This window comes from Fundulus heteroclitus, chromosome 15, assembly GCF_011125445.2.
Source record: "Fundulus heteroclitus isolate FHET01 chromosome 15, MU-UCD_Fhet_4.1, whole genome shotgun sequence".
Classification (NCBI taxonomy): domain Eukaryota; kingdom Metazoa; phylum Chordata; class Actinopteri; order Cyprinodontiformes; family Fundulidae; genus Fundulus; species Fundulus heteroclitus.
The window spans coordinates 4227770-4371948 of NC_046375.1; the positions used below are offsets into that span (position 1 = coordinate 4227770).

At 39.5% G+C, this 144179-nt stretch overlaps 7 protein-coding genes across 8 annotated transcripts; 3 read left to right on the top strand and 4 right to left on the bottom strand.

The window, feature by feature from the left end:
- Positions 1-11839: 11839 nt before the first annotated feature.
- nudt14 (nudix (nucleoside diphosphate linked moiety X)-type motif 14) lies at positions 11840-43843 on the bottom strand. Its single transcript, XM_012875822.3, has 5 exons — positions 43678-43843; positions 32982-33025; positions 24032-24096; positions 22352-22634; positions 11840-19505 (listed from the first exon to the last, which is right to left on the bottom strand). Exons 1-5 carry the CDS (start codon positions 43756-43758, stop codon positions 19256-19258), a joined length of 723 nt encoding a protein of 240 aa, XP_012731276.2. The 5' UTR covers positions 43759-43843; the 3' UTR covers positions 11840-19255.
- A 17696-nt stretch (positions 43844-61539) lies between these two features.
- On the bottom strand, positions 61540-64239 carry knstrn (kinetochore localized astrin (SPAG5) binding protein). Its single transcript, XM_036147403.1, has 9 exons — positions 64145-64239; positions 62831-62898; positions 62653-62719; positions 62539-62568; positions 62344-62443; positions 62148-62262; positions 62004-62065; positions 61783-61857; positions 61540-61699 (listed from the first exon to the last, which is right to left on the bottom strand). The coding sequence occupies exons 2-9, from the start codon at positions 62850-62852 to the stop codon at positions 61571-61573; spliced, it is 600 nt and encodes a 199-aa protein (XP_036003296.1). The 5' UTR covers positions 62853-62898; positions 64145-64239; the 3' UTR covers positions 61540-61570.
- Positions 64240-66106: 1867 nt separating this feature from the next.
- LOC105935411 lies at positions 66107-85687 on the top strand. Its single transcript, XM_036147590.1, has 27 exons — positions 66107-66274; positions 67574-67608; positions 68401-68437; positions 68785-68844; positions 69018-69100; positions 69197-69252; positions 69333-69354; positions 69440-69483; positions 69571-69623; positions 70166-70802; positions 71258-71310; positions 71458-71914; positions 73189-73569; positions 74817-75197; positions 76474-76854; positions 77089-77132; positions 78526-79054; positions 79288-79319; positions 79439-81640; positions 84065-84179; positions 84262-84320; positions 84435-84533; positions 84651-84766; positions 84968-85058; positions 85187-85303; positions 85407-85494; positions 85602-85687. The coding sequence occupies exons 2-27, from the start codon at positions 67580-67582 to the stop codon at positions 85685-85687; spliced, it is 6252 nt and encodes a 2083-aa protein (XP_036003483.1). The 5' UTR covers positions 66107-66274; positions 67574-67579.
- A 1-nt stretch (position 85688) lies between these two features.
- Positions 85689-91708, top strand: LOC118566135 (kinetochore scaffold 1-like). The gene is made up of 8 exons (XM_036147231.1): positions 85689-85783; positions 85906-86010; positions 86097-86194; positions 88826-88891; positions 88982-89091; positions 89352-89473; positions 91193-91318; positions 91519-91708. The coding sequence occupies exons 1-8, from the start codon at positions 85746-85748 to the stop codon at positions 91613-91615; spliced, it is 762 nt and encodes a 253-aa protein (XP_036003124.1). The 5' UTR covers positions 85689-85745; the 3' UTR covers positions 91616-91708.
- Positions 91709-95396: 3688 nt separating this feature from the next.
- Positions 95397-112345, bottom strand: LOC105935408 (adhesion G-protein coupled receptor G5). Of its 2 annotated transcripts, none has more exons than XM_036147687.1 (13): positions 112222-112345; positions 111839-111922; positions 108624-108768; positions 108086-108248; positions 107690-107761; positions 107414-107524; positions 107273-107312; positions 106108-106208; positions 105873-105994; positions 99772-100040; positions 99006-99099; positions 98633-98916; positions 95397-96189 (listed from the first exon to the last, which is right to left on the bottom strand). In XM_036147687.1, exons 1-13 carry the CDS (start codon positions 112313-112315, stop codon positions 96023-96025), a joined length of 1746 nt encoding a protein of 581 aa, XP_036003580.1. In that variant the 5' UTR covers positions 112316-112345; the 3' UTR covers positions 95397-96022. The 2 variants fall into 2 exon arrangements, with proteins under 2 accessions (XP_036003580.1, XP_012731236.2); XM_012875782.3 differs by having other exon boundaries at positions 107627-107761.
- Positions 112346-122450: 10105 nt separating this feature from the next.
- On the top strand, positions 122451-128016 carry mtif3 (mitochondrial translational initiation factor 3). The gene is given in 4 exon segments (XM_012875802.3): positions 122451-122534; positions 122536-122917; positions 124179-124330; positions 126860-128016. Coding segments are annotated over 4 exon segments (846 nt in total). The 5' UTR covers positions 122451-122453; the 3' UTR covers positions 127091-128016.
- heca (hdc homolog, cell cycle regulator) lies at positions 127938-139653 on the bottom strand. Its single transcript, XM_012875803.3, has 5 exons — positions 139101-139653; positions 132578-133610; positions 131257-131423; positions 129179-129333; positions 127938-128455 (listed from the first exon to the last, which is right to left on the bottom strand). Exons 1-5 carry the CDS (start codon positions 139252-139254, stop codon positions 128291-128293), a joined length of 1674 nt encoding a protein of 557 aa, XP_012731257.2. The 5' UTR covers positions 139255-139653; the 3' UTR covers positions 127938-128290.
- Positions 139654-144179: the final 4526 nt, after the last annotated feature.

Below are 144179 nucleotides of genomic sequence, written 5' to 3' on the forward strand. Positions count from 1 at the left end.
TTTTTCGCTGCTGCGGTCTCTCTCAGCTGTTTGTGTGTTAAGTTTGTGTGAGACCTGAGTGGGCGGGCCAGGCTGAGCCTGCGTGCTGATTGGCTGGCGCCGCTGAGCCATGTAGGAGAGGGGAGGGGGAGCGGGAGAGTGCTTCCGTGACACAGCGCGCTGCAGTCAGCGCGCGTGCTGACACTGACTGAAAGCATGTGAGCAACATGCATTAATGCGCGATAAAATAAATATTGCCGTTAATAGTCTAATGAATTAACGCGAAATTAACGCGTTAACTTGCCCAGCCCTAAATTATTCACAAAATGAGTAACTGACTGAAAGTTGAGTCAAAGTTCAAAATCCGAAGCAGCCTTCGAAGACACCAATGATCTAATGGCAGAAAGCATCATGCAAAAAAACCCTGGTTTCTACTGCAAACTTCTTCCGGTCCTGTAAAAATGTATGCTGGTCATTGGTCATTTAACAATTTTCAACCCTAAGGAAATCTGGTTATGTTTCACGCTTTCACGTAAGTTTACATTGAAAAAAGAAACATTTCACGAGATTAAAAAAAAGAAAAGCTATACAATAAAAAAAATGTCTGACATTTAAAAATATTGTTTGGTTGTTCACAATATCTGTGATGGACTGGCAACCTGTCTGGGGCGTACGCCACCTCTCGCCCAATCACCTTTCGAGATAGGCACCAGACCACCACCCATGCACGGATGAGCGGGAATAGACGACGGATGGATGGATGGATGGATGGATGGATGGATGGATGGATGGATGGATGGATGGATGGATCCACCTAACCATGGAGATATATAAACTGATACACTTTGGCTAAAAGTACACAGCATGTACAGAGGTTGGGACGAATCAAGAACAGAGTACTAATTGGCTAATAGCAGACAACCCAATTAGCATTGTCCAGTCCCTGTACCAGGTCATATTGTATGTAGGTAAACAATAAAGTACATTTAGTAAGTGGGGAATAAAATATGACATGTCAGGCCTAAGAAACCTGAATCATTCTTTGAAAGTCACGATTTTAGGCGGTAAAGACCTGCAGTGAGCTGGGTGACGCATCATCCTTCAGTCGATGCCAAGTATTGTGAGGGAATAGCTGTTTGGGATTCAACATGTCGGTGCAAAAAAAAATTGTCTGTAAAACTGAACAAATTGTGCATTTATGAAAGGCTCCTGGTTAACGTGCCGAAGGATCCAGATCGGGTTGTGTGAGGAAAAGGCCATATCCGGTGTGTGTGTGAGACGTGCAGTCAACAAAAACACTGAGGCGTATCCTTGTTATACCCTCATGTTCTGCTCTGCTTAAAGCACTGCTTGTTTTTGTCTCTTCTCATACAGACAGCTTAGACTTCACCCAGTACATGCTGGTCTGCGCTCCGTGCTGCTGCTCAGACAAAAGGGAAAACTGACAGACATTTCCAAACTAACTGGAAATGCATAGTTGGGCTTTAGTCAGCCTGAGCAAACAGGAAAACTGTGGACTTCATCCCAACCCAACCACACCATTATTTCTATGAAGGGACTGCAAAGGAACTAAAGCACGTCTAAAGGTGTTAACCAGCAGGGCGAGTTGTTGACATTTCAAACTGATCGTCTTGCTTTTCCTGTTCATGTTTGGCAACCTTGGGTTTGCCCCGCAGAGACGCAGCAGAAGCAGAAAAACTGAGAAGCTGTCTGAAAAGTGGGTTTGAGGATGGGCTGCAAATCTAAACTCCCAAGAACCCACATTATTGTCTCTTCCTCTCATTTCCCTTTCACCGATCTCCACGATAAAATAAAATACACCGCTCTCCTTATTGCTTTTTGGTGAGTAGGACGGAGTGAAATGCAGGGGAAATGAGTTGAAGGTGATGGGTTTGCTTTGCATATTTTCCTCCACATATTAAAAAGATGTCAGATTTAGAAAATGGCTCTGAGATAGACGATGGTAAATAACTGACCTGCTCACCCCAGGTTCTTTTGCTGAATAATGTGGTGTTTCTATTGCAGACTTCTGTAGTAATAAAAAGACTCTTGAAACCGAAACTATATTTTACCATATTTAATCTAAAAGGCAGAGGGATATTTACAGCTTCAGCACTGGGCTCTCATACACAACAATGCAACGGGCAGATTTCCAGACACCACAGAGAGCGCCGTTCATTCCTCACACAGACGTTGAGTAGGGCCCATTGTGTACACCCATTCAGGGGCATGGAAAATATATTACATTCATCACACTGGTGGAGAAGATCATACTATTATGTAGACGTGTCCTAGTTGAAGTATCTTCCCATAATTGAAAACAAACCAATTTAAATGTATTTTAATTTTTCTTAAGGAAAACTTGCCAAAAATGGGGATTAATAATAATTCACAAGTTTAAGAGGCATCAGAAATCAAGTCTAAGTGACTAGTGACAAATTAGAAGTTAGAAGTTAACAAAAACTGATCAGTGGCATAAATATCACGTACATTTTTGGTGTTTAACATTTGAGTTGTTCTTTTTAAGAGCGGAGTTTTTAAGAGTGCACACATACTCAACGAATGTTACTGTCTTTTTTAAAACAGGAACTGTTTTAAAACAGGAACTGTTTTAAAAAAGAACATCCTGATGATGGGGTTCACCTCCTAGGTCTAAGGGCTGGATAACCTTCTTAGGTGTCGGTACCTGTGCCTGGGAGTGTAGGATGTGTGTGGTGAGTGTTTGTACACTGTAGAGCGTCCCTTTGTTTATTTATTTTTTTCTTCTTCATGTGTGGGTAAGAGTGTTGGCATTTGGGGGCACTACGGTGGGAATGTGACTGTGTACCTGGTTTTCTGTTTGTCTTTTTGTCAGGGTGGGTTTTGGACTCCCCCCCTTCTCTGGGGCCTCTCAGGTCTCCACTAAGTGTGGAGCCCATCCCTCCATCCGGCTCCCCTCCGTTGGCTGGTGCCTTGACCGGCTGGTTTGTTGGTGGTCTACGGTTTCCGGGGCTAGGTGCTCAGATGTGTGCTGACTCACTCCTGCTTTGTGGGGCCTGGGCCCCCTGGCTCTTTCAGGCCCCGGAAGGGCTGGGGGTTCTCTGGGTCCGCGGTTAGATCTGCTCTGGCGAAGCTGGCCGCCGACGGAGCCCGCGGGCTCCTGGGGGCTCCTCTATGCTCTTCCCTGGGATGGGGGAGGCAACTATCCCTGTATTGGTCCCTCTTGGGCCCCTTTGCTCTGAGGGTCCTTTTGATTTCCCCGGTGTCTGCCTCAGCACTCTGGGGGTCTTTGGCTCCCCACAACCAAGATTGAGCATTTTTCTTATGAATAAACCTTAAATACACCAGTGCATTCTCACAAACACCCACAGGTGCTTGGATCCAGGTGCTTATAGAGTCACTTCTATACAGATAAACCCTATAATTAATTTTGGTTGTCACTATTTACATCTTTTATTAAATAATACTCTGTATTCTTCTGTGATGGTATCAAGGTATTGATTGTTTGTACCTGTAATGCTTTATTGGTTGGATTTGCTGTTCTTTTTATATCTCTCTCTGCAGGTGTAGAAGCAGACTTTGAGGATGCTATCTGGTACTCTCTTTTTCCCATACTCTATTTTTGTCACCTTTTCACATTTTGTTTAATCTTTTTTTCTTCCTGTCTTTCTTTTTTACCTTTCCATTTCTGTGTCCGTTGAACGTGAGAGAGTCGCAGAATAATATCTAATAAATTAAGGTGGGTAGAGTGGCCAGAAATTTTACTCAAGTAAGAGTAGCACTACCTCAACATAATTTTACTCAAGTAAAAAGAACCCAACCAAGAAATTGCTCAAGTAAGAGTAAAAAAGTATTTAGTAAGAAATACTTGGTAAATATTTATAGCAACTAATTTAATATTTGAAAATTATGTAATTGGTCAGGCAAAAATATTAAATTATTTACAAATTCTGGTATTTTAACGACTTAAATAAAAAATTTGCAAACCATGACAAAGTAACAAATTCAGGCAGAAGAAACACTTTTTAAACAATGTTGTTCAACATAAACATATGAAACCAGGCAGATAATATACATGCAGTAAGTTAGGACAGTGCAATGTACTTCCAATGACTATATTATCTGTTTACTGTGTGGTTACTTGACCTGTAAATGGCTCAATGAGCTCAGCAGATAGAAAATACCATTAAAACAACAAAGCTTGAGTACAAACAAGAAGTCTCACCTTAATATAAACTGTAGATGTGTGTCTCTCTGGTGCATTTTTGGTTGAAACAAGTTTGTTCTTTATTCAGTAAAGTTATTCACAGTGGATAGAGTAGCCAGACATTTTACTCAAGTAAGAGTAGCGATACTTCTTCAAAATATTTACTCAAGTAAAAGTAAAAAGTACAGTGCAGTAAAAGTACTTCTAGAAGTAAATTTTGTTCAAAAAGTTACTCAAGTAAATGTAACTGAGTAACTGTAACTAGTTACTACCCACCCCTGCTAATAAAGCTTTTTACATATATATCAGGTGGAGCACTATGGTGAAAACAGTAAGGCTCCACTTGTGGAAGTAAATCCGTTGGGCTCTCTTTGGCATTAACACAGTAATTGTTAATGCTACAAAGCCAGACAGGGTACGTTAAAAAAAGTGGGATTTTTATCACAAAACAGCTCACATGTTTTTTTGTTTTTTTTTCACAGGTTATTTGGTAGGGGCAGACACACATCAACATAGACAAACTGAACAAAACAGCAGTCCCATGTTTGCGTCATAGTCCAATATCTAATTCACAGCACTTATTGATATTGATATTGATTGATATTTATTGATGCGCTCAAAGAACAAATAAAGCAGAAAACAGTAAAAAATAACAATCCTGACAATACTGGCAGTTCTTCGGGGTTTCGGACATGATTGATTGGATTGAATTGATAATTCTTATCATGGTGAGAAATTTTTCACGATGACGTTCAAGCTGTACAGTAAAAGCCCACCCCTATGACAAGTGTTACAGCGAATCAGATGAGTTGCTACAGATATAAATCAGAGAGCGCCACCACGTACGAAGACTAATTGCTCATAAAGAAACTAAAGGTTAAAAAGCACCCCTCCTTCCCATATGTTAAGGATCTGATTTGCATACAGGTGGAGTGTGCCCGCTGGAATCGTTCTGGCTTTGTGCTTCTCAAAGAGTCCTCTAACTGCAAAGGTAGTTATTGGATCTTGACTTTAGCATCAAAGGGGCAGGTTGTAGGCCCCACCTGTGAATGGACTGCATTCAGAAAGAGAGGGGTGGTAATCCATCTGCTGCAGAGACACACTCACACGCATCCAGATGGCCCCTGGAGAACACAGGCATCCCATGTGTCCAGTTACAACATGAAAGCAAGCGGAGAGGCAATTTAAGGAAAGACCTATCCGCCCGTGTCTGCCGCCCACACAAGAACGACCCAAACTGTTGATCACTTCAAGGACGGGCCTCATTAGCGATGTAACACAGTCAATGAGCCTTTCACTTGACCGAATTCGCTTTCAAAGTTGCAAGTTTATTGATTCTGCTCCTTGTTTTTTTTTTATTTTGGCCTTTTTTTTTTCCTCCTAACACTTCTGCATTTATCAGTTGAAATGTTCACCTTAAATCTGCTCCAGTAAATACCTTCATGTTGGCTCAAATGCGTTGTATGAAAGGCGCCGCAGTTCGCAGTTCCATTCAGCTCCAAGCAGCGTATTAGTTTCAGCTCATTGATCACCAGCTGCCTGGCAGCAGCAGGAAGCAGGCGGAGAAAGTTAAGCAGAGACAAAGCCTGGAGGTGAAGGATCCAAGCTCGCCGGAGCCGTTTCAGACACGTTTCACACATGCACGACGGCTTCATCTTATCATGTGCAAATATTTCATTGCCTGAACAGAGGAGAAGAAGACATCTTAATTATGTTCAAAGTTTATGGAAACTCACCAAGGCTTGTGAAATGAATCGCTATGGCTCATTTATGATAATTATCAACATAGCGTTTTTTTGGCCTCACAAAAACCAACGCTCGATATTAAAGATATATTTTACTGTCTGCACCGTGAATAAAGGCGTATCATCTTAAAAATTAAATATTGCATAAAAGTGCAATCTTTTTTGCCAGTCAATTCAGAAAGTGAAACGTTTTTTTTTTTAAAGGAGTAAATATTTCTGGCTTTAATTTTGATGATTACTGCTTACAGGTAAAAAAAAAATCACTTTCTCTGAAAATTAGAATATCACATAAAACAAATAAAAAACGAAGCAAAAAGTATGTGCATTTCTATGCACTCAATTTTAGGCCCGTTCTTGCATGAATTGCTGCATTAATGCACCGTGGCATAGAGGCGATCAGCCCGTGGCACTGCATTGGTCTGATGGAAGCCCAGATTGCTTTGATAGCTGCCTTCAGGTTATTTGCCTTGTCGGATCTGGTGTCTCTCATCTTCCTCTTGACAACAGCCCAGAGATTTTCTATCAGGTTCAGCTCAGGGGAGTTTTCTGGCCAATCAAGAGCAGGAACACCGTGATCATTGAACCATCTTTTGGTACTTTCGGCAGTGTGGGCAGGTACCGACGAGTCCTGCTGGAAAATAAAATCAGCATCGCCATACAGCTTGTCTGCAGAGAGAAGCATGAAGTTTCCCGGTAGTTGGATGAGTTGACTGTGGGCTTCAGAAAACACGGCACCAGAACCAGCAGATGACATGGCAACCCCAACCATCGCTCATTCTGAAAACTGCACCCTGGACTTCAGGTAACATGTTTTCTGTACCTCTCTACTCTTCCTCCAGACCCGGGGTCTTCAACCTTAGTCCTAGGTGTCTAATGTCCTGCATGTTTTAGGTGTTTCTCTACTCCAGCACCGCTGAATCAAATGATTGCATGACCTCATCAGAAGCCATCAGGGGCTGCAGAGGGGGATTAAGCCTGTTAATCTCCCTTTTTGTTTTAGTTCAGGTGTGTGGAGGCAGGAAAACCCCTAAAATATGCTGGACAGTAGATCCCACGGACCAGGGCTGAAGACCACTGCTCTAGACCCACACCCATGTGTATGATTCGTCTGTGTGCGGTGGCTCATGATACACCAATTCTAGCCTCAGTCCACTCCTTTTCAAGCTCCCCCCAAATTCTTGAATGGACGTTGCTTGACAATCCTGCCACACTTTTTCCTTCCACTCAATTTTCTGCCAGTGTGCTTGGATGCAGAACTCTGTGAACAACCAGCTTCATCAGCAATGACATTTTGTGGCTGACCCTCCTTGTGAAGGATGTTGATGGCTGTCTTCTGGACGTCTGTCCAGTCAGCGGTCTTCCCCATGATGGTGTCGTCTTCTGACCCAGAGTGAGAACCCGTTTAAATGCTCAGGAAACATTTGCAGGTGTTTTGAGTTGATTTGCTGATAAGGGCGTGACACCATGAGCATCAAATAATGAACCTTTTCACAATATCCTAATTTTCAGACACACTGAATTTTGTTTTTTCATTATCTACAAGCCATCATGTTTAAAATTACAATAAACAAAGGCTATTATATATATCACTCGATGTGTAATTAATCAATATAGTATATGAGTTTCACTTTCTGAGATGACTGGCACAAAATATTGCACTTTTATGCAATATTCTAATTTTTACCTCTAAATTATCGGACTAAGTTTCAAAGTGTTTATTTTGACCACACTGCCTCTGACACATTTTGGGTTCAGTTTAAGTCTTACTTTCTTTTTTCAGGAGTGAAAAAAAACAACTTCTTTTTGCACGAACTTCTTCTTCTCACTCTTCCCGTGTCTCATTGACTCAGGTCTGTGCTGAGAAGTTCAAAAGCTTTGTATGAATGTTAAATAAAACCTTAACGTCTTCTCTGTTGTTTTTTGTCAAATGCCGCATGACCAGCAAAACTAGTTTAGAAGTAGGAGAAAGTTTAAGCGCGACCGTTTTTCAACTGTCAGGGTGTTGGGGCTTATCTTCAACATCATAAAGGGCAAAAACGGGGACGGTGGATTTTAAAAGAGGCAGGAAAAAGCTGTATTTACACTGGGAGAACAGAATGAGGTGGTATACGTGGGTGTTTACATGGACTGGAGGCATTACTCCTAATGGGAGAATGCATCGAGCACCTGTGTGTTTTCAAGAAAAAACAAAGGACGCACTATGGCCAGAGGGTTTAGCAGTCACACATTGCTTTTGGATCTTTCCTGCAAAGTAACAAAAACAACAACAAAAAATATGTGACTGCCAACTGGAGTCCAGTCATTGTAATATTAACATGCAGAACTAAGTACACTGCATCAAAACGAGGCAAAGAAAACACTGCTAAGAATATCGACATCGACCGTTTTCTGTATCGCCAACTTCATATTCAAGATAACAAGATAACATGTTCAGGATGTCTTCCTGAGGAGTGTGCTATAGTTGTGTTTCCACCAGTGCAGAGCTTGCTCATCAATTGGGTGAGAGTGGATCTGCGAGGATTACAATAGTCCAGCCTTGAAGTAACAAATGAATGGACTAGTTTTTTAGCATCACCCCTGGCAGAATATTTCTAATTTTGGCGATATTCCAGAGGTGAAAAAATTAAACTCTGGAAAGCTATTTAATATGGGATTTAAATGACACGTCTTGGTCAAAAATAACACCAAGATCCATCATCTAAAAACCTATCAAGACATGGTGGTGCACCTAATGGTGGCTTAGAGAGATATACTTCCAAGGGCTTGTTGCTGTGACTGGTGCTCTCACAAATATTGACTCATACGGCCTCAATGAGGCAGAATACAAACAGACACAACAGTTTACAGATGTTAGAAGGTTTGAAGGCTGTGAACTCTTTTGCTGTATATCAAGATGTTTCAAATAAGGTTTGTGGCTCAGACTGGAATTTTCTTTGCCATCAGCTGTTGGATCAGCAGCATGCGATTCAGACTCTAACAACTATGAACGACTGATTGCGTATTTATATTTATATTGTTAAATACATTTAATATTGTTAAACTCCTTTTCATTCCCAGACACAACTGATGTGTTACATGGGAGGAAAGCCAGAATATAAGTTGACCTCATGCATATTCTGTCGCTTTTTTGCAACAGTGTTGTCGGATCACAATGCAGTCTTTTCATGCCTTTGCCACAATGACAGGACTGATAAGATTGGTCCCGTTTTTCCACACACCTCAGATTAAATCATCTCCTCAGCACAGAGGCTTTGATTCCCCCCTCTGGCCGTACGAGTGAATCCCGCATTCATTTCTGGGCCAGTTATCCAGATGCCTATCAAGATGAGGTTTTGCAGAAGTTACACTTGCGCTGGCTTATCTTCGCAGGCAGGATAATTTGCAAGAATGTGTTGTCCCGTTTCCAGATCCACATCTATCTTTTATCTGATCGGATTGTTTCTGTAAGACACATTCTGTGTCAACAGAGACGGCTGAAATATCTACCTCATGTTTCGAGGTGCACATGATTTACAACACTCAAACTGTGCAATAACTATTTGCAATTCAGTTCTAAGCATGAAACTATTAGTTAAAATTGTCATCTTTAGTGTCACTTAAGTTATTTTAACCACATTTATACTTGACTACTTCAAAAGAGGTATTGTTAAAAAAAAATAATAATCTTTCCGTAATATTTTCTTCATACAATTACCTTTTAATTGCTCTGAATTGATCTAAATCATTTTCTGACTGCTGAGAATAATTGGCAAACTGGATGACCCACTTATTATTTTTTTTAAAAAGGCAAATGTGCAAAACCCTTTTCAAGGTTTGGATCTACTAAAATTTACACATCCCTTTCCTACAGGAAATCTGACCAATGTGTTCAATAAAAATATTGTAGGCACATTTTTATTGAATGTAATATTTTGGTCATTTTAATTTTGTTTTATTCTGTCTTGTGGCCCTTGTGTTTGTTTGACGTGATACATTTGCACGTGATCAAAAGTTTGGACAGCCCTGGAAATAGACAGACAGTGCATAGCAATTCATTACAGATCAGTCAAAGCTGTTATCTTTTTTCCTCCGACATTCACACCAAGGTTGTGGCGCCCCCCCACCCCCCACCATCTTGATTTTAGGGTTCACCTACCGGGTCCAGGGGTTGGGTACCCCTTAGGGGTGACGGTGCCTGGACCTGGGAATATAGGATGTGTGGGGTAAGTGCGAGTGTGTGTACTGTGTCCCTTTTTTTTGTTTTTGTTTGCGTGTGGGGGCACTTGCGTGGGAACGAGTGAATGTCACTGTGTATGTAGTTTTCTGTTTGTTTAATTTGTCAGGTTGGGTTTGTACTGCCCCTTCTCCATCTCAGTTCTCCACTTAGTGTGGAGCCCATCCCCACCATCCAGCTCCCCTCCGCTGGCTGGCGCCTTGGCTTCATGGTGCTTTGGTGGTACTCAGTGTCCGGGGGCCGGGTGCTCGGGCGGGTGCCGGCTCGTTCCTGGCGGCTGCTTTGCGGGGCCTGGCCCCCTGTGGCTTGGTCAGAGGCAGGGCGCCCTTGGGGTCTCGGCTCCCTGGGGTCCATGGCCGGATCTGCTCCACCATAGCTGGCTACCGGCCGAGTCCACGGGCTCGTCTCCACTGTTCCCAGGGTCTTCAGCATTATGGCTGTTGCCGGGTTTCCTTGGGGCCGTCTCTCCTCTTCCCTTGGGTGGGGGAGGCTGATTTCCTGTGTTGGCCCCTCTTGGGCACCTTTACTCTGAAATTCCCTTTGGGCATCTGGGGTTTTGGTACCCCTGGTGTCTGCCAGCGGTACCCCGCTTTGGAGATTGGGTCTTTGGCTCTTCACAACCACTATAGGGTAGTTCACGCAGCTGCTGCTGCTCCATTACGCCCCGGTTCACGGGCGCTAGTACTTCTGTGTTTACGCTGCAATGTCGCCGACACCCCCACCCATTTTAACAAGACAAAAATACCAAAATAATCCATAGTAAACAATGTTTTTTTATCCTACCGGGCGGGTCTTCCTCTGCTGAGACGCGGCCTGTGTCCGACGCCGCTTTGTGCTGTTACACAAACGAGTGAACAACATCCATCCATCCATCCATTTTCTGACCGCTTAATCCCTCATGGCGTTGCTGGAGCCTTTTTCCTGATATAAAATAATTGCAGCCGTCCAGTGGTTTCAGGGGCTTTCACGCTCTCTCGTCTGTACTGGCCTGCCGTGTTTATAAGGCAGCTGTATATGTCGTGGTACGGAGCGCTTGGCCAGCATTTCACAGACTCGCTCCGTCCCTTCAGGCTTTTGCTGTGTGGATCTGGCAATCTGATACCATCAACCATCAACTTACTCTTAAAACGATCTTTTGATACGTTATCTAAAGAAGAAAAATACGTGGAGAACTCGTCAGTTTCGCTGTTTGCGTTCGCCATTGTGTTCGTCTTTTGCCTACCGGTCCGGCGCGCATGCGCGAAAAACCCGCATCAAAACAATAACAATGAACTGGTCTATTGAGCATTTTTCTCATGGATAAACCTTACATACACAAGTGCAGGTGAAGAAGCAGACTGAGGATGTTGTATCGTTCTCTCCTTTTTCTCATTCACCTTTTTTGTCTCTTCTACCTTCTTGTTTCAGTGTCCATTTAACATGAAATATTCCCTGCATAAATTATATTAAAGCTTCTAGTTTGCATAAATCAAGTGGAGTACTATGGCGAAAGCGCTAAGGCTCCGCTTGTGAGAGTAAAATCTTTTGGGCCCTTTTTGGCATTAAGACAACAATTCTTACTGCTACACTGCTAGACAGGACACACACACACACACTATATATATATATATATATATATATATATATATATATATATATATATATATATATATATATATATATATATATACACACACACATACATATATATATAAATAATGACAAGACATGCAGACATTTTAGGGCATCAAACACATTTTATTTTGAACTTAATGCAGTTTAATCCAACACAGTTAGTGCACATGCAATGTTTAAGATATCACTGTACTATGTTTGTACCAAGTTTATTTTATTTGAAATGTGAATATTTCAACATTTAGGTAATAAATTAACAAAACATAAGCATTACTAGAAACACCGCCCACAATGTGTATACACTTTTAACAAAGCATTAAATACAGAAAATAATATCTCAGCAATGTTTGTATTTATAGCTTTTTTTTTTATGAAAATGTTTTTTTTTAAAAACACAATTTCTGTGAGACACCAGAAAAAAAGAGAAGAAAAAAAGAATCACATTTGACTCATGTTTTACAATAAGAGAAACTCCAAACATGTCTTTCACTTAAAGGTATTGTGTGTAGGATTTTCGCTGAACATTACTTTACCAAATAGATCAACAAGTGCTACAACATAACGTCACTTTGAACCACTTTAGAGTCGCTTTCTGAAAATGTTGGCCTCCAGACGGCGAGCAGAGAAGCAAAAGTGACCGACCTGCACACGATCAAAGTGCATTTCTCAGGACTCCTCAGCAAAACAAGAACCATTGATTATGTCGAATGACAAGAGGTAATTAAGCACTGTTCAGGCCTGGACAGCGGCATTATTTAAGAGCAACACGTCTTCTTCTCTCAGAGGACACTACACATAGCACCTTTAAAAGTTTTCCACCTTGAGACATTGTCGGAAACACGGTAAGAAGTTGTGAAACAAATGCACAAATCCTTAACAAAAGAAAACAAGAACGCATCACATTTGAGGAAGCAAAGAGAGCATGTACATTTATTAAACTGTTGTATTGATGATTTTATCCTGTGACCGCTGAGAACCACTAAGTATTGACTCGTTATTTATTAGTGTTGTGGAGCACTAAGGATCTGAAAAAAAAGCCTTAAAAGACCATGCCTAACCTGAAGGCAGCTATCAAAAGAACTAAAAAAAAAAAAAAAACGACAAAACGTTTGTTGTGGGCCTGAGTGATGGAGGTAGAAACGCAGGGAAAGTGGCTAAAATCCAGCTCATACATGATTTATTCATCTTAAAAATATTAGATTACCTTAAGTAGCATAAATATGGCTTACCTGTGGCTCAGTCTGTAACCTCACTCTAAACTGTCCAAAGTGCATTCAATGCTGTAATGAAGTACCAAACTCGGGCTGACTTTAGACTTCATGAAGACAATTTAGTATATTTGTTGAATTTGTTACTAAATGTGTAATAAATCATAACCTGATGCCTACTGTTAGCTGCCTTTAAGCAGGAGTTATTCACTACTCAGAATACAAAATATTGGTTATTTCTGCTGCGTAAAAAATAAAAACAGGTGAAAATTTTTAATAATTTCCAAATTTTAGGTGATTAGTTTACATATAGTAATTCGCTCCAGCCCAGAAACAACAGAAATAAAGTTTTGGTTTCCAATTTTTTTTTTTTGGTATTTATGTTTAAGATCTTCTTTACCACAATTTCACATATCTGAGCAACCTACTTTTTAAAAAAAACAAAGCTTGTTTTTTTTCCACGGGCTTTGAAAAACTATAATCCTAAAATATGGCCCAACATAACGTCGCATTTCTTTCTGCTGCATGACTGCCTTCTCAGTGAATCAGGTGGAACCATCTGAACCTGAAGTGTCACCGCTCTGCATGTTTGCTTTTTGCTGTCAACTTTGCCAACAACTGACGCTCAGTTACATAATCTTCAAACTTTGCAGATGCTTTGCCCTTTGATGCGTGGACTACTTTCTTTTTTAGGCTGGGTTAATCCAAATGCAGCTTTTACATCATAACAAATGGATTTCTTGTCCTTATCTTAGAGAGAGACGTGCAGTACATTTATTTACGAACATGTGATAGTTTCTCTTTTTTTTTTCTTTTAAAAACAAGCACAGCCTCATCTATTTGGCTGTGCTATGATGAAAAGAAAAGTACACAGAATGCAAGAAACTCCACATTTCATAAGAGTTGTGCTTTTAGGAAAAGTCAGACTTTCTATTAATGTTTAAGTTGTTTTGAACCACCGTTCTTATGGGGTTTCATCAAGTTTTCGACAGCCTTTGGATGTTATTCGACTTAAGTTTTCAATCCAAAGATAGAAACCCAAAAACAGCATTGGAAATACATACATAAAAAATTATAAGAGCAGTAGGCTTAGACACACTACTGCTGTCCACATTTGATAGGCACATTTAGTTACAGACTGGCCTTCAAGTTTAATGGCTTTTTTTTTTTGTTACATTTACATAAAGTCAAACCAGAAGCAAACTTACACTTTGTGGTGAATACTATGAAAATATATTTTTTCCCTTAATGGTTTATGGCTCTAGCCTTGCTTAATTTTGTAAAATGAGCAGCATCGCTTTTTTCTTTTTTCTTGCCATGTTTCTACAGTCGCTGGTTAATATGTAAAGTGAAGCTATGACTTGCATTTAAAAATCCACAGCTGCCTTATGGTTGTGACATCTTTCACCGTAACAGATTAAAGCGTCATGTTGTGGTTTCTGATCATGGAAGTATATTCAATCAAGAGTTTTACGGATACATATTGGAAAAGCTGACTTATGCCTATTTTTATGTTATAAATAATTGTTGGGGAATATTAAAAAAGTCAACAGTAAAGAAATCTATCCAAAATTATGTGATGGGAGCTCAGTGGCTCACCATGTGTGGCTTTAAGAATATATGCATGTTTTTGAATACAGCTTGGGCAGAAAATAATCCATAAATGGTGGTGAAATTGATCAAATCTATTATGGGTATTTGATAAAAACAATATTTCTTTGTGCAAGTAGTAAGACCTCAAGGTGGAAAAGCACTGCAATGCCGGCTAGTAAGGCTGAGCCGGCAAGATTGCAGAATCTGAGAGATAAACAGAAATTTCATCTCACAAATTATGTAAAAATGTCTAAACTTGATTGTCTGTTTTCCCCAGTCCACAAACAAAAGTGAGAGTCCACTGGTCCGACAAGGCATTTCTGTAAACCAGAAAAGGTAGTCTTTTGCCTTATGACTTGAGCGTTGACTTCTCAACTAAAACTAAAGCTGCTTTGGCCCCCTTTACAGCTAAGACCGTAGCACAATGGAAAAATTAATTTAAAATCTGCTGGAACATGGATGGTTTCTGCAGGGCCTACCACAGGGCCTTATGGGTGCAAAAACATAGTATGCTCCCCATTACTTGTGATAAAGTGTTCCCAGACTTCTTCGAGCATGCACGTCGTAAGATTGTCGTAGTTCATTATGATGGTGGCAGAATGACTAGCTCCTGGTAGCTGTGTAGGGGAGCCTGCTTTAACTCATTCATGACATGTGGCCCATGTACACCTTACTTAAACAAGTGTTTGTGCTTGCTCCACGCCAGGATTACACTTTTTCACGCTCACGCTGGGTTGACAGCACTCCAAGTAGCCTAAATTATTACAACCCTCCCATCTAGGGTGAAGAGCACACACCTCCAAATTGTGCATATAGGTAGCTGGGAGATGATAACTGTTAGGAATATTTTCGGTTGCAGTTTAAATCTTAAATCTACTTGTGGTGCTGTCAAGGATAAGCCATGCTAGCGACTTCAAAAATGAGCAGATGATGAAAAAAAAAAAGAGTCCAAACAGTGATTTATGGGGTTTACAACACAATTATCAAATAGCTGGATCAAGGCTAATATGACCAATTCAGAAAAATCAGTTAAAAAAACAAAAAAAAAACAGACTTTGGGTGCAGGAACCAGAAATGTGCCCAAAGTGCTGCACATGATTAAAGTTATTGTACAAAATCCTAATTGGTAGTGTGCTTTGCTCTGTACACAATACCAATTTACCCGAATACGCCATCGTTCCTGATATTTGATGAAAATACTGATTGTGTTTTGTCCAGCTCCATGGGCTGAAACCGATGGTTGAGGTGCAGAAAACTTCCATACCAATGGGGAAGTTAGGCAGATAAATAATAATTGCACCCTAGTGCAGACAATGTCCCTATAGTAGCAGCAAAGGGATAGGATAGCCAGGAAAGAGGCTGAAAAAAAAGGTCATTATTGCCTTCACACTGGAATTAGTTTTCCAAATTTTCCATGATCCACCAGTGTTCAAACTGTAGTAGAGGTCCTTGAGACCATAGTGTGGTCTTACTCAGGTGTAAAGGGGGCCTTAAGACATCAGAGAAGTGTTAAAGTTTCTCTTTGAGCACGCTTTAGTCTTCTGTTTTTGTAAACAATTGTGGACTCTGCTTAATAGATGATTTCAGAGGATACAGTATCTTTTTTTATATGAAATAAAGAGAAATTCCACATCAGAGAGAGGTCTTTGTATGATCTGTTGTAATGGGTGGGCTTTGTTGATATAATATGCAGGATCAGCTGTTGCTAAGTGATGGAAACTTAATGTATAACCCTGTTTCTAAAACTCAGCACCTAGTTTTTCACACACAAACAAAAAAAAAAAACATATATAAAAAAGACCTTAGACGATTCTTAAATGAAACCAAAATTTTGTTTAAACAACTAGCCAAATCTTACATTTGATTTTATTAACTACGTCCTAGTAACACAATCGCCATGTAATTAATTTCAAAGCGTTTTTTTTTTTTTTTTACATTGCACTTCGCACTGTTCCAAATAATAGCCTTACATGTCCCAAGGCCGCCTCGTGGTGACAGAATACCAGCACTGTACGCGGGCGGTGCAATTAACAACATACCAGTTCCATTTATTTGGCCTTCTTCTCATTGTGAGGCGCGGTATCCGCTTCACATAAACATCACCGTCTTGCACAAAGACTATGGCCTTTGTTTCAGCTCTTGCATATTATTTTAACACTTCTATGTGGGAGTTACTTTGTTTTCACATATGAAGCAATTAGTGATTTACCAGCCCTTCGTCAATGAAAATATGGGTGCGAACAGAGGACGTCTTCAGCTACACAAGCTGGTAGTGATTTTGAAATGGGATGTTTTAGGATTGTTATGACATGCTGGTCATTGTCACATTCAAAGATTTGTTGACATATAAAGTTTAAATACTTGGACCTGAGATTTGGCAATTTGCTGATGATCAGAGATTAGCTGTGTGTTGATGGGAGTTGGAGGTTTTTTTGACACAGTAACGCATGAATAGAAAGGATTTTCTGTTTGGAAATGTTGTTTATGGTCTTAAAGTTCCTATGATGTAAAGTCAAAGTTTTTTTTTTTTATAAAAGAACCCATTTGTCTTACTAATTATGTACAAAGGTAGGTTCACCTGAACTCTTAAAACAAAGATGCCTTTAAGAGGGAATTTATCTATGTGATTATGATTATGTGCGACACTCGACCACAATTTAAGAATGGCTGAAATTTGGTTTGCCAACTCAATTTAGGTACAATTTTCAATCATGTCTTTTGAAAAAGAGAGAGGCAAGTTAAAATCTTCTTAAATAGAAAATGTGAGGTGCAAGCTTTTGTCAACCATGTTTTTTTTTTGCTTTTGATTTTGTTTGCTAGTAATTAGGACTCCAAACATAAAGCAAGACTGAGCCACATCCTGACAAAACACAGGGGTACACCCAATGAGACCTTGTTTGTTTCAGATTTACAGTGATTTACAGATCCCTTTATACAGAAATTAGATTAATTTTTTTGTTTTGTTAAAAATTAAAAGAAAATGTTTCTGGAATTAATAAAAAAACAAAACAAAATTTGAGCTTGACATTTGTGCTGCCCAATGGCAAAAAGTTTGGACAAAACTAAAGAGAAAAGTTTGTTTCCGATCTTAACTTAGTCCCTAACTTGGAGCGAGATTTAACACAATGACCCTAATTCTTACCAGATTTAGGTTTGTTGTACAGCATTTCTTGACATGATTGTGCTTCAACGCCCTCAGAGCGAAGTCCGGTGTGTGATGTCCCTGTGTGGCGATCCAGGGCTGATTATATCTCACCTGGCTCTCATTTCAAGGACGTTAAAGTGATTGTTCGGCGTTGGGTAGTAGCACAGCTATTGCTTAAGAGGATGGGGGATCAGAGAAATTACATATATGGCTTGACTGAACACCTCAAACATCGTTTTTGCATAACTGGGCGATTCTTTGTTTTCCAACTCGGATTCAGGGTGAACGAAAAAGTCTACTGCAAAAACATAACCACCTTGCTGCATGTTGTCACAGTCATGCAGCAAGACAATTTTACAACGTGACTTTTAATAAAGGGTCTACTGTGGCTTACCCTCCTAGTTAAATACAGCTTGTAGGTTAGTTATAAACGGGTTAGGGCTTTAGCGTTTCTGAATGGCGAGCGCCTGCGTTATCGAGATAGCCGTTAGCCGGATTATGCCACTGTATCATATTCCGGTTATATTAAGTGCAAAGTTAGGTGCCGTGTATTTGATTTAGCCAGAGAGAAGTCTGAAGTGTTGAGCTGAGACGATCACTCCGATGTTGCAAATCAGAAATGTTAGCTACCATCTACAGCAGGCATGGGCCGGGGATTGCCGTCAACCGTTCTCACGGTTTAAAGTCCATTTAATGAGAAGCCACAGGAAATACTGATGTGACCGGAGATTTCTCCATCCGTGTGGAGCGCAAATAATGCAACAGTTTCTCTCCATCCTGTGGCGCTGAGCACTGACAGTCAGCTGGCTGAGGGAAGGCTAATTCACGTAGTCTCGCTTACTATAAAGATAAATTGAACTGTTTGATATAGTTCCAGTCATGAAAAAGGTAGACAGTCTAGGTCTGATTGTTTTATTCTATGAATCAAAATCAAAATAATAAGTCTAGATATTATACCTTAAATAGTGTTATTCGAGCAAGTGTAAGAACGGTTACGCTTTTCTGTTTCAGGTGAAAGCAAAAGCATCCTGTTATACATTTGTCTTTCTCTCTTTTTGTGTAAATATCAATAATCGTTTCACTCCGGGGTTATCGTACCATGAAAATCTTGGACCGGCCCATGCCTAACCTACAAAAGGGACCTAAGATACTCAAAAGATGGCCACTCTGATATAAAAAAACAAAACAAAATAAAACATTCAAAAACTCCATCAAAAGCACCATGGGCCTTCCTTTAATTGTGCAGGCAAATATGATCAGCGATATGAAGCCATTTAAAAAGAGATGGCACATTAAAAATAGTTAGCATATCCAAAAAAAATTGATTCAAGAGAAAAGGCGCCAGTGCGAGCCAGCTATGGCAAACCGTTGTTTGTAGGAGAGTTATTAAAATACAATTAAAAAAATAAAGTGTTAAGGACAAGACAAGGAGCCCACTCTTCTTTGTGTACCAATAAGCAAAAAAAGGCAACGGAGGATGATGAGCTGTGAGGGTAGCAGAGGGTGCGCTGGGCCAGTGTTTGGACTTTAATATGCAGTAAATAATAAAAAGAGTGGCTAAACTAATGCCAGTTACACGTTGGTAGAAATCTTGTACTTGGGAGACATGTTATTATGGAACCAGATGAAACTAAAAATGACGCCCATGGTTTTGGGTATACGTTCGTCGTAGGCAAACGTCATGGCCTCGTGCAGCGGGACTTTGACGACCTCGATGAGCTCGCCCTCGCGCGGCTCGCCTCCGCCGGCGCTCACGCAGTTGTCGTCGGACACCTCGGCGTAAAACATGGTCTGCTTAGAGCCCGTTACGCCCACGCCTGATCTGTGGAGGACAAACAGAAGGTGAAAATCTGTATCTGAGATCATCGCTCTTTATGTACAGGTTTATGGAAAAGTATTCACAACTTTTCCAAATTTTCTCCACAAACATCAGGCGAGGAGGAAGAACATTTTATATTTTGTGCTGGGCATTTGTTTTCAAGCTCCTGAAGCCTGGTACCAGAGAAGACGCCGAGAGACACGTATACTCTGGAGGAGCTGCAGAGATCAACGATTATTGGTCGTGCACTAAACAAATCTGGGATCTCATTTATAAAACAGTGCCAAGGATCCATAAGCAATTTCCCTTTGGTTTGCATACCTGGTTCCGCCTCGTGTTCTGCCCTCTACACACCCAGATTCACCACAAAGGATCAATGCAAAGCACCTTGTGAATGTTAGTGTTCGTTTTCATACGTCAGCTGATCGTTGGTATTTCATGGTTAACAATGGCAACCATGGAGAAAAGAGGGAGGGGAATTTTTTTTGTAAATGCCTTTACTATGCGCTTTTACCTTCGTAGATCAGAGGTAAAGAGTATGTTGTCCACATTAAAATAACTTGTTAAAAAGTGAATCTTATTGTTGTCTTAAACGGAAATGGTTTTGATATGGAGTGGATTTTAATTTCCCTTTGTCTCCAAAACGAGCTGCAGTTGAGGGACTGCACATTTGGACCTCAGGTTTTTCTTCATAGATCACTGCCTTTCACATTCAGGGGGCAGAGCAAGCATGCAGAAGAACGGGCTCTGTTCAGAAGAGACTAAAGCTAAACGCTTTGGCTTATATACAAAATCTTGCACGTCACACTGAACACAACAGCTTCACTTTGAAACATGGTGGTGGCAGCATCGTGCTGTGGGTTTTCTGTTGCATAGACTTTCTGCATAGAAGAATGAGCTAAATTCTGCATCTATACATGTGTCGAGCTGGTAGAGGCATATTTTATTACCTAATGTGTGCGGCAAAGTCAAACTACTTGATTTTGCACACAATCACGGCCAAAACGAAACTGATTCTGAGACATTATAATGAAAGGTGATTCTACAAAGTATTGACTCAGGGGAGGCTGAATACAAATATATGCCACAATTTATATATATATATATATATATATATATATATATATATATATATATATATATATACATATATATATACATATATATATATATATATATATATATATATATATATATATATATATATATATACATATATATATATATATATATATATATATATATATATATATATATAGTTTTTTTTTTTTTTTTTTGTTTTTTTTTCCTTACAACTTCACAATTATGCACTACTTTGTTTTGATTAATCACAACAAACCCACGGTGGTTATGACATGACAAAATGTGAACGTTTCCCATGCTTTTTCAAGGCTCGGTAGAGTAAAACAGCATTATGCACTGTTTGGGGTTTCCTACTTCCTGAAACGCGTCGCTTTAAGTGCATGTAAATCCAAAAGCTGGATCCCCTGTTTACTATATGGATGGCTTAGGACCACAAAAAAAAAAAAAAAAAAAAAAAAAAAAACACCCTCATGGGTGTTATGTGGGTTAAGATGATACCATCCTACGCGATGGAAGCGGCCCGCACATAACAACGGCCACAGACGACACCAACAGAGCCGCAGGAGGTTCTCGAGTCAAATCAAAAACATTTTCTGCGAGCGTTCGGTCACGCCTGTCCAGCTTTTCACTGTCGGATGAGGGCCTGTTCGCATCCTGGCAGTCCTGCGCAGCCAACATGTTGACAGTGATGAATGGTTTCCCCCGATGTTTCCGTCTAACTCACTCGCTCGGCTTATTATTTCAACAGGTTGCAGAAGTTAGTAACTGGGTATCATTTCAGAGGTTGCCCTAAAACAACTGGCTCCATTACTTTACCTTCTTATCCAGTACTTCCTCCTACATCAATATCTGCTCAGATTAAAAAGAAAATGATACCAAATAATAAAACAGTTGCTTATAAAACCCTAAATAACAGAAAAATCCACGTATCTACTCATTTAGAGTGCTAATTCGGCATTAAGGGCTAACAAGACGGCCAGTCAAGAACATCCAGCGCCATGCGGCAAGTAAACTGTGCATAATCTCCATAAACTAAATGTAGCTTTGAGAATATATTTTAGTCCCTGAACTGCATTTCTTTTGCTATGCAATTCATATTTCTACTGCTCTATATTTAAAGCTTGTTTAGTCTGTGTGGTCATGCCTGCTTTTGAGGTTTTAGGTACCGAATCCAGCGGCTGACGACTGATGACAAAGATTAATTATTGCCTTGCTTGTCAACCATGTCGACTGTTAATATGTCTGTACAAAATCCTCTTAAATATTAAGTGTAACAAAGTAAAAGCAAAAAAAAAATGAAGGATAAACAGGCTGAAAAGATGTTTTTTAACATATTCAAGCATATTCTGGAGTCCACTTTAACAGCTGTTATTTAAAGGTGGCTCACCGCAGTCTGTAAAGCTTCGCCTACGTCAGTAGCTGTAGCCACTTCTCTTTTTCAAGCACAGAAAAACTGCAAATCTATTTTTACCAAAGAGAAAACCGTTTCGCCTTACGCCAGGAGGAGATTTCCCCCAGAGTGTCTCTGAGCCAGCAACAAGGGAATTATTTTGCGCTCATGGTTTATTCATAAGGCCTCCAGCTCCTGGGATGCATTTGTCAGGCTTTTCGCTGTCTTTCAATCTGACAAGGAACGCGTCTTTGATGGTCGGCAGATTTACAGGAGGAGTCGGGAGGAATCAACAGGTGCGGCCCTTGTGTTAGCGTCTCCAACCTGGACCTGATTTTCTAGGGGGGGCTAAATGGAGGCGCTTGAAAGAGCTAACCTGTATGAAGTAATCCTCTTCAGCTTGGAAGCTGGTACGTCGTAGCCACACTCCTCCAGCACCTCCTGCCGGGCGATCTCTTCCAGCGAGAGGTCGGGTTTGTCCACCAGACCGGCGCAGAGCTCGTAGGTGACCCCCGCCGAGGCCGGGGGCCACGGGGAGGAGCTCGCCTCAGCCGGGGCCGACTGGCCTTCTTGAGATTCGGAAGCGTCTCCCTCCTCGGTCTTCTCGGCGCCCTGAGAGGTCTTCGTCTTTTTCTTTTCCCACTCGCACATGTACACAGCTGAAGGTGGGAGAAAACGGGAGAAACGCTCATATGGACAGGTGCAAACTCAGCAAACTGCGTTACGTTTGATGTTAAAGACGTAATAATATTCTAGGCCGTGGTCATTTTCCCCAAAACAGATAAAAGAAGGCTGATATTATATCAAGGCCAAGACTTTCTTGAACTTAAACCAAATCTTCGTTCTGCTTTTCTCTTTCTGGGGTCACCAAAGCGATTTATTAATCTCCAACTAACACGATCTTCTGCATCTTCTTCTCTCACACCTTCTACCTTCATGTCCTTTTTGACTCCATCCACAAATCTTCTCTTTGATCTTCCTCTAAGCCTCCAGCCTCAGCATCCTTCTACTGATGTCCTCACCATCTCTCCTCTGTACATGTGCAAAGCATCTCAGTCTGGCCTCTCTGGTTTCATCTCCAAAGCATCTAACATGACCTGCTCCTCTGATGAACTAATTCCTGATCTTAACCATCCCAAAGAGAACCCCAACATCTCCATCTCTACTACCTCCAGCTCTGCCTCCTGACATCTCGCCACCATCTTGTACAGCTTTCCTTTCATTCCCATTGAAACTCTTATCACACAACAATTACATTTTATTTATATAGCGCCAATTCATGCAACATGTCATCTCAAGGCACTTTCTAAAATCAAATTCAATCAGATTATACAGATTGGCCAAAAAAATGTCCTCTCTAAGGAAACCCAGTAGGTTGCATCAAGTCTCTCCAAGCAGCATTCACTCATCCTGAAAGAGCGTAGAGCCACAGTGGACAGTCGTCTGCGTTGTCCATGGCTTTGCAGCAATCCCTCATACTGAGCAAGCATGAAGCGACAGTGGAAAGAAAAACTCCCCTTTAACGGGAAGAAAAAACTTCCAGCAGAACCAGAACCAGGCTCAGTGTGAACGTTCATCTGCCTCGACCCACTGTGGGTTTAGAGAAGACAGAGCAGAGACACAGAAAGCACAGAAGCACACATTGATCCAGGAATCTGTTCTACATTACAACACACCTGACCCTTTTCTCTACCTGTTCAGACCTGCTTGGACACATTTCTTCACCTCTTTTCCACGCTCACAGTTGCTCTGCACCGTTGACCCAAAGTACTTAAAATGTTCTTCATCTCTGCTCCATGTAACCTCGAGGCTCCGATTGGTTCCCTCTCATTTACCTACAGGTATCCTTCCTTACTACGGCTAACTTCTCCTTTCCAGGGCAGCAGTGCAGTGACGGAAAAAAAGAAAACACTTGAAAACTGCTGACAAGCCATTCAAACATGCTTTGTGTTGTTTTTTTTGTTTGTTTCTTTTAAGTGGACAGGCACACAAGAAGTCCAAATTTAGATCAGTGACAACGAGATGAATAAGTGGAGCAGAGAAAATAAAAATGTACCTGGACGAAACTGCTTGACGAGGATGAAACAGTGTGAAGTTGTGTTGAAGATCAGGACGGATACGCTGCAGAAGGGCAGAGAAAAAGCCACCATTAAACAGACTAAAGAGTCATTGCAGAAACATGGATTCCTCCACGAACCATAAAAGCATCTTATCGTATTTTAAAGACATGCCTTTTATATCCCTTTGAAAACAGCTTTCTGTGTGTTTTTAGTGCTGAGGACTTTGCAACCGTAGACCCGATCAAAGCACTGCGGGGCTTTTGTCTTTCCAGTTTAAAAAAAAAATCCTGCAGTTGTCAGCAATAACAAAGAATACAAATAACAGTTATTTTTGTTCCAGATTTTGGAAACTTAAATCTCTATATGTGCTTAAGAGCCTAATCATTTCAGGAGAATGAGCTGCATTGACACCGTTTAACCTTGCGGGTCAAACCAACATGTAGCAATAATCGTACAGATTGTTGGGTTGATTTCAGTGCGCTTTACTTTTTTACTTAATGCAAAAATGTAACTATTAGTAACCATTAGTAAAATTTAAATATACCTCTAAGGTGAATTTATAATCCCAGGATTTAAGATTAAACTGGTATTCGCATTTAAACCCAGAACTGTTTTTTAAACGTAACTTAATTTTCCTAAAACATAAACTTTATGAGAAAAATAAACAAAAGTGTAAAATCCCTTTGTTGTGATTGAATTTAAGTGTCCTTGTCAAGCTTCATCTAATCACAAAGGCAGAGGTTTCCAAATTTATCTCTGTATTGGACTTTTCCTGTTCTAAACAACTAAAAATAAAACGATACTAAAACAAATCCCCCATACCCGTGCTAACAGTACTAAAAAAAGAATCCCAATCCGGAGATCAGCGGGTCACATTGCTGGGATTTCGACTCGTCGCGACCAGGATGTGGAAGTAAAACTGGAGCGAGGGTCAACGTGAACTGTCGGCGGGTCAGCGCTGCGAGGCCACACGCTGCTGAGTCTTTGTCTGCGCGGCTGGCGGAGGAGACTCCAGGACCAGGGTCAGCGTTGGGAAAGCGGATGCGTCTGAGGCGGCAGGAAACCCTGCCCCGTCATTCCCATGCTCAAAGGGAAACCGGGAGATTGCTGTTACAGTTTCTGACAACAACTCCCGGGAAGATGATTGAACTCTGTTTCTGTTTGGATTCTTCATTTCAGATGACGAAACGTGGTTACCGTCACCGCTTGCCCAAACTATAGCTCGTGTCAGTCGAATGTTTTTTTTTCTCTGAAGAACAGGCACTTTAGATCGCAAAAAAGGAATAAAAGAAATCCCGAAGCTATCTCTACCTGCCATTTGTGACGCTTTTTTCTATCCGTTAATTGCTAGAAAAAGGCTCAAAGGGTGATTGCTGTGGATGAATATGACACTCCAAAACAGCCAGGAGATAATCTACATTTTTATCTAAACCACCTACAACAAGTTGAAACACACGTCAAAGCAATAAAACAGACATGAACTGACTGTGCAATCGTATAGCAGGTAATTCCTGAACTTTGTCTGATCCTAAAAGCAGATAGCGGTTTTCCCTTTATCTACAGATCTGTTTGCATAATATTCGTTACATCTATTTATCTTTTTACACTTGCTGTTGCGTTTCAAATATCTTCAGAATTAAAGCAAAAGAACTGATCGCTGGAAAACAAAAGTAGCCATAAGCCATAACGGCTATGCAGATAAATATATATAATTTCAGATAATGGTGGAGTAAAAACTCAGGTGATACTAGACACAATATTCCCAAATGGCCCTGCCGACATTCTTTTCAGCCTGAAACAGAAAAGGTCAACTTTGTCTCCGCTGATAATTGCAAAGCTTTTGATCCTTTTTAAAAGGGTCTCATACCAGCAGCCACAGAAAATCGGCTACTTGCTGCTCCACTTCCCTTTTCAATCACTTCTTTCCTTTCTGCCACCTCACTGAAAGAGCAGAAACAAAAACAACCCTTTTCACTTAAAGCTTCCCGGAGGAACATAAGAGCAACACTTCCCGGGCCGGCACCAATGTTTTTTTATTTTTGCTTTTCTCCAGAAATAATGTCGCTCGCTGACGAGAACCAGCCGGAAACCTTCACACCAACTTTCATGATCCGGAGCGATTACAAGGAAAACACAGGACGTTGCAAAAATATTCATGTGCCTTTATCTTTTATTTCTTATATATTTAGTCAAGGAACAAACACAAGCTTCAATGCACTTTATTGGGATTTTTTGCGAAAGACCCACGTATATGTTCGTGTATAATTGTGAAATGGAGGGAAAATGATACCTAATTTTATATAAAAATCTAATAGTGGGAAGTATTGGTATTCATCCTGCTTGAGTCAATACTTTGTGGAACCAGGTCTACAGCAATTATAGCTGCAGGTCCTTTGGGATTTATCTCTTCTAGTATGCACATCTAGAGACTGAGACTTATACCCATTTGTCTTTTCCAAATACATCAGTTGGGATGGAGTGTATCTATGGACATAATTTTTCAAGTCTTGCCATGGATTTAGGTCTGGTTTGTTACTCTACTTCAACACACCCGAGTAGAATAACCAGGTCATTAGCAGGACTCTGGAGAGCTTGACTGCATACTGAGGAGGTAATTAATCCAGTTGATTAAGGTGTGTTGGACCAGGGACACATCTAGAGGTTCCAGGACACTGGACCTCAAGGACTGGAATTGAGGACCACTGATCTAAAGCGTGGGTGCCCAAGTCCAGTTCTACTATATAGAGCTACTATCCTGCAACCTTTAGATGCATCCCTTCTCCTGATTCAAATGAATGGCTCGTTACCAGGCCTCTGCAGAGATGAATGACTTGTTGATGAGGGTGGTCAGGTAGAGCAGGAATGCATGCAAACGCTGTCGCTTCATGCTTGCTCAGTATGAGGGATTGCTGCAAAGCCATGTACAATGCAGACGACTCTCCCTGTTGATCTACGCTTCTCCAGGAGTAAATGCTGCTTGTCGGGACTTTGATGCAATCAACTGGGTTCCCTTATATAGGACAGTTTTGACCAATCTGTATAATCTGACCCAATCTGTATAATCTGATTGAATTTGACTTTGTAAAGTGCCTTGAGATGACATGTTTCATGAATTGGTGCTATATAAATAAAATTGAATTGAATTGAATCGAATGCAAAAGTTGCTGGATTGTAGATCTCGAGGACTGGACTTGGGCACCCCTGATCTAAAGCAACCCAAGGAGGAATCTGACTCTATGTTAGAGTTGTTATGGATGGTGAATATCCACTCATGCTCTCAAATATTTTGCAGATTCTAACAGGTTTTCTTTCTCATTAATGCTGACTAACTTGACTGTCTGTGCAAAAGAAAAGCATCCCACAGCATGAACGCTTAGCCCTGGGCATGGTTTAATAGGACATTTCTCAAATGAAGTCAAATTACTAAATTTGGAACCGCTCAGTGCACCTGCGTTGTGGCCATTTTGGGGTTATACAAGCAGAGCGGTAAGGCTTCAATAGTTTACTTGTATGAGTCAAATAGTGAACAGATCTGTCTTCATCTGTCAATATCACCTCAACAGACATATTATGGCAATAACAAAACTAAGCTAGGTTAATATCTACTAGGGTGGCTCACTATATGATTGTAACCAAATGAAGGGAGTGTTTTTTTTTTCAATTGATATTCCAAAATCCCAGACAGATTGCCGAGAAATGTCACCATTGGATACGAGCTTGTAACTGGGAGGACTTTACTGTGTAATGTGACCAAAGATACCATTGTGATCTCTACATTTCCTTGGTGGTAAGGAGCCAACACTTGAATATCCAGACCTGATACCAGCAGCTGCAACATCTGTGCAGGTAGGCTACGTTTACTTGGCTTTTTCTCAGCGGAATGAAAACATCATCATGCAGTCCAGGGGTGTTTATGTGAGCTATTATTATATGCAACTTTGGCCTGTTTTTCTCTAAAGTCACTTGTAACTTTTGCGAGTCAGCAGTTGCGGTTTCTTGGGTTTGTTTTTGAGTGTTAAGTCGCTTTTTTGGGTTTGGCCTTTTTCAGACAGAACTCCTTTTTCTGGTTATCATGCCGTGCAACAAGAGCTATTAGCTCCCCCACCTGAGCGGTGGGCCTCTACAGCTCCTCTAGTTACTATGAGCCCCTTGGACGCTTCTCTGATAAATGCTACCATTAGCCTGGCCCATTAATTTAGCTGAACAGATGTTTTGTGGTGAGTGTGCATACCCTTTCTATTTTCAGATAACAGGATATTGTTTCATAGCCCATTTCTGCTTTATCTCCGAAGTGTCTGATGTGTTGGTTGGTCTTTGTGGTGCTTTTTGTTCACCAACGTTCTGACACTAATGTCCAACAAATCTTTGAGGCCTTCGCCAAACATTTGTATTGAAATTAACTTACACTCAGGTGGACCAGGTTACATCTGAAGGCAATTGGTAACACTGCATTTCATTAAGGGGTAACAAAGTAAAGAGCCCCGGCTACAAAGGCCCTGCAACTTTTCAGGCTTGTATTTGCAAAATATTGTATAAACCATGAAATTGGCTTTCATCTAGTTCAAATTATTCACTACCATTACATAAATCAGTTTAAAATCCATTCGAATGTGCAAGAGTTCGCGTGGTACGAATACTTGCAAGGCACCGTCTGGACAAATGTGATAAATAAGAAAAAACTGGATAATTTTGCATATCTACTATAAATGTAGAACATAAGCCTGAGGGAAGGAGACGTGCCATCATTTCTGATGTTCTATTACTTCCTCCTAAAAATAGCTCAATGACGCTTTTGACTTGTTGCTTTTAATCGTCTGTTTCGGGATTCTTGACAAAAAGCCGGGAAACCATGTTAGACCAGGAATAAAAGGTGACAACTGATAGAAAGCCTTTGTTATATTGTGGCCCGGAGTCAGCCGCTCGCAATGCTTGGCCTCTCCCTCCTATTTCAAACTCTTCTGATTATCTTAAAGTGATTTTCTAAATGCGTCTTATATGGTTGAATACTGTAGAAATATTTGCAACCATCAACAAGCAACAAAAAAGCCTGACTCTGCTCCTCACCTGGCTCTAATGTATTCAAATGCAGTGTTAGCTGGTGGTAATGAATGACAGATTTCCATTTGGGGTACTTCTATAATTATCTAAAAATATAGGTTGTTCCTATGGTTTATTTGGGAGTGAGTTCTACATTCCTCCAGCCCCCCTCCCCCCCAAATGTGAGCAAATGATAGGCGCTAAACTATTCTTAATTTATCATTTATAGAATTTACATATATACCGATAAGTAAAATAAACAGTAGGTTTTGTCTGTGTTTTTTATACCATCATATTTAATAGGATGTGAGATCTTTGGAAGTACAGGGGGCACCCCTGACAACATTTACTGACTTTTTGGTGGAATCAACCATCTTCTCTGGTGTAGTTTGTTGGAGCAGCAGCTTCTCTACAGCTGAGAGAAAGCGGTTGAATAAAATCAATAAAAGGACTCCCTGTCCTAGGATTTACATCCCTGTAGTTTTTTGCAAAGATTTTTTATTCTGTAAATAGTCTGTGGTTGTTTTTTGATGCCTACATAGACATGTACATTTTATACATTTAATCACCCTACACAATTACATTTTTCTTTCATCTGAGTATGCTTTTTTTCATAACTACAGTATTTGTTCTTATGCTGTCAATTTGCCGTTACTATTTGTATTCTTTGTTATTATATTGTTTAGCTTTGTGTGCATCTGCATGCTTTCATTTGCTGCTGGTTCACCTGAATGTCCCCACTGATAAACAACAAAGGAACTTTTTATTCTGTTCTGTATTTGTCTAGCTTTTTCCTGAACTCAATCAGAAACTGCAGACCAGTATTAGTTATGTGAAACAGACGAGAAAGACTGTGAGCGTCTAAATATGATGCTTTGCACCACTTTTATCACAATTTCATTGTTTCTCCTCAACTGAATGAAAGACAACACGGAGGTTTGTCTTGGTAACGCTCCTCTCCTGACTGGTTGGGATTAGATTTCTCAGATCAATCTTTCCTCATTGATCTAATCGACTCGCCAAATATAGACTTTGGGAGACAGATGGCGCGTCCGGTCACTTTAAAGACTTTGCAGCTCAGATTTATACTTGTATAAATGGGGGGTGCAGTTGCATAACTTAGAAATTTTCATAAATGAATTATTGATTATCTGACTGAGTAATTTTGCAAAGCTCTGACCACATACTGATAAAACAGGGATATTAATGGTATCTTCAATGTCTCTAAAGACTTTCTGCTCTCTTTGTGAAACTCTCCAACGTCAGAAGATGAATCCATGTTTGTATTGCTTACATTTTTTTTTTTAATTGTTTGTTTTGCAAAGTTCGTCTAATTTTTGCAAAGAACTTTGTTTTGTTTCCTCTGGAAACTTCCAAAGTGCTCAGCACCATTTAGTGACTTTCTTCACGCATGTCACCAGGATCTGAATCCAAACTGAGGAGCATCCCAAAGGCCAGTACTAACAGAGGTCTGATCTGTTTGCCTTTCTAGGGCTTTGCTCACACGGTCTTGATGCTCAATTCCCATTCTTGGCTTAAGTCAGATAAATAAAACATCATACTATTAATTAAATGTGACTGCTATCAGACCTCTGTCTGAACAGTTCAAGATCCAAAAGCGAACCGCATGAACAGATAACAGAAGGAGAAAGTAGACGTCCCACAGCATAGCAGTGTTTACGGAAGTAATGTCGGATAAAATTGTTACTGTAAGTGGTCAATGAAGCTTAATTAAAAAAAAAACACCACGTAATAGTGGATACTGGCCTTGTCATTTTATTATAAAGTTGTTTAGTGATGGGAGTCGACAATAACAAAGACAAAGAAAGGTAAGGAAAAAAGCACAGTTACTAAAAATGGCCTTTTGTGGAGCTGTGACTGCTACTGCTGTAGAGAAGTCTGTGTGCATGTTTAGTGGGAGCCAGGACAGTGACGTAAAGACAGACAGAATCACTGTTTGGGATTCTATCATTACCTCAATAAATATAGTAAGATTGGGAATGTGCCAAGTGGACTACAATGCCATCACATCTCCTCAATCTTCACAAATAGGGTTAAAATGATTGAGGATTGAGTAGAAAGAAGAAAAGAAATGTTAGAAAACTATTTCTATTTGCAAAAATAGGGCTTTCATTCAGGCAAGTACATGGACAAGGAATAGTAGTTTGAATTCCATGTAGCAGCATCACCTTAATATTAAACTAACATTAGAACATGTCCATAATAACACAATAAAAAAATAAGATAACATTGTATCAAATACTCATAACAAATAATGCAGTTTTTGTAGGTTTTTGTAAAAAAATATATATATATGACTGTGTCCTGATTGCTTTGCATATATATGGAGCAAAAAGAGTAGAAGTCAGTTTCTCTTTTTCAAAAGAATAAATGGGGAATGAAAATGTATTTTTTTTAAAAACTACATGTTCATTTTAGAGTATAATACTCCAACAAACCACAGTAGTTTGGGCTGTGGGTTGTTTCCAAGAAACGGTGAGTATGTTTTCCGCATTGCCCCAGGTTTAAGAGTAAAACAGACACATTTGCAGAAAAAAATCCAAAATATCAAAAAATAAAAACATCCTACAACAATGAATACACATAGGATTCATGAAAAATACCTGAAGAGCATGGCAAGGAAGAAAAAGATGAGGGGTTTGACTTAAAAAAAACAGCATTTGCCAACACATAATGGGGGGGAAGTCAACTCAAAACTTAAACTACTGTAATGATTTAAATTGCAGAGCAACTGAAACACCATCTATGTAACAGAGCATCTCACAAAAACTAGAACTTTAAGCAAACCCTACATTTACCCATTTGTAAAATAAAGTTAAAAACTTCACCAAAATCTACTTCTTGCTTTTCCCTTTGATAAATAAAATGTGGAACTGCCAACATAAAAAGAAATTCAACTGAATGGAAAAGGCTACGCTCAATTTAACAAAACAGCAAAAACAATCCCAGCTTCTTTTAGGCGACCCTATAACAACTTAGCAGGATTTCCTCCTTATGAATAGCTACCTGTCGCCAAGGGAAATCTTTTGTTGGAAACGCAGGTTGGACATTCACCGCTTTTCTCTCGGGGGGGTGCTGTTTTCTTTAACAAGAATCTCTGTTTGGGGTCAGAAGTGCAGGAAAGAGGCTTGAAATGACCTGAGACTAACCTCGGGGCATTACGGAGGAGAGGAACCGGGGCTTTGGCACTAAAGTGTGATATTTCTGTTACAGTGCCTCTCCATGGAGCTCGGAGTTTTATAGCCATTTTATTTCATGTAAAAAAAAAAAAAAAAAACTGGGTGCAACTTCCCTTGAAACCAGCCCTCTTTAACTCAACCATCGTTCAAATACAATGACTCATAAGAGGTGCTGATCGTAAAGGCATAGAAATACCAGGATGTTTTCCTAATGATGGCCCAGGAGAGAAGGTGGAAAGAAAACCCGACACAATACGAGCATATTTCTATCACATTCAAATCTGCATACTTCAGAGAGCATCGGGATTCGTATTAAGACGGTTTTGTTATAACTCTTGTGAGAAAAAGTGAGAAAAGAAAACCTGAAACCCTACAATAGCAGACACGAAGAAAATCTTGAATATGCAGATAAAATAGATACATTTTGACTAAGAAGTTCCTGATCCAAGAGAGCTACTTTGTGTTCAAATACTTTAAAGCAAAGCTTTTCAGATTGAAATAAAAAAACATCTTAATACATAAACATGCATGTTGTAGAGAATTATAGGCATCTACAGAGAAGCTTTCTGCACATTATTGAAGCCAAACGGGCCTCCGTTTTAAGCTCGGATGGTTGCTGACTGCTTTTTATTCTTTGCAAGCCAGGCGCATTAAAAGAAGCGGTGTCGGGCCGCGGCACGCATCTGACAGAAGAAAGTTAGGGTTTTACCTGTCGTGAGTACGCATAAAGTCCCAGGATTTTTTTGTGCCATTCTGTGAAGAAAAAAACAAGAACACAAGAATTAAAGCTTATCTAAGTGCAATTAAAGAAATAAACCTATTTTTTTTGCAATGGAAAAAAATGGCATAAAAAAGATTTTTTAATCCATTTAATACCCATTTCCACTTGTTTCATTGTTTTAAATAAGTAATGGATGGATAAAGGTAAAACAGGACTATTATTGATGCTTACTTGAGCGATTTAAATTAAAGCCGTCTTACAAATCCCACAAGAGGAAAAACATCTGCGAATGTGAAGCAACAAAACAAAAACATAAAAAAAAAAGACCTAATGTTGGAAATTAGGTTCTTATCTTGCTTGTTTCCTTCCCTTTTGTTCAGCTTAGCACACAAAATTTTAAATTCCTTGAATAGTGAAACATCATTCCCTTTTCGTGTCTGGCATCGTCAGGGAGGGGTTCCTTATGACTAAAAGCTGAAGCATGGTCTTCCTGTCATGCAACTTTGGCAACATCAGCTATTGTAATTTGTAATAGTTTATAGTCACAACATCACATCATAAGGCTAAACTGGTAAACACTCCATTCGGTAGGTTTCCAGACACGAAGGAAGCTCACGCTGCTAAGGTTACGTGTGACTGATGGCTGGTTTCCTGGCGCAAATCTGGACTATGCCACAGTCCAAAAACATGACTATTAGGTTAATTGGTCTTTCCGGATAGGACTCGGCAGTATCCACTTTATGATACCACTAAAGCCACTAAAAAAGTGACACTGTGGTTTATGGTGTTAAAAAATGCTTTGACATGCTACTGATTTTGCAGTATTTAGAGCATTTGAAGACGGTGGAACCTATTCAAGGCTTAATCAGTCCACAATAATTTAGTTTTTTTTCTTTGGTTTATATGAGGTTATGCAAAAGAAAAGGGACCCGGTTTCAAAAATTATTGTTTACAGTTGCATCCATTTGGATGCACAGCTTAAATGACAAAATACCCTTGCAGATACACCTAATCCTGTTTCCGCGTTGACTGGGCCTAAGATTTATAATATCGGAGTTCTAGCCAGCGTATTTCGGCTTAACGGACTGTTACGCTAAAAGATGTCAAATTAACGGTTAGTACAACACCGATGTTTGAGAGCAACACAGAAAAGTCAACGCTAGCTGTTATTAGCATGATGAAGAGCAAAGGGGACCACACTGAGCAACGCTTTACTGAGGGAGTGAATCAAGAGAAGCAGCAAAACGACACACCAGCGCACGCAACCCCCTGCCGCCGCCAGCCATCCACCGTTACATTGAAGTAAAATCATAGTGAGGACCCTGAATGTAAATAAATAAATTCACAAATTTCATTGCCATAACATTTTGAATTACAAAGTTTTTGAAAAGGTTGCTGCACAGAAACCAACACAGCTTCCTGTCAAACATCTGATGCAAATGGAAAAAAAAAAAAAACAAACCCCCTGTGTACTGTAAACTCGCCACTAGCCTATATTGTTCTCTCCACGTCACGTACTATTATTAAAAAAGGCTAAAGTTAAAGCCTACATTTTCATTGCCTAAGGAAATATGACCTTGATTATAATTTAGGTTACACCTCCTCTCCGCCCACGAGCTCTGTCAGCTGCAGGGAAGACCGTTTTACCAGAACATGGCCTGCTATAGCAACACCAGATCTGACTGTCGTTCAGTGACCACGTGGGGTGAGAGGGGGGGCTCTTTAGATTTCTAAAGAGAATCAACCTTTGCATCGTTCAAAAATAATTCAATCACATGAAGAAAATGACCTGAGCAGGCAGAGTTAGCAGTTAATGCGCACTCCCAGCCATTAATGCAAGGACATCATGCCAAGACATACTGCAGACAGTCTACCAGCGTTATTACTCTCCCAAAAATCCTGTCATGTCAATGAGAGTCTCTGTCCTACACAGGATAAATCCTACGTGAAGCTAATCAGGCTGTACTCACTTCACTTTCCTCAGTGAAAGCACATCCAGCATTTAAATAGTTTAGCATGCATCTACAGAGTTAAACCGTATGTACATTTCGTGGTTACATTGATACCAACAGAATGAGTTGCATTCAGAACGAAAAAAATAAAACAGACAGCGATGAATCACGTTTGTATACGGTATATTTATTTTTCTTTTGTTGATCAGGAGTCAAACTTAATCAGTTTAAGCATTTTAAAAGTGAAAATCCTTTACTTTTCCTGCATTTACTTAAACAATTCAAATATCTTCAAGATAATCACACTTCCTTGTCCATTGACGTCAGACAATATTGTGCTAAGAACATTTAACATTATGTTATAAGAAAGGATAAAATAATATGGTGCTGACTGACATAGGCTATAAAACTTTTAGTTGCAAGCAAACGACTATTTTGTACCCGAAACCCCATTGGTACAAAAAGACCAAAACTCCAAAGGTATGATGAGATGCTAAGGTGGCAAATTGAGTATGGCTAATACTAAAATACAAACTCCAAATTTCAGAGTTTACCAATGGTGTTCATTCAGAAAGTTAAGAATTTTGTTTCTTAAATAATGTTTTTTGAAGACCTCCGCTGAAGATGACAAAAGGTCCACTGCAAACCCAACAACACAAGCTTTTCAGCAGAGAAAATATGATTTAAAAACAGAACAGAAACTCAACAGGGCTGTTCCTGATTTATTTGTATGGTTAAAATGTTTGCTTACAGAGTTAGACACCATTTTTCTGATTCCTAGCTAGCAAATATGGGGTATAATTTTAGTATACAGTAAATATACCTGATTTTTTTTGGCGTTTTTAGTCATGCTGACCTCTCAAAGCGCTTTAAAGTAGAGCCACATTCACTCCATCACATACACGCAAACTGGGGTTAAGTGCCTTTCCCAGGGGCACATCGACATGTCACAGGAGAAAGCTGGAAAGGGAAATTTAAGTTGTTTTTTTTTCATCTAAATCGCTGCTAACCTGCCTACTGCTTAATGTTTTTGCATTAACCCTAACCCTTATATTAAGATCAGTTATATTTCTATGATCTTTACAGGAAAGATCCCAATGCCTTCAAAGATATTTATATCTGCAATATCAATATAGTATATAACTTTCTCATTATTTAGTCTTAACGTTTAAAAAGGGGACAAGCCTACTGGTGAGTTGGGCGGGAGACAGACGCAATCCTGAGTCCTTAAAATGCTCAAGTAATAACAATGCGGTGTGTAATTTTACCGCATATATATATATATATATATATATATATATATATATATATATATATATATATATATATATATATATATATAAATAATATTGAGCAGTTCACGATTGTCTTAATATTGGTCAAACTTCCTTTGACACTGAAGTACAGAAAACAGAAGAAGGAAGTTTTGTTGTTTCTGTGTGGTGGGACCATCGGCATGGTGAGGAGTTTGCAAAATTAAGAGTCAAATATGTCTTTTCAACAGAAAACTACTCAAATCAGTGCTAGCAATATTGCCTGGAAATATTTTTATAATACTCCAGCTTGTTCAGAGTAAATATACCAACTGGTCTTCACTGAATTTATAACCATGTCTATTTAAAACACAGTAAAGGACGACATTTCTATTCCCACTTAGCATATAAGGTAAAACTAACCTATTTCTGTCCCTCTTCTTTCTCTGGTTTGCTGTCTGCATACACAGATGGTGGGGTTCCCCTCATTACTCGGGCCACTTGCTGAGAGAGGAGGGGCGGGAACAGCGGGAACGGCCCAGGGGACGCTGAGAACCATGGCCGACATGGATTACGACAGAGAGATTAGCCCGTGGGGAGAGACGGAGTCAGAGAGGAAGGGAAGAGGAGGCGGGCTACACGGGAACCTGAAAATAATGTGGTCCCTCTGGCTTTAGGCATCAGAAACGGCAGGCTCCTGTGAGAACGGCCACTGCAGTGATGGATGTAAAACCTTAAAGTCTACTAAACCGTCCCCTTTAAACTCACCCACACACAACCTCAGACACACACCTCATGTGCTGACAGCACCATACTGTGGGCAGGAAAAAAAATACATTAACTACAATATTTTCCTTGAAATTTACTATAAAATGGTGGCCATATTTACCAGGCTTTTTTTTAATTTTGGCGAAAAATAATAATAATAGCTAAATATTTTCAGTAGGTATCATAAAAAAATGTTTTAAGGAGCTAATTTATCGTTGAGGTTCTTAACATATGTTTTGTCTGGTTAAATGTGCGAAACAGTTTGTCTCTGAGGTAGGGCTGGACGATATAGAAAAAAAAACATATCGATAAAATAGAAATCATATTCATCAATATCGATAATTATCAACAAATTCAAAATATATATTTTAAGTGCAGCCCTGGGCATTTTATGCTGTTGCTTAGCGGCCTATTTTTAGATACAGAACACACAAATACTTAATTAAAACTCAGCCCTTTATTCAGACAACTTCTTACCTAAAACTGCAAGTTTTTAAAAAAATAAAAAGAACACGTACTCTCTGAACTCTTTGAAGGGGGCGGGGCTTGGTGACTGACCGTTTCCTGGGTTTGTGTTTGTGATTGGTTGGGAGGATGTAATGACTGTAATATTAACGTACACGGCTAAAATGCATAAGGAAAGAAAACAGTTATTCTATTGAACTTTTTATCGACCCCTTTTTTTCTATCATAGATATACGTATATCGATCAATATATATCTTTATTGAATTATCGTCCGGCCCTACTCTGAGGCATGTTTCTAATATGAAAGAGGCCTGTAAATGTGAATGACGTAATCATTTGTGCTCCTGCAATCTAAAGTGATCTCTCAGTAAGACAGTCAATGCGATACAGTACACAATCCTGGCTGAGTGCAACATTTACAGCTAACTGCTCTGGTCTACTGCTTAATCCACCTCTAGCTTAAACAGAAGATGGCTGTTGCCCCGCCCTCTTCTATCTATGCCCCGCCCCCTGTCTCACCCACAATCCCAAATGCATGTTCAGACGGAAAAGCCAGTACAGTTGCCAAGAAATATAAAAAACAAAGACTACAGTAAAAAGACACCGGCTGGGGAAATAAATAAACAGGGTAATATTACGAGATTTGTTTAAGAATTAAAAAAGGACTAAATTGGAATCTTAAAGTGATCCACGATCGGCCTAGATGTGTTAGAACTGTCCTATTGCCTTAAAAATTGCTGCTTGTGATACGTAAAAACTCATATTTACTTCAAAAATTGTATGTCCTTTGTTATACTTTTCACTCATGGAGGTTGCCATTTTTTCACCTGCGCAATGCATGCTGGGTTAATGACACGGTTAGGTACTGAACTGGAACCTACAGAGGGATCAGAGTTGTTTTTTGTATTGCGTTTGACCGGTGTAAATTTGGTCCGACGTTTTGTTGATTTCAAAACAAAAAACAACAGAAAAAGTGAGGGAAGTCTTCATCACTTCCAACATGAAAAAAAAAGAAAAGCGCAGTGGGAAAAAAGCACAACTGCTTCCGAAGGGACCAGTTTTGTGCTCTTTTTAGAAGACTGAGTCATTTATATCAAACAAAACTAAAAAAAGTAGGAGCTAACAGGTGGACAACATCCTCGCAAGCTAAAACCAGCTGCTGTGCCGACTGTTTTTATCCATAAAGCGCCTAAACCCCGCCGCCTTGCGAGCGAAAGACGCTGGGAGAAACATCGGAGACAGGCAACACTGGACGCCATTTTAAATAACTTAACGAAGCTACTGCCGCTGCCGGCAATACCGAATGTGAAATCGTGGACCCGGCATTGCACCGAAAGACAGAGCCTAAACAGGTGTTAACGGACCGAAGACCGGACCGATCAGATCCTAAGCATGTGTTATGTTATTGGACCTGACACCGGACACAGAGAAGTACTTGCCGGGATCACACAGTCTTACGAGTATGTGTCATTCATCGTTTATTATTAATTATTATTAATTATTATTATTATTATTATTATTATTACTACTACTACACTGTCATCAATTTCAACGTGCTCCAGTTCAAACTGAAAAGGTTTAACGTTACTCATTTGTATTTTTGGATGGACGGAGCTAGCGCTAAAGGGCCTAGTATGCGTCATTTACCCAGAATGCATTGCAGTTTAAACAACAGGGCGAAATCTGTGTCACAATATTTTATTTAAATTGATCAAATCTGAAAAATTTAGGGTATTTACTGTATTGTTTTTACATCCAAAATAGGTTTTTCTCAAATAAAGTCTATCGTTACGACTAATCGTGGATCACTTTAAGAAACAAGGATTTTTAAGCGCATTGTAGTTGGAAATATATTTGAGATTAATGAATGTAAAAGAAATTAAATTGCTGGAAAACATTATACATAAAAAACTCCCCTCTTCCACAAATAGAAAAAAAAATAAGAAGCAAAGGACACAAAAGTAGAATTAGAGAGCAGAGAGCTAAAGATTGAAATACAAATATCCGTTTACATCTGATTTATTCCTCAGTTATTGCATAAACATTATTTTGTTGAATTCAATGACATTAATTAATTTGTTACTATTTATTCAGCGAGTAAGTCATTTATCAAGCTATTTATTTTTTTCTGTATTTATTTTTTATTTATGGCAGGATTGGCCCTCCATCCTGTGGTAATTGCACATCACAAACTTTAATTTCAGTATTGGTTAATTACATTTGTATATTATTTACTGGTTGTGTTCCTTAATAATTTAGGACACCATGACTTATAATAATAGCTGGTCAATAATAAAGTAACAGGTATTTAAGCAATAGTATGTGTTTGGATTATATTGGATTATAAGAATGTTCGTTCGTCTTTCCACCTATAGAACCAAAAGTCCAAACAGATTAAGGCTAATCCTTTAACTGCTGCAATTTAATCTCCAAACAATTTATAAACCGAGATTTGCTTCAAGATCATAGTGACAGGGGGGGGGCGGGCCCCACTGACTGAAAGCTGTGCATGGGTAAATAGCTCCAGATGAATAATTCAAATTGTTATAATGAATAAACTGAGGGCAATTATGCAGCTTTAAGTAGGAACTTGTGATTCTGCATCGGTGCCGGACAAGATGATAAGAGGGGTTTCCCGGAGTCAACGAGGGACAATCACCTGCTTTGTAGAGGCAGATGAGACAAAACGCCACTAGACATCAATGAATCAAGAGAGCCTCTTGCGCACGACATCGCCCACTTCCAGAGCATCGCATGGAAGCGGGAACAGGTTTGTGACCAGTGACCAGTACCTCAGCTGCAGATGTACAGGCGAGAATAAAAAGATTGTGGGGGAGACGCTCCCTTAACGAGCCTGAAAAGCCTTTGTGGGGGTGTCTCTGAACAGCGCTTCCTGAGCTCTGAAGGGTGCACAATGAGGATGAAAGGGTGGGTAAGAACAAGAGAGGCCAACATTATTTCTGTTATCCAGCAACTGTCTCTATACAGTTTCTCAACCTACGTCCTCTGCTTTCACGGGCGTGAAACCCACTTAGGCTAGGCGAGCTTTTTTTGGACGCAGGAACAATTATCACGGATTTTGTGCGGCGACAAAACACCCGAGCTTTTCCCGAACGTTCGCTTCGCACAAAAAAGATGCTTGAAAACATCCACTTTGAAAAAGCATCCCTGCTGAAAGTTATTCCCTAAACCCTTTAGTCCTCTCATACGTCGTTTTTTTTCTTTTTATTCCCTCTCCACAAACCTTGCAAAGCTGTGCCAGAATCGTTTAGATCAGACAGAAAAGTCCATGCAAAAGAACTTCTGGGTTCTCCCCAAAGGTATCATCAGACCTTTTAAAACATAAAGGCTGAGACAAAGAAACGAATACTGCTGCCACCAGTGGGTCAAAATGTTGTTTTCTAAGCAGCAACTTTCAAAGAACGCTAATTTTTTTTCTACTTCATTTACCTGTAATATTCTAGGTTCTGTTTTGGTTTGTTTACTCTCCTGCCTTAGGTTCTCTGGCTGCTTTGAGTTTTGTCTTGTCTAGGTTCCTGTTTTGCTTGTTTACAGTTAGTTTATCCTGTTTTGGTCATCCGTGTTAGTCTTGGCTTTATCTTCTGTTTTAGTTTTATACTTCGGGATTGTTTTGTTTCTTATAAGGTCTGGTGTAGTTTGTTTCTGTCCATTTGTCCTCTCAGCTTTTTAGGTTTGGTTTCTGATCTGTTCTTGTTTTGAGCCTCAGCACTGATGTCTGGTCTAATTACTTACTCTGCACACCTGCCTAACTCCACCCCTGCTGCAATCACCTCTCACCAGTTTCACCTGCCTCCACCTCCATATATACTGTTGAGACCAGACATCAGTGCCAGGTCGTCTTGTCATGTTTTTGGAACCTCTGCTGGTCTGGCTGAATTCTGGGTCTGCTGCCGTGATTCATTACATTACCCCCTTATAATGGCTGGAGAACCTGTGAGCAACCTAAAACGGTCTAAGATGTATCTGTACGCCACAGTAATAATGTTGGTTTCATTTTGTTGAAGAAAGTCCAACCTCAGAAGTAGAGCCCAGTTAGTGTTAATCTGAGACATCGCAGAAAAGAAACATGTCGCAGCTCTTACTTACAGCAGCGCTTTGCTCTCACATAATGAATCTGTCACTAGGGCTGGATGATATAGGGAAAAAAAGCATATTGATAAAATAGAAATATTGATCGGTATTGATAATTATTAACAAGTTCAAAAACATATTTTAAGAGTAGCTCTGGCCATTTTATGTTGTTTCTTAACCACATATTTGTAGATACAGAACACACAAACACTGAATTCAAACTCAACTCTTTATTCAACCTTTTTACCAAAACAGCAAGTTTTTAGAAAATGAAAAAGAACGGGGCGGAGCGTTCTTGGGTCTGCGTTGTGATTGGTTGGGAGGATGTAATGACTGTAATATTAACCTGCATGCCTGGAATGCAAAAGACACGAAAACTGTTATTCTATTGAACTTTTAATTGACCCTTTTTCTATCATCGGTCAATATATATTGTTATTATTATTGTGAATTATTGCCCAGCCCCAGTGAGAAGGGAGCTCCTTTAGTTCAGTGGAGACAAGGAGGGGAAAAAACACTGACCACCGCTGCATTGTATGGACACTATTTCATGTAAAGTTAGATGTTTGGCTGCTAAATGCGCTAATGGATCTGCGCACGCCGATACAGCGGGAAAAAAAACAACACAAATATCGGCTCAAAATATTGTCTGGCCGATGTATTGGTCGACTTCTAATCGTTGCATTAAAGCAGAGCTCAACAACTACAGGAGGTTTGCATGGATTTGTCCGTAAACATGTGATTATCGAAAAACTGCAAACCAATAACTTAACAAATATGGATCACAACATATGATCCTTGTTCAATAAGCACCGTACTACCTCATAATCTTTATCTGTGACTTTCGTCAACGACAAACCCTTGTTCCTTACATGTTTGTTTATCAGGGTTTTTTTTGCCTTCATGATGCGTAATGTGAACTTTAATGTGAACCGGAGTAACCAAAGACAAATTTTGTCGCGTTGACAAAAAAAATACTCTGATTCTGATGATTAGCCATTATTAACAAATTAATTTACAGTTACTTCCTCTATCTTATTAGAAGTTGCATCTCATTGGAATAACTAACTAAGGCAAAAGTGCAGTAGCATTCCTTCAGTCAGCTGACAGGCAGTGAGCAGCAATAGGCAGGGGAGGGCCAGAGGTCTGTTACTCAATGCTCTATTTGAGCATTATGAGCGGTTTTGAAAACGCAATTTTTTTAAAACCTTGGAATGCCTTCCCACGGTCCTATATCTAACGCCACCAAAGAACCTCTTCTTATCGAGTACAAAACAGAGGTGAAGCACTCTGAAAGTCGCATTCACTCTCGTCAACCACCAAATACCAAGACTTTAAACTACAAAGGAAACAATAAGCCCCCCTGGGCTCCATAATGAAAAATTTGCTAACTTAATTTGTGCCCTTGAAATAGATTCATCCTGGAGAGCAGCCTGTGTTTGTGTAAGGAAGCACTTCTCGCTTTGTTTCAGACCATCAGGATACACAGACATGAACTTGGCTTTCTTTCAGTGGAAGACCTTCCATTTTATATATATAATATATAATTATAATTATATTATAATATATAATCCACTATGCATTCCACAAAACAGATCAGGTGAAATTTAACATAAAGAAAAAAAACAAAAAACAAAGAGACTGACAATGTGATAGCATTCAAAACGAGCAAGTAAAAACCTTTGCAACTTAAACAAATGAGTTAGTTTGACACCTGAGATCAACAAGTCACCTGCCACAGAATCCACACTTACATTTTAAACATTAAAAACCCAAAATATCTGCAGTCGCGTTAAGCTGCCAAGCACCGAACGCCACCAGCTCTCTGTGGACTAATGTAAAGCATGCGCTGCCGTTAACGTGATGCCTGGAAATAAAACATCCCTCTGTGGGCTAACCATTAGCCATTAGCCTGCTAGCTTAGCCGACAGGAGTTTCGGTCGTTTACAAATGCAACAAATCAAACAACGCGTGGACAGAACAGAGCGAAAGTGGCTGGATTTAGCTCTGCGTTTGCTCCCGATGAGATTCCGTTTTGACATTTACAGGGAGTTGAGCCCTCTTCGTGTTAGCTTGCTAAATGAATGGGGGTTGGGCTAGCCTCCAGCATCCTCCAGCATCCTCCCTCCTCCACCCGACGATGGACAACTCACCTGATTATAGTGCACCCGGAACGGTTTCAGGTAGTTGGACTCTGTGCATGGAACGACTTCAATGTTATTAATCTCTTCCATAATTTACAGCCGGAGAAGGATTTAAGGGGGGGTGGGTTCACCGATGCCGCCGTCTCTCCACACTGACAGTGAAGGAATGCCTACGGAGTCCCGGAAAGGACATGCGAGTTCTGATTCGCGGAATCTTACTAAATGTATTGTCAACATTAGAAAATAAACATTTGGCAGTTGAGTTCGATAAATTACCTAAGAGATAAAGACAAAATATTGAAAAAAATATATGAATTAAATGCAACAGTGTAGAGAAGAATTCAGCTTCATGCAATAAAGCTTCAGCAGTCTGGTGGTCCAGGGGTTTTCAATTTAGAAATGTTTGCCTCATAGCAGCAGTTCTGAAAATCCACTGTGTAAGTTAGAGGAGCAAAGCCAAGTCCAAGGTTTTCTGGGCCTCCTTGCAAGTGAAGGCCAACAATCATTAGAGAGTCTCAGACCCCTTTTATTCTGTGGATGTGTGATCTACATTGTTACTTTTTACTGTTTTTATTTTGGATTTCTGCATTTGCTCTAGAATCAAACGGGAGAAATCAAGGTAACAGCTCACACACAAGCCACACTAATAATAAAATTAACTTTAAACTAATATTCTGTTCACATAACTATCGAGCTTAGTTTTTCTTAGCACTTTTGCATGATGCTTTCGTCAAGCTTCTTTTGTCAAGAAGCCTTTCAGATTTTCCGCTGGCCCAGCTACAGATCTGATTTTAGTTTGCTCTAAATTTTCCTTTGGTTAAATACAACTAATATTGTCCCCGAGGTATTTTGATTCATTCAAATTCTTGGACCGTTTTCCATTTAAAAAGAAATGTAGCGTGTAGTGTGGCAGCAGTCAGAAATGTTTCCCATTTGTAAATAATTTGTAAAATAATCTTTCTCTTTCTGTATGGAAACAACCTGTCAAACAATCCAAGATAATAATAATAAACAGATAATAAAATAGGAAGAGAGACATTAAAGTGTAAATAAAATACACAAGTAGAAGTGTTTTAAAGCAATTACACATGGGAAAACAAAAAGCAAAACAAAGCAATTAAAGGAGGCCGTTAAAAAAAATTGATGAGCAGCAACTGTTTCTTCTCTAAGCCCATTACTGATGTCTTTCCTTTTTGCTATACCGTTAACACACACCCATATGCTCCAGACCAGCAACTGAACAGGGTACTGCATTTTATTAGCTGCACTGCGTTGTTACCCTCCTTCTCAAATCCAATAGATTTACTTTGGTACTGATCATTATACACAACTTTTTGTTCTTTGCTTGTTTATATATATATATATATATATATATATATATATATAAACATTGTCTGTGTATGCTGGATCACAATTAACTAGTCATAGCTGTACTGTCAAATAGAGATTTATAAATGTAAAAATAAAAAGCAGTTGCTTTAGCACAGTTACGTTTATTTTGTATAATCAAAGCATATCACTTAACAGACCTTTGTCCATTTGTAAACAAAAGTGCATGTGTCCTTTACTGAAAATGCAAACCTGGTAAATGGATAGCCTTTGCATCAATAGTTTCCCAGGCAGTCCTGAAATAGAGGTGCTTACAATGCACTTGCTTATGTGTATAAATGACAGCTAAGGAGCAAACAACCAAACAATTGAAAGCTGCTGCACGTCACTATTGTGTTTTAGTGTATTTCCAAAGTATAAGTGTGTTTACATGGCAAATTAAGAAAGCACAACAATCACGAATAGTTCCAGATGCCTGCTGTACTATTAATAGACAGCAGCATTTCTGGTGTCACTGTTATTGAATGAACAAGCAAGGCAAGGCAAAACTTTAATGGACCCAAGGGGCAATTCAATTTGTAGACAGTGCAGGAAAAAAACAATACATGGAGGTGCAAAAAAGGAAAACACAATCAACAAGACACATGTTAACAGGTACAATCACACAACTAATTCCAATATCACTTGCTGTTTAAAGGTCATATTGGAGAAGGACACCAATACTGGCTAAACAGGTCTGAGTTTCGTAGCGTTCCCTAAGTGAAAGAAGGAAGTTTGTGATATGGTTTTTACAGAAGAGGTAAAGGTTAGGTTCTCCCAAACATTCAACCTGATAGGAGTACAACAGGAAGAAGCCACTTAGCTGATGTTTGAGTGTGGTTCAGATGGCTGTGGGAATAAATAATTCTTCTGTTTTGCTTGAATTTAAAATAAATGAATTATCTGTCTCCTATCTTTTACTGCACTGGTGTGATTTAAAAGATGTGTACAACTCGATGTAATCTGCACATAAATTACAAGAGATGGTCTTAAAAGAGGGAAAATTATCTGTAAGTAAAATTACATAAAACACAAATAGCAAGGGGCCGAGTATCCAGCCTTGGAGAACCCCAGAGAAAAAAACTTTCACAGAAGTGCACTCATTAAATTCCACAGAGAAACTGCAATCTTCTAAACAGTATGGAAACTTATCCAGTGCAGAAAATATTAGCCAGAGGCAGAAATACTAGTCTGGTGTCTGAATCTGTAAGGAAAATAGGTGCTCCATTGTATTAAATGCTGCGCAGGGTCAAGTGGAACAAGAGAAAGTTTATTATATATCTTTGTAAGGCAGTTCCTGTTGAATGGTGCTTCTGAAAAACTAATTGAAAAGGATAAAATAGCCATAGTCTGGCTAATAAAGATTTATACAGGATTCCTATCACTTCTCACAAAATTGTAGCATTTCAAAATATATGAAAGATAACACCCAAAAGCATCTGAAACAGTGTTAGGCTGGCCACGTTAAACTTGTTCTGCCATAGTGCTTTTTACAATGTGAATATTGTGGGTTTCAATCAAATTAGTGTTCAACAGAGTTAATCTGAAAACTTGCAAGCACAAGGTAAGTTTTTTACATTTGACAGATCTTAAAACTGAGACTTGTCCTTGGTCTTCTCAGTGAAATGAATTTAACAAAATGTTTGCAGTTGCTTAAACACCTTTAAAAGTTAAAATCTCCCCTATGACATTTTACTGAAAGACCACTTTTGGTTCTCAAATCAAAATCTCAGATGCAGTTTCGTATTTGAAAAAAAAAAAGTGAAAAAACAAAAAACAAAACTGTAAATGCTAAAGGTAATTTCACCATGGTAAAACATGGTGACAGTAAATAATTCTTGATTTGATGAAACATGAACACATTTTCCTTCTTCCCAGTGTTAAATAATGAATAAGAGATGGGTGTGAGACTTTTTTTTCTCACAAACCCAACCTTATGGGTGAGGCTTTATGATGTCACCCTCTCATATCAATAACAGCCTGGAAAACAATCTCAGAAACTCCAGTCTCAATGGGGTGGACTTCCTCCAGCAAACGACCAGTCCATACCACCCCAGTACACCACCCACTGTACAAGGACAGGACGTAGAACTTTTGCAAACTGATTTACATCGAAATAAATAAAGGCCGAGACCAAACAATGTGCAGACCCAAAGGAGGAACCGGCGTCTCTCTGCTTGGCAAGCTCAATCTATATCAGCCAATCTGGGCAAGCTGCAGGGCACGATAAGGCGGGAGGGACTGTTGAGTTGAAGCATTGTGCTGGAGTTCGCCTCCTCTGGTTTTCTGGTGCATTCTGAAGGAAACACAAAGAAACAGTGGCAGACCGAAAAGCAGATGAAACAACAAGAAGTTATAAATACATGAGTGGAGACGAACAATCACCATTCTCCAATCAAGCATGTATTTGTCAAAAACGAGTGCTGAGGTTCTTATGAAGATTGTTCTTTGTTCCTCTTTTTGTAGAAAAGCGTATGTAGTCTATGTTTATATAGTGTCTTCTAAACGTATTCTTGCCCTTTGGACTTTTCCACATTTTTTTTTTTTTTACATTATGAGCTGAAACTTCAGTGTTACTGTATTTAGATTTTGAGTGATGTAGACCAACACAAAGCAGTGTGCAATTCTGAAGTGAAAGGAAAAACATGGATGGCTTTGGTTTCTTTTACAAAAGAAAAGTGAAATGTGTGCTCCGGTATTTCTATTAAGCACCACTTTACTTGTTTTCTTCACCATACCTCTTCTCATACTCATCTATCCCCGATTAAAGTAGATAGCTACAAGTTTACCTCCTCCTTGCCAGTAGGCGGTGCACTCGTGTTTGCCCACTACTGTTTGCCAGCTCCTATAACATTCTAGCTTAGCAAACATTTACCTTACCTGTCCAACATGACAGGGGCAACCTTTGCGTGGCTTCTGAGCACCTTTGCTTCCTTAAGTTGGCACCAATGCTCAAAATCGTGACCGATATTTACCCTCGTTTAACTTGTTTTTTGGTCTAACTTGTTTTTTGGTCAGCGAGAACAAGCCATTTCGCAGCGCTACCATAAAGCTATTATGTTCTGGCAACACCTGAGCTCCGCCTCACGTGACTCAAGCATACTATTCCCACTAGTGCAAAATCCTTTCATGTCAACACTGGCACCATAACCAGAAGTAAACATTTATATATTTTGGACCCGTCAAAATGTATCAAACAATTGTATACTATATATTTATTTTTGAATAAAAATGATAATTTTACTCTGCACCACTTTAGATGTTCTGTGGATGTATTATTTTTGAAAAATAAATCGTTTTGATGGAAAAAGTTGTAACTATGACCTTTAAAGGGGCAAAGGAACTGAAACTGGGTGTTCAGCATCCTTATGGTCATTTCAGCTCTTGCTGGTGTCCTGCTGTGTGCCAGGACCAAGGTAAGAGGACGACAGAACAGGGCTGGCAGGGGGTATCCTCTGTCCCCAAGAAGGGAAGGGATATATTCCCCTAGGATAATAAAAGTATACAGTTTACGTTTATATCTGCAATAGGAGGAAAATGTTGAATTAAATTGTGTGTGTATGTACTCACAACGGCCAAGCTTAGCACTGGGTGTAGACCTGCTGTAGGACTCTCGCTGACTTTTCTAGCAGACCTCCAGAAGGTCTCTGTCTTCCACCAGTTTAATGATTGAAATAAATCCGTGCAATACGTCCTCTATTGTCTGGCTCATAACTTATTTAACTTTCTTTTTTTTTTCTCCACACAGTAGATTTAGTGCCACCTTCTAATGCTGCATCCTCTCCTTGGCCTCATGCGAACGTCACACACAAAAAAGTTTTTTCCACGAGTCATATCAGCCCCTCAGTCAGATCCTGGTGCACCCATAACATCCTAATCCCATTCTCCCAGAAGCATGCGGGTGGAGGATCCATAGCAGTCATGACCAATTAGTACTTGCACGCCGATGACGAAGGGCAGGCGTCCAACGCCAAACTTAGAACCTCTTGAAGCCACAATATCTATCTTCTTGTCTGTCTATAAAGTTGATGGCACTATGCTAAGATTTCTAAACAACTGATGTGCGTGTGGAAACTTGCATTTAGCTGCCAAATTCATCTTGATTAAATTATGTTTTACAATTAAATAGTAGAAATTTACCGCAACAAGTGCAAACCATATTTTACAGGAAATTCTGTCTGTCAACACTTTTTAAAGATCTTTATTTCTTTGGACCTTGAGAAAATGCTTTAAAATGAAGTGGAAAGATGTAATTTACCAGAAATAATACACCTAACCGTACAAATAGACATTACCAAATATGGTCCTGGAGGGATATACCTCCAAGTTACAGCCTCAAAAAGAATCTTCTGATCCCCATGTTGGCCCAAAGGACGCCTTTGTGCTGTAAAACCCACAGACTTACGCTAGTTTTAGAGGTGAAAAATTCTGTTGTCTATCCATAGCAAAGTTTATCAGTCAGGGTCAAGCAGGGATTTAGACCTGGGCTTTGGGGAATGCACTTAACCAAGGTGGCAGCTGCGTCTCTGTTAGCGGGCTCAGGGTGTGGGTCAAGATGGCGGCTTTCCGGTCCCCCGGCAGTCTGGACGTTCGGCCACCTCTGGACTTGTCCAGGAGACGCTCCTAAATCCCGACACCAGAGCTTGGATTTCAAAATAGCGCCCCTTGTCCAAAGGGCGCTTGATAACATCGCACAGGGATGTGCACTTTGCTTCCTTGAGGTGTGTCGGGAGCTGATGGAGGAGCCATGGTGAAGACAGAAAGAAGTGACGCTGACTGGACAGAGTTTTCAGGTGATCCGCTGCAGGCTGTTCACATTGTGGCACATTGTTTTTAATTGTATATTAAAGCTAAATGTTTATTTAAACGACCTAGAGCAGGGGTGTCAAACATACGGCCCGCGGGCCGGATCCGGCCCGCCGAACAATTTAGTCCGGCCCTGTGACTAAATGCATTATCATTATATTTTTTTTTATTTTTTTTTTCCCCAGTGTCCTGTCTGGCAATGTGGCAATAAGATGCCACAAAGAGCTCATCAGATTTGACTTTCACAAGTGGACAAGATAAAAGGAAAAGAATTATAAAACAATTATTGAAAAAAAACATGTACTTTGTTTAATTAAAAATATGCAGTTCCTATATTGCCCACGAGGGGCGCTGTGTTTTAATTAGCAGATTAAGCTTCAGGTGTGGAAAAATTCAAATCATTTCTTAATTTTTATCTGTTTGATGTATTTTGTCATGCAGGACAGTGTTTTTAAGTTCCAAAAAATGTGAATAAATGTTTTTCAACATTGTATAATCACTGTGATCAGTTCTTATGCATAATGCACAAGTAAATGTTTAACTGAGTAAAAGTATTGTTGAAATTGCACATACTTTTCTTAAAAACGCTGAGGTTATTCATAATATATTGTGTAAAAGTGAAATTAACTTAATATAAAAATTAACAAGTCCACATTTATTAGTTCTATTTAATCTTGCAATGAATTTACTTGTGTGGCCCTCTTGAGATCAGATTAAGCTGTATGCGGCCCCTCAACCAAAATGAGTTTGACACCCCTGACCTAGAGGTTTCTGCACATCTCCGGCTTTCATGGAGTTGGTTCCTCAGCTGAGGAGCATTGACGATAAATGCTGAATCCCCCTTTTTTTAGTTCTGGTTCCCAGAACACTCAGTAAAGATCTCTCTGATGAGAAGAGGGGTGATTTAAAAACAATGTATGGACCATTTTCATGTAATTTCAAACAATAAAATGTGATCAATATATAGAATTTTTTGCAAATCTTTTTCATGAAACAAATGGGAGAACAGAAACGGCATGTGGCGAGGTCTAAATCAATGTCAAACTCCTTTCTCATCAAAAGAAAGGCGATCTTCTCGCGCCTTTTCCATGGAAGCCCCATGGAAAACCTTCCCTTTCACGCTCCAGTATTTTTAGAAATAGCTGTTATTGTTTTCCTCTCCCGTAGCTTGCATAGCCCCAGGATGTGTTCAAGGTCAGTATTCCTGTTTTGTCATCATTATTGTACAAGAGAACAGGCACCTCACCCACAATGCTCTGGGTTTGGTGGGTTTCCTGGTACTTGTTAGTCTCTTGCAGAAACAAACAGAGCTGGGCGGCATCAGGCTGAAAGAAAGAGAACCTAATGTTGGATATAACGCAAACGCAGCAGGGATTTATGGTGACTTAATGTGCTTTGAGGTCTCAACCAAAGTGGCAGTCAGCACTTGTAGATTGTAAAGATACGATATAAAGTCTGCTTGAGTCATTCGTGCGTCTGTGTGAGTCATTTGTTGTTATACATATCCATGGAAAACGATTGGACTCATGTTGACAGACTGACAAAAAGGTCCTATGAAACTGGAAATCTTATTTAGTGTTAGTTTTCACCAACCATATCCCAATTAAAGAACCATCTATGAATCATTGTCCAGTTGACTTCAGTAATGTTTCACAATTTGATTCAATGATCTTTCATGAATCGAGCTTTCATTGCCTCGTTTTCCTTTGAACTTTCATTGCAGTCTTTTCGCCTGTTAACCAAATTTCTGAAAACATTATTCCAACTTTTAAGGAAGAATTGGGTGAAAAGAGATATCATTTAAAGTAAACCATAGGAAGGCTTATTGTAGTTTACCACAAGTCTTTTAGCCAACAATGCCTTTTAGGTAATACAGTAAACATTTGGAAGAAGGTGCTCTGGTTGAAATGAACCTTTTGGCCTATGTGGGGCATGAAACTGACTCTGCCCGTCACTCTGAACATAACATTCCAGCTTTAGAACGCGGGGACTGCAGCATCATGCTGTGGGGATGTTTTTCATCAGCAGGGACGGGGAAGCTGGTCAGAGTTGATTGGGAGATGGATGGAGCTAAATAGAGGTCAATCCTGGAAAGAAACCTGTTAGAAACGGTTGAAGTTCCCCTTCCAGCGACGAGAACAACCCTACAACAATTGTCACAGCCCACAATGGGGATTTTAATTAGGTAAAGACTAAAAAAGGGTATCCATGTGATGCAATGGCAAAGCAAAAGGTCAGACCTAAATGCAAGGGAGTTTTTTTGTGGAAAGAAACTTTTAAGTCGATGATGACAGATGCTCTCCATTCAATCTGACTGAGCTTGAGTTATTTACAGAGAAGAATGGCCATTTGTTTTTGTCACTGGATGTGCAAAGAGATATACCAATGGGCATCAATATGGGAGAGGCACAGGGCAACACAGGCAAAAACAGAACAACCCTGTGCTGTAACACACACACACACACCTCAGGGCAATGTGGAGAGTTCAAATAAACTACATGATTTTGGAGAGGGAAGGGAAGTCAGAGCCTTGGAAAATGGCCCAGGCCAGGATTCAGTCACCGAACTGCAAGCAACGGCTACACAGAGCACTCACCTAAGTAGCCTTTGGACACTTCCCAGTTAATAAGACATACAATAATGTATGGCGTAATGTAGAGAGTAAATTAAAATTAATTTGCAAGTGGATGTTCTGTGTTTAATACATACAGGACACGTGCTGCTCTTCCTTCACTGTCCCCCTACAGAGATAGAGCCTACTTAACAAGTCAAATCAAGGATAACCAGAGAATGTGGCTACACAGGAATACACAGTCATTAAATGTGAGGTGGAGAAAAGGGTGAGGGGCAGTACGTATCCCACCCCCCTCTACTCTTTTTCCTAAAAAAAAGGTTTTAATTAATCAACGATTTATTTCTGGCATGTCTTGACTCAAATGTGTGGAGAGTTTTGTATATGTATTTTCACATCTTCAGGCAAATATCATGAAAAATTGACATCTGTATAGGAAAAAAAGGTAATGAAGGCATTAGATCGCAGTAAAAATATAAAATGCACTTATTTGATTTTTTTTTTTTTTTGCATTTGAAGACATAGACAAAGCACAAAAATAACATGAAAATTTTATAAAAAGGATGTGAAGTTAAAAAAAAAAACAACCTCATCTGTGACTATGAATCCCTGTGTAATGCCACACATACTCTCATTTGGATATATTTTTTTATGGAAGTAGAGTCTAAAATGGAATGGGAGCAGGTATATATTTAGAATCATGCCACTGATTACAAATTGACCTAGATGTTGGAAAGGGATGAGCTGATTGGCTCTTATATGAGTTACAGACATGAGGTAATACAGAAAATGCTTACTGGATTTTAATTTACAAGCGAAATGCAACAATGTTCTTGTCATTGATGTTTTTTTGAAACATTTCTTACTGTTGACATCATCACTGGATTGTTAATCCCAAATTAAAAACAATCTCTATAACTACGCTGGACGGTCCGACACATATTTATGCACGCTTTGTTTTCATCATTTCTCGTTATTACAATTGGATCCAGCGATTATTTTCAGTCCTCTCCTAGCAGTCAGCACTTTGTTTAATCTGGACTAAGACCTGTCACAGTTGGACTCCAGCGGCACTCTGATAATTATCTGAAGACATGGATGAGTAGTTTGCTGGATAAATTACTTCACCAAGGTCAGAGCAGGAGACATGAGGTGAATCACTGATCAGTGATATGGTAGGCACTGCTGCAGCAATGGTGGCTGCAGTTTTGCTCCAAAGCTTCTGTTTGACAGCTTTTATTTTATGTAAAAGGGACAGTTTATATATATATACATATATATATATATATATATATATATATATATATATATATATAATTATATCTATATAATTATATCTATCTATCTATCTATACATACATATATGTGTGTGTGTCTGGTTTTATATATATATATATATATATATATATATATATATATATATATATATATATATATATATATATATAAAAGAAGGTTTGTGTGGTTGAAAAGTTAAACAAAAAGTAAAAAAAAGAAAAGAAAAAAAAAGTTAAACAAAATGTTATGGAAAGGGGAGCACAGAATGAACCAAAAATAATTTAGATTAAAGGGCATCAATACTGCTCCGACGCATTTGTGAGACTAAAATATCTCCTTTGAAGTAACTCAGGCCTGAAGCTCAACTAACCCAAAAGGTTTAGAAATTTATAAAAAAAAAAAAAAACTACAGTGTTGAATTCCAAGTGTCTCCACAATAGATCATTTGTAATGTCTTAGCTACGTTACGTAAGTCAAAATGAAAATGTGAATGATAGGCTCGGGGTCTTAATCTGGCTCTATTATGAATTAAATGTGGCTCGTGCTGTAGTACAAGGAACCACGCTTATTAGTTGTTTGTCAAAATTTCCTTGACACTACATAAATAGAACAGCTGAACCTGCATTTTTAATTTCCGTCTGTGTGCATGGCTATGTGAAACTACAGGCTCACTGGCCCGTTGGAAATGTCTGTAACAAGATGGGAACATGTAATCCACTCGGTACAAATCCTATTTTCTGCCTAAGGAGGGCTGCCAGTCATAAATAGTGAAATGTGGGCTAAAAAAAAAAAAACAGTCTTTGCCTTGATTTTGAAGAGCTGACACAAGGAGTTGTAAATTCTATCTTCCCGGAGCAGCTAGCTGTGCTGCAGTGCTAACACTATTTCCTGTTTTTCCTGTTTGTACACAGGAAGTGGTGAGCCGAGCTGAATATTATTTATTTTTCCTCCTTCCTAATCAGAGCTGTTGTAGCTAACAAAAACTGTCACCATTCCAACGCTTGAAAGAAAATATGATCTTGGCTTGCTTTATATTTATATTTAACAGGGAAGTTTCTGTAAACGCTCCATATACACACCATGCACTAAAGGCAGTGTTGTAGTCAAGTCACTATGCCTCGAGTCCGAGTCCAGGTTCGAGTCACCAGTGTTCAAGTCCGAGTCAAGTCCAAGTCATTAAAAAAAAAATCCGAGTCGAGTCCGAGTCGAGTCCACTACTCATCCGAGTCAAGTCCGAGTCGAGTCACTATTGACGTGTGATGTATGACATGAATCAGTAACATTCCATTGCACTAATAACTCTTTCGCTGTAGTTACCCTGGTTTTACTCGGTAAAACTACCGCTTTTTCCAAGTCTAAGATGTCTCCTAACCGTGGTTTTTAACCATTGTTGTTATGGAACGTGCAACAGCGACTCGAGGTACGCTGATAGGCCGCATATGAAGGATGTTAAAGCCGCAAGCGACGTCGATCGGCCCTCGCAGCCAAGCGCACTCCGGCCTATTGGCCAACGCTGCGGTGCCGGCCGGCGGGCGGGGTTCGCACACCGCCGCGGCTCCGGCCGGCCGGCGGGGTTCGCGCACCGCCGCGGTGCTGCCCGCCACCGCAGATGCTGTTACGCATTTTCCTCGCTCGTCCAGCGGGCGATTCCCACAAACGCGTTCGGCAGCGTTCCACCATTACTCACAACAAATCTGGTGTGGATCGGTCGATGCAGCGAGGAGATATAGCGGTTGGATAATGATAATGCATTTGGCCACCGGACCGGACTAAATTGTTCGGCGGGCCGGAAAATTTATACCGATTCCTGGACGGTGACTACAAACAGAAAAAAAAACGGCCGATGACGGCATGAACACCAAGCAGGAGAAAAACAACGACTTACCTTCCTATCAACTCGGCCAGTTTCCCAGTCTTTCCGAGCCCTCGACACTCAAGCCATCGTTTGAGCTGAACGTTGGTATGTTGTTCCACAGTTCTACCAGTAAAATGGGCGCCTGGACATCCTCTTGTGAAAGTTTAACAGCTGTAAAGTCGGTCATATCGTTGTATATGTTGCATGTGTAATGGCTGGTTGCTATGTGCGCTCTCACACTGTTTGCCCAACCTTAGCGGCAAGGGGCGTTGCTCATGAGATGGTGACGTCACGTGCGCGGTACGACATTTAGATATTAAAATCATACACCAAATAATATTCTAATGACATATTAAAATTATAGCCTAATGATATAAAAAAAGTCGAGTCTTTTTCTCAATTTCCGAGTCAGAATGATCTGAATGTAGGAGTCCGAGTCCAAGTTCGAGTCATCAGTGCTCAAGTCCAAGTCAAGTCACGAGTCTCTAAATTTAGCTAATGACTCGGACTCGAGTTCGAGTCTCGGACTCGAGTACTACAACACTGACTAAAGGGCTGTGATATTTATTACATTTCAAATGCACTTTATTCTAGCAAACTGGTTGTGCCATTTTTTTATGACATAACAGCTTTTAAGTGGTACAACTTCCATTTTATACCCTACTAAGTTTTAGCACATTATCATGCAAACATTTGCAACTACATTACCTGCATAAATGGAAAGTAAAAGTCTCTTTTCTACTACCCTGTGTTGAATTTTGCAACATCCCAGGTTTGTATATACACTGTTGCTCTCAATGGTGGAATTATCATGTGTTTGATGTAATAACAGCAGATCAAGATAAATCATTTCAACACATTTTACGGAAATAAAGTGTCATTTAACTCTTGCAAAATAAATGTGTAAAAGATTAAAAGGTGTAATTCACCTTAATGCAAAAGTATGCACACCCTGATTACTTTGTTGAAGCTTTCTTTGATTCAATTTCACCATGGACTCCTCTTTAGTTCACATCAGGTGTAATATACCACATTTCCATCGTTCAGCTAAATCCATAAATGAGAGGAAGGTTGAGATAAAAAAAAGAGCTCCTTGTCCAAAATTCTAAAATAATATTTATTCACCAATGAAGGCAGACATCAATAACTTGAGAAAATGTTAAAAACAAATCTGTGATATCACAAAAAACTAGATGTCAGGGAATGATCTAGACCGAAAAATTCCCCACTCTTTCAATTAGCAGCGTTTTTTTTTAACAGTCATTGATGAGTTACTTGGAGATGACAGATTACTGGGATTTATTGTTGAAATTTGCACAATTAACTTCATTGCATGTGTCATGGATACAAACAGGCACTCCATTTAGGATAAAAATTGTTGCATCGTTAGTTAAAAGTCGGCGCTGATCTGAAATTACCCTTTGGCTTTACAGCAAAACAGAGCCAGGTCCCCTCATGCTGGTGTTTAAAGGTTTTGATCATGCTGTAAACACAGTCCATATTTAATGTTATATCTTTGCAGTGAGTCAATAAAAACATGGTTCATGTTAAATGTGCAGCTATTTCTTAGAATAAAAAAGAAAGAAATATAACAGATGAAAGCTTTGCAAGAACCCATATCATTGCTGTCACAGGCAATAAAAAATCTTTAACAATGCATTTAAATATAGAAAAAAAAGCATTTAATCTTCATTTATAGGACTGTTTTTGTCTGTTTTCGTCATTGTTTGATGTACATGTGTACTTAGACCAACAAACAAACAAACCTGCTGTGTTGTTTCTCGTCACCGTAACCCAATTTTATATCCTCAATTCTTTCAGTTGTCAGCAGAGGACACTGATGTGGTTAGTCCGGTGAAATAGTGCTCCTGGATGAGGGCGTAAACAGATTTGAACCAGGTTGCTCAAGGCTAAATGTTCCACTTTACAGGATTAAACCCTTAAAGTGACAACGTGGACGGCTAACTTGACGTAAATCACAATAAAATATTGTGATTGTCAACGGGATAATAAAAGCAGTGATTCATTGCACCTTAACTATAACGGATCTCAAAATAAAAAGCAACATACTTTATATAATTAAGTCGCATGTATGAGCAGACGGGACATTTTAAAGGGCCAGGCTTCCATCTACTGAGGTTTGTATCATACCGTGCCTATTCAAAACTTGGCACACAGATATTTTCCTATAATTTCACGTTACAAATTAAAGCAAAAGAAATGTGACATGTATTTTTTGTAGACAGCAAAAATATCTCACTTCAACACACATTTGAATAAATAACAGTGCTTAAATGTATATTATTGCCTTTTTTGTAGCCAAACCAACTTTATTTATAAAGATCTTTAAAAACAGAGAGCACTGAACATAAGATAAGAGAGAATTTTCCCAAAAAAAAAACAAAAAACATAAACACAACAAAATACTAAAACCAAAATACATGTAGAAATATCAGTAACTAGCAGAACATCAGAAAATGAACATTATCCAAATGCAATTACCCATTCTCTGCCGGCTTAAAAGCCAAATGCCTGCTTTGAAGACCTTTCTAATTTGTAATGGCGGAGTGTTCCACAATTTCAGAGCCGCACCTTTGGGAGTTTTTGATTTTTCCTCGGCACATCCACCACCAACCGGTCAGCTGATCTGAGAGACGGAGGAGGGGTGTGAAAGTGCAGTGGCTCAGTGAGGTGTGTGTGCAACGCTGCATTGTTTTGCAATATTTAACATGGATTCAATAGTAGATTTAAATCAACTAACTTGGTTAACCTGCAGCGTCATACCGATATTACAATTTTATTTTAATGCAAACCTAAATGGGTTTTATAAATATTGTTCTGAGATGCTCACACTGATGCCCTTAATGATTGATTAGCATACAGCTTCAAGGGGACCTGATTAAGTGAACCGGCACTCAATTTATGCAATTAAGCTCAGATTACAAGATGCAAATGTATGCCTCATCCAGTGGGCCAACACAGAGATGACAGAGGCGGTAAATAGACATAATTGCTGCTTAACTGCAGAGGAAATTAAGTTGCAGGGTGCATTATTTGGGATTGGGATTTTTTTGTCTATTTCATACAAAAGCGATAGAGCTTGCTGAAACTATGAAAACAAAACTAAAAGATCCTGGATGCATTGGATTAGTATCACACTGTTCTAGTACTAAACTGGGTGTGAAATGGGAATTTCCTCTGCAGGATTTTAAAAAAAATAAAATAAATAATAGGTCCTGTTTTAAAGGGGAGCTGAATCACAAAATCAGCTCTACAGAGCAAGGATCAGTAAGGAATGAAGAACAAGGTGACCGTCTGACTTTGCTCAGCACGTTTGTCGGATCAACCATTTCATGGCCAGCTGCAGTCTTCCCAATGCAACTACATTAGGATGAAGAACGATACAGTGGAAATCAGACACCTTATTTTCTTGAATCAGTTAATCCATATGGTTTTTAATAACAACTCTGATCAAAATGGTGGCTGCAAGCCCTCATTGGTCTATTCTGGCATTTCCAGTTTTTACTTACTATTCCACTAACTAACAGCAAGGCAAGTTTATTTGTTTGCCACGTTTCATGTAAAAGGCAATTCAAAGTTCTTATATAAAAAGATTTAGATACATTACCAAATTTAAAAAGATTTTTTTTTTATCTTACCCCAGAAATAAAAGTGCATTGTGGTAAATTACTGAAATCCAACAGTAAATAAAAACAGTTTTCAAAGTCTTAAAGCACGTGACGGCATGAATTCTTTAAAACACCAGAACATCTTACTGGAACCTTGTGCTTTAGTCACATTATTCGTCTGTGACCAGAACTCCAAACGGGTCTTGTGTAAAACAAAACAAAAAAAGATTACGTAAATGATGTCCAGTTGCAAGTACAGTGGAGGATCTGTGATGCTGTGGCTTGTTTCTCATCCCAGTGCCCAATAAACTTTGTTAGAGAGGAAGGCAAGACAAACTCTTTATTGTGCCAACAGAGTTAAAACCTGACATTATTATTTTTACTTTTATTTAACCAGAAATAAAATAACAGACAAATGGGAGGCAAAGTGTTGTCCCTCCGCTCACGTTATATAGGAATAAAATGAACAAATCAACTAGACTCTTGAATAAATGATCAATCTTTCAAATGATCGATTCAAATTAAATTGAGGCGACCCTTTGGAGACCACGGTCCCCTAATGCTGCTTGTGTTTTTATTTGGTTTGACAGCAGCCATTGTTCTCAGGAGAGGGAGGGACAATTGCGTCTCCCATGATGGCTCAGTCGAGTGCGACGGTTTGGAAAGTCCACTTTGACCCTTGACGCTGCTGCTCAGGGAGGTGACCACCACGGCCCACCCCCTCCCGTCTCACTGTCCGTCAGTCCTGTCCGGCTCCTTTGGGGTTATGTGATGCCTTCTTCTTTTTCTTCCAATGAAATAAATCGGAGTGTTGTTTAAGTCTGATGATGGAAATGTTCTTTGATTGACAATTAGATAAATTAATTGTATGATTGAGCATTTAAAAACTATTGATATTATAGTGTAAAATAACTTAAAAAAATCAGCTGCTGGACATTTTGCAACCAGAACCATTAATTTCAGCAATTCCTGCTTGACTAAGTAAATTCTAAACAGAAATATGGCCTATTACTTGCTGTTTGTGTTAATCATTATAAAAAAAAAAAAAATGGGGTAAAGCCAACCAGTATCCCCTGTGCACATTATTCAGAAAAGTAGAGTTATACTGCCCCCTGAAGGTGAAACCCAGTATAAACGATTGAGTAGAGGAAAAATTTGGCACCTAGATCTAAATGGCAGGCAAAAAAAGTTTAAGACAATTTAAGAAAGCTAATTGTCACCAATGACATGTTAACAAAATAAATCCAAACAAAACTTTGTTGCAACCAATAAAAAACGTGAGATATATTCAGCTACGTAAGTCCACAAGCTGAGCATTTTCTAGAAACATACTTTGGAAATCCATCCATCCATTTTCTAACATGTCTATCCCTGTTGGAGTAGCGAGGGGTTTGCTGATGCCCATCTCCAGGGTTCAATGGGCAAGAGGTGGAGTACAACCTGGACAGGTCGCCAGTCTGTCGCAGGGTAACACAGAGACACACAGGACAAATAACCATTCACGCACAGAGTCACACCTAAGGTGATTTTAGAGAAGCCAATTAACCTAACAGTCATGTTTTTGGACTGTGGGAGGAAGCTGGAGTACCCGGAGAGAACCCACGCATGCACAGGGAGAACATGCAAACTCCATGCAGAAAGACCCAGAACAAGGGTAATTCTGTTATCTGGGTCATTTAAGCCTATTTGCTCCAATTATTGAGTTTTACTCAACAGAAAAAAAAAAAAAAAAGTAGACATTTTGGCTCGAATTACAACCAATTATGCATTTTACTTGATCAAAGATGCTGACCTTTATGCAACATGACGCTTTATTACATTCAAATATGTCCACATTTTAGCCTGGCCCGCATCTCTAAATCACCCAGGTTTCGTTTACAGCCCTTTTGGTCCGACTTCAGTTTAAGTTTAATAGTGACAAAACAAACTCTACAGATTAATGGATCTTTGCTGCCACAGAAAAGATGGGTTGTACTGATCTCAGAGCATTCCTGGAAAGCCTAAAATGTTACCATTTCCTCTGCTTTGGTGGTCAAGTTCAACAGTAAAACAGAACAAGGCAAAATTGTTCTGATTTATCAAGAACTCACCATTGGATCTAGAGTAGATAAAAATTATGGCTTTTGTGTAAAACCGTGATTTAGCTGCATTTTTCCCCTTGATCATGTATTGTTTTACATGGCTGTGATTTTTTTTATACAGTATGGTATAGAAACAGAGGCGATGTTATGCAATTTCATGAGCTAATAGAAAACTTAATGACCTAGGACTCTGCTTTGTATTTGTCTGAAATAAAGGAAGGATTACTATATACACACACAAATCAATTCTTAGTTCCAATATTAAAACATGAAACAGAACTGTTCTTTGTCGATTAATGATAGTTTTATTATATTACAATAAGAGTTCCTCTGCCTCTTTAAGAGCCATCTCCATTTTAGTAGCCTCCTGAGAGAAGTTCTCCCTTTCTCGTTTCATAAGTTCTCGTGCTTCAGTGATGTCCTCCACCGTTGCTTGGATTTCCTAAAATACAACGAAGACTCAGCCACGTTAAAGAGACAACTTGCAAACAGGATCATAAAAAGTGAGAGAAGAGGCTGTCTTGCCTCTAGCTGAGAACGCAGCTGTGATGTTTTGTCCCCGAAGGCCTTTAACGTCTTCAGAAGGTCACTGGAAACACTCTGAAATAGAAGCAGTTTTGCACCAAAATCACTAAGTGCCTGTTTCTGGTTCATTGTGCAAGTTTGACCTCAAGTTTGTGAGCATTTTAATCTATGCATCATCAAGTGAAAGGGAAATAAAAGTAATAAAAAAAAAAAAAACATACCATAACCTCTTCCCTTTCATCTTCTTTCTGTCTCGCTGCATCTCTAACCATTTCCCCTAAAACTAAAACATTAAACGTATGGTTATCCAACAGAAAAGATCGCAATAGTCAAAATCCAATTTAAATTAAAGTTCGCTTTTTCACCTGGGTCTATTTTGGCAGAAACTAGAAGAGTGTGACAGTCGTGGAGGTTTTTCTGAAACTCTCCTTTCTCCTTCTGAAGCTCGTCAAGTTGCAGCTCCAACTCAGCAACCCTTTGCTATGATATAAAAAAATGTTATCAGAAAAGTGTAATAAATAGATAATTAATGTTTTTTTCCCCCTCCAGTGGGTTCTTTACCTGCTTCTCTGACAGGTTTTTCTGCAGCTCCTCATTTGTAGCAACCAAGTTCTGATTTTGCTCCTTCAGTTCTACGTGTTGCCCATATCTGGTTGAGATCCTTACATAAAGGTACAATAACGGCATGAGAAACAGAACCAGATTGGACTAATGTGTGCTGAACATTCATGTTATGTAATATTATGCATCACTTACGTTTTTTGAGCTTTAGGAGCAACAGTTTTCCTGAAATACAAGAGATTTTAACAACTATCTTGCAGTTTAGAGCTTAAAGCAAGGATTAAAAAAATAAGAGATTTATTTTCTTACCTCGGTACATTTTCCTTTGAATTTTTATGATTCATGTCTGTTTTCTGAGCAGCTTTTACCTCTGTTGCTAAAATAAAACCAGAAAAACATATATATCCATTACTGTTCATTGAAAGAAAACCAAGTTCAAATGATTAACTCTAAATTTCATTAAAAAAAAAGTAAATGAAAATCCAACCTCTTGGAATTTTTGAAGACATTGCTTTCTCCCACGCAGCGATGTTAATGGCGATAAGGAGAAAGACACCTGCAAGGAAAGAGAGAACACATGCATGACTTAATAACCACAATTTGATACCATCTATTTTAAGACAGGGGGAAGAAAAATACCTATAGCATTTTAATTAGGGCTGGACGACACAGAAAAGAAAACCCAGATCAAAATTCAATCAAATCAAAAACATATTTTAGGTGTAGCCCTGACCCTGGCCATTTTATGCTGTTGCTTAATGAACTATTTTGAAACAAAGACAACTGCATTCAAACATAACCCTTTGAACCAGGTTATTACCAAAACTGTAAGTCTTTAAAAAATAAGAAAAAAGAAAGAAACATGTGCTCTCTTAACCCTTTAAAGCTTGGTGAAGGGGCTTTCCTGGGTTTGTGATTGGCTGGGGAGGGTATAATGACTGTAGCATTTACCTACATGATAGGCTAGAATGCAAACAGAAGGAACACTGTTCTATTTAACTTTTTATTGACCCACTTTTTTTTTTAAATCGATCAATATAAATAATATCCCTAGAAAATTAAAATTAGGGCTTGACAAAAATTTAAATTAGGGCTAATTTTAATTTTCTAGGGATATTTTTGCAACTCATCACTAGCACAATGCTATTTAACAATCGTTTACTCTTCTGACTGCACTACGATCCTGACTCACAATACACCTGTCTAGCTTGAACTATTTGGGCAGGATTGGTGAGTTTAAAGTCTATTTGAGTGTTTATTACGTTTTGTCCCACTCTTTAAGACTTTGTTAATGGCTTTTTAAGTCAAATAGAGAAATATGTGTCCCTTTTGCATTTTTAAGTGAGCACCAATCCCGGTTAAATAGGCGTTGTTGTTGTTTTTTTAATACACTACCACTGCGGTTTGAAAATGGCTATTCAGAGACTGTAAAGCAATTTATTTAAACGGCACAGAAAAACAAAAAAAAAACAAATTGTGTGTCTGTTTATCCAGATACCAAAAATACCGGCGATTTTAATACTTACTAACTGTAATTTATATCACTGTTGCTTCCCCTCCTATACTCGTGTCGCCATTTAATTGTATGAATGTATTTATAATACATTTTATCCGAGTAGCAAGTACACAATTAACGGCATGTTGCTAAAACCGTGACTTAGATGCAACATTTTGCTGCAGCATTCCGAAAACGTTTGGCGAGTTTACACTATGGAAGGTAGGAAATAACCCCTTAAACATTGTTAAAATGCACAAATACTGTGAAAAAATGTACCAGAAAGAGAGCACGTAAGCAAATATTACCTGTAAAACACTTAGAAAACTGGTTTCATCAACAGCCACGGATTTGAAATACGTCCCTCCGCCTCCTTTTTCTTCTTCTTTTATTACATGTTCATGGCGGTTTGCAAAAAACTACAGATGCTCATTACCGCCACCAGCTGGTGTGGAGGTGTAGACTGGAACGACGACGACAACGTCAACAACGAACTCATGTCCTGTCCAATAAACGTGGCTGTTTAAGATAGTTGATCAAAGCTTGCGTGATATCAGATATGACTACAGATAAATTATCTGTCGTAATTTAACATGATTTAACCTTATTTTCATTTTAGAAATTCAGTTAATCAACTGTTTTTTTATTTCTGTATTTCTGGCAGTACTACAAGATATGTTTTATAGTTTCATCTTCTCCACATTAATCAGATTTACATATATTATGTTTCCTTATGAAAAAAGGATCTAAGGAAATAATCCTGTGTCTAAATCTGAGACATAATACTACTATCTATTCCCTTCTGTTCCTCCTGGCACTCTTCATTTCTCCTGTTATCCGCTGAATTATGGAAAAACATCTGTCTTTTCTGTCGTCTTCCCAATGTTTTTGCCATCTTTCCCTTGTTCTCTAATTTTGATGCTTTTCACTTTTGTTCGACTTGCCTATTTCCACTAAAATGTGTCTGGTAGCTTCGTTTGCAGCTTTATCTGCCATTTCATTCCCCCTAACCCTATTCTGAGCTTGTATCCATATAAATCTAACAATTAATCTCATAATTTTGATTCTAAACAGTGTTTGTTGTGTTTCTGTTTAGATGTCTGGTCTGTTTGTGAAGAACTGTTTTTGATACGAAGAAATGATGAACTGGAATCTATTAAAGTGTTGATCTTAATGGTTGATCTTCGATTTTCCGAATAACTAGTAACCTATTGCTAGCCTTTCTCCCTATGTAAAATGATAAATTATCACTTACCCTTGTCACTGCTTTCACTCCAAGCTCATGAGTGATGTATGCTCCTCTAATGTATTATATATTATATAATATATATATATATATATATATATATATATATATATATATATATATATATATATATATATATATATATATATATATATATATATATATATATTATTTGACACATCTGTACTTTAACCCATAATATTCTTTAGTATATTCTTTGGCTGTATTCAATCAAAAATATTCACATTTTCTACCTTTATTTCTGATAATTCCAGATTTAATGTCAGTTCTGGATGTGTGATTGGTAATAGTACTATTGAACTGGCATTAATAATTGATCTGGATTTCTGCAGTTGCCTGATATATGTACCAAGCAAAACTTTTTCTCAGCTCGGATCTTGCACTTCTTGTGTTGGGATGTTTTGTTCATGCCCTTTTAAATTTGCCCAATGCTGTGAAGCTAATTGATCCCTTCTTGTGGATAATGGTGGTTTTCCTTTTTTTATGTTATGATATTTATTTCAGACACACAATTATATAATAATTGACAGTATATATTCATGTCTGAAAAGGGTGTATTGGCAGAATAAATAAGCTTATAATACCCACGCATTTCTATCAATAAAGGTACTGTAGTGTAAATGTTCTAGTAACAATTTTGCCTGACATTGAATATTATTTAATTTATGTAAAGATGTATGAGAAGTTGATTTTTACACAATACTCCCACAACCTGGTACCGATCTTATCAACCCTGTATATGTGGTCTTCATTGATTCCCTGTCTGCTTTTCCTGGGTTTGGAGTAAAAGTAAAAAAGATATGATAATTTATTAGTATACAGGATAAACAATATTTGCTATTTAGTGAATTGAGATCAATAGTGTACTCGGAATATCATATACAGACTGGTTTGTTTACTTTTCTGTTGAGCGTCCCTGCAGTACACACCCCATACCAGGTGGTGGCGGTAATGAGCACCTTTCGTTTTTTCCAAACCGCCCAAAAAAAGGAACTCTAACGAAAAGAAGAAGGCAGAGGCGGTGAAATTCAAAACTTTAGACGTTAGCTGTCGGTTGCAAATTCGCACATTACCTATAATAAAATGTCCCGTGAAATGTTTTACCGACGTTAACAGTTTGTAACACAGACCCACCTGGTGTAGAGGGAAGAAGTTGGTTTACATATACGGTAAGTGGCTTAATACTGGTCTGACGGCTCACGTAATGGCTTGCTGACAATAAGGCTAACAACACTAAATCGGTTTCGGCTAATGCTAGCAATATGAAAACATAATACATTGATTTATGTAAAAATAAAAATGAAGGCAGACATGGTTTTGTGATTGCATGGCGTATAACGCGTGATTCCACCGTAACGGACGCGTCCGGCGAAAGGAGTATTTTAATGTCTTTCGTGAGTGGGGTTACGTTGACAATTTAATTTGACTTGAAGCTAATCTTTGGGTGGCAAGTAGTTAATGCTTAAACAATTTTGTTCAACAAGGATTGATGTCCAACTCACAAAGCTATTCTGTTGAATAAGAATATTTTGATGAATAAAAACAGTCACCTTTCTTGTTGTATATAGTCCTTGTTTACAAACATCTTTATCTACAGGCCATTTTTGTTGCTTGTGGTGAATGCAGAGAAAAGTCCAAGTTAAATTGCAATTATGGTTGAAATATATTGCAATTTTGATCGCCTGCCTGGAGGTGATACTAATACAAAAAAAGGCACACATTCTGTTATATTTTCTCAATTTGATTGAAACTTTTATAAATGACGTTTTATTGCCAAAGACACCATTGGCAAATAAAAATCTACAGCAACTTTTTTTCCCCCCGCTTCATCATTTAATTAGACTTAAACTTTATCGATCCCTCTGTGATGACTCCCTCAGGAAAGTTGAATTTCCAGCAGCTTAAAGAGAAAGGGAGCAAACACAAACAACTATTTGTACGACAAACCTATTTTCTAGTCTCACACACCTGCAATGAAAGGGACAGTATGGCCTTATAATTTCATCACAATATTTTGTGGCACTATTTTGATAATGATCTATGTCCCTTCTTTGCAGTCTTTATAGGTAATTGAAGCAAGCATAGCCCCACAAACACAAACGCTGCTCTTGAAAAACTGGGATTTTTATCACTAAACTGAAAGTGATTGTATTTAACTATATTTTCGAATGTTGTTATTATTATTACATGGAACAAACAATGGAGAAAATAGTTTAAAAAAATCCAGAACAACGCATTAATTTTTTTGTTGAGTTTTCAAACATTAATTTGAATTTGTTGTTATGATAAACCAAAAGTTTTCTAATGATGAAATGACAAATGATACAGTAAATGCCCTCCTCTGCCTTCCAATTCCTAAATAGGTTGTCAATTAAAGGCTTTCTGGCTATTTATACATGAGCATGCCCATGGAAATCATCCAAATCTGTAAATCTAAGATCTGGTTTTGATTTACTGTTTTTGTGTAGGAGAAGATGGACCCTTTGGATCTGGGAAAAAATGTGTGAGTAAAAATCTTTGTAATATAGAGTAATCGTTTTATGGTGTTTGAGTCAATTTCAAACAGGCTTCCTATAAAGTGTGTGTTTTTATATATACTGCTCAAAAAAAATAAAGGAAACACCTGAACAAAACAGTGTAACTCCAAATCAGTCACACCTTTGTGGAATAAGTCACCGGTTGGGTAGTAAAGGAGGAAACGCACTGGACGCGCAGCAAAGTAGCTTTTCTTTTTAATCAGTCAATAAATGTACACTAGAAGCATATTACGCCCTTATTCATGTTACATGACACCTAAATTGCATTGAAGTTCTAATTTCAGATGCGTATACGCTCCTGTTTGACAGGAATAAACGGAAAAACAACATGAGGAGCCTCATTTAGACTCGTTTTAAGGACATTACATCATAGTTGGATCTGCCTGTAGTGTGTTTTTCCTCTTTAATTTTGAGTGTGGCTCCAAATCTAGACCTCCATGGGTTAATAAGATTGATTTCCATTGATAATTTATGTGATTTTATTTTCAGCACATTCAACTATGTGAAGAACAAAGTATTGAATAAGAATATTTCATTCATTCAGATCTAGGATGTGTTATTTCAGTGTTCCCTTTATAATTTTTTTTGTGCTGTACATCTATCGATCTATCAACCGTTTATTGTTACAACAAAGCTTAAATTGAACATTTTGGCATTGAAATGACTAGATTATTTACAATATGTTGTATTTCCATGAGCATTAGCCCAGCCTTAAAATGCGTCAAATGACTATTAGTAATTTGTGTTTTGTGCTGCAGTGAAGGCAGCGGATCTACCAAGCGTCGGATTTCTTCAGTGAGTATCACAAATTGTTTAGAGCAGAAAGCACCCAGAATCCTTCAGTGTTAAATGCAGTGTGGAAAAGCAGGACATTAGATGAAGTAAAGTACAAAGAAGTGTTTGTATTCATGCACCATCCTGTGTCTCATCCGTTTGTCCATCACCCATCTGGCTGTGAATCCTTTCATCTGTTTGTTTCACCTCCATCCATCCTCTTACCCATCGAACTGTCTGTCAATCATTCATCTGTTATTTTTTGTTTAAGTTTACACATTCGTCTTGGCCAATGTGTTATAAGTCAAAAGTGAACTTTTGTGTAAAAAAAAGAACAACACGTGAATTGTCTGAATAAAATTTTTCAGATTTTAAAAGCACCACGGAAATCCTCAGTGCTCCAGAACTTGGAGCAACAGAACAACGAGGTAAATGGACCCCATTGGTCCTGTTTATTCTTTGGTAATGTACGAATAAATGTTTTTAATTTAAACATCTTCAATACTGTAAAACAATGATTTTAAAAAAAATGTTGAAGGAGGGGGTTGACGCAGTTAATTGTTTCACATTAGTATTTTATTTATTTTTCCTCTCTACTAAGGTGGAAAGTGACAAACCGGTTGAAAAGAGGAATTCAAGAAGAGTCAGCTTTGCTCCTGACAATGATGTTGTCCTGTTTGCCAAGTGAGCGCAAGGATAAAACTCTCAGCTATATTTCATGTAGAAATCTTTTTCTTTTTTTTACCTAATCAACTTGTTTTTTTTTTCTTTTTTTTAAAGGGAACCCAAGAATGTTTCCTCTGCATATAATCCTCTTGAACTGCTACTGGGATCAGGTATGCATTAAGGTTATCTACATTATTCCCTCGTTTCATCTGAAGCAGACTTATAATTGTTGTTCTGTATTATATTGCAGCCGCTGGAACAACACAAAACAGGTAAAGGGAGCACTTTAGTCAAATCTAGTTCCTTTCTCTTTTTGCATTTTGCATCTGTTTGAGTTCTTCTGTTTTCTTAAATAAGGTTTCAGGTGCTGGCAACCGAAGACGAAAGCCCACAGATTATGGGTAGGAATATTATTATATTTGTTGTTAACATTTCAGATTGGAAATGTTGTTTTTATTATTGCTACTAACACAGCTCTCCGAATGTAGGTATGGAGACCCTGTTGAATGCTCCTCTACATGCTTCTCAGCAAAGAATAATGGTGAGTTTTAATGTGTGGGTGCTGGTTATTTCACCACTTTGATCGTATTTTTGTTCGTGCTCTAAAGAAATTTCCTAACCAAGCACTCAGAGGTATTCTCCTAAGTCTACCCATAGTGTACTGTAAGGTTATGTCAAATAATATCAACCAACATCGGGTCGATCATGGAGTCATTGTGCTTAGATAAGGGGCTGTATATTCATTTTTATTTTGTTTTTTTTACTTTTTATCTTTTAGAGTTGACTAGTCTAAATAGAATATCTTATCTGTGTGATTTGAGCATGTTTTATACTTTTGTTGCCACGCGTCTTTAAAGAATTTAACTGACCTCAAATGATTAATCTGCCGGGTGTGAATTGGACGTAGGTTCAGCTAAAATAAAGGCGCGGTTCGCTGAAATATGAGCTGACCCATAGCCATGATCTTATCTGTATTGTTTTTACGATTGTTTATGTCTACTGAACCCCCTTTTTCTTCAACATTTCTCCTATGGTAATATTTTCCATGAACTTTGTTGATGTAAGGTTATTTACTTTCAACAGGTCCCCCTTGACAGCGGGGTTGAGTTCGGAGAGAAAACGGTCCTGTTTTCTGCCGAGGATGCGGTCATGGACCTGACTCACAGCCACAGCATAAACCTCAACAGTGGCGCGCTGCTGCTTGGAGACCTCTCCCATGAAAACTTCGACCTTATACACTCGGGGAGAGAGGGGAACGATATTGAGGTATTCAGAGATGTGGCTTCCAGTCATTCTGTACAAGCAACAAATCCAAGTACGGAAAAGAGACCCCCTGCCCATACAAGGTCTCATTTGGATCCTGATTTTAAAAGCTTCCTCTTAAGTCTCTCCCAACCAAGCGCCGTTCTTACCGGGATGACGGCGTTGGCCGGTCCATCCTCCGATGAAGCGAAATCATCCTCGGGTAAAAGTGAAACGCGAACCTCAGATGTGGACAAAGAAAATCAGGTGCCAAACTCTCTGAGCAGCAGTCGGAAGAGCGGAGAAGCCTTTCGTGGAAGTGCTTTCCATCCAGAGGGTAATCTGAGCATGGACCTCACAGGAGTGCAGACCGGTCATATCCTGGGGGCCGCCGCAGACGACGATCCCTTTCAGTGTCTCTTTCCAACTCAAGACATGTTCGAAATGTCTAATAGAAGAGAGTCAGACAACCTCAAAGGTAAGGAATCTCAACTTGCAGCTTAAATGACCCTAACTAAGCCGGCCATTACACACCTAGACCAAAATATTAGCAACCAGTAATAATATGGCTGCCATTAAAGTAAACATGTGGGCTAACTTAGCACGATTTCAGCTCATAGTTTATTTGTTTATAGGGGTAAATGCAAAGATTGCTATATATGTCAAATAAAAAGGTGATGATATTTATATAGACTTAATGAAAGCCTATTTATAACCCCTATCCCTGGCTAGGCTTTAATGGTTAAAACATACTTTATATTTTATCAGAGTTGTATTTAGGAACATTACAGCGTACTGCAAATAACTTGAAAACATAACATCTACACATTAATTTTTTTTAAAAGTGCATTTCTGGAAGGACTGAGTTTTTTATGTAATCTTTAATTCATCATTGACTTGCTTAATAATTCAAATGATTTTTTTTTCTTTCAGCAAATAAATCTTTGGTAAATCCTTCAGTAGCTACTCCTCATGAAAGCCAAAAGGTGAGTTTCAGAGATACTATCCGAAGCTTTTAAAAGACGTACAACACGCTGGAAGTGAGGGGTTTTGGAAAACGGTCATCAAAATAATGTACTTTTGTGCTAGCATGGGTGTTTTTTTTTTTTTTGTTTTGTTTTTTTTTTCTTCAGGTTTCTTCAGTTTTAAAAAAAGACAGCAGAGAGACAACAGTTGGAAAGGGCGATGATCTGCGATTTACTGAGTTTCCTGTGAGTTTTCCCAAAACGAGCATCGGAAATCCTGAGAATCCCAGAATCCAGCCTCCATCCTCGACGCAAACGGTCGGCGCTGGCGGCTCCCTGTCGCAGCATGAACTGTGGAGGAACGATATCGATCAAGAGAACTGCCCAGCGAGAACAAGGAGAAGTTGGAGAGAACCGCTGTCTGTTATCAGTCCTGAAGGGGACATAAGCATGGAGATGACAGCAGCTCAAACGGGCCACATTATGGGAGGCGATGTGAGCATGGAGATGACTGATTTTCAAACGGGGCGCATCACTGAAATTCTGCCTCTCTGTGAAAGTCAGAAGAAAGAGGCCTTCACTTTAGAGCAGCAGAACATTGACCGGCCACAATCATCTCATGAAGGTACAAAAAAAAAAAACAGCATTATTATTATTTCTCTCTCAAGAGCATAACAGAGTAAAATGTAAGGGGGAAAGATCATTAATTTATCAAAAGTGACTAAAGTTTATCCCTTTGTTTTGGACCAATCAGGTGGAGATGAGGCAAGGCCCAGTAGGAAATGCTTACAACATGACAAGCTTGACTAAAAGTACTGTTTTGTCGTGGTGTAACTGTTTAACAATCTTTAGGCAGTAATTAGATGGGAAATGGACAGAGAGAGAAACAGGGGTGCTTGCAGCAAAGGGGCCAATGATGGGAATCCTAGAGGACTCCTAATACACTCCATGTTTTGAGTACCGGCTCTACTGCAACCCTATGCACCACAAATATATAGCATGATCAAAAAATAAATAAATAAAATTAAAACAGAAAAAGGACAAGTATTCAATCTGCTGCTTAAATAATAAAATATTGCTTATGTTAATGTTGCATTTTACCATTTATTTTCATGTTGTCATATAGAATTTAGCTTAAAATAACTGTAGAATAAGCAACTAAATTTAGCGTTGTAGGCATTTATTATTAAAAACATTAATTATGCTATTCTACTCTTTGAATGAGTGTCATGAGTATAATATGGTGATATTACCGGGTTTATTAGACCAGCTTTCTGCTCAGTGGAGCTTGCACAGAGCATTGAAGTTTCATTTTAACAACAAATGGTGATGGATGGTGCCTCTTTGGTTTGCACACTATGACTATTTGGGTTTTTCGAGTCAGGAAATAATATTTATCCAAACAGCCGATTTCACCCTTTTCTAATTGATGCAAAAAGGTTAGAAGCCCTGGTTCAGCCTGACAGCTGACAGTGTACAGCAACAGGTTGGGGAGGGGTGGTGCTGACCTACTTGGAACTCCATACAACCAGGAAACCTAATTTTCAATCAATACTTGCTCAGTCGTCTAATTTTTTAATCTAAACAATCATTCCTTTTATTAAGTGACAGTAAATGTTTGCATTTTGGACACGGTAATGTTTAAAACTTAAAAATATCTTGGTGTTGGTAATTGACCCATGGTTGGTTGAGAGTAGAATTATCTAAGTTTTTGAATCTTAGAATAATTTTAAGTTGCACTAATCTTGCATTATGAGTCATTTTTGAGTATCTCATTGATCTTGCAAATAAATAAACACATTATTATGTCATTTAAAATCTCCCATTGTAAATTTAATTAAAAAAAGGCTACAACTGATCAGATTTATTTTACAAATTCAAATATTTTTCCTCCTGCAGGTATGGAAACCTCCAAAACGAGTGTCGGAAATCCTGAGAATCCCAGAATCCAGCCTCCATCCTCGACGCAAACGGTCGGCGCTGGCGGCTCCCTGTCGCAGCATGAACTGTGGAGGAACGATATCGATCAAGAGAACTGCCCAGCGAGAACAAGGAGAAGTTGGAGAGAACCGCTGTCTGTTATCAGTCCTGAAGGGGACATAAGCATGGAGATGACAGCAGCTCAAACGGGCCACATTATGGGAGGCGATGTGAGCATGGAGATGACTGATTTTCAAACGGGGCGCATCACTGAAATTCTGCCTCTCTGTGAAAGTCACAAGAAAGAGGCCTTCACTTTAGAGCAGCAGAACATTGACCGGCCACAATCATCTCATACAGGTACAAAAAAAAAAAAAACACCAGCATTATTATTATTTCTCTCTGAAGAGCATAACAGAGTAAAATGAAAGGGGGAAGTTTATCCCTTTGTTTTGGACCAGTCAGGTGGAGATGAGGCTAGGCCCAGTAGGAAATGCTTACAACATGACAAGCTTGACTAAAAGTACTGTTTTGTCGTGGTGTAACTGTTTAACAATATTTAGGCAGTAATTAGATAGGAAATGGACAGAGAGAAACGGGGGTGCTTGCAGCAAAGGGGCCAATGATGGGAATCCTAGAGGACTCCTAATAAACTCCATGTTTTGAGTACCGGCTCTACTGCAACCCTATGCACCACAAATATATAGCATGATCAATAAATAAAATAAAAACAAAAAAATAACAATTATTCAATCTGCTGCTTAAATAATAAAATATTGCTTATGATAATGTTGCATTTTACCATTTATTTTCATCTTGACATATAGAATTTAGCTTAAAATGTACTGTAGAATAAGCAACTAAATTTAGCGTTGTAGGCATTTATTATTAAAAAGATAAATTATGCCATTCTACTCTTTGGATGAGTGTCATGAGTATAATATGGTGATATTACTGGGTTTATTAGACAAGCTTTCTGCTCAGTGGAGCTTGCACAGAGCATTGTAGTTTAATTTTAACAGCAACAAATGGTGATGGATGGTGCCTGTTTGGTTTGCACACTATGACTATTGGGGTTTTTTGAAGCCAGGAAATAATATTTATCCAAACAGCCAATTTCACCCTTTTTTAATTGATGCAAAAGGGTTAGAAGCTCTGGTTTAGCTTGCCAGCTGACAGTGTACAGCAACAGGTTGGGGAGGGGTGGTGCTGACCTACTTGGAACTCCATACAACCAGGAAACCTCATGTCCAATCAATACTTGCTCAGTCGTCTCATTTTTTTTAATCTAAACTATCATTCTTTTTATTAAGTGACATTAAATGTTTGCATTTTGGACACGGTAATGTTTAAAACTACAAAATATCTTGGTGCTGATAATTGACCCATTGTTAGTTAAGAGTAGAATTATCTAAGTTTTTGAATCTTAGAATAATTTTAAGTTGCACTAATCTTGCATTATGAGTCGTTTTTGAGTATCTCATTGATCTTGCAAATAAATAAACACATTATTATGTAATTTAAAATCTCCCGTTGTAAATTTAATTAAAAAAAAGCTACAACTGATCAGATTTATTTTACTAATTCAAATATTTTTCCTCCTCCAGGTATGGAAACCTCCAAAACGAACGGTGTAAATCCTGAGAATCCCAGAATCCAGCCTCCATCCTCGACACAAACGGTCGGCGATGGCGGCTCCCTGTCGCAGCATGAACTGTGGAGGAACGATATCGATCAAGAGAACTGCCCAGCGAGAACAAGGAGAAGTTGGAGAGAACCGCTGTCTGTTATCAGTCCTGAAGGGGACATAAGCATGGAGATGACAGCAGCTCAAACGGGCCACATTATGGGAGGCGATGTGAGCATGGAGATGACTGATTTTCAAACGGGGCGCATCACTGAAATTCTGCCTCTCTGTGAAAGTCAGAAGAAAGAGGCCTTCACTTTAGAGCAGCAGAACATTGGCCGGCCACAATCATCTCATACAGGTACAAAAGAAACCACCAGCATTATTATTATTTCTCTCTGAAGAGCATAGCAGAGTAAAATGTAAGAGGGAAAGATCATTGATTTATCAAAAGTGACTAAAGTTTATCCCTTTGTTTTGGATCAATCAGGTGGAGATGAGGCTAGGCCCAGTAGGAAATGCTTACAACATGACAAGCTTGACTAAAAGTACTGTTTTGTCGTGGTGTAACTGTTTAACAATGTTTAGGCAGTAATTAGATAGGAAATGGACAGAGAGAGAAATGGGGGTGCTTGCATCAAAGGGGCCAATGATGGGAATCCTAGAGGACCCCTAATAAACTCCATGTTTTGAGTACCGGCTCTACTGCAACCCTATGCACCACAAATATATAGTATGATCAATAAATAAATAAAATTAAAACAAAAACAACAATTATTCAATCTGCTGCTTAAATAATAAAATATTGGTTATGATAATGTTGCATTTTACCATTTATTTTCATCTTGACAAAGAATTTAGCTTAAAATATACTGTAGAATAAGCAACTAAATTTAGCATTGTAGGCATTAATTATTAAAAAGATAAATTATGTCATTCTACTCTTTGAATGAGTGTCATGAGTATAATGTGGTGATATTACCGGGTTTATTAGACAAGCTTTCTGCTCAGTGGAGCTTGCACAGAGCATTGTAGTTTAATTTTAACAACAAATGGTGATGGATGGTGCCTCTCTGGTTTGCACACTATAACTATTTGGGTTTTTCGAGCCAGGAAATAATATTTATCCAAATAGCTGATTTCACCCTTTTCTAATTAATTCAAAAAGGTTGGAAGCTCTGGTTCAGCCTGCCAGCTGACAGTGTACAGCAACAGGTTGGGGAGGGGTGGTGCTGACCTACTTGGAACTCCATACAACCAGGAAACCTAATTTTCAATCAATACTTGCTCAGTTTTCTAATTTCTTTAATCTAAATAATCGTTTTTTTTATTTTTTATTAAGTGACATTAAATGTTTGCATTTTGGACACGGTAATATTTAAAACTACAAAATATCTTGGTACTGATAATTGACCCATTGTTGGTTGAGAGTAGAATCATCTAAGTTTTTGAATCTTAGAATCATTTTAAGTTGCACTAATCTTGCATTATAAGTCGTTTTTGAGTATTTAATTGCACTTGCAAATAAATAAACACATTATTATGTAATTTAAAATCTCCAATTGTAAATTTAATAACAAAAAAGGCTACAGCTGATCAGGTTTATTTTACTAATTCAGATATTTTTCCTCCTCCAGGTATGGAAACGTCCAAAACGAGCGGCGGAAATCCTGAAAATCCCAGATTCCAGCCTCCATCCTCGACGCAAACGGTCGGCGCTGGCGGCTCCCTGTCGCAGCATGAACTGTGGAGGAACGATATCGATCAAGAGAACTGCCCAGCGAGAACAAGGAGAAGTTGGAGAGAACCGCTGTCTGTTATCAGTCCTGAAGGGGACATAAGCATGGAGATGACAGCAGCTCAAACGGGCCACATTATGGGAGGCGATGTGAGCATGGAGATGACTGATTTTCAAACGGGGCGCATCACTGAAATTCTGCCTCTCTGTGAAAGTCAGAAGAAAGAGGCCTTCACGTTAGAGCAGCAGAACATTGACCGGCCACAATCATCTCATGCAGGTACAAAAAAAACAACACCATTGGTTGGTTCAGAGTAGAATTATCTAAGTTTTTGAATCTTGCAATAATTTTAAGTTGCACTAATCTTGCATTATGAGTCGTTTTTGAGTATTTAATTGCACTTGCAAATAAATAAACATATGTAATTTAAAATCTCCCAATGTAAGTTTAATAGGAAAAAGGTTACAGCTGATCAGATTTATTTTACTAATTAAAATATTTTTCCATCTCCAGGTATGGAAACCTCATCAAAGCTGTCTTTGAACATAAGGCATCAGGTGAGATTAATTATAACTTGCTATTAGTTTTCCCCCCCCCCTAAATCCCTGAAGTAAAGTGTGTGACAAACATTTTAAAATCTCACTAATTTCCAACACGGAAACAACGCAAGGGGGCAAAAAAGTATTTTCTTGAGACGTATCTTAAATACTGTATTTTTCAGACTATAAGGCGCACTTAGCATCTTTAAATCTCAAAACTTGATGGTGCGCCTTCTAATCCGATGCACCTTTATATATGATTATATTTGCGCTTACTGACTGATTTTATATGATACAATGCGCTCAAAAATCAGTTAAAATGTGTAAGTAAGACTTCGGTTAGCAAAGCCGCTCCACTCATTGGATATTAGGAGCATTACGGTACACTTTGTCACTACCTGAAAGGACCCCTGAGCTGTCTACAAGACTGCCTGCCTGTAATGTCAAAACTAGAAGTGCATTGATGTATGGCAGCCCGCGCCTGGAGTACACGCTAGAAACAATAAACCTAGTAAGTTAATTCAATATAGAAGTTACCTTTATTTTGGCTTTATGTTTAAAAACAGGGCAGTGTAGTTCAACTACTCTGTCCTCCTGACAGAGACGGATAGACAGCTGTGGACGTGAAGGGGCGGAGTGATATTACACACTTGGGAAGAATATTTAAAGCCCCTTTTTTTTATCCGGTGTGCTTTACGGTGCGAAAAATACGGTATTGACTTTATTAAAGTGCATTAAACTTGATGTTCACTCTTCTAAAGAAGATGTGTCTTTGCAAGAAAAGTTAAAAACAGGGTTTTGACTACCTCACCTTATTGTAAGGTGAAGATGAGGACGATTCTGCCCTGAACTTTGTCTTGTAATTTTTCCCATTTCCCAAACTTTCACGCTCCTGAATATTTCTATTTTTCTTTTTTTTCTTTTTTTTCTCTTTTTTTTTCTTTTTTCCTTTTTTTCCTTTTCTTTTCTTTTTTCCCTAGAATATTTCTATTTTTCCTTTTTTTTTCTTCTTCTTTTTCTTTTCCTTTTTTTTCTTTTCTTTCTTTTTTTTTCCTTTTTTTCCCTTTTTTTTCTTTCTTTTTTTTCCCTAGAATATTTCTATTTTTCAACATAATTGAAATGTTAAACAATGTGTTTTTGAGACGATGACTTCACAGACCCTACTTTATGCTGTCTGGTTTTTGTGTCTCATTTGTGTGTATATATACATACATATCTTTTTTTCTTTTTTTTCACAGTTAAATTAATAGAGATTTTTTATTTTTATTTTTTTTTTACAAATATTGTGTGATTAGAGCGTTAGCCATACTGCCAGTCTGTAATTGAAATGCACCACTTCTAATTGTAAAATACTTTAACACTAGAACTAGAAATAATATTGCCCTCTTACGCTGACATCACGTCTCCACAGGACAAAGTTGTACCTGCAGATGGCTCCAGAGAAAAGACTTCAGCCTGTTTGGACGTGACAAAGAGTCGTGGTGTCTACATCACCGCTAACGTCAAACCGGACTCCCACCCAAACGTGAACGTGTCACCCACGTGTGGGGAGAAAACTGTGAGGTTCACTGCAGACGACGCCGCAATGGATATCACTGAGTGCGTCAACATGAGTATGGCCACTGGTCTAGGATCAGATTGCATCACTTCCGTCACAGAAAAAGATCAACATGGCCTCTTGACACGTCTCTCATCGAGAAACGACTGCAACGCTGGTCCTGTGTGTGCAAGAATGACCGCCGTTACTGCAGAGCCGCCTGCTGGATTTTCAATTTACCAGGAAGATGACATGGATATTACTCAAGCTCAGACGGGCTGCGTTTTGGGAGCGGAAGCGAGCGTGAATGTGACCGGAGTTCAGACTGGCCGAATGGAAGAAGCGCCACATAAACAGGAGCCTCCTCAGGCGGTTTTACTCTCCGGAGGATCAAATTCTGCAGGTATATGGCATATTTCATGATTATTATGTGACCAGAGCTACTAAAAAAAAAAACAAGGGTCCTTATGTAGAAAGTTAAACACTTGTTCCAAAATCCCTCTGCTTTGGAAGGGTTGCTTATCTCATGAGATAAAATGACAGATGAATGTGAACACTGAAAGTGTTAATGTTGCAATAATTTTCTTAAACCGGAAGTTTTCTTAATAATATTCTGTTTTTCCTGTTTATGTACAGATTCTTTAATGACGACAGTCCAAAGAAATCAGGTGAGATTAAACGCCTGATCATAGCCACACTAATAAGCCTTTCACTGAGAGTCAAACTACGTCTATGATGTAATTACCCAGTTTATAAAAATTTAATAGTTTTCATCTTCTCTCCTCAGGTGGAGTTTGACTCTAAATATGACTGCAGAGACGGAGCAGTGAGATTTCCTGCTTCTGGGGGCTGCATGGATGCTACTCAGTATGACACAGTGGACATGACCTGTGATTTATCACTTCGATCACTGCCAAATGTGGTTTTCTCTTCAAACGGAGAGAAAACCGTAAGATTCAGTGCAAACGACGCCGACATAGATGTGACCAAAAGCCACACCGTCCGCATTGTAAAGGGTTTACCTCTGAAATGTTCCTCAAATGCTGTTCCACCTGCCGATGGTGAGAAAAATTTGGGATTCGACGCATTGGATGTGACCGCAAGCCAAGGAGTAAATTTTGTAAAAAGTTTACCTCTGAAATGTTCCTCAAATGCTTTCTTACCTGCTGGTGGGGAGAAAACCGTGAGGTTCCATGCAACCGATGCAGAAATGGATATGACCAAAAGCCACACAGTAGCTCTGCAATCTTTCCCAAATGGAGAGAAACTGGTGCTGTCCAGTGCAAAGGATGATGTGACGACACATCGCACCGTTGAGATTTCCACTGATTTGCAATCGCGCCAAAACGAGAACATGGAGCGTAATTCCAGTCTGCTTGCATGTCAAAAGGGGGACTTATTACCTGCTGATGAGGAGAGGACTGTATGGTCTGACGGTAACGAGGTAGAAATGGATGTGACCAGATGCCGCACGATGATTCTTGAAAATTCAACTGTGGTGCCAGACCAGCTTTTCAACGAGCCACCGTCTGAAGAGGAGAATCAGGCATGGCTTCCAACAAATGGTGCTACTCTGGACGTGACCCGAAGCTCCACTCTAAGAAGAGTCACTGGTTTCGACCAAAAACCGGACCAGATTATCGACTCGCTGTCCGCTAACCCAGAGAGGATGAACTACACCCTTGTGGATGAGACAGAAAGTGAGACCAAAAGCATCCTGAAGAATGCTAAACGAGCATCTCAATCCAATGAGTTTTTGCTCGCGCCTGCCGACAAAGCAGCTAAACTCACAACAAATGACGCGACTGTGGACACGACCCACTGCCGTAGTGTAAATACCGTCGATAATCAACTAGTAGATCCTGTTCTGTCGGACCAAAACACGAGCGTTGCCCTTCCTATGAAAGACTCAGCCAGTGGGAAATTGGGACTGGATTCAAATCAATCTTCATCGGCACAGTCGGAGCATTCCACTTCAAACGACTTCCTGTTTCAGCCGAGCGGTGCCGAGGTCAATCCTCAAAGAGATGTCGATGCTAAAAGGGAATCTCCAAGCTGGGTTTCAGATGATGTGGTCAAGACGATGAATAAAACCCACACCGAGGAAACCAATGCAAGTATGGACATGAGTGAGGAACGTTTGGGATCAAGCAAGCAAGACCCTCTTTCAAAAGGTTTCAAGGAACCCGGTTTGACTTTACAGAGCCGCGGAGCACTCGGGTCACACGTGTCTGTACCAGAGAACAAAGAGAATCAGCCTGAAGAAGAAGAAGAAACACATGCTGTATCACAGAAGATGGAAAGCTCGCCCAGTACTGCTGATCAAAACGCCGACGGGCCGTCGAGACGCAGGAGTTTGGCCAATCTCACGTCGAGGGTTAAGCGTCTGAGCCAGCTGATAAAGGCGGCTCCTGCCACGGACGACTGCACAGCTCCTTTGCCTCGTCCGGACTCCGATTTGGACAAAAGCCCAGAACGTAAAACCCCATCGGCAGCAGAGCCAGAGCTCGAAATGAGTCCAGGAAATAATACCAACGACGGAGATGCTCAAAATCTTACAGAAGCAGGACACCCCTCTGTCGCGACCAGCTCGAAGACTAAACGGCTGATGTCGAGACTTACCATAGGAGGTTTCAAACCCAAACTCCCGAAAAGAAACGACGCGGACGAGTCGGCGAAGGCGTCCTTTGAAGGAGACCCCGCCAAAACGCCCGCGGTCGACGTCACCCAGCGGCTGAGCCGATTTGACCAAACCGGTAACATTCAAGACGAAGAGCTGGTCGACTTCGAAGATCTTTCAGAATCTGTAAATGTCACCGTTGAAAAGGAGGGTCCTTCCGATGAGTTCGACGTGTCTGAGCCGTTAGAGGACGGCGTTTTTGTTGAAGATGTCACGATCGGCCGCAGCCAGAGTCAAAAGAGGCCGGCGGGGGGAAACGATTGGGAGGAAAGGAAGAGACTGAAGACGGACGCAGAGTTTTTTGGAACGGTAGGTCCGAATTGAGTGGAAATTGTATCCTGTATATTCTTGAAACCACCAAAGGGCCTCTTAAGTGATAACCTGACGCCGCCAGATAGATTTGCTTCGCATATCCATCTGGAAACCTTCCGTTGAAGTAATTTTGGGAAGGGGCGAAAATGCCGGTTAGCTGATTGGCCTATGTTGGTGATAGACGGGCCAAATAAACCAATCAGATCAACGAAGCATATGACGTACTCGTCAACATGCTTCGTCGTCGCTCTGTTACGAGCGACGGCGAAAACACAACCACAAGCCAAGCTACTCTTGTTGCTGCAGGTAAAGGCTCGTTAGCTCAGCAGAGAAAGACTCTGTAATTCCGATAAAACTTGCTCGACAGCCATGCTAACGCTAGTTTCATCGGCTGAAGCCGCCATGTTCTTTAGACTGAACTGTCGCGCTTCTCGCTGCGTCACACCTCAACCCGCCTCAAAGCCAACGCTGATTGGACGTTCGTTTGGTGAACGGCTCCAAATTTTCTTTAACGGAACGTAGCCAGACTGATCTGCGAGTGAAACCTTGAAAGCTCGCGAGATCAGGATGGTCTCACGAGGCTACTTAAGTGAGCCTTTCAGAGACGATCTCAGCTAGGGCTGGACGATATAGAAAAAAAGCTTATCGATTTAAAAAAAAAAATGCATATTGATCGATATCGATAGTTATTGAAAATATTTAAAACCATATTTTATGTGCAGCTCTGCCTGGACATTTTATGATATTGTTAAATGATTTAATTGTAATAAAGAACACAAAACACAGAATTCCAATTAAATCTTTATTTAATCAACTTTTTTACCCATAACAGAATTTTTTTTTAAAGAAAAATAACTTAAGAGACCTGAGTTATGGTATTAAATGCTGACAAAGAATAAACTAAAGTGACCAGAAAAGTGACCAAAATAAATATACAAAATAAATGAATAAAATAGCCTATTTAGGTGGGAATAGTACACTAGTTACTTCTCAGGTTTGATAATTGAGAGGCTGACGCAGGGCTGAGGTCTGAGGTTGTGGCGTGGGAAGACGCAGATTACGATTGGTCGAGAGGAAGTAGTGACTCTAGCATCAACTAATATGATAGGCTGAAAGGAAGGAAGGAAAACTGTTTATATATGGAACTTTTATCAACCCTGTTTTTTCCTATTGCACCACACGTCTATCGATCGATATATATTGTTATTGAATTATCGTCCAGCCCTAATCTCAGCTTCTTATTTTTAAACCCTCTTTAATCAAAAAAATAGAGTGAGTTATTGGTAGAACACCTTGCCACCAGAGTAAAATAGGTCACCTGTCCTGCAAAGGCAACAAAGCTGTAGTATGAGCTCACAGGAAGCTGTTTACTGTTGGGCCGTTTGTAGAACTCAGATTTTTCAGTCCAGAAGTAAATTTAATTTATGCATTCCCAAAACAAACGCTTGCCTTAAGAAGTATCAGTAACTTTAACAATATTATTACAAGTTATAATAAATAGCCTTGTGTTTTTTTTATATTCCATAGGTTAATTCATAAAAATGTAAATTTAAAACCTCCACTAGTCAATCAGTCCTTCTTCCTGGTAGGACTGGGCGATAAATCGATTTAATCGATTAATTCGAATTTACAATTCTTTAAGATTTCATTTTTGGAAAATCTGGATTTTATTTTGCCAATACACTCATTGGGTTTCCATAAAGAGAACAGCGTGTGATGCTGAATATATGTTTAGGCAAATGTATTGTCAAAATATTGTTAAGTGGAAACTTTTTTTTACCATAATACGAGGTACTTCATTTACTTATTTCCTTTTTTTTTAACTTAGTTTAATGTTCACAAGTGCAGTGAAGCCTGTTCTTAGCTCAATGTGTAATACAACTAGCAGCAAATGTTTATGAAACAATGAAAATGTTATATTTTCATTGTTTATAATGGCACGGCTGCCATCTTGTTTTACAAGCATGTTTCACAGCTTGTTTTTAGTTGCACTTTGAATTCAGGTCAACTCCCTGACAAAATGCTTGACATAAAAAGCAAGGTTTTAAAATAATTTCTTTTTATAAAACAAAAAGGAGGAAAAAAATCGATTAATCGGATTTGGTATGATAAAATCTGAGATTTAATTTTTAATCAATATCGGCCAGCCCTACTTCCTGGTGCTTCAAAACATGAACCTGAGAACGACCCGATTAACTGAATCCAAAACGTTTCTGAAATGATGTCGACTAAAAGTGGTAACTTGGTGCATGTACGGCAAGTAAACCCTTCTAAAAATTAATAAAAAAAACCCCGAAAACAACATTGAGGTTAATCACAAATAGGTTTTTTTGGAAATGCCAGCGTGTTATTGGCAATTTGACTTTGTAATATCACAAAAACACTCCCACTCACTTCCCTTCCTGTTTACCTCCTCTGCAGACCTTGCAGCCTGATGTTGACGGTGAAAGCAGCGTGGCTACAGACGGCTCGCAGCCCGTCGACTCCTCTCACAGAAGTGAAACGGCCAGCAGATGTCACACTGCGTCCGAGTCGAGTAAGACGGCGTAGTTTTAAACGAAGGCGTTAATATCTGTACCCGTCTGCTCATCCTCACCTCCTGTCTTGATGTTTTCCAGCTTGTAAAAACAGCCTGTTTGAATCCCAGCTGGAAGACTGCGTCAGTGATGGACTAAAAGTAGGTTTTGTTTTTAAACCAACTTTTTTTTTTAATTATTATTATTATTATTATGTTTGTTTTTTCCCCATCTAACATACGTCTCTCACCGTTTTTGATCATTATTGACAACAGAAACTCGAAGATGGCACAATTACAGTTTTGGAGTTCTTCAATCTCTTCAGCATTGATTTTGTCATCAATAATCCTCGGCAGAGTGTCGTTTCTGGCAGAGTATGGTTCTTTTTTTTTTTATTATTTGTATAATTATATTACATAAACTCTCCTCTTTGCAAAAAATAAAAAGCTCAGCCAAATTGTGCTTTGATTAATTTGTGTGTGTTTTTGCAGCTTTTGGCCAACGAGGATGTGACGCCACTGGATTTGCTGAAAGATAAATATATAAGCCGTCCTAAACAGCAGGTCTACGAGACAGACGCCAAGACCCTCACGGGAAAAATAGAAGGGTGTGTACACTTTTTTTTAAAAAAGAATTTGCCTATAAAATCCCTTTGTCATTTCGCCTTTCCTGGTTTTCTTTGTAAAAATTCTGATTTTAAAATGATGAATGTGTCGTTAGGCAGATTTAAAGATACAACTCTTGCTGCCGTTCTGCAAATGTGGATGTGCGATATCTCAAATATTTTGTATTTGTCCGTTTTTTCCAGGCTGAAGCATCGGAAGCAGGATTTAAACAAACCCCTAAAGACTCTAAATAGGCCTTTGTGGGAAGAAGTGAAGAACTTCACAGAGGAAGAGGTATTAAAGGATACAGCTTTTTTCTTTCATGCATCTAAAACCCAACAGGGAACGTCCACAATGCAAATCTTACATTAATTTCACCACAAAGCAACTTAGGCTCATTTGTTTCCTGCTTATACCATCAGCTGAAGTCCTTTGGCGCTAAGCTAAAGGAGCAAAACAACTTCTTCAGGAAACAAAGCAGAGTCCAGACTCATGAAATGAAGGAGGTTCTCTATTCAAGTCTTGTTCCCGCTAATCTGGTGAGACATTTTACAAATGAATGTTGAGCTTCGCTGGTTAATATTGTCAATTCAGAAAAAGCATTGTTTTTTTTTTTTTATTTAATGTTTGTTTTTTTTCCAGGAGGAAAAGCAGAAGGTGTTGGAAAAAATAAATCAGGCAGATGAGATGATCCAAACGCTGGACAGCTGTATCGCTGAAGTAGAAGCAGGTAGGTCTGTAGTGGAGGACGTAACTTGTGTGAGGTGAAGGCTAAAAGAAAATGCTTACTTAATGCTACAGTCCCATAAAATCATGAGCATTTTCCTCTCCATGCAGAACTTAACGCAATTGAGGAAAAGGGCTCTGAAGACAAGCCAGGTCTAAGATCACTGCAGAAAGGTAATTTGGGACGTGAATCATGACTACTTTGGTTTTTTTAAACTTATTTTAACTAAATAATGACGTTTTGTGTTTATAGAAATGTCAAAGGTTACAGAAGCATTGGCTGACCGTGAGAGGTGAGCCGAGGTTATGCTCCTGTTTTTCACGCAGCTTCATAAGAATAAACATTTGCACTAATTCTCAGGCTTAAGGTGCATGATTTAGTACAACCTACAAATATTTTCTTTGTTGCTTTCAGACAAATATGTGAACTGGATTTGGAGAAAAAGAAGAATTCAAGTGATGCAGTAAGACTGAGCGCAGAAGCGAGGGACCTGCAGAGCCACCTTGACACGCTCTATATGTCGGTTCATTTTCACAGTCGTTCTTATTTTGTTTGTTTGTTTTTTGTACAAGAATGTTGAAGATTCATCTGCTTTATTTAATTAGGTTGACTGAATGGAGGCTTGAAGAGCAGGACAACTCTTCAGTCTTCTCATTCCTCAATGGGACCTTCTTCCTGCTGTTGGAGTATGAAAAGACCAGTGGTGAGATTTCTGGCTTATTTCTTGTAATTTTGAAGCACAAATACAATAGTTTATTACTATAAGTGGTCTTTAAAGGCCGTCATCATGCTCCATTTTCAGATCAGGCGTTCTCCACAGTTTAGAAAAGTTTTTCTCTGCGCAATGGTTAAAATTACTTTATTGCGATCATCGAGTGTAAATTTTCATGGCAAGATTGAGCCGCTGTAAATTTCCCAGCACCTAAAGAGCAATGTAAATATTTTTGAGATGCTCTGACTATGTAGCTGCGACTGGTCAGGTGATTTTTATAGTCAATATATAAGCTTTTGTTTTTGGGATTGTCACATTTTTATTATACAAATTTTTATGCCTTAAGCACAAAAGAGCATCTTTTATTTCAGGTTTATTTTGTGTCAGATTTTTCCGTGGTGTTCCTTTTGGCCGCTGGGATGTTCTGTTTTTTTTTTTTTTTTAAGGTCCAGTGTTAATCACGATAGAGCTCTAATGTGGCAATATTGTAATTTGTGAAAAGCTTCTATGTGCAGCTGTGGTTAAAAAAATGGCTAAAATGTAACATTTTAAATTCATTTTTATTTTGCTATCAATTTTTCAAACAAAAAAATAACTGACGCGTTAATTTGAGATATACCAATGCAACTTTAGGCACTGTGTGGATTAAAACATTTGTTTTTTAAGGTTATTTGAACATATCGTGATATATATCGTGTATCGTGATATGGCCTAAAGATATTGTGATATTAGATTTTTGTGGGTGTAATGTTGCGATATTAGATCGCCCACCCCTAGATGAGAATGGGTGAAGGAATTAGAAAGTGGATAATTTGGTATTTCTGGCACGGCTCAGCAGATCGTTATCGCTGGATCTCTTTGCATCATATTACAAGTAACTGTAATTACAAGTAATCCAGCAACACGTCATTTCCATGCCAGCGACGCGCCGGCGGCCTGAAACGGTGTCGCTCACACTTTTATATTCACTTTCACAGCGGTTTGCCATTTGATACCTTGTCAACAGTAGGAGCTTAGATTACATGAAAATGACCCGCTCCACACTCCCTGCAAAAGGAAACGGGCGAAAACAATCGCCGTTTATTCTCCCTCCAACAAGCAAAAGGTTATTTCACCAGGAGATCGTAGCTGTCATAAAGGTTTCCAGTTTGAAACTCCCATCGTGAGAGCAAGCAGAGGCATTTGTGAGTTAAGAACAAGAAAAATAAATGTGCCTAGACTTTTATCTGTACTTGTGATTTAGTTTACTGAACCAAGCTGAGTGTTTTTCAAGGCTCAGGAAACCCTGCAGTGTTTAGAGTTAATTAGACGATTCAAGTGATTAGTTGAATAGCCTACTAGTATACTTTTTCACGATATTCTAATATTTTGAGATAGGATATTTGGGTTTCTTAAGCTGTAAGCCATAATCAGCGATATTAAAGCAATAAAAGGCTTGCGATATTTCAGTTGATTTGTAATGAATCCAGAATGTATGTAAAATGTATTTCATGTTTTTTAATTGCATTACAGAAAATAAAGAACTTTATCACAATATTCTAATTTTCTGAGACAGTCCTGTGTAAAGGGAAATAGATTCACATGTTCCATTTTTTCCTAATACTCTGCAGCCATATTTCTAGACATTTTTTAGCCTTATCCCGTTATCTTTAAGTTGGATCTGGTTGTCCAGCTATGATTTGTTTAGCCGTTCCTAAAACCTTCTGACTATTTATCCAATTTTTCTGTCTTGTGGTCTTCCATCTGTCCTTTTAAACATTCATCCATCTGTTTTTTTTTTAGTCCATTTATCAATTTGTTCATCAGTGTTAGTCTATTTGCTCCTTCTTCCAGTTATCCGTCTGTCCGTCCGTCCTTTCATTTCTCTTCCTTCTGAAGTGTTCTGTGATCCTTAAAGGCTACGTTTACATTGCAGCCTGAAGTGACCCATTACGATTTTTTTTTTTTGCCCATATGTGACCTGGATCTGATCTTTTTATGACAGTCTGAACAACACAGATCTGATTTTTTCAAATGCGACCTGTGTCTGTACGGCCGGGTCGCATTTATCTGACCTGTACGTCACCGATGCTCGACAAAAGTCACTATTCTGCGTCCTGCTATGCAGAAGCGGTAAGAAAGACGACACCCATAGCGGACAACAATGAGGAGAGCAGTCAATGGGGGGAAAGCTCCGGTTAGAAAATCAATTAATGAAAATGAAAAATGCGCGCCAGCATTATAATCCATGTTTACTTCCGCAAACACTGAGGACTCTTTGCTACGTGTGACGTCATTGCGTCTTCGAGTGCACATGCGGGACACTTAGGCTGAATGCATTCAGTTCACACAGGAGATCACATACAAGTCGCATATATTTGGAAATGTGAATGAACACGCAAAAAAATCCGATTTCACAAAAAAAAATCGGAATTGAGCATTAAGACCTGCAGTGTGAACGTAGCCTTAGTCTCTCCTGCATCAGCCTTACCTCTGGTTTTAATCACATCTTTTTATGTCCCTAACTAAAAAAAAAAATATTGGCATGATGGAAAGCTTTATCATTCTTTTATTAAGTTATTCTTATTTTAAAAAATGTATTAGGAAGCTTTGAATTATATTGAAATGTTTTCTTTTTTTAAGGAAATGACGGCGACAGCAAACCTGAGAAGAGATTGACAAACATCGGCTTCGAATTTAATCTCAACGGTGAGAAAACAATCTGCCACGTTGAAGCATAAATTTGATCTTGCTCTGCCGTATTTGTTGCTAAATGAGTGTTTTGTTTCTTCCTATCAGAGGAAATGTCCCACTGCTATGCTCGCCTTGTCCATAATCTGGTCTCCCAGTACATTCAGGGGGAGTCCGGCTGGTTGGAGAAATACCCCACCAGTGGAGACGTTCCACAGGTCGGTGTGAAATCACACTTTTTCATTTGAGACCATTGCAACTAAGATATTTTATCTTGTTTTTGTTGCAATTCCAACGAATTCAACCTGTTCCAGATACTCTTTAAACAAATTGGTAAAAGCTGTGATAATTATGCTTTAGCTGACGCGCGTCTGATTGAAGCAGGAACCTGTCTTTCATCACCCATGCAATGCTTTCATATATTCCTTGGTCAGCTGGTTTAAACTACAGGCCGGAGGGTTTTCTCTGTTTCCTTCAGCTTCTCCATGACGTCAGCCTGGTGGTGAGCCGCTGCCGCCTGCTGGGGGAGGAGGTGCGTCTGCTGAAGACGTGGGGAAGTCTTCGCTTCGACATCCTCGACATGAGCTGCTCAGGGACCCAGTAAGGACTCTGCTCCACTGAGCACTGATATTTCCCTCTTTCATCACATATTCCTGCAGCTATTTAACCCGTAACAGCTACATGGCTATAGGTTTTAGGGTTTTTTTTTTTTCTTCTGGCTTTGGTATCAGCAGAACTGTAGATTGTTGACTACAGGAAAAACACGTCTTATCAAAGAAGGCAAATGTCCGGTTTTACTTTGTGCCGGGTTTTCTGTGTGCTTTTTTAGCTTTGCTAAATACAGCTTGGTTCCTAACAAGTCTGGAAAAGTGTTAAATTTGATTCAAATGTTTTTCTACTCTGCATGAAAAAAGAAAATGGAGACTAGTTAAATTGTTATACTTCCAGGATTTATTCCCTGCTCTCCTTCCTTCCATCCTCATTATTTTGTCATTTTTGTCACATGTCCTCCCTTCTTTGTTTACTCTTGTGTCCCTCCTTCTTTCCTTCCTTTCTTTGCATCCTTCCTTGCTCCTCGTATTCTTCCATTGTTTCCTTCCCTACTGTCCTTTCACTTATTTCCTTTATTCCTTGTATACTTACCGTTTCCCTCTAGGTGTGCTCCTGTTCTTCCCTACTTGCGTCTTGAGTTTATTTCCCTTTGCCCTCCTTTTCTTCTTGCTGTCGTTCCTCGTGTCTTATCTTAAAACGGACATAAAGGACTGGGAACTCTAGGCCAGGAGTCCTTCACCCCCCCTAAGATCCATTTTTGCCTTTTTAAAAGTCACAAAGAAAATATGTTTCTTTGAAATAAAAGAGCTTTAGTGGTTTTTGATCATACCTAATTTATAAAATGTGGTTATATTTTTAATTTAAAGAACTATTTTATTTTTTCTTTTAGATTTCTCTTCAAAACGGTCCCCATAAAGTTCATATTTTGCAGCAAATTGGCAAAGAAAAGAATATTCCTTACACCACTGGTGTCACTCTGGAAATGTTTGAAGGAAAATGCCTGGAAAAAAAACACCTTTACATTTAAAAAAGCTGCTCCATTGTTTTGTTTTTTGTTTCTTCTTTTTTTAATAGTGTCCTGTCTAGCAATGTGGCAATAAGAATTGTTGTCTTGATGCCAAAAAGAGCCCAACAGGTTTTACTTTCACAAGCGGAGCCTTACCGCATTCGCCATAGTGCTCCGCTTGATTTACACATGCAAGAAGCTTTATTAATAATGCAGGGAAAATGTGATAATATATGGACACTAAAACAAGAAGGTAGAAGAGAAGAGAGAAAAAATGAAAGGAGAAAAGGGAGAGAACGATACATCCTCAGTGAGCTTCTTCACCTGCAAAGAGAGATGTAATAAGAACGCTGCTCCATTCTTTAGCATTTTTGGCCAAAGTTATTAAGAGCCACATGTGGCTCCTGAAGCCTAAGTTTGCAAACCTCTGGTCAAGAATTAATGTGAAAATTATTCTTTTTTTCCAAATCTGAATAAAGAAAAAATTTAAAATGTGGAAAGAAAATTTTAAGAAAAATGAAAAGTGACTTTTAAAAATGTTTAGTTCACTTTTTCATCTCAAATCCTTCCATCTGATTTTCTGTCATCCATCCGTGTCCGTTTGTCATCTTCAGTCTGTTTCTGTAGCTTCCATGTTTTGAGCCTTAAATAAATATTAACTTTATTTAATCCTGAGCTTTTGTCTTTAAAATCGAACTGAGAACCTTTGGAGATTTCAGTCTGGAAAAGAAACCCTGACTGTGTCCTTGCTTTTCTTCCAGCGTGCACGTGGTGTTCAGCAGCCTCAAGGCGTCTTCCAAGTTTGAGGTGGTCTTTGCTGCCCAGTTGATCAACAAGCTCTGCGTCTTCCACGTGCAAAGCTTTAAAAACGTCTTTGGAAACACAACGTAAGTGGAGCAGAGATGGAGATCAGCAGGTCTGAATGAGATATTGTCTATAAATATCAATAGGAAAGGAAACATTTCTCCGTTCCACGGCTGAACAACTGGCTTTAAAGACATTTGCTGTCATAAATGTACCACTGTAATATCTTATGATCGCAGTCAGAACCAACTAACAATATGTAATAATTCTGATTTGCTTGCAGGATCCAACAAATCGAAGAAATTGTGGCTTCGCTGAGTCCAGGAAGGGACCTGTTTACGCGGATCATCAAGAAGCTTCATGCAACGCTACTTTCTTAGCAGCATTACGTCCAAGATCACATCTACGCCCTAATTATTTGTAATCAAACATTGTACTTATTGATAATAAAAGCTTAAATATTTTCTCAAGCATTTCTGTTTCTTTTTTTCCATTTTTTTTTTTTTTGTCCTACCAAGTTAAAAATCTATTTAGCTTCTTTCCTTTTCAGGTGCACCAGCAGCAAAAAGCTAATTTTACAACATGAAGGGGGGGGGGATGCTGCACAGTTATTAAAACTAATTTATCCGCGAGAAATTATGTGCAACTGGGTGCCGATTTTTAGAATGTATATGAGTTTTAAAGATGTACAGAAATAATTGTGCATGACAATTATGTACAAGAATGAAAGAGACGTGAAAAACACACAGCAGGGATGTAAACGCTGACTGTTGGGAGTCGTAGTGGTTCTAAAGTCTGACGGCTGCTGGGAGGAAGGATCTGCGATGACTCCTTTTGTCGCTGAAGAAGCTCTTCTGCTTTGCTTCATCAGGGTGCTTGCACAAGTCTTGAAAGTCTTAATAAGTATAGAATTTTGAAACATTGTTTTCCAGACCTTGAAAAGTCTTGACTTTTGTGTAAAAGTCTTAATAAAGTATGGGGAAAAAAATGTGTGGTAGAATTTTACAGTATGCTCAAAGGCATTGTGAAATGAGAAATAGGAAGGTAGGCTATAAAACTATAATTTTACTAACTGGTCACGTACTGTATTAGCCTAATGGAATCAAACACTTGTTTGATGTGAAATTCATGTACTTGTGATTTTCATGTTTTGAAACGTTTTCATCAGTAAAAGCATAATTTACTGTGAATAATGCATTTGTTCATTGAATACTAGCCTATATAAATTAACATTAATAAAAGGTTTGTACAATCTCAACCAATAAAGTAGGCAGTAGGCACACAAGTATACAAGTACATAAAGTTAAGGTCTTGGGGAAAAAAATATCAGTTTTAAAAAAAGTCTGGAATTTTAATTTGGAAAAAGAGCAAGCACCCTGTTCATGCATGAGGTGGGGAACGATGCCCACCAGTGACGTTGCTGCCAGGGGCGTCCTGTCTCCCACTGCCTGCCCCGGGTCGAGGGCGGCTTTCCTGATGAGCTTCTCTAACTGCTTCCTCTCAGCTGGAGATGAGCTGTTACTCCATAGCAGACTGCATAGAAGATGGCTGATGGTACCAGAGTCAATGAGGTTTGCTAAAAGACAAGTTATCCTTAGCAGGTCACTCAGAACAGCATTATTAGTGGAAATACTCAAAACTGATTAAGTTAGATAGCGAATGTTTGATATCTAGAGGTCTGTTTAATTTTAAAAAGAGCCAGACCTGAGCATGCCAGGTGGGTTGGTTCAGAACATTGATGGTTGTGCAGGAATATAAGGAAGTGCCCAATCTCCTGGTTAACCATGAAATGCACTCAGCATTTCTGCTGCCCCCTTAACAGAAGCCACTGTGGATCTCACCTCATCCATCATTCCCCTGTCATTCAAAGCTAGTTAGTGGCTTAGGTTACCCTGAGCTATCTCTGCAGTTATTATGCTGCTATAGGCTTAGGCTGCTGGAGGACATCAGGGTCTATTTTCTCACTCTGCTGAGTTCTCCTACTGTTCTCCAATTTACATTGTTTGTTCTTATTTTAACTTTTTGCTCTCTGTCATTTTTCTTTTTCATAGAAGGTACACCTGGTCTGGTGTTCTGTTAGCTGGGACATCGTTTAGGGAGGCAGATCATCAGTTATCATATAACCTAGAAAGGATTCCTGGATCAATGTGTGCTTCTGTGCTTTCTGCGTCTCTGCTCTGTCTTCTCTAACCCACAGTGGGTCGAGGCAGATGACCGTTCACACTGAGCTTGGTTCTGCTGGAGGCTTTCCTCCCTGTTAAAGGGGAGTTTTCCTCTCCACTGTCGCCTCATGCATGCTCAGTATGAGGGATTGCTGCAAAGCCATCAACAATGCAGACAACTGTCCCTGTGGCTCTACGCTCTTTCAGGAGGAGTGAATGCTGCTTGGAGAGACTTGATGCAACCTGCTGGGTTTCCTTAGACAGGAAACTTTTTATTGATCTGTATGATTTGATTGAATTTGCCTTTGTAAAGTGCCTTGAGATGATGTGTTGTGAGTTGGCGCTATATGAATAAAACTGAATTGAATTGAATGCCATTGCATTAAACCAGGCCCCTTTCCTGTTTATACGAAAATACACGGTCCTCTGCTTTTGGAGCAACTCAAGTCATTCCTGTCTCATACAGAAACAACCTCTCCCTGTTTAAAATATGCTGATTATGGTGATATGTTCCTGTCCAGTGCAAAAAATAAACCAAACAAATGCCAAACAACGCTGCTCTTGGCACCCTTTAGAATGACATTCCACATAAAGGAATTACTGTCATCAGGTCTGTTTATCTAAGCAAATCATAGTTTTCGGTTGAGCATCAGATTTGTTTCTGTGGGATTTGCCTTAACCGCCGATACCGAGCAGTTTCTGGTGAAGGAAGCGTGCCGATGTTAGAGGAACTCACACACCTGATAGATATCAAGCTTGTTTAATTACCTATTAATTGTCAAAGTGTTTGTTTTTCTTTCATAGATATTTGTTTTAGCACAAATCTCATAGTTAAAGCTAATTCCTAGAGTTTTAATTGTTTTTATTTATTTATTTATTTGTTTATTTGTAGTTCTACCACTCTTGGTAGAAATAGATACTATGCATGTTTTAAATATGTTGGAATAATTGCAGCCAATGTTGCGTTCAAGCCATCGGTTGACAGTTCTGTACTTAAGGCTTTGAAATATATTAAAAGCTATGATTAATTGCATTTATATTGTGAAATGAATTTGGTAAAAATATTCAAGGGCAAAAGATGTAATGGTTCAATTAAAGGATATTAATGGACAGAAAGAAATCCAACTTGGAAGATAAAACTGTTTTTTTTATAAAATATGTGAAAGCTGAAAAGCCCTAAAAACGAGCGATATTAAAAAAAAAAAAAGTTAAGTAAATATTGTGGCAATGATGACAATACTGTATATGTCAAATCTCAAAATTAGAAAATTTGTGGTAACATGTTGGGACTGAGTGCCATAAATGACAGCTACAAAAGAAAAACTTGTAGAAATTTAACAGAAATAGTGCCTAACAACAAATAGCTCAAGCTTTTTCTCTACCTTTGTGTCTAAAACCAGTGCTTAGCTTTATAGCATTCTGCCCCATGTTACCAGGAGCCACTGACCCCGGATGTGGTTGAAGGCCGGACAAAAATCATCAGCGGATAGTTTGCTCACATAAAATAGGCGCAGATCAGGGATTTCTAGGCTGATATTGATTTCTTCTTTCAAGCCCAAATTGATCGATTAACTTTGGATCTTTGTTGGTGAGTCAGCCGTCGTAATCGCTTTATTTGTTAAGCAAAGTTCACAAAGGGTATGTCCTGTCACATATTAGCTTTATTTTGTCATGATTTTATTGCGTCTTTATGTAGAGTGTCGACCAGAGAGGGACAACCGGTAAAGCTGAATGAGCAGAAGCAGAACTTGGTGGTCTCAAAAATCTGACAGAAGCAGCCAAGACAGCAATGAAAAGAGATTTATTGTCAATTTATTCATGTGTCCCTAATGTTCTTTGTTTTTAACCAAGGCAAAAAGATGCAACATAACCAGCTGCAAAAGGAGAAAATACTGCAAGGCTGTCACACACTCGCAGTTTCTACCCGTTTTTAAAGCTAACTTTAGATTTATAAGTTTATTTATGAGTCCAGATTTATAACAACACGAAAGAAGAGAAGTTAAGGAAGTATTCAGTTTATTCTTTACTTAATGTATTAACAGTCAGTAAAATGGTCACAACGTGCACAGCAAACTTGCACCAGTTACTACAACCCCCAGAACAATGAAAGGCACAAACACACACTTGTACTAATACGTAGTTTTTAACAATACATAATAATCGCAATCATCGTCACACCATCGTTTAGGATAAAAACAACATAAAAATAAAAATACCATAAATCTTTTCTACAACTTTCCTGATTAAGTTAGCATATTTTTTTTTATTGCATTTTCCAGGAAGTTAAACAACAGTGGAGTAGCCCAGAGAACATTTTGCAGGAAGCTGCAGAGGTGGAGCTGATGCACTGTTACTGTAAAAGCATGAAAAATAATATGGAAAACAAATGGTTGACTGGTATGGTTTGGTTTGAATGAGATTATGCCTTTTGATGAAGAATGAGTTGACAGGCCTTTTATTTCAGACACTAAAGCGCAAAAAACACAGCAGATGGCTTAAACAAGTTTAAATAATTAAAAAACAACAACTATATTTTTCGCTCAGGAGACAAATAGCACAAAATTACATTATTTTACATGGATACACTCTACATTTTTTGGTACTTCTTCTGAATCTGGTTTGAAATCACATGCCTTTTTGTTTTTCAAAAGACACGTATGGGTTCACGACGCTCTCCAGCCCGGATTTAAGAGTGCTGACGCTGCTGTTGGTGCTCCCCGAGCCGTCCTTCGCAGCGGCACCGCCTGGTCCGACTCGGGTCGTCTTGAAGTAATAGATGAAGAGGAAGAAACCTGGCAGACATAAAAAAAAGGCTGATTTCTACTCTTCTCAGGGGAACAAAAAAAAAAAAAAAAACGAAAAGTATAATGCATTTTAATAATAAGCACCTTTCAAGACACCCAATGATGAATAAACTTATATAACACTGTACACTAGAGGTACATTCACCCAATCACACTCATATTTATACACAGCTTGGGAGGCAATTTGGGGTTAAGTGCCTTGCCCAGGTGAACATCAATGTGTGACAAGGGGGAGCTGGAATTAAACCCACAACCTTCCAATTGTAAAACAGCTATTCTAACCCATCAAGCCACAGTCACTTTGAAAACAGAAAGCAGTAAAAACATAAAACAATAAAGATAAAATAAAGAATATTTTAAAAACAAACTCAAGCTTTGGTTTGAGTTACAGGGGAGTTTAAGCATGTGGGTTTTATTAAAGCATGATTACGGGTGGCCTGAGAGGTGAGTAGCAGGATTTTAACATGAATATTATGAAGTATGAAGCCTGTCGCTGAATAAAAATACTGCTGGCAGAGTTCTGCACCAGCTCAGGTTGATGCACGGAGAGGAAGACCAAAGGGAAAATAACCGCTACAGCGGATCGGTGAGGTTATCAAGTAGAAGTTGGATAAGGCAATTGAGCCGAGATGACATAGACGATTTATAATGCCCTCTGTGAGAGGAAACAGTGAAACTCTCAAAAAAATTGTCAAAATTAAAATAGAAGCAGCTGTCTTAGAGTAGGACCCCAGTTTTATCCCCTGTTTATAGGAATATGAGGTGAAGCAACATTTACTGCCATCCAGTCAGAAAGGAGGGGAGATGGGCGTCACCTTTATGACGACGAAAACTGCTGGTATTGAATTTATGGAAGAAGTTTCTAAGAAGAATATATATGACGAACAAGAGGAATTAATTTAAAGGTTTTGATCTGAATGTTCAGAGCATGGCTAGACAGGATTAAAACCAGCTGAGGGCATTAAAGCTAATGGATGGAGTCAAAGGTTGTGGTGAAAAAGAGGGATGTCAGAATGAGAAAAAGAGGCAAATTGCCTGAGAAGGTAGTTGGACATCTCGACCAAAGCGGTTTCTGTGCTGTTGATGATGATGAAAATCTGAGATCCAATTATTTAATTTTTGTTTTGTTTATTTTATTTAAAAGATAAGATAAGTTAGAGGTCTGCAAGAGGTTATGAAGGTCAGTGGAGCCTGTAACCCTGTTTTCTATCTCTAGGGGTCATAATAGCTTACTCGAATGCTGAAGGAACAGTAAGGGAAGACTGAACCGTGGTACTTATTTCTTTTTTCGTTGCTATTACCAATTTCTGTTTTAATTTGACCCGCTGATTCGGATTGTCCAATGGACACATTTCTATCATGAATTTAAGAATAGGTTGTAAGGTATAGTGTTGAGTTTTAAAAGCAAAAGAAGAGATTCCCAAATTATTCCCATTTATGCTTCATTGTGTAAGCTTGTAACTTTCCCTGATTTTTACTATATTAGTAGCAAACCACAGGCAGTTGATTTTACTTTTCACAAACCAAAACAGTAGAAGTTTGTAGTTTTTATGCATTTCTTCAACAGGGGAATTAATTCTATCCAATATTTTACCTGTGACCTCTGTTTAGAGCCAACAAACTGCAAATTGGTGACACCAATCTCTGTTGGTGTATCACTACTGTTTATTGAATCCATTCTATCTTTAAAAAGCTGTCAGTAGGTTCCAAACTTTGATTTTTAAATTCACATTTTGTTTCATATTCTAAATGAAAACATTAAATACAATGTTTTACATGGGTTTCCTTTCATGGAAAACAAAGTCTTGTTAAAGACTTGGATCCTCATTACACAACCAAAGTGTCACTGCAGCATTTGTGCCCAGCAAACACAACCTTGTCTTTATGCTTTGACTATGTCATGAAGCGTCAGCATGATGTCCATAAATAGCTAAAGAATGTAATAAATAACTTAAGTGTTTCCTTACACTGACTTTCACAGCTGATAGCTTTGAAAACATATCCTCCTCCACCACTTTTTTAAAACTATGAAACAGCTTAATTCAAACTCGATTAACAACATTAGCTTCCTTGGTGATTCTTCACAATTATTGGTGTTTTCCTGAGCTCCTGACTACAATTAATCTTCAACTTTTCTCTTCCACATACAGTTTACAACCCACTTGACCGTTATGAGGTACCTCATTAATAATCCTGAAGTTCTTTGAAGACTGACCTTAGCATTACAGTTAAAATTTTCATATTAAAGTATGGTAAAAGAAATACCGAAGGCATACCAACACAAATTAGTACAGATATTGTCCCATGTTTTATATCTCATAAAATGTTGGGTATACCCAATATATACCTGACATCACCATGTATATAAAAAATTAAAATGATTGAATTTAGTTAACTATGTGTCAAACAGAGGCTTGTTTTAGTTGAATACCTTGGAAGGAGTTGAGGATTGTGAAAATGTAGGTGGCTGCCACCCGAAAGGAACCATAGGCGAAGAAGGCGAAGCCCCACGTGACACCGAGCTGGCAACAAAGACCCAGGATGATTACTATGCTGGTGCCACTTCTGTTTTCTTGCGGGCTGGCTGATTTGTTTCTCCTGAGACAAAAGAGCCAAGACATCGTGATGATGACCGTGCTGAAGGTGAAGATGAAGACCAGCGCATAGTAGCCGATGTTGACGATGTAGTGGACGTTATTGTCGGTTATCCAGCACCTTTGAACAGCAAGATCAGTCAGTTTAGTAACACAACTGAAAGACTCGCATAAGATTGCGATGACGTGCAAAAATAAGTTTAGCCTCACATTGCCACGTTGTTTTCGGGATTATCAGTGTAGATGGTCAGTTCACCATATTTTCTCAAGCTGCCGAGAACAATCACTGCTATCCCTGGCAGTGCTGGGAAAACAAGGTTAATATAAAGAATAAGCAGCAAACCTCATCTTATGAAAGTCTGTAATTATCTGCTTTTAGATTATATAAAAATAGCACTATATAACGTTGCTTTCTGAGAACTTAGAAGTGGCCTTCCATAACGTTTGGTGGATCTTTTATTTCATGAATCCTGAATTTCCAACAGGATTCATGAAACTTTCCTGTAACTTACCAGGTACTTTTTACAAATGCACAAGGTACTTGTGCATTTGAGAAAAGTGCACAAGTAGGATGCACTACTTACTAAGTCTACTTACTAAGTAAAGTAAGTCTACTTTACTTTAGACTTACCAGGTACTTTAATAAAAAGGTAGGTAGTATCTATGAACTGTTAAGTTCCAGTGAAGTTCCTGGAAAAGAGGGTTCCCTGGAAGATGCCTGGAAAGTTCAATGAACGTTGAACAAAAGTAGCTGGTAAACTGAATAAAAGTTCCATGAAAATAACCCGTAACTTCCATAAAAATACCCAAAAGGTTATATGAAGGTTCTGGAAAAGTACCCAGTAAAGCCCGAGAAACTACTCATTACATTTCTTGGAAATTCTAGAAAAGTACCAGGTAAGTTCTGAGAAAGCTCGGGAAAATAACCTCTACGTTTCTCTAAAGTCTGGACTGTATTACGGTATGATGTACTCACTCCAGGTGAAAACTGCAACTTTGAGTACGTAGCGTGTTATTGCGATATTTCCTCCACTGTACAGCTGCAGACAGAGATGGAAGCCCTGTGCAGCAAACCAGCTGAAAGTGGCCAACATGGAGAAGTGCATCACGGCAGCCATTATCTCACAACCCACGGGGCTTTTCAGATCAGCCACAAAGTGATTGACGAGGAAGGTCAAATTCAGCAGGAACAAGGCACCAATCAGGTGGATGAGGATTTGTGTGGCAGTACTGGCCTTCGTCTTCCTGTGAGGACAGAACAATTCACGAAAAAGAGAAACGTTACACGCCTACTGCTTTTTACCTGAGCTACAGGTAGTTAAGTGTAATGGACCTGCAGATCTGGAACAATTAGGAAGCTCACAGTCTCTGTTTCTTTAAGACATGCCCCAGAGCAAGTTTTGCTGAGACATTAAAAAGAAAACCTTGACGTCTGTTTAGACTATGAGAAAATTATGTTGGAAAGGGTGTCCATTGATGTCCAAATGTTGTTAAACGTGAGTGCTTCGACTAGTCTTCACTTCACAAAGCCAACGCCAGTATTTTTTAGGTAAATCTGGATTGTTAAAATCTTTTTTTGTTGTTGTTGAGCTTCTTTTGCTTGTCTGAAATGGTCCAGAAAGCCCAGTTGCAGACACCTTTGTTTAAGTTTAATTTGGACATTAGCCAGACTAAAATATACCTGGCTTTACCTATCTTTGTTACTGCCAACTTTGGACTGCCTCTAACAAGCTAAACAAAGTATGACTTTCAACAACTCTTCTATGGCTGTATTGGGAAGGCATCGAACTAGCTAAACAAAGTGTGCCTATCAATGTCTTCATTTTAGCTTAATTTTGACAACCTTAGACAGGCTAGCCATTAAAATCGCACTTTCTGTCTAGATTTTGACCAATGATCTCAAACACAAAGTCTCGAGGGCTGGTCCCTTGCAACTTTTGGATGTGTTCCTTGCCCTTCACAACCTGAATCAGATAGCAAAACTGCCTCGCTAGCATCCAGTCAAGCTCTAAGCTCTGCTATTGAAATAATCTTTGAGACATGTGTACTGAAGCAAAGGTTGTGAGACACAGGTTCTCGGGGACTGGAGTTTGAGACAACTGCTCTAGACTAACTGTGGACAGCTTTAAACTGGTTAAACAACGCCTGATGTTCAGCAACTTTGCTAACTTGGATAAAATTACCATATTGGAAGGCATCTGACTAGCTATGTAAAGCATGACTGCATGTATGTTTGTGCTAGCTTGATTTGGATATCATTAAATAGGCTATGTTAAAAATAACTTTCTACGTATTGGTTTAGGCTAACTTTTAGACTGGATCAAGAGAGCCTGACTTTCAGGAACTTTCTTTTCATCAGGCTAGCTAAATAAAATGCGTTTATCTTGCTTTAAGCTAGCTTGGCGTATCAAAGGGTGAACAAACCCCAACTGAAGGCTAGATAACTTTGCTTTAGCTGAATCTGGAAAACAATAGAAGAAATACGCTAAACCTGACTTTTAACTACTTGGTTTGGGCTATTTTTGGACCCTTTACAGAGAAGGTGAAATAAAAGCTTGACTGTTAGCAACTTGTTTCCTATTTGGCTTAGACAGCATGCAAAGGCTAAACAAGGGTTGTTTTGTACATATTTCCTGAATAAGGGCAATGATTAGCTAACCTGGAGAGAGCTTCAACAGAGATGTCCACTTTTTGTAGAGTTAGGGTAAAAAAGAAATCATGAATTTTACAACAAATTTAGGAGCTTTAACGGAGAGGCTACCTTTAAATGCTGCACACACTTTTTGCTTAGGGCCAAAGAAATGTTTGAATTTTACTATTTTCTTTAAGAAGCTGGCATTATTCAATAACATATTTTTAGGTGTACACACTTAAAGAAAAATACCTTAAGTGAGTCAAGAGTTGGGACTTTTTCCTAAAATTAAAACAAAAAATGCTAAGAGAGTAGGTAAAAATATGTACTTAAATCAATTATTACCGCGTAACAAACACATGTCTTCACATCTTTTAGCCTGGCACAAAACAGACAAATATTTCAGGGCATTAAAAAAAAAAGAAATCACTAGTGGATTGAAAGAAACCTAAGAAGAAAAGTTGGGATAGATTACATTTGGTTAACAGTTTTCAGCATAAATAACCATTGACATATATTTACATTTCTGTGGGAGGCCAAATTCAGCACAATCTGAAGGTGTATAAAGCAGCGATTGTGAGTAGCTATAAATAAAACCTGAGGCCGTCCAAATGTTCTCTGCTGTTATCAGCATCTATTCCAGATAAGTAGCTGATTGCTGGCTCAAGGCTACGACTCTTTTTATGGCTTTCTAAAGCTTTTTTTTCAGTTAAATACAAGCGATAGATATTATTTGTTTTGTTTGTTAATGTTATTTGGAGCATCACATTCTGCAGAACAAAGCATTTGTCAGACTAGACGATCTTTCAGTGTCACTGCTCTGCTTGCTTCTAGCATTCATATAGGCAGTTTGACTCGGTCCAGAAGGAAAATTAAAGAAGACTTTGACCCCCTCTGTTTTGCATAAACGTTTTTGACTGAAAGCATTTAATTTCCAAAATGGAAAATGTGTTTAATCAACACACATTAAATGAACATCCTGAAATAATGTTGTTTGTAATAGTTGTATATAGTTGGGCCAAAAAATGCATAATGTTGCTTTAAAAAAGAAACATTCTGAACCCAAGTTGTTGTTTTTATTTTTTAGCTTTAAACCCGAAATGGGTAAAAAAAAAATGGTTAGACCACATGAAATCATAAATTACTTTAAATGAATTAATTGTTTTGATATTTCTTTAACAGTCGAGGTTTTTAGAATGTGGTTGTCGTTCAGCACGAATTACATCAGACTTTACTTCAAAATGCAAAAGTTCAGTCCTCATTACTTGATATTGCATATATTTTTCTGTCTCTCTGTAATGTAACTGCGAACAGAAGCAGAGTCAGGGAGCTTTAAAACCTTTCCTGAAAACTAAACAAACTCATAAGATATTGGGAAGAGTATTTGCATGATGCGCTACTTCTGTACATTGGGCAGTTTTCCATTTTGCTCTCACAACGAAGCCACTGTTCGACATCTCCATTTGCCTATTGTAAATAATTTAGACCAGAACTGCCCACAGTGTTTATTACCCTGAAAGGCCGACCTGTTTAGATGGACGTTATGTACATCAACCACGATGAAACAGCAACGCCACTGAAGCAAGTTCAAGTAATCTGCTAGATCTCTCCTTTAGCGCTTACAGATATCTTTAGAGGGCCAAAGGTTTTAATTGTTTTAGCTCATCCATCATTTCTCTGTATCAAAGATAACTTGAGTAAATACAAAATGCAGTTTTTAAAGGATTTAATTTATTAGTAGAAAAAATATTACTCAAGCCAAAATGGAGGACGTGGACAAAAACTAATCACCTGTGATTAGCGTAAGTTTTGGAAAGCTAAGTTCAATTTGGCAAGCCTGATGACTGTTGTAGAATCAAGACATCACTTAAATAGAGCATATATATCTATTTTGTCTGCACCATCAATGCCAAGTCAAATTCCTTGTAAGTGCAAACCTACTTGGCAATAAATTTGATTCTGATTCTGATTCTATATGAAAACCTGGAGGATCTAATAAAAAAAGCCGCTCACCGTGCTCTGATTCAAAGAAACAGGTGAGAAAGAAACGTCACTGACGTCTAACAGTCCAGAAAGGACTTAAGAAACCATTTCTGAGGTTTTGGGAATCCAGTGAACAACAGCAAGAGCCATAATCCTCACAAGGAGAAAACATGGAAGAGCTGTTTATTTTCTTAGGAGTAGCCTGCCTCCCCAAGATTATTTGAAGAGTGCATCGACGATTCATTCAGGAGGCCACAAACGAACCCTAAACAAAAGTTAAAGCGCTTCAAGCTTCTCAATGTTCATCATTCACCAATGAGAAAAAGACCGGGTAAAAATGGCCTCCAGCGCTGAATAAAAAGAACACAAAGGCCCGTCTCATATTTAAATCTCCTATCTTAATGCTACCCAAACATTGGGAAAATATTCTGTGGACTGACCAGAAAAATGCAAAACGTTTTAGAGGTTGTGCGTCCTGTGTCATCTGCCACTAAACTAAGACACTGTTTCAGGAAAAGCACAGGTGATGGAGCTGCTATTCTGCTTCAGGATCTGGGACAACTTGCCATAACTGATAGTTTATGACATTAGGGGTTGTGTAGCAGGACAATGAGCGTGATCACACCAACAAGTCCTCCTTGAAATGGCAAAGAAAATGTAACATGAGGATATTGGATGGCCTAGTCAAAGTCTGTATATAAATATAGCTGAGATGCTGTGGTTGAATTATAACAGTTTTGCAAAGAAGAGGTCAAAATTCCTTCAAAACAACATGGACAAAAACAATAATCAGTTTTTGAAAATGCTATGATCATTTGAAAATTGCGTTCTTGTTTTAAATCAGGTTATCTTGCACAGATATCAAAATTTGCTTGATAATCTGCAACAATTAATTATTTTTGCAGGGTCTCTGGAAAATGGTGGCGGTGGCCGGCGCCTGTCTCCAACAGGAGAGAGACAATGTGAACCCTGGACAGGTTGGCAGTCACATACATCACACTCATAACGGAGGGTAGTTTTAAGAGATTGATTTATTCAGCAGTCATGTTTTTAGACTGCGGGAGGAAGCTGGAGAATCTATGCATGCACAGGGAGAACGTGCACACTCTGTGCAGAAACACCACTGGATCTTCTTGCTACATTGCAACAGCGCTGACAGCTGCCCCACCATGCAGCCCCCGCTGACAAAGTAAAGGGGGCAAAAAATCCTTTTTACAACCTTTGTCATTATTCTGTGTTAAATAGGCTTTCCGTTTGTCTGTCACATGTAACACCCATTAGATTTTCCTTTAACTTAAGTATTAGGGTTGCATTTTAAGGTGTATTTTCATGTTTTTATTTTCAGTGCATCAGACCTACGGCACTCAAGGTGGGACGTGTCCATGTTGATTTTCTATGGTGCCAAACCTTTTTGTATATATTTTCCAAAGATCTCCTGACTAACAGAGGTCTTTCGGGGGTTTATTTTTAACCTTTGTTCTGTTTTGACTTAAAAAAAAGTCCAGTAAGGACTGTAAGGAATTGTATTGTTTTTTCAGCCGATTAACTCTGCCCTTATCTCAAAATATTGTTGGGTCTGTCCGTAGCAGACAACGTTGCAAAAAATAGAATTTTTAGACATTTTGTTATGGCAGTATAACGCAAAGACAGAATTTATTGTTCTCTGTCTTTGAATCAGCTAAATGTAGCAGACAGAGAATAATATTTTTGGACCAGCAATGTCTTATTTGCCTTTTATTTCTGTCTTTAAGCTTTCTAAAAATTTTAATGCACACAGCATTGAATGCTGTCATGGGTCGCTGCAATGCTGATCAGAGAATGAGTAAACAGGCAGCCTAAGTCCCCTCCAAAAACTGGGAGATTTATTGAAATTGTAAAAAACGAAAAACAAAGTCTGGCCTCTTGAATCGAAAGTAAGGGAATTTGTTTTAGAAATGCTTATTTTTAAATTTTACAATTTATACATTTATAATGTAGGACAGATTACTAGATCAATGTGTGCTTCTGTGCTTATTTTGTTTCTCTTGTTGTGTCTCTGCTCTGTCTTCTGTAACCCCCAGTTGGTCGAGGCAGATGACCGTTCATACCGAGCCTGGTTCTGCTGGAGGTTTTTCCTTCCCGCTAATGGGGAGTTTTCCTTTCCTCTGTCGCCTCATGCTTGCTCAGTATGAGGGATTGCTGCAAAACCATGGACAATGTAGACGACTCTCCCTGTGGCTCTACGCTTCTCCGGGAGTGAATGCTGCTTATCAAGACTTGACGCAATCCACTGGGTTTCCTTATATAGGAGACTTTTCTTAACCAATCTGTATAATCTGATTTCATTTGACTTTGGAAAATGCCTTGAGATGACATGTTTCATGAATTGGCGCTATATAAATACAATTTCAATAGAATTGAATTATTTCACATTACATTGTAAACATCTACAAAAAAATATTAAATAAATCTGTGATTTCTACCTTATAAGGAAGTACATGAAGAGGATTATGCCGAGGAAGAAAACCGAGGCGCCGCACCCAACCTGCGTGATCATAGTGAGGGTGTTCAGGTCCGAACTGGAGATGGTTTCATTGATGGGAGTCTGTGAGATGCAAAAAGCAACAAGATGGTGGGAGTGATTACGCTGAACTGACAGTTTAGGTACAGATATTCCTTTACTGATGGATGAATAATATGAAAAGAACAAAAAATTACCAGCAAGATAGCAAAGAACGTTAGATGCGAACACCGGCATTTGATGGTTTGTCCTTCAACAATAGTTTCACATCCTTCTAAAGTCCAGTTAGGTTTACTTCCTGTGAGACAGGAACAGAGTCAGTGCACATGGCTATCCACCCACCCACTCACCCACACAACTGTCTAAATGATGTCCAATTATTTAGCTTCTGTTCATTTGATGAATGAAATTCTAACATTTCAGGTTAGCTGGGAATTAGATTTCAGCACCTCTTAGGTGGAAAGCAAAAGGATGACTAAATAAATAGATTCTTGGCATAACTAAGTTCCTGTGTCATCGGGCAGAGAACATGTCCTGGTATGAAACAGGTTATTTATCAAGTTTACCATTTATATTGTTTATACAGTATAATAAATTTGCATGAAGTCAAAAATTTAAATTAGGGTTCTGTGTATGTGCGACTGTTTCTGCGCAATTGACTGGAAAGCACCGACAGGACGTTGCGCTTTGCTTTGCTTCCGCCAGGTGTGATTATTCAAAATGACAAATGTTGATAAAAATCTCTCTTTTTGGGGGGGAGAACTAAGACGAAACACCGATGAAACAGCGCACTCTCTGTTCGGTTATAAAAATCCACTTTTAAGGTTGCCAGCTGCTTTCATTTCTGCGTCTGATCCCTGAAGCCAAGAACAAGCTTTAAGCAAACCTGTGACTGAGTCTCTTTGTTTTACATCATCATCAGAGAAATGTCACTGAAAGCAGTTTACCCCAAAAATGTTACGTGTTTTTTTTTTTTTTCGAGTTTTTTTTAAAGTTTTTTCTGAGTTGCCCTTTTACACATTACAGCTGAAAAACGGAAGTCCAAAGGAAAGACTTTGCTGAAATTTAGGATTTGGGTTAAAAGGCGTGGTTTCAGTCAATGGTGCGCTCTTTGCAGAGCATCACTGCTAACAGGAAACAAATTACACAACCTTTGGGAGAGTTTTTTTTTAATTTATAGTAAAAGCTTTTGGACTAAAGTATCCATTTTCCATGATCAGCAACTAATTGGTTATATTCACTAAAATAATCTAGATTACTCAGGCTTAGGAACATGAGTTAAACATACATTTAACGTCCTAATTCCAAGGAAGGAATTGCTGCTCAAACATCAACAAGCAAATTTAAAAAGTGGAGAATTACCTTCACCATTCCATGAGCTACAGTTTGGAAACTGCTTATCCTGTAAACAAAAGAGAACATTAATTCAAGTCTGTTTGAGCAATAGAAAGTGATACTGCAAAAAATAAAAATAATTTTTTTTTTTTTTTTTTACAAACTCACTAATACAACATTCTTGAAATTGATGCTTATTTTTTCGGTGAGATTCTTGATCTCGGCTCCCATCTCAATCGCAACAACCTCATCGGCCAAAATGGTGCTGTTGTTCTCATCCTGGGGATAAAAGCAGCCGGCTTGACAAGAAATACGAACGTATTCTCACGTACAATTTTTAATCTCAACAACCGAAGCAATGCCTTCTTTTTTTTCCCATACCCGAGTCATATTCAAGAACCGGAGAACAGCCGCGTAAGGAATGGTGATGTTTGAACTGATAACCTTTTCGAAGGCTTCCTTGGACACGGAGATAGATCTAGAAAACGTTTGAAGAGTTTTAGCGTCCTCCACAATCTGCAGGGGAAACAGCAAAGGAACAGTCTGAGGAACTCTGCATGCTGTAATATACTGGATGTTTTAATTATTATATTATAGGTAAGCTGGAAACGTGCAGCGTTGCTTAGACAACTTTAGTGACGAAACCTCATTGTGATTTGAAAGTTATTTTAGATTTTTGACGACAGTGAATAAAGAAAGAAGTTGAGTATTAAAAATCAACTGTTAAAAGAAGGAGAAATCTTTGCTTTGATGGCTTGATGAAGGTATGGCAGCACATTGTGTTTGCGGAGCGGTTGACATTTAACCCAGAACCAGCGAGAGGGAAATAAAGGTACTCACTTTCAGCTTGTCGTTTGGATCCATGTAAGCGAAGGATACCTCATCCAGTTCTTCGGGGTTGGTTTTTCTCACTATGACTCCCTCGACCCCTTTTCCCACTGACAGTTCAGCTGAAGTGCCATTCATTTTGGAAATTAACTCTCCCATTCCAGCCATTAGTTCACTGTTTAAATGGCAAAGAATATTCTGACCACACACCTTAAGAACAACTCTAATACCGTTATTATTAGCTCCATTATTGCATTTTTGGCCTCTAAAGATAATTAGTACTGTCTCAAAGAAACACGTCACAAATCTTGTGAATGCTAAGTGTAAGTAAGCATAGACTGATAGACTGTTGTAAAAGCAGAGTAGTATTTTTTTTTTTTAGAATTTCAATGTAAGTTAAACTAAAGAAATCGCCCTTTAGTAGACCTATGTGTACTACCATCTCAATTTTAGTACAGTGTGAACATTACAGGTATAGATTCGATTGGCGTAGCTGCAAGAAACTGAAAAACGTCTTTGAAACATTTCTTTAATATTAAGCATTTCTTACACAGCTTTGGATGCATCAACTTCTTCTTCGTCGTTTTCAAACACAGTGTCAAGTTGAATCGTCTCGTCTGGATTTTTCACCGGGTTGTCGCAGTTCACGCAGAAGGTACCTGTTGTCATGTTTATTATGTACTTGTCGTTGTAGCCTGTAGGAAAAAAAAAGAAGCAGAAAGAATAATTCATCCATCCAATGTCTCGACCTTATTTCTTTTTTATTTCGCATGGTTGCATTGGTAAAAATGCGCACACTCACATCTAACTGGTACTAAGAGAGACCGATTAACCCTACATGCATCTTTTGGGACTGTGAGAGGAAGTCGGAGTTCCCAGAGAGAACCCAAGCACGCACAGGGAGAACATGCAAACTCCATAGTAGAGGAAATCGCTCCCAATTTCTCTTGCTGCTAGTTAACGCAAATTTCTAATCAGCCAATCACATGGCAGCAACTCAATGCATTTAGGCATGGTTAAGATGATCTGCTGCAGCATCAAACCGAGCGTCTGAATGGGGAAGAAAGGCGATTTAAGTGACTTCGAACGTGGCATGGTTGTTGGTGTGAGACAGGCTGGTCCGAGTATTTCAGAAACTGGGATTTTCACCCACAACCATTTCTGGGGTTTACAGAGAATGGTCCGAAAAAGAGAGAATATCAGTGAGCGGCAGTTCTGTGGGCGCAGATGCCTTGTTGATGGCAGAGGTCAGAGGAGAATGACTAGACTGGTTTGAGCTGATAGAAAGGCAACAATAACTCAAAGAACCGCTCGTTACAATGCAAGGTATGCATTAAGGCGGATGGACTAGAGCAGCGGGAGACCAAACCAGGTGACACTCCTGTCAGCTGAGAACAGGAGACTGAGGCTACAATTTGCACAGGCTCACTGTGGTGTTAATGTTACACATGGTTAGTCCAAAAAAAGTAACAAACAAAGCAACTGGACTTGTTTTCCGTAGTTGAAGACATTTCGCTTCCTCTCCAGGAAGCTTTCTCAATTCAAAAAGTCTGGAGTAATGTGCAGTACCAAGCTTTATACTACTGCCAAACAAAGGCCTTGTAATGGCTTAGATAACATGCAGATTCAACAGAAACAGGTCCACCCCTTAGTAATGGGTGGTCGTTAAAGTCATTAAGCCATCAGATTGGACTGAAACTGGTCCACTCCTCTGTAACGAGGAGTTATTGGCCTGGTTTGCAGGACCAATGTTTTGATCACCCGTATGGGGGTGAGCATTTAGGTGATGATTGGCCGGAATTAATCCTATAGCTGTGTTGTAAATTTTTGAGAGTTGGAACCTAAGGCCTCCTCCTCTGTTTAAGGTTGTTTTTTCTCTCTTAACGTAGATGGCTTCCTTCACACCCCTTTCAAACCATCTGTCTTCTTTGACCAAAATGTGAACATGTTGGTCCTCAAAAGAGTGACCTTTGTCCTTAAGGTGTAGGTGGACAGCAGAGTCTTGTCCTGAGGAGGTAGCTCTCCTGTGTTGAGCCATGCGTCTGTGGAGAGGTTGTTTGGTTTCTCCAATATAAAGATCAGAACATTCCTCACTGCACTGAACTGCAGACACCACTCCGCTCATCTTAGGTTTGGGGGTTTTGTCCTTGGGATGCACCAGCCTCTGTCTGAGGGTCCTGTTTGGTTTGAAATGTACTGGGATCTTGTGTTGGAGAAAATCCTCTTGAGTTTTTCAGAGACTCCAGCAACATATGGGATGACAATGTTTTTTTGTTTATTCTTCTCACCATTATGTTCTGCAGCGGGTCTTTTGGTACTATATTTGACACTAGAAAAGGCCATTAATTGGGCAAGACAAAGTGAAGAGGTGAAACAGCAGCAATCCTGTCTGCATAGTGATACCAGATCAGAGACAGAAAATGGAAAATCTGTCGACAGGGCGTACAAAAGCAGTGTCAAGCATGCCACGACTAAATATCGACCGAAGTTGCACACTACTACAACTAATAAAAGGGAGATTTCTCAGTGTTATAAGTGTGGCAGCTCTCCATCCCATCCCAAACGTGACAGCCAATGGGGGAAAAATGTCATGTATGTGAGAAAAAGGCACACTATAAGAGGGTGTGTAGAACGCTCAAGAGTGTACATGCTGTTGAAGAAGATTATTTTTTGTTTTTAGGCAGCATTACGAATGGAGATGAACCTTGGAGGGTGGATGTTGAAATAAATGACAGAAACATCTCATTCAAGATTGACACTGGTGCTGATGTTACGGTTCGGCCATACGCCATGCACAAAGACATCTACAGAGACAAGAGTCCCCCCCCCCCTTCTAAAAAAAAAGACAACAGGCAGCTGCTGGGACACACTTGGACAATAGAAGATTGGAAAAATTTTGCCTGGCCTGATGAGTCTCACTTTCTGCTGCAACATTCGAATGGTAGGGTCAGAATGTGGCGTCAACAACACGAAAGCATGGCTCCATCCTGCCTTGTATCAATGGTTCAGGCTGGTGGTGGTGGTGTAATGGTGTGGGGGATAATTTTTTGGCATACTTTGGGCCCCGTACCTTAGTACCAATTGAGCATCGTGTCAACGCCACAGCCTACCTGAGTATTGTTGCTGATCATAAGATAAGATAGGCTTTATTGATCTCACATTGGAGAAATTCACTTGTCCAACATGTCCATCCCTTTATGACCACAGTGTACCCATCTTCTGATGGCTACTTCCAGCAGGATAATGCGCCATGTCATAAAGCACGAATCATCTCAGACTGGTTTCTTGAACATGACAATGAGTTTACTGTACTCAAATGGTCTCCACAGATCATCAGCTCTATTGGATTGAGATCATCAGATCTCAATCCAATAGAGCATCTTTGGGATGTGCTGGAACTGGAGATTCGCATCATGGACATGCAGCCGACAAATCTGCAGCATCTGCGTGACGCTATCATGTCAATATGGACCAACCTCCCTGAGGAATGTTTCCAGTACCTCGTTGAATCTATGTCATGGAGGATTAAGGCAGTTCTGAAGGCAAAAGGGGGTCTAAACTGGAACTAGCAAGGTGTGCCTAATAAAGTGGCCCATGCTTGTTGTTCCCAATTTCAAAACTTCAAAAGACTTTTATCACAAACTTATGATAAAATATAAATTAATATGATATATTTTTGGGATTTTAATAATACCAATTTACTCAAAGTGTATCTACTGAGACTTATTATGGTTCTGTCGTTAAATGGATCTTAATGGTCCTTACCTTGTTTCTTGCAGGAATCTTCATCAAATCCAGTCTTGTCTTTGCACACAGTGTTTGTACTAAAATTTCCACACTTGCAAGATGCTTATTGGTTCAGCCATGCAAGAAAAAAACAAAAGAAACAAAAAGACAAAATTTGAGAGAAATGGTTTTGACTTTAAAATGGTTACATTTGTTATTAACCTTTTATCTTAATTCCTTTTTTATCTTATAAATGGATATTTAAAGTAAAATCACAATGTAAAAACTGAATGGTATTTATAGTTATTATATGTTATTTTTAAATATTCTCTAATTAAATCACAGTTATTGTTTGAAGTTTCTTATCAACACACACTTACAGACAGGTAATAGTTATGGAGAGTATTCAGTAACTTTTTTACCCGTTGGATCTGAGCAGTTCTTTCCTCCCAGAGCAAATATTGTCCACTTCCACTTTGGTAAGCTTTTTAGGAATGTAAAGCAAGAAACTTCCATTGGTTTTCACCTGCGGCCACTCTTTCCAAAATGTTTCTACAGATCCAAATAAACGAACACATTTCAGTTTTTTTTTTTTTTTTTTTTTTTTACAATTATAGCTTAATTAGCATATATCATTTTAGAGAAGGTGTTTTAAGCTTAACCTACGTTGTCTCGTTTCGTTCTTCTGTAGGAATATCACGCAGGGAAACCTCTCTGATAAAAAAAAAAATAATAAGTTTTATGCCAAACTTTTCTTTTTTTTAAAAACACCCGAATCTGTCTGTTTCTGTCCAGGGCTGGGCTAGGGTGGAAATTCAGTCAGGGATCGTGGCTTAGACGCATGCAAGTAAAACCTAGATTTTACATCAAATAATTTATTTGCTGTATAAAACCATTATATTTTTAGACAATCAGAAGACAGTTGTGCACACACAAATTGACCAAGATAATTTCACTTTTCTGTTAGTTGTGTAGGATCTCCCCTCTCTGGGAGGGCGTGGTCGAGTAGACGCGCAGACAACACACCTGAGGACTATCCCCTCAACATTATAAGGAGCTGCCAGGCAACTATCCTTTGCTTAATGGTCCACAGAGTTGGTAATCAAGCCCTCCCGAGCACTAGCTTTTCTAGATCTCCTACGTAGGGCTGGACAGTTAATCGTGTTTGCAATATAAACGCAATTTAAAAAAAATGCAATTTCCAAATGACAGAGGTCTGCAATTTTTGCCTATGTAACAATTAAAGAATAAGACACATCCTTTAGGTGTCAGTAATATGTTTATAGGGGTTTGCCTCCACATGGAAGGGAAGAGAGATAATTGAATTTTATTACTTTTTTTAGACTTTATATAAATCAATACTTTCATACCAGAAACTTTCAGGTTTCTGAGAATCTTCACCAGCTAGTGATGGACAATGTCACTCAAGATGTTAATTTTGAAATTATTTCATTGTTGGACTATCACTGCTGAATGTTCAGAATTTGAAACCAATTCTTTTATTTTATGTTATGTATTTAACATTGTCATAGTTGTTAAGTCTTGCCTTCTTTATTTCACTTTTCACTGCTCATTAATTGTCTTTTTGCCTTTTTAAGTTATTCTCTGTGTAATCTACATTATTGAGTTTATCTGTGTGAGCGCCCTATCTGTCATGCCACTGACCCGTTTTCTGCACCACTCAGATTCTGTCTTTGTCTCTTTGCTGGATTGTTTTTGCCGTTTCTGTTCACGTTTAGCCTGTATTAGTCAAGCCTGTTTTCACCCATGGTTCATGCCTCCTTCTCCTTGCAGCCCTCTAACTTGTTCGGTTTTATTTTTGTTATAACGCTCTACTCACCCGGCTGCTGCCGCCAGCTGCATGGTGAATCCCAACCTGACACACACAATGCAAGCATTAAAATTTCTAATGTTACTGAGAGTGACAAGAAATATGCACCAAATCAGAGTCCTTCTAAAGGCTGACAATGAAAACGACTTGGGTCAGATCTGTAGCCCAGGCAGATTAAGAACAATGCAGATTAGATTGAAAAGAATGATCTGTTGGTGTGGTTTTACTTGTAATTATTTACATGTGCGTATGTGACACCAAACAGTAGATAGCAAAAGCTTAGATTATATAGGATGCTCATGATTGTTGAACTCACCTTGCAGTTTTGTAGTATTATGCTTGGATGCATTGATGATGCCGTAGAAGTTATCAGCAACAACATAATTTAGGTTTCCTTGTTGAAAGCATTCTGAGAGATTGTCATTTTGTTGAGACTTGGGAGGTAAGTATTTTTTACACTCTTTGCTATTGAAATTATTTTGTTGGCATTCTTCGAAACTCTTTGCAGAACCTACAGAAGTTGCTAAAAGATTTTCATAAAACAAAGAAAAAAGACATCAAACTGATTATTCAATTGTGCAGTTCAATTTAGTTGGGCAAGAACTATAATTCCATTACATACAATTATAAAGTTCAACACATTAAACACAGTTTTGAATGCAATTGAGTGTGAGAAGTTTTTCTGTACTCTTTTGTTGATTTATATTTACTTACAAAGGGAAATCCAAAAACAGCTCAACAGGAAAACCTGATTCATCCAGCCATTGCTGAGGCATCTTGCTCTCATGGCATTGAGTCTCAGTCCGGGTCAATAATCGGTTCTCAGCAACAGTTGTTTTTTTAAAACAAACCACAGAGACAGGCTTGTGTAAAAATATTTAAAAGAGCATTTCTTGTAAATGGATCCTCATAAGCAAAAGTTCTGGTTTCTAGCTTTCGCCGATCCGTCAGGCAGCTGAGAGCTACAGCAAGCACCTGAGCCTCTTTGCTAAATGAAAATGTTAACAGACGATGCTCGCTTACCAGAGCCAAACACTTTGACTTGCAAATTCTGAGATCCTAAATATGTCAGTGGCAATGACGGTGCAGCTCTCCTATATATGCAAAGCAGTCATAGGAATAACATTTTGCTGCAATAGATTATTGATTTTTTTTTTAAAGACCAACGTCTTTCATTAAACAGGATATTTTTTTTATTTTTCATAATGTTTGCCTTTTATACGATACAATGGGTAAGAAATGTCGAAACTGGTTCACTTCATGAAAGAACAACATGATGACACAAGAAAACTATTTTACAGCTAAACAGTTGAGGCAAACTGCAAGCATTAGGAAACAAGTAGAATTAAATCTTGAATACATTTTGCTTCTATGCATGCCTGTGTTTGTTTCAGAAACATATCAACCAACCTGCAAATCACTGTGAAAGTTGTTTAGAAATTAAGCAAAATAAAATGACATTGTATAAACTTGTTGGGTTGACATCGACAAACGGAACATCATTGCGTCCATTCAAGAAATCCCCAAAATGTAATTTTCTTTTTTTTCAAATTAATTAAATAAAAAAGGCAACAGGATTACAACATATTTAGTATTTTTTTGTGGTTGCTCTGGAACATACAGGTATGAATGAATATGACCTGAAATCAGTCAAATCAAGTCAAACCAAACCAAATCAGTCCATTTATATAGCACCAATTTACAACAGGTGTCATTTAAAGCACTTTAGAGTCAATTCTATCAAATCATACAGATTGGTCAGAAAGTTTCCTCTCTAAGGAAACCCATCAGGTTTCATCAAGTCTTGACAAGCAGCATTCACTCCTCCTGAAAGAGCGTAGAGCCTCAGTGGACAGTCGTCTGCATTGTGCAGTTGAATTTGCAGCCATTCCACATACCGAGCATGCATGTGCCGACAGTGGAGAGGAAAACTCCCCATCTAACAGGATAAAATCTCCAGCAGAACAAGGCTCAGTCTGAACGGCCATCTGCAACGAACAACTAAAGAAATTGAAAAGACAGAGCAGAGACACACAATAAAAGCACAGAAGTGCAATAGTAACTCCTGCGGTGGCTTCATCTAGGACAGAGACACAGCCAAGCAGTCAAACTACAATAACATTTTAGATGCAGCTCACTGGTTGTGCTAGTTTTAGAACAGGCTTGAGGGCCCCACGTGTGGTTCTTGGGGGCTGCCTGGTGTCCGCAGGCAGAGTTGTGGCTAATTCTTTCCAAATAACAGCACATTTTTTAAATGGTAATAGAGTTTAATAGCGTTTTTTGTTATGGCGCGGCATGATCTAGGATTCTCGGTGGTGAAGAAAGAAAACGCTATTGTGCAAAATGAGCAAAAACAGCAATAAGTGCGATTGCAAAACCTAGCTCATATATTTTCCGTAGTCTGATGGAGGTAGCCAGAAACATGAAATAATATCCATATGCTTGCAAAATGTGAATTTAACACGCCTGTCTGTGCGAAAAATCAATAGCGCCAGCCATTGTAGTCTTCTCTTTAACCACGGATGTATTTAGAAATTACGATGATCTGAACTCTGACTGCCACATAGAACTTTTTCCTTATGATATGAAATATGATACCATGATACCATTGGTTCCTGTAGCATAACACCCACAATACATGACACTGCCACTTCCACATGACACTGCCACTTGCCTCTATGTCCAAATGTGCTGTTACCATGATGGCAAAATGTTCAAATTCAGGAAGACCACAAGATACATCTCCAAAAACAAAAGGTTTTGTGCCTGAGTGTTTTTGCAAACTGTAATAAACTGCTCTTTATGTTGCTTTTACAGTAAATGCTTCTTCTATTTTAAGTCATGTCAGTCAAGAACTTGTTAAACCGTGGAGAACAACATATCTATCTATCTATCTATCTATCTATGAAAAATAATTATATTTAAAAGTAAACTTTCACTTCCACTGTGGGGCATTTCTAGTGGGTCACCTGCACAGGCTCATGTAAATTCACTCTCGTATTTGCACTTAGCCTTTCTGCGGTTCCATTTCCGTTGGATGGCTGTTTGCATTTTTTTTTCCTTACATTTAATGTTTGCTCTGTCTGTTTTGTTTTTTTTAACCTAAAAGATTCCCTCTGGTTTGCATGTGCTGTACTTTCAGAGGCCTGGAGCTGGAGCTGGTTTCTATCTCAGCTGAATTTGTTTACGTATTTGCACGTTTTGCTCCACTGTGCTGTTCCCACATTTACTGTATTACCAAAACCTTTTCTTTTGGAAAGAGATCCAAACATTTTGATTAACACGAGTTGGTTGATATCTTACAAAAAGTGATGCAAAAACAGCTCTTTGTCTGTGACGACTCATTGGAGAAAAAAAGGACAATCCCATTGAAACACAACTCACATCTAGTATTTAAAGCCAGACTGCATTTTTTGTTATTAATATATATTTTTCTTTTGAGACCAAAACAGAAATAGATCAAAAACCCACAACTCTCAGGTCAGTATGGGTACTCAGGTGATGACAGAAACCGTCTTTTTTAATAAAACAGAATCCACAGTAAACGGCAAGTTTGTGCATACAAACAAGGAATTTGACTTTACATTCCAATACTCGCATTGTGTAAAAATAAAAATAACATGAAAATAGAAACTGGGGATAGAAACTGGCTCTGTGTCGACTTATTTTAACCATCAGTGCTCTGTTGCACCAACCTGAAGGTTAAAATCTGAATAACCCGTGACCAGATGGGTTGGGTCTAGAGCTGCGTTAGCTGGCTTTTTTCTGGCCCTGGACCTGTACGGGTTATAAATACATGGAAGGTCAGTCCAGATGATCCTCCCTGCAGAACTAATTGTCCGTTGCAGTTTAGACCTGTCAGGTTTTTGTGGAGGAGCACAAGCAGTGTGCGAAATACCTGTCAATATTTGGGGGGGTCCCCATCTCCCGATTGTTGCGCAATGCCGATGTAAATTTTCTCAATATGCAGTAGGCCTATAAAATTACAATGTCAAAGTCAAAGTTGGCTTTAATGTCAATTCTTCACATTCACCTGGCATACAAGGACTAGAGAGGACGTTTCTCATTCACCAACAGTGAAACAGATAAAGTGCACAGGCACAACAGATAAGATCAGTTCCTAATACTAAAATTTAAACATTTTTAGTGTTAATTGTTGTCAGCATTACGTCTTTCTTCTGTTTGGCACGCACATGCCTAATTTGCATACGCGAACAGGATTGGCTGGCTCCACTTGGCAAAAAACAGAACATATTTCCCCCTGGGATCATTAAAGTATGTCTGATTCTGATATTTGTGAATAAATGTTTTGAATTGTAAATACTGGACATGTTGAGCTTAAAAATTTCTTAGTGACCATTAGTGACAAAAAAATATTTCATTTTTAATTTTTTTGACACAATTTGAGACCCCCTTTAAATTTTGCTTTTGAGGCTTTCAGGGGTTCTCGTGGGTTAATCGGGGGGGTCGAGCCCCCCCGGACCCCCCCATATTTCGCACTCTGAGCACAAGACAGACTAAATAACAGTAGTGTGGAAGATGATGAGTAGCTCCTGAGGAAGGTGGTACTTCGTTACCATCCATTTATAATTATCACCAATTTCCCAGAAATTGGCCATATTTAAATGGATTAATTCAGAACGATCCTTTTCTCATGGCAAAAACAAAAAACACGCAGCTCAAAACAAAAAACACGCAGCTCAAACCATGAGAGCAGAAACTATGATCATGAATAAATAGATTATAAATAGAGTTATAAAAACAGAGATCTAGAGAAATTCCATGTTTATCTTTAGTCGCATTGATTACTGCCACAGTGTCTTCACAGGTCTGCCCAAAATAATCAACCAGACAGCTGCAGCTGATCCAGAACGCTGCTGCTTACAAAAACCAGGAAGATAGAGCTCATCGACCCGGTTCTAAAGTCCTAACACTGGCTCCGTGTAGCTTAAATAATAGACTCTAAAATAGTTCTGTTAGTTTTTAAATCGCTGAACGGCTTAGCACCAAAATACATTAAAGACCCTCCAGACCACTCAGATCTTCTGGTTCTGGTCTACTCTGCATACCCAGAACCAGAACCAAACATGGAGAAGCAGCATTTAGTTCCTATGCTCCACTTATCTGGAACAAACTTCCAGAAAACTGCAAATCAGCCGAAACACTGAGTTCCTTTAAATCCAGACTGAAGCCCACCTGTTTAGAGATGCTTTCTGCTCATAATAACAGGAACATTGACCAATATATTAATATGTATTGATGTTTTCACCTGATACAGTTTAGTGTTTGTTGCTGGTCTCACAATCAGTGACTGTTTCCATTTGTTTATGATGTTTTTATGTTTTTATGATGTGAAGCACTTTGAACCGCCTCGTTGCTGAAACGTGGTATACAAATAAACAGAAAGCTTTTTCTTACAATCATCGAAAACAGAATTTTTCCTGAATTAGGCTTGATTTCAAATTGTTAAATGTTAAATTACTTTTTTAATATTTTGTTAGTTGTTAGAATTGAAGTTATCCTGAGGTTAGAGCTGATATTACAGTCATATTTGTGTTGGTGTCACCGAACAGACAAAAAAAATAGCAGCTCCAACGCTCCTGCACATATAATCTTGGCAATTTTGTAAATCAATATTTCAGATTTCAATTGTCATCCAGAAATCAGCTTATACGTCATTTACAGGCCTGATTTATGTAATTTATGTCTGGGTTCTTATTTGTGCTGAAAAGGCAGAATAAGGAGGTCTTACAAACCCTTCACCCCGACCACCCTGAGATCTTTCACTCAAAGGCCAACTACAAACTATACATCCCTTAGTCTGACTTTCATTGATTTTTGATTAACTTCTTTAGTTAGTGAATGATTGTAAAGTGCTGTGTTAATATGATTAATTAATTGGTTTATTGATTTATCAATATTGTATTATAAAACTCCCCATTTCTGACATACGTTTCCAAGATGTGTGCATCAAGTTATTAGGCATCTGATCTCATGAGACAGCTGTGTCCAGCTGCAGCTTCTGAACCCGTCTCTGCTCTAACGAACCTGACTAAAATGGTTGAACTGCCCCTTCCGCATGGAAAGCTCTGCACAGCCTGTAATTGGCCAATTTACTCAATTCAGAGGGGCTTTCAGTGGAAACCATTCCTCTCAAATTTAAGAAATCAAGGACAAAAATGGTTCAGACAGTTTTTAAATCCTAAATTATTACTCCTTTAAACTTTATATCTGTCCCTGTAATAACTCCTGCATTTTATTCCTCAAACTGCTCCCTCTTTATACATTTTGATGATTTGTTTTGTTATTGCTTATCTTGACCACTGTGACGCCTGCTGTCGACTTTCTTTTATCTGGTTGAATAAAGTTTTTAGTAAGAAAGCATAGCAAAAAAATAAATAAGTACATTTTGGTTGGTGTTTCAGTGAACTATCCTGTCCGCAAGGGGGCAGCAGTGCGCCTCTCTGCCGCGTTATCCGGTGAAGTAGAGAAGGGCGGAAGTTGACACAACAGTCACCCTGCAGCTGCACACAGAGGACTGGAAAACAAGCTACAGTGAGGTAACACATGTTCAACTTGATAAAAACCAAACGGAGAAAATGTATTTTCTGCAGATGAAACTGAATCTCTGCTGTTTTAACGCGTTTTTCCTCGTTGTTGTGTATAAACGCCGTTCACTGGTTGTTTTGAGGTGTAGCTGCAGGTCAGGTTTCAGGAGTCCAGGACAGTTTAAAGGCACACTGTTCAGGTCGATTATAAATTAAAATACTTTTTCTACTCCTGGTTGCGTTTAGGAACCAGACGGTTTTTTGGTTTATACGTTTCAAGGCAAAATATGAATCCACATATATTGAATTTGATTCAGTATTTGTATTTTTCAGCTAAGATAATGTGTTATGTTCCTGGTTGGTGTACCATTTATGGCTCTTGGATAATCTTTTAGTGGTGGATCACGTTTTTTTAGAGCAACAGTTTGCTAATTAAAGGAGAACCCCTGTAAACCATCACATCCTGAACCGTGGAGACAATTCAACCACCTGATGATCTTTTCTGGAAGTGGAAAGAGCTTGAATGAAAGGGTTTAAATCAATACTAAATGCTCTATTTATAAGTTCACTTTTCCATGTGAAAAATGGAACCCCGCAGCATGATGCTGCCTTCACCGTGTTTCACTGAGGATAGGATGTTTTGGTGATGTGAAATGTGGTCTTTGTGCCTAACATACCTTTTGAAATCGTGACTTATAGGTTTGACTTTGATTTCTTTAGATATCAAATGTAGAGGTAAGAACGAAGAGCTTCTCTCTTAAAAACACTTTCGTTAGTCCAGACTTAAGAAAGAATGCAGCAGATTGTTGCCAAACCCTAACCCTAAGCCCACCCAGCACTTGCCAGACATTTCTGCAGCTCTGTAGTCAGCTTATTGGCAGCCTCCCTGACCAGTTTCTCTCTTACAAAACAAGAAACAACTTGTGTCTGGATAAAGACTTTGATCATTTGTTAGGTGACCTCTCCTCCTTAGGAGCTGCTAGCAACAAAAAATTGGGAAATAGTAAAGAAATATAATTGGTTGTAGGACAGTAGAAGAGCCATGACAGTTCTGCATTTAATAACTTTTATTTTTTCGACAATGACTCCTAAAAACCAAATGCAATCCCTGCAGCCGTCACCTGAAATATGTAGTTAAAGTTTTAAGTAAAAAACATTTAAGTTGTGTTGTTTTTTTTTTTTTTTTGCATTGCTGTTTGTTAAACTAAAATAACTTTTGCGGTACTCGGAGGACTTAGTAGTTTCTGATTAAAAAATTTGAGAACCCCTGCTGGATGTAGTTCTGATTAACAACCTGGACACCTAAACGCACCACTAGGGAGCTTTTAAGTTTGATCATCTTTACCAGCTCTTTAGTATCTTTTTTTTTTTTTAATGATTTTCTTCCGTGGAACCAGCGGTCTCTCTTAACTATCTTTTTAAAATCTGGCTTCTTTCACCCATTTTTAGTCGTCCACATGTTGATTTTTAAATGAAAGTCTTAATGTTTGTAGAGATTGACGCGCACCGCTTCATCAAGGAATAAAATTCTCTATATTGTCAATCTGGGCTGCAAGGATTGGACTGAGAATATAGTGAAAAGTAACCAATGTCCTAAAAAAAAAACATTATGAAATTCCTCCAAGAAGCCAAATAACTATTAAGACATATATTAAAGGTTATATCAAAGTCTGGTTCCCTTGAGAGAAAATTATAAAGAAAATAGAGGAATGTCTGGATTTAGATCAAGTCTTGGTTCTGTCATGGAGTCAAAGACTATTTTATGTGTTCTTGTTCTGACAAGAGGCGACTAGTTGATCACAGCTGCAGCATCTTTTCTGTTCGGCCACTGAATGTAAAACTCTTGGCTTCATATAAACACAATCAGTGTTTGTAGCAACAGCTAAATACTGACGTTTACAGGTAAAGTCTTGAAAATAGTCACAGCTAGATCCGGGTTTTTTTTTTTTCTCATCTCCATCACAGTCTGTCTCTCTTTGGTCCTTCAAACCCTCCTTTACGTCACACCTGCCTTATTTATTTTCATACTTGCAGCTCGTGTCATGGGTCGCGTTTTGCTCTGATTCAGTAACTTTGTTATATTTCACTTTGTTTAAATTACTGATGGGGGTTTGAAAAAACTCCCATTTGTCCCGAAGTGACAGGCGTTAGAAAGTTGTCTGAGCGTTTTAATAGTTGCCTGCGGCGTGGATTGCTGTTGTTTCACGTGTCTGACTTCCATCTGCTTCCTGTGAGTCTGAAGCTTCACGTCCTCGCCTCTGTTTCCGTGCAGGAAATGTCCGCAGGTTGTGTGAGGTGGCTGCTGGGCCACACGGCGAGGGCCGTGTGCGGTGGCCGGCCCGGCTACTGGACGCCGAACCCTGAGATCGGCCGGACTCTGCGAAAGACGCAGCGTCGTCGCTTCTGCCTGGAGCCGAGCTGCGTTCTCCACGGGAGCCTCTGAAGAAGAACCGGTACCCGGAGCGAAGAAGAAGAAGAAGCAGCAGCATCCCGGAGGCCACGCCTCCATAGGCAGCGTCGGCCGGAAGATCCCAGACAGGGAGATACAGGTGATCAGCGAGACGGGGGAGAATCTGGGGCTGATGCATCGCGCCGACGTGATCAGGATGATGGACGCGAGCGAGCTGAAGCTGGTGCCGCTGAGGGAGAACAGAGAGCCTCCGGTGTACCGGCTGATGAGCGGCAAGCAGATCCACGAGGAGCAGCTGAGACTTCGGGAGAAAAACAAGGCGAAAGCAGGTAGGAAGCCCACATGGCTTTAATACATGGAGTCTTTATGGCAAAGGCTGAACCGTCCACAAGATGGCACCACTCTGTAGAAATGCTTGGGTAGAAATATGACATCATAACACGTTTTCCAACTCTAATTTGACACACATCCTGTGCAATTTATCTGAAAACTAAAGAAATCTGTTAAGGATGTAAATATAAAAACATAAAGGGTGCAAAACCTTAATGAAGCAATCTTTTAAAGGGAGCTAAATCTCCGGTTTTAGCCTTTAAATGGATTTTGTTGGGTTCTTGGAGTCTCTAGGAAAGCAGAAAATGTGAACCTCTGTCCAAGAGCTGCGTAGATATCTTTATATTGTTTTCTGGTCATATTTTTATTAGGTCTTTTGAACAATTACATCGCTGTAGTTGCTGCGGAGTTGCTAAACAGGGTCATGGAATTCCAGCTTGCCCATTTTGTGAATCCAACATTTTTCAATTCAATTTGATTTATTTTTTTATATATAGGGTCAATTCATGATACATGTCATCCCAAGGCACTTTCCAAAGGCAAATTCAATCACATTATACAGACAGATTGGTCAAAAAGTTTCCTCTCTAAGGAAACCCAGCAGGTTGCATCAAGTCTCTCCAAGCAGCATTCACTCCTCCTGAAAGAGCGTAGAGCCACAGTGGACAGTCGTCTGCATTGTTGATGGCTTTGCAGCAATCCCTCATACTGAGCATGCATGAAGCGACAGTGGAGAGGAAAACTCCCCTTTAACAGGGAGGAAAACCTCCAGCAGAACCAGAACCAGGCTCAGTGTGAACGCTCATCTACCTCGACCCACTTTGGGTTAGAGAGGACAGAGCAGAGACACAGAAAGCACAGAAGCTCACATTGACCCAGGAGTTTTATTTTTGTGAGCGACTTTGTAGTCCAAGCTGAAGGATGCCGAAGCTACTAGTGGATAAGTCATTGATTGTTCCCTACACTGTCCCCGAGCCTAAAGACCCGTCACATAAAATAATATTAAAAAACATTTAAATTACAGGTTGGAATGGATCAAGATGGATAAAAAGCTAAGGGGTGTGAATACCTTTGCGAGGTAAAACCGGTGACAAGTGGGTATCAAGGGGATAGTGAGTTTTGTTTTTTTCTCTAAAGTAAAAACGTGTCCTGGCACAGTGAGCATATTAAGTCCTGAATCAGGACCAGGAAGTCTGTCGCAGTTTAAAACGGCTTCATTGAGCGGAGGCCGTCCCTGCGTGGTCTGTGCCGTCTCCACAGGTCCCGTGCAGGTGAAGGAGCTCAGCGTTTCAGTCGGCATCGCCTCCCACGACTTGGCCACTAAACTGAAACAGGTGGAGAGCTGGCTGGAGAAGAAAAACCACGTTAAGCTGACTCTGCGGGGCGGACGAGCACAACAGGGCAACGACCTGGTGAGCAGGACCCAGAAATCCCAAATATTATTGTTCTCAGTGGTTAGGATTTCATTTATGGACAGATATGTTACATGTTAGGTCTAACAGAAAAGTTCACCATTTTTATTGTTAATTGTATTATGTTTCTCTTGCTTTAACTCTTGTAATTCAATTCAATTCAATTCAATTTTATTTATATAGCGCCAAATCATGAAACATGTCATCTCAAGGCACTTTACAAAGTCAAGTTCAATCATATTATACAGATTGGGTCAGATTATACAGATTGGTCAAAAATGTCCTATATAAGGAAACCAGTTGATTGCATCAAAGTCCCGACAAGCAGCATTCACTCCTGGGGAACCGTAGAGCCACAGGGAGAGTCATATGCATTGTACATGGCTTTGCTGCAATCCCTCATACTGAGCAAGCATGAAGCGACAGTGGGAAGAAAAACCACCCATTAACGGGAAGGAAAAACCTCCGGCAGAACCGGGCTCAGTATGAACGGTCATCTGCCTCGACCGACTGGGGTTACAGAAGACAGAACAGAGACACAACAAGAGAGACAAAAAAGCACAGAAGCACACATTGATCTAGTAATCTGTTCTACATTAGATGGTAGTAGCGGGTGAGCGTCTTCCCTGGATGATGTCACAGTTAACAGAACGCCAGACCAGGCAGTAATGGCAGTAAAGTTGAATTCTGCCCCCTTAAACAGTTCAGATCAACAAACCAATTTAATATCATATAAAGATGAGCAGAGTAAAACAGAAAATTAGGTGGATTTCACTAATTATAGGGGGAAATAGCTTTCTAAACCAACCTGGTCCTATGTGGAAACCCTAATTACTAGCCGTGCCGTTCCTGTGGGCCGTTAAGCATCAGTGTTTCACATCCCTGTAGAGGCTTTATGCCCCCGTCTTTGAAGAATTGCTTTAATTAAGTCACATTGGAAGATCTTTGAGCATCAACGAGCCTCATCTCCAGTGAGACTTTAACTAGGCCACACCAACACCTTTGAGTTTTTTTGTGGACCTGCTGATGTGCTTTGGGTTATTGTCGTGCTAAATATACAAACATGCTCAGGGTTGATGCTATTCTGGGTTCTTTTGTGACCTCCTGGATGACACTTTGATGTTGGAGTGATTTTTAACCAGTGGACCACTCATGGTAAGGTTCACCACCAGAGATCGACCAATAAAGGTCTTTTTAAGGCTGATACCGATTATTCTGACATCAGTATAACCGATACCCGGTATGTGCTGCCGATTCTTGTTCTTTCCTTCCCTCATTTACAGTATAAAAATGACACAATGATAACAAATGTTACACAAGTCTTATATTAACAATCAGCTCCAGGTCGCAGTTTGACAGGGAACAGAAAACACAGGCAGCTCAGACGTGGGTTTTTAGATCGAAACAGACACACGCCGCTGTTCCCTCCCGCTCACAGTGAGGCAAAGGCCAGATACCGCTAAATTAAAGCTAAAACTGCATCAAAAGTTGAAAACGTACCTTGTTGTCAGCACCCAGGCTTTCAACATTACCAGGCAACTCTCTGCCAGGGAGGGAGAGGTAATGTCTGCGCTTCACGTGATCTCAAGGCACGGCTGCTGAATGTGCTAATGGACCGGCGAACGCATGCACGAATCGGCCGATACAGGTGGAAAAAATTTAATTTTCAATTCAATTTTATTTATATAGCGCCAGTTCATGAGACGTTTCATCTCAAGGCACTTTCCAAAGTCAAATTCAATCAGATTATACAGATTGGTCAAAAGGTTTCCTATATAAGGGAACCCAGTTGGTTGCATCAAAGTCTTGACAAGCAGCATTCAATCCTCATGAAAGAGCGTAGAGCCACAGTGGACAGTCGTCTGCATTGTTGATGGCTTTGCAGCAATCCCTCATACTGAGCATGCATGAGGCGACAGTGGAAAGAAAAACTCCCCATTAACAGGGAGGAAAACCTCCAGCAGAACCAGAACCAGGCTCAGTATGAACGGTGATCTGCCTCGACCCACTGGGGGTTAGAGAAGACAGAGCAGAGACACAACAAGAAGCAAGTATCGACCAAGAATATCGGCTGTCTGACAGATCAGTGGACCTCTACTTCCCCCTGTGCCACGTTTCCTCCTGTTGTTGTTATGGGGGTTTCACTGGAATCCCAAAGTCAGAGAAAATGCTTTGTAGCCCTTTCCAGAGTAACAGACGTGAGAGACTTGGATCTTAATCTGTTCTTAAATGGGAATTTTTTGTTGTTTTTTGAATTGGACCTTGATTTGTTGCTTTTTACAAATCTTCAAACAGGTTCTATTGAAGCAAATCCTATTTCACACACGGTCTGGTTGGTTTGGGGCAGCTTTTTCCCTAGAATACGTAAACAGTTTTGCATTTCCTTACTTCTTCTTTAATGTAATTTTGTTTGCTGATGACCAAAAAAAAAAAAAGGCAAAAACAGAAGAAATCGGTAAGGGGCAAATACTTTTTCATTGCACCATACAAGATAAAGCGCTATTAAAAGGAGGCTTTATCTCTCTGCAGGAAACGGCTCTGGAGCAAATGGTGGAGCAGATGAACTCCGCGTTGACCTTCGTCTCCAAGCCTAAAGTTACCAGAGGGGGTCAGGCGGCCACGTGCGTCCTCCGCCTGCTGACGGCAAAGGAGCTGTCGCAGAAAGCGAAGAGCAAAGCCGAAGAGTCGCAGCCTGCAGCCGCTCAGAGTAAAACACCTCCCGTTGGCAACACGGACACACCAGAGGAGATTGTGCAGTGAGAGACGGTTTCACACGAACAAGTCGGTGCCCGAATCGCACAGCCTGGTGCTTCAGTCGGACTCGGAGAGCTTAAGGTCATCCTTATCAACGGCCACACTCAGGGTTTCCTGTCGGGAAGTCAAGCTGACTGCAGTTAGGACGCACTGGAAAGAAATTTACTGGAGAGACACAAGACAATTAGCAGATGCAAGCGGCACAGACCTGAAAACATCCATGCAAACGACAGTAAATCACATCAAGTTGCTGAAAACCTGCAGACGACTGGGACAGCAGCTATGGAGAGGAGCTCACAATAAGATAAATCCACCACATGAACGTGCAAAATAACTGCAAGGGTAGCCAAAGATCTGCAAAATAACCCGAAACGGACTCAAAGTGACCTAAAAGAGGCCAAACTGCAGTGCTGTTTAACTAAACTCAGATAAGAAGACGCACAGCATCTCAACGACCTTCTGGAAGACGTGACGAGAATTGCAAAGGCACGGCAGAACGAAGACAGGGATAACAGTGCAGCAACCTCGACTCTCCTGCAGAATAAAAGCCATAAAAAGGTTGAGACAGAGACCCTGGTGGTTAAAAGATTCTGCAAAAGCCGTCAAACAGATATTCATGGAGCTTCTTCTAGGGTGGTTGGGTTGATGCAACCAGCAGGAGAGATGAGGGTGTTTCTGTGTAGCTGGATGTGAACATGTGGTTAGATGGGTCAGAAGCAGCGCTAAAGATTACTATCGGATCCAGTTTCTTTTCCTTCTAAGTGTGAATATGCGGGGAGTATGTTAGAAAAACGATGTGCAAATAAAAGGAAATGAACGGTGGTTCAGGACGTCAAGAACGGGAAGCAGCCTCATCAGTGTGAATCTTTCTCTTTATTTTAAGATCGGTTTTGGTAAAAAATAAAAGCGAATTTGGCTTACAGATACATTCACTTGTCTCCGATAAATGTGTTCACTCGACTAAAATGTCAGTTTCACACTTTTATCAACTCCTCTCTCAGTTCCTGAACACTTTCCTGTGTCTCTTATTTTCCCTACGCATTTTTTTTTTTAATAAAAAAAAAAGAAAGGAGGGAACTTTTAAAACCTAAAACCACTTAAAAGGCCCCCGAAAAAAAAAAAAAAACGAAAGATCTTTCCTAGATTGTGTTAGAAAATAAAAACGAGAACAAAAGCAGCTTGGACTAACATGTGCTGAAACATTTGTCAATAAGCCTCGAGTACTTTGTAGGAGGAGAAGGGTTTAACGAAGTGATAGTCCAGGTTGCCGCAGTGAGGGCACTGCTGGACGTTGCTGTACTCGGAGAAATACTGCATCCCGACTCGGACGTCCACCACCGGCTTGCCGCAGTGCTTACAGTTGAGCCGCGCCTGAGGACAGACAGGAAGTGGACGCGCAGGTCCGCCGTTAATGCCAAGATTAATGACGGTAAAAAGACGAAGAATGAGAATAACTGCTAACAAAGCAGTGATAATAAAACTATTAATCCTTTATCATGATCGTAATTGCTACTACTGCTACTAGGGTTATCAAATATTGACAAATATAAAAAAGTTATATCTTAAGCATTTATAGCTGCATTTATATAGTTCTATAGCAACTTGTCAATGTTAATATAAAAACTGATCAATCCCATTTTATCTTGTTATCATAGAAGCATGGTTATCATTACTATTCCTATTTTTTTATCATTAGAATGGTTGATGTAAACAGTATTAGCACACTGCAAAAACGGATCTAAAAATAAGTAAAATGTTTTATAAAAATGTGTGTTTTTGTCCTAGATTTGACCAGTTAAATAACATCATCTGCCAATGCAATAAGTATTTTTAACCCCTAAAATAAGATGATGGAGATGAGCAAAAAATCTTATTCCATTGGCAGATAATCTTATTTACCTGCTCAAAACAAGGACAAATACACTAATTTTAGGAGAATTTTAAATTTTTTTAGTTCTGTTTTTATAGTGCATTAAAAAAAACTATGAATATTATTTTTACTACATCCTAGCATTTCTAATAACTATACCCATCGTGTCTTAATCTTTATTATCTTTGGTCTCCTCGGCGTCCCGCTGCGGTCGCTTTACCCACCTGGCAACAGGGGGTAGCGGCCAGTATATCGTAGGTGTACATGGTCCCCAGCTGGTGCCAGCTCCCGTCCCAGCGCGACTTGCACTTGATGCAGACGATCTTGTGGACGCCCTCCAGGCAGTCCACGCAGATTGCGTAGAGGTGCATCAGTCGACCTGATGTACGACACACAGGCATGCAGCGGGCGGTCAAAGAAGAGGGACGTGAAAAGTGATTAAGAGTTATTAGAAGACGTGTGATGTACTGGGATCTAATTATCTTTTTCAGCATTTTTAAACAATTATTCAAACTTTAGACCCATAAAAGACTGAGCAACGCTATTACAGGACAGACAAGGTCCAGGATGGATTCCCGTGAATTTGGGACTTCATTTCCTAAAAGAGCGATCGGAGGGAGAATCTTCCATCTCTAAAGGTTTAACAACAAGCAGTTTAGACAGAGGTGAGTAAATACTTAAACAACATTGTGTAAGTTGAGGAGTCGGCGAAAAAAAAAAACAGTCCGGGAGCGATAGTCGTTTATTCTTCTTCCTTCTGCTGCTTTTGTTCCCCTTTCTGGAAGAACGGCCGCGCTCAGATCTGTTACTGTTAAAAATATTGCTACAGTCATTCATATAACCACTGATTTAATTTAAACTATGCTAAATCTGTGAGAGATAATTCTCACTTCTCTGTTTCTGAAGATAGAGATGTTGGGGTTGGGGTGGGGGGGGGGGGCAGCAAACCCAGAATAAACAAGCCTTCCATGCTTCTGCATATCAAAGACAAGAATATCAAAGCGTGTGGGTCAGCACATGAAAGAAGCTCCATGCTGCAGCTGCACTGATTCACATTCATGTTGGGACTGTGCAGAAATGGGCAGAAAATCTTTCACGTCTCCTCACCCGCCACCGACTGAGGGATCAGTGTTTCCCCGTTCAGACGAATCTGTGGCACTGTGAACGATTTGAAAAATGGCCTGCGTTGTTATTCTGGGACTGAAACACAAGTGACAGTCTCATCTGAACGCATCTCGTATCTCTGCTGTTGAGTTTCTGTCTAGAGACGATGTGTCGGATGCCTCTTCGCCTCAAAGGAAAAGGGTGAAAGCGTTTATCTGCGTCAAGGTGGCCTCATCTTAATAATAAATATTATTTAATTATCATTGCAACTTGTTGTACATTGCAGTGAAATCTTTAAAACCAACCCATAGGGAGCAGTGAGCTGCCAGTGCGGCACCCTGGGAGCATTCTGGGGCTTGCTCAGGGGCTCAGAGTGGCGTTCTGGGATTCAAACCGTGGCATTTGCAGCCTTCCCAGGACACAAACACTGGGGGGAAAAAAACCTGCAGATCATCAAAGCCTTGGCGAAGAAACCTAGCGAAAGTCCAGGTCTCTCCAGTAAGCCTTAGGCTCATCTCTCCTGAAGGACTGTACTACAGAATCGTGTTGCCACCAGTGCAGAGCTTGCTGCTGGGACAAAGGGAGTAGCAAAGAAGCCACTTGCATCCTAGAGTACCATGCAGCCTAGACTAGGATTCTACTGGATAGAGTGTTGCTCTTATTGTTTGGGACATCTGGAAAGTAATTTGCCCGGTGAAGACAAAGGTGAACAGCAACCTGAGTCCTGAGTGAGTGAAACACCCAGACGCTGCCTCCCTGCCTTACTCAGAAGGAAAAGGCTTCCTGACAAAGAGTACTGCCATAGAAAGTCGATCAAAGCTTCTCGCATTAAGAAAACCTTCCAACAATGCAGCCATGATTAGGGTGATGATGTCTGTATTTCCCTGCCTGATCATGGATCAATGAGTCAAAAAGCAAAAGTGACGAAGAAGTGGCAAAAGGATCATACTAATAAGACAGAAAGCAGAAGCCAGCAAACACACAATGACAGTTTAATTATAGAGCCTGTGTAGATTGTGTGCAATTAAAAGAAACATTGTAATTTATTTCTTTAATTTACTGATAGAACGTGTAATAAGCAGCTTTCTTTGCATAGAGGTGTAAAAACAGCTGCTGTGAAAAATAACGTGGCGTGGAGTTTTTTAAATTTCCTCATAATGAATAAACTTGTGCCGAGCCGAGAAAAGCGAACGCTGACCTTGAAGGTGGCAGGGGACATCGTACTCGATCTCGTCGTGGCGTGACGGACTGAGGAACAGCGTCCCGTCCACCAGGGGGAACTGCTCGAACACGGGAAGCGAGCGGTGGCACAGAGCACAGTTGACCACGTTCCTCTGGCTCGCACTGAGAGCGGACAGGATAAACCTGCAGGATGGACACGTCAAAATGGGAGAGAAAGGGTAAGGACATCTTTTAGAAGTCACATTTCTTGACTGACAGATGTAATAAGTTCTAAATGAGTCCCACATAAACTAATTCAATGCATGCATGTCGCTGCTGAAACTTGGATAAAACTACAATGCACCCAAAAAAAAAAAAAAAAACACTAGGATATTTTCCCACTGCCCAAAATGCTGGTATTGATAAAGGAGGAATGCACAGAGAGGAAACAGGAAAGCCAGCTCAAACAAGTTTTACCGGAAAACAGCAAAATAGCCTGTTTGTTGTTTAGCTGCTTGGGTTGCTTTGCTTTAAACCTAAACACCTGCCTGCTTTCAGTCCTGCTCATTTCTCCCTGTTGGTCATACCCAACAGATTTTTTTTTTCTCTGCTAAAAGTAATTTTCGTCTAAAAACGTCTTGACAACCCCTCAAAGATAGAAAAGTACTAGCCTAGGAGTACTTAACTAATATGTAGAACGTTAATAGCGGTGGCTTCATCTCAGTGAGAAACTCATCTTAACAAATGAACTCTGAGCCAGCAGCAAAATCTACGGCGTGAAAAACAGCGCCTACATAGCTCATTTAATTGTTCTGTCGAGGACAGAAACTGGGTTAAGTGTATCCTATTGGAAAAAGAAGATGATATTCCCACCAGGGAGATGTCACAACCAAACAGAAACTTCTAAGAAAAGAAAAAAATACAGACAATAGAAATGTTAATGGAAGATAATGCTAAATTGGAGAGTAGTAGGAGAAAGTAGCAGTGAGGAAAAGTAGAAGTTGCCACAAAACAGTAACAGCTGGTAACCTTTTTCACCTTTAACTTTGCAGCTGCTTTTCTTAACTTCGGTTTTACACCTAAACACTTAAACTTTTGCATGTATTCAGTTTTTTTTTAATGAGGGCTGTTTTCTCACCTTTAAATGGTAAGGTTTTATAAAAGCTGCGTGGTTTCAGTTCATGAGAAAGCGAGTGATACAGGAAAAGGGAAAAAAAAAGAGGGAAATCATTTCTAACGAATTACTTTTATCAGGGTCAAAATGTGCTTTCAACATTTAGAGCAGTTTCGTAGTTTGTAGTTTCCCTAAACCCAAAAATTTGAAACGTCGGCGGTTCGTGGGGGGGGTGGGGGCCTACCTGCGCAGCTCCTCTCCCTGGCCTGCCTGGGCGTCGTCCTCCATGCGAACGTGGTAAGTGTTGAGTTTGTGGCGGGGGACGTGAGTGAGGAGCTCCGAGAGGTCCAGCCTCCTCAGGAACTGCACCGGGTGAGGGTGGGGGCCGTCCCCTCCGCCGCCGGACGCGAGTCGCGGGTGGAGCGGCAGGGCGAAGGACAGTTGCAGCGGGAAAACGGAGCCGGGGTCCAGGTGGGGCCCGCCGGCTGAAGCGGGGGAACATCCGCCCCCCCGGCTCAGAGCGCCCCCAGCCAGCAGGTGTTTCCTCTGGGGGTCCATGTGGACGGCGGATTTGAAGAACTCGCCCAGCTGGCGGGAACCCCGCAGGCCAGCTCCTCCTGATCCCAGGACATGCGCGGGGGAGAAGTTGAAACCGCCCGGAGGAGAGAGTCCCGGGGAGTCGCACGGGGATTTCTGAGGAGGCCCCAGGGGAGACAGTCCCCCAGCAGCAAGCCCCCCTCCTCTTTCTATGGAGTTCTGGCGGTCCACTGATTGTCTACGAGGTAACTCCTGACTGGAGGCCCTGTGGGGTAACTTCCCCCCGCCTGCTGCTCCTCCAGCTGGCTTGCTCTTCTTGGGCTCCTCAAAGGGACCGTCCCCAGGTCCCACCGCGCCCCCCCCACTCATCCCAGTCCGGCCGGCGCTCCTTTCCGACGGCTTCTTCTTGCGCTCGTCCTGCATGCGCTTCACCTGGTACCAGTCGGTGTCCTTCTTCAGGTGGCCCTGGCCGCAGCGGCACGAGCAGAACCTGAAGGCCAGGTCGTAGCCCTTCTTGGTCCACATGTTCTGCCGGCACTGCTTCTCGTTCCAGGAGCGGGCGCGGCCGATGCAGTTGAACTGGACGAGGATGGAGCTCTCCCACTCGTAGAAGCACTGCAAATGCATCCAGTTGCCGAACAGGCAGAGCTCGTTGTTGCAGAGCACTCGCTGGTGGTCTTCCTTCTCTAGGTCGATGGAGCGTCCCAGGCTGCAGCCCAGAGGCGAGGCGCACTGGACCTCTGGATGAACAGACAGAAGGGCAACCAGTTGGTAAAACGTTTAAATCCTGCATTGTGAGCTGAGAGGACTCTAGATCTGAGAATTTTCAGAAAAAGAAGTTGTGACCGGGGGAAGTTTTGCTTCTTAAATGAGCTCGGATCAAAAGAATGTGCTGTCGTTTGGTGCTCCCAGTAAATGTGTTCACTAAAATCGGTTCCTAGTTGTGTTCCTGCACCCAGGGAGAGGAAAACACGTTTCATTATTTGTAAATCCAAGGCCAAATCAGACTTTTTGCAATCATCAATAACCTTCTGGCGTCATTCTCATTGACTTTTTGCAGCATCGCACTGTCCACGTTTCAACCATCTGACCAAAACAGTCCACGGCAATTAAAGGATGTTCACGTATAAAACCAGAATAATCACCTTCAAGCATGGCTGCAACTTCCAGCTGCCCACATAGACAAGTTAGACGTCTTTTGTGGGAGTTTTGATTGTCAGGTGAGACAAGGTTTAAGGCGATTAGCCCATAACGAAAACGTTTTTTTGTAGGAACCAATGGGAGGCTTTCAAACATAACACCACACCAACTATCACACACGGCGGTGGTAGCATCATACTGAGGGCCTACTTTATTGCCTGCAATACTGGAATTAAGATAAGATAAGATAGTCTTTATTGATCTCACATTGGAGAAATTCACTTCTCAAATCGGCTCAATAGTCAGGAGTAGGAAAGGGTGTATCAATTATATACAGTGGATCAAAAAGAAAATGAGAAAAAAATAAGAATATAAAAAAAAATACAAAAGAAATCTGAGTTTTACTAACTTTTACCTTAAATCAACAACTTGATGACACGGAACACGGATATAACTTGGTTTTCCAACAGGACAACGACCCCAAACACAAATAAAAATAGGTTTTGGAATAGAAAAAAAAACAAAACTTGGGACCCCAATTAAGCTTCTTGTTGGAAATGTATGGAAATAAAACTAAAAGAAGGGTTGGTACCAGAAAAAAAATAAAAATAAAATTAGCTATCTTAATTCTGACAGGAGCTAGGGTCAAATCCAGAAATAATTAGACTAAAGTCCTGTTGATGGCTCCAACAGTTTCTCTGCTGCTTTTTATAGGATATGTATCCAGCTGTGTGTTGTAAGGGTGGGTGATATAGACCTAAATATATTGTATTACAATTGTAACAATGATGAAAGTGACAGGACGACCTACATAGTAGTCGTTTTTTTTAGGTAACTGTGCGGCTGCGGCTCCATGTCACAGCGATCATAGCCCCGTAAACACATACACTATATTGCCAAAAGTATTATACCTGCCTTGAATCGCATATGAGCTAAAGTGGCACTGTCCTTAAACTAATCTGAAACCACATGGGGTTTGGAGGTCTGTGGCAGATTGATGAAGTCGTTGTCGACCTCTGTGCCCTCAGCATCTGCTTCTCCCACTCCGCCGGCTTGCGTCACCTACAACTTCGTGAGTTGTAGCTGCTGTTCCACTTTGTCGTAATGCCACTGACAGTTGGCTGGGAAATACAGGACTGTCTCAGAAAATTGGAATATTGTGATAAAGTTCTTTATTTTCTGTAACTTAATCTCAAAATATTAGAATATTTCCTCAGACCAAGTAAAAAAAAAAAAATTATAACAGCAAAACAAAATCAAACATTTGAAAATGTCCATTAATGCACTCAGTACTTGGTTGGGAATCCTTTTGCACAGATTACTGCATCAATGCGGCGTGGCATGGCGGCAATCAGCCTGTGGCATTGCTGAGGTGTTATGGATGCCCAGGATGCTTCAATAGCGGCCTTTAGCTCATTTGCATTGTTGGGTCTGGTGTCTTTCAGCTTCTTCTTCACAATAGCCCACAAATTCTCTATGGGGTTCAGGTCAGGGGAATTGGCAGGCCAATCAAGGACAGTAATGCCATGGTCAGTACACCAGTTACTGTGAGAATCTTATGTCGTCTCTTAACCACTACCATACTTGTGATTTAGTTTACTGAACCAAGCTGAGTGTTTTTCAAGGCTCAGGAAACCCTGCAGTGTTTCGAGTTAATTAGACGATTCAAGTGATTAGTTGAATAGCCTACTAGTATACGTTTTCACCATATTCTAATATTTTGAGATAGGATATTTGGGTTTCTTCAGCTGTATGCCATAATCAGCGATATTAAAACAATAAAAGGCTTGCGATATTTTAGTTGATTTGTAATGAATCCAGAATGTATGACATTTCATGTTTTTTAATTGCATTACAGAAAATAAAGAACTTTATCACAATATTCTAATTTTCTGAGACAGTCCTATATGTAGGGGCGAGGAAATCTCACGCCTGGACTGGTTGCACGGGTGGCATCCTATCACGGAACCACGCCGGACTTCGCTGAGCTCCTAGGAGCGACTCGTTTATTCACAGATGCATGTAGACACTTTATACACCTGATGTCAATTATATGGATGGGCGAGTGAATACATCTGGCAATATAGCGTAAGTCACTGCTCTTAAAATACAGGTATTTACTTTATTTGGGGGGCTCAGACATCTTTAATTGGTCGACAATCGACACGATGAGTGTCCACCCCTAGTATGTTGTACAGTCATTTTGCTCTGAAAAAAGAACAGATGGAAACATTCAGATGAATCTTCAAAAAAACAAAGGGAACGCAACACTCATGCCCATTAAAATTCCAAAACTTCAGAAAAATCCTTTTCCAATAATGATTGAAAGTTGAAAGTCGATACGGGCACGCTGGATGTTATTTCATTCCCAACACCGACTGAAATGGAAAGCTGAGCCTTTGAAGCGGCTTCTTGGTCATGAGCTGCATTAAAATAAACAAAAAGGTGAAAATACCACTGTTAGCATCACCCCGAGTCTGTTGGCAGCTTTTTTACAGCAAAGCCAGATGTTTGAGGCTGAATGGAAATACAGAAAATTTGTGTACTCTTACTAGCAGCTAAATGAGAACTTATTTTTCGTACTTTACCACCAAAGTGAGGACTTTAAATTAAACTGAGGACTTTTTTTTTTGGTCCCCACTTTTTTGGGGGTTAGGTTTAGGACTACGGTGTGAATTAGTTTTAGGGTACTGGTCAGAGAAAGGGTTGAAAATGAATGAAAGTCTGTGGATGTCAAGGCACAGTCCTCAGTAAGTATTTAAAACTAGGATGTGTGTGTGTGTGTGTGTGTGTGTCGAGGGGGTTTCCTTCTTCCTTTTCCGGTGTGCTGTCAGCTCTCTGTCTTTGTTACACACCGAAGAGGCGATGCACTGCTTTTTTCTTTTTTTTTTTTTTACTTCCGTGCATCATAAAATCTTTAAAATGATCTCAAAACTCACTTGTGCTCTTACAAGACGTGGTGTTTTGTCATTTCAAATAAATGCTTGACGTTTTATTATACTGGTTCATGTATCAATCATTTATGGTGTTTATAGTTCTGCCCAAGCACATTCATACGGTGCTGTGCAAAAAAAACCCCCAACTTTAAATCAACTAAGCATTTGTGGGTTTTCAGGATCTTTCAACGTTTTTCATGGACTTTTTAGCTTTTTTTTTCTTGATACATCACAACAACAACAACAATTATTATTATTATTGTTACTATTATTATTATAGGGGGGGGGGGGGATTATAGAGCATATTCTCTGAAAATCATGTCTTTAACAGAAATAATGTAACCAAGCAAACTTGACACACGATCTGAGAGAAGCATCTCCTTTAAGGTGGCCATTAACATTGTGGCAAAACTTAACCACATAAATCATGGTGTTGGTGCGAAGTTAAGTTATTAATACTTTCATAGATTAAACCAATTAAATGTCGCCAGACCATGGCTTTATGGCAGGCTGCAAAAAGTAGCTCAGGGCCCAAAGAAAACCTTTTTATTAAGACCTGAATGGAGTCTGAAGAACTTTTAACCAGAACCCAGGAAGATCAAGCTCCTTAGAATGGAACATGTGAAGAAAATGATGAATTTAAGACTTTTGTTGAATACTCTGGCAATCTAAAAAAAAATAAAAAAATCACCCAGCACTTTTTAATCACAGTAGTTTGGATAAGTATTCATACCCCATAAAATTTCTTTCAGCACTTTGCCACATTACACAGTTCAACATGTTTTATTGCGATTTTATCTGGGGGAAAAAAAACAAAACACAAAACATAGGACATAAATTAATATGTATCCTCCTGGATTTTGATACCCTTAAATTAAAACAAACCAAGTGCATCCAATCACATCCAACCTGCTAAACTTTGGACATCTCCCCTGGTTCTAGTCAGTCCATCATCTGAGAATAGAAATATCGCGGGACGGCTGCAAAGACACCAAGACGTGGCCGTCCACTGAAACGGACAGGCTAAGGTGACTCTGGAGGAGCTACAGAGATCCAGGGCTCTGGTGGGCGGACTGGTCTACAGGACAGCCAATAGTCGGGCAGTCCGTAAAGCTGGTATTTAAAGAATAGTGACAGGAAGATTTGGATCAGCTTGAGTTTCATTTATTTTTTTATTTTCTAAAGAGGAATTCACGGGAGATGTATAAAAACAAGTTTTCATGTACTTTCACTCCACAATCATGCACTATACTGTGTTGTGCAAGCACATAAAATCCCAATAAAATATACATTGACAACATGGGAGGGGGACGGGATTGAAATACCAGAGTTAATACTTTTGCAAAGTCCAAAAGTCCCTGTTAGTGGAGCTGTTGCACTTTTTTTTTTTTTTTTTTATTGTTTGGCGCCTCTGCTGAAAAGTGTGATCGCACCGCTCATTTTGAACTATTTCACCTTTTAAGTGAAAGTGCTAGTGTGCTAATTTGTTGTCATGGCTTGACGGACACTGCCCTGCTGCGGCGCTCCAATGGTTGCTTTGCCCTGAGCCATATTGGCGCAGCATGCAGCAGGATGACTTCTCCAGCTGCCGCCTGTCAGAAGTTGACTTTGAGCGAGCGCGCAGGCAGCGAGGCGTCAGCGATACTGCCTAGGAAGAAGGCCACGAGCTTAACCTGAGCGCGGACAAGGTGTGCGCCAGGAAACGCAGCCGAGGCCCGCAGGAGAGCTCTTTAAAAAGTGCTTTACGTGGATCAGTAGTCAAACGTCTGCACTCACGTCCTAAAAAAAACAAAAACGCACTTTAATGACATCTGAGCTTGTTTCTGCGGGTCTTCTCGGAGTACAACAAGCCGCAGTGGCCTTTAAAAGCCGCCTCGCCAGCTGAGCTTGAGGAGCTTGAGGAACTGCTACTAGCTGACTTATAAACACGCAGAGAAAAAAAAATCAAGCAGTTTATTCAAGGCCTTAAATCGGACGACGACCAGCGGCGCCTATGATCAATGGATGTAGCCCGCTTTAGTGCGCGCACAGGGGCGGATCGGTGCGAACGCTGGGACGCGTCGCTGGCGCATGTGTGCGCCAGGGCGGCGCAGGTAAGCCCCGCTGTCTCCTGCAAGGAAAAGCAACATCTCCAAACTTCTCTACATCTCTTACCGCTGGAGCGCTCTGCCCGGGGCGCAGCGGCGGCAGCTGCAGCCGCCGCGGCCGCGCCTCCCGCTGCGACCGCGCAGCCTCCATTTTCCTGCTCGTCTCCGCTGCTGTTCGTGCGCTTGCTTTTCTTCCCCTTGCTGCTCTTCTGGTTGGGCATCTTACGCGATTTCGCTTACTGCGATTTCGACCTCGATCAGCGGCTCCTGTCAGCGCCGTCTGGCATTTCTGTGGACTCCATTTCTGCAGCGGACTTCGACGGCGCGCTTGCGGCGCTCTCTCTGTTTTGCGCTCCTCTTGGCGGCGGAGGGTTCCCCCTCGGAGGACAGGCGGGGGCTTTGGGGTCTGCAGCAGGTAGAAGAAATAAGCTGCTCTAACCTTTAAGCGCGAAGGCGTGACCGTGCCTTGTTTTGATTCCTGCTCTGCTGTTTTCTTCCACCCCCTGACGTCCGCTGGTCCCGCCCCGCCCCCGCCAGTGGTTGTCAACGACGTGCTGCGTTCACTTCCTCCGGGAAAACACGAAATAGCAAGGGCGACAGCAATTTGTAGGAGAATAAAACAAACAAATAAATAAATATATCTATCCATCCTCTTCCGCTTATCCGGGGTCGGGTCGCGGGGGTAGCAGCTTCAGTAGGGAGGCCCAGACGTCCCTCTCCACAGCCACTTGGACCAGCTCCTCTGGGGGAACCCCAAGGTGTTCCCAGGCCAGCCGAGAGACATAGTCCCTCCAGCGTGTCCTGGGTCTCCTCCCGGTGGGACGAGCCTGGAACACCTCACCAGGAAGGCATCCAGGAGGCCCCAACCCAGGGGTGTCAAACATACGGGCCGCGGGCCGGTTCAGCATTTTAGTCCGGCCCGGTGGCTAAATGCATTATCATTATTGGGAAAAAATAAAAAATAATTTTTTTTCCCGGTGTCCTGTCTGGCAAGTGACAATACGAATTGTTGTCTTAATGCCAAAAAGAGCTCATCAGATTTAACTTTCACAAGTGGAGCAGTACTGCTTTTGCCATAGTGCTCCGTTTGATTTATGTATGTGAATAGTTTTATTATGATTCATGCGGGGAATATCTCAAATGATATGGACACTACAATGGGAAAGTAGGAGAGGAAAGGAAGAACAAGAAGAAAAAAGAAAAGGTGAAAGAAAGAGGAGATAAAAGGAAGAAAACGATAAAACAATTATTGAAAAAAAAACATGTACTTCGTTTAATTGAAAATCTGCAGTTCCTATATTGTCCACGTGGGGCGCTGTGTTTTAATCAGCAGATGGTAGCACTGAGCTTTAGATGTGGACAATTGATTTTTAAATCATTTCTTAATTTTTATCTGTTTGATGTATTTTGTCATGCAGGACAGTGTTTCTAAGTTCCAAAAAATGTGAATAAATGTTTTTCAAAATTGTACAATCACTGTGATCAATTCTTATGCATGATGCACAAGTAAATGTTTAACTGAGTAAAAGTATTGTTGAAATTGCACATACTTTTCTTAAAAAACGCTGAAGTTATTCATAATATATTGTGTAAAAGTGAAATCCATTTAATATAAAAATCAACAACAAGTCCACTTTTATTAGTTCTATTTAATCTTGCAATGAGTTTACTTGTGTGGCCCTCTTGAGATCAGATTAAGCTGAATGCGGTCCCTCAACCAAAATGAGTTTGACACCCCTGCCCTAACCAGTGCCACTCTGTGCATACATAATGACAATAAAGTTTGTCTAAGTCTAACCCTCGGTCTGTTCGGTATTGTCTGGTGACTATCAGCCCAAACGTGATATTAGGACAATGGTTAAAAGGTATGATTCGAGCATCTGGCGTTCTTTTAACAGCAAACTCTGCCCACATTTGGAATAAATGAGTGACAACTTCTCTTCAAGTTCAAGAATTTATTAACAAAAATAAAATGAACATCCAGAGAACATCACTATACGATGCTGTTTATCTGAATTAAACAAATCCTTTCTACTAGGTTAGGGAAACTTAACTACTAAGCAAAATTAAAATAAAAAAAAGAAGCTAAGGAACTATGTAGACACAAAAGAGGCAAAAGGACAAAAAAAAGATCGTTGAAAAACATTATCAGAACAATTAAGCGATTCCTTGTTCACTGCAGATCCAAGTTAGAGAACCAAAGTTCATCTTAAAGAATGAGGTTAAATGATCTTATTTAACCTCATAGAACAGCATATTGTATGCATTTCAGCCCATTCACAATGCAAACCCTGAGTTCCTTGGTGCCTGTAAAAGTCTCAAATTTCTTTGTGGCTTACAATTTACTCTGACTTTTCCTCATGGCTTTATTGCACAACACTGTATACTAATGGCCTGTATCTCCTGCCTTTGGGTTCTATTATGAGGAAATTTCGAATACATTTTTGTTGTTAATGCCGATAAGTCTACATCCTTGAAAAGACATGATACTCTATTTATCCTTTGTTGGAATGCCCGAATGAAATCAAAGCTTAGATAGCCCTGGAGTTAAATTTTTTTAAGCCCTAATTACAAAATGATATATTTTTAAATGTTTTAACAGCTTTATCTTTCGGACCTGCTTCACCCTGACTTTCCTCCAAGGACCCTAAGGGCATCTGACCAGCTGCTCCTGGCTGTTCCAGAGATGAAGCTTTGAGGTGATTGGACTTTTGCGGTTGCAGGCCTAATTTATGGGCCGGGCTGCCTCTACCTGTTGGACAGGCCACAGGCTCCTTCATTGTCCTCTTTTAAATCACCTTTAAAGACTTTTAAAGATTTTCCCTGACGTTCAACACAGAATTTGGTTTATTTTGAGTAAGTTATTGTGCCTAAGATGGTTTTATGTACATTTTTATTTTCTTGGTATACAGCACTTTGTTTTACACATTTGTTGTTTTTACATGTGCTTTATGAATTAATTGAACTGAATTCAAGTGAGGAAATTGACTTGATTCAGTGGAATTAATTAGATTTGGACCAATATTTTTTAAATGCATTTGCAAGCACTGACAAAAAAGAAATATTAGTTTTATCTGAGATGTGTATTTTGTACGTTTGTGCATCACTTTCACCAAGGCATGAGCCTTAAATGTTGCACAACAGACAAAACACTGATGGATGCAAAGACTCCAGAGCAACAATGTTTAAGTAGTTATAATCACTTAAATCAGCGGCCCTCAAAAACTGGGTTCCCCGGACCCCCGGGGGTCCGCGTACCACGGGTTGGGGGTCCGTGAAACGCATGTTGTTGGGCCTGAGGAGGCACTGCTGAGGATTCATTTAAGTAACACAACAAATTGATTGATTTAAATAACACATCAAATATTTAACTCCATCTACTTTATCATGTAAGGTAACAACCACATCAGCTAAAATTAGGAAGTAGGACAACAGTTACATCGACTTTGGCTTTATCGAAAACAAGGATCTAACCTCCAACAAATCTCTAATATTCAGTGTATATATATATATATATATATATATATATATATATATATATATATATATATATAAATATATATAAATATATATTAAACACACATAATTCCTAATATATTTAACAGTACAAAAGATAGTATTAAAAAAATACTATCAGCATGAGGAATCTTAAGGGGTCCTTGGAAAAAATGATACCACTGCTAAGGGGTCCCTGGCCATGAAAAGTTTGAGCACCTCTGACTTAAATGACCCAAATTCCCTCTGATCAGTACCAGAGGATTTATGGCACAGAAAGCCCTAAAATGAATTTCTGAACAATAAGAGCTAATTTCTTTTACCTTGAAAGCAACACATTTAAGATATGAAGAAACGTCTACAATAAGCTCCGATTATCATAGATAAGAGATTTAGCGAAAACAATGATGGTTCATGTCCTCAAGTGTAAAGACTTTATTTTTCCAAGCGTGCTCCCCAGTAGAAGCCCAGTTTTGACGCCGACACGATGTAGCAAAATACAAAGTAAAGTAACGATGCACTGAAACCAATGCAGACAGCCTGAGGTACCGACTCAGCTCTGATTCTGATCACTGACACGCACAGCATCGTTATGTTTCATTCACACCTGATCATTTGTCTCAGACGTTTTTTTTTTGTCTCATTAAATGTCAAACTGAACCAAAACCTGAACGTCAACAAAGAGACATACAACAGCAGAGAAACGGGTCCCATAAAACCTGTAGACCAGGCACACGTTCATAAGTTTCAAAAGTCTGAGTGTTTGTTTCACTGATAAAGATGGTCATTGCAAGCTTGTCTCTATTTACTTTGCAATTTCCTAAGAGTTTGAAAAAATTTACAGTTATTAAGTATAAGTATTTCTTAACATTAACAAAAAAAAAAGCTAAAATCGATGGGAGTGATAGGAAATTTAGGGAAGTAGTCACACCTGATCCAAAAGTTTCATTAGACCAATAGACTCAAAGAATTGCTGTTTATGACACTATTAAAGCCACAGGACAGTCATCAAGCACACTTTTGATCCTGAGAATCATTATAAAGCACATGTTCAACCACTAAAGGTCGCGCCACAAAATACATTCGCTTTTTATTCAGTAGAAGTTTCAAACAGACAAAGGCAGATTTAGGAAATTGTCGACGTTTATAAAGAGTTTCCTTTGTTGTAATGAACAGGAGAGCAGCGCGGACATCTTGAAATGCACTTTTCACTTTCTTTGTGGTCAGAGTTTGTAAGAAGGAAAAAAAAAAGAAAAAAAAAAAGGAGCTGTTCTTGGGTTCTCAAAAGCTCAAAGAACGTCTTGTTTGATAGTCCACAAGAGGTAGTAGAAGTGGCTCATGTAAACAGTAAGCAGAACAGCTGTTTGGTTAAAGCAACCGTGGATACACACTGTGATTTATACAATAGATGAACAAAAATTTCTTTTTTTTCTCTGTCTGATGGGGGAAACGGCTGCATTTAGAGAGCACAAACTCGTAACTTGGTCCGTTAAAAGTGTGGGACATTTTTGTTTCTGAACACAGACATTCTCAGGAAAGGCATCTGGTTGGGCATCTACGTATTTTATCCAAAACAACAAGGCCGAACATGACATCCCCCTCCAGAAAAACAAAAAAAAAAAGATATTACATTCCTGTTTTGTGCATTTTT

Bases quoted from the DNA above. Each gene is read 5' to 3' on its own strand.
- LOC118566135 (XM_036147231.1), top strand. From the start codon at position 85,746: ATGTCAAAGGTTACAGAAGCATTGGCTGACCGTGAGAG. The intron at 86,011-86,096 runs GTCGGTTCATTT...TTATTTAATTAG, and splicing joins CACCTTGACACGCTCTATAT to GTTGACTGAATGGAGGCTTG. The intron at 89,092-89,351 runs GTCGGTGTGAAA...TGTTTCCTTCAG, and splicing joins CCAGTGGAGACGTTCCACAG to CTTCTCCATGACGTCAGCCT.
- heca (XM_012875803.3), bottom strand. From the start codon at position 139,254: ATGCCCAACCAGAAGAGCAGCAAGGGGAAGAAAAGCAAGCGCACGAAC. The intron at 133,611-139,100 runs GTAAGAGATGTA...CTGTTCATCCAG, and splicing joins CCGGGCAGAGCGCTCCAGCG to AGGTCCAGTGCGCCTCGCCT. The intron at 131,424-132,577 runs GTAGGCCCCCAC...TCCATCCTGCAG, and splicing joins CAGGGAGAGGAGCTGCGCAG to GTTTATCCTGTCCGCTCTCA.
- LOC105935408 (XM_012875782.3), bottom strand. From the start codon at position 112,315: ATGGAAGTTTCTTGCTTTACATTCCTAAAAAGCTTACCAAAGTGGAAG. The intron at 107,525-107,626 runs GTATGGGAAAAA...TTTTATCCCCAG, and splicing joins GGTTCTTGAATATGACTCGG to GATGAGAACAACAGCACCAT. The intron at 96,190-98,632 runs GTATTCAACTAA...TATGTCTGCCAG, and splicing joins AATCCTCAACTCCTTCCAAG to GTTTCTTCCTCTTCATCTAT.
- LOC105935411 (XM_036147590.1), top strand. From the start codon at position 67,580: ATGGACCCTTTGGATCTGGGAAAAAATGT. The intron at 73,570-74,816 runs GTACAAAAAAAA...TTCCTCCTCCAG, and splicing joins GCCACAATCATCTCATACAG to GTATGGAAACCTCCAAAACG. The intron at 81,641-84,064 runs GTAGGTCCGAAT...CCTCCTCTGCAG, and splicing joins ACGCAGAGTTTTTTGGAACG to ACCTTGCAGCCTGATGTTGA.
- nudt14 (XM_012875822.3), bottom strand. From the start codon at position 43,758: ATGGAAGAGATTAATAACATTGAAGTCGTTCCATGCACAGAGTCCAAC. The intron at 33,026-43,677 runs GTGAGTTGTCCA...TTTTCTTCACAG, and splicing joins TCCGGGTGCACTATAATCAG to AATGGCACAAAAAAATCCTG. The intron at 22,635-24,031 runs GTACATTTTTAT...TCCCACCTTCAG, and splicing joins CGTCAAGCAGTTTCGTCCAG to CTGTGTACATGTGCGAGTGG.
- knstrn (XM_036147403.1), bottom strand. From the start codon at position 62,852: ATGTCTTCAAAAATTCCAAGAG. The intron at 62,720-62,830 runs GTTGGATTTTCA...GTTTTATTTTAG, and splicing joins GTCTTCAAAAATTCCAAGAG to CAACAGAGGTAAAAGCTGCT. The intron at 61,858-62,003 runs GTATGTTTTTTT...CTTCTATTTCAG, and splicing joins ATGAAAGGGAAGAGGTTATG to AGTGTTTCCAGTGACCTTCT.